Source organism: Acanthochromis polyacanthus, chromosome 19, assembly GCF_021347895.1.
Source record: "Acanthochromis polyacanthus isolate Apoly-LR-REF ecotype Palm Island chromosome 19, KAUST_Apoly_ChrSc, whole genome shotgun sequence".
In the NCBI taxonomy this organism is placed as follows: domain Eukaryota; kingdom Metazoa; phylum Chordata; class Actinopteri; family Pomacentridae; genus Acanthochromis; species Acanthochromis polyacanthus.
Window position 1 is genome coordinate 26,098,479 of NC_067131.1, and position 120,300 is coordinate 26,218,778.

General features: G+C 39.8%; 4 protein-coding genes across 4 annotated transcripts; 3 read left to right on the forward strand and 1 right to left on the reverse strand.

Annotated features, from left to right (window-relative positions):
* Positions 1–13,898: 13,898 nt before the first annotated feature.
* Positions 13,899–28,022, reverse strand: LOC110963169 (zinc finger protein 518A-like). Its single transcript, XM_022211386.2, has 3 exons — positions 27,638–28,022; positions 24,222–24,300; positions 13,899–16,237 (listed from the first exon to the last, which is right to left on the reverse strand). The coding sequence occupies exon 3, from the start codon at positions 16,215–16,217 to the stop codon at positions 14,028–14,030; it is 2,190 nt and encodes a 729-aa protein (XP_022067078.2). The 5' UTR covers positions 16,218–16,237; positions 24,222–24,300; positions 27,638–28,022; the 3' UTR covers positions 13,899–14,027.
* Positions 28,023–46,566: 18,544 nt separating this feature from the next.
* LOC110963170 (ras-related protein Rab-37-like) lies at positions 46,567–66,355 on the forward strand. Its single transcript, XM_022211387.2, has 9 exons — positions 46,567–46,801; positions 57,461–57,571; positions 58,271–58,312; positions 58,703–58,769; positions 58,901–58,953; positions 60,303–60,368; positions 61,421–61,477; positions 61,559–61,635; positions 63,413–66,355. Exons 1-9 carry the CDS (start codon positions 46,652–46,654, stop codon positions 63,522–63,524), a joined length of 735 nt encoding a protein of 244 aa, XP_022067079.1. The 5' UTR covers positions 46,567–46,651; the 3' UTR covers positions 63,525–66,355.
* Positions 66,356–68,314: 1,959 nt separating this feature from the next.
* Positions 68,315–94,434, forward strand: nherf1a (NHERF family PDZ scaffold protein 1a). The gene is made up of 6 exons (XM_022211393.2): positions 68,315–68,949; positions 85,268–85,438; positions 89,393–89,546; positions 89,674–89,711; positions 92,789–92,863; positions 92,980–94,434. Exons 1-6 carry the CDS (start codon positions 68,488–68,490, stop codon positions 93,133–93,135), a joined length of 1,056 nt encoding a protein of 351 aa, XP_022067085.2. The 5' UTR covers positions 68,315–68,487; the 3' UTR covers positions 93,136–94,434.
* Positions 94,435–108,996: 14,562 nt separating this feature from the next.
* naglu (N-acetylglucosaminidase, alpha) lies at positions 108,997–120,001 on the forward strand. The gene is made up of 6 exons (XM_022211396.2): positions 108,997–109,503; positions 113,107–113,254; positions 114,009–114,155; positions 115,012–115,097; positions 115,404–115,660; positions 115,857–120,001. The coding sequence occupies exons 1-6, from the start codon at positions 109,091–109,093 to the stop codon at positions 117,059–117,061; spliced, it is 2,256 nt and encodes a 751-aa protein (XP_022067088.2). The 5' UTR covers positions 108,997–109,090; the 3' UTR covers positions 117,062–120,001.
* The last annotated feature ends 299 nt before the right edge of the window (positions 120,002–120,300 follow it).

A 120,300-nucleotide genomic window follows, 5' to 3' on the forward strand; every position in this document is an offset into this window, starting at 1 on the left:
AAGTGAAGATAAACTCTAAACTTTATTATACAATCTATAAACAATACTAGCATACAGGCTGTGTGAACTGAAACCACTGCAAACAAGTGAAGTTAGTCAGTAGAACCGCTACAGATGTGTTGGTATTATCTCAATCAGGCATGTTCATCCATCTGTGATGAACCTTTATTAGAAGAAATTTAACATTTCTAGATTTAGATTTATTTAGATTATTTATGGCCCTTTTATCGGTTTAGTTGCATCAATAAGAATGATAATCATTTCAGATGAAATGTCTTCAGTTAGCTCCTATGTTTGTGTCTCAGCATCTCTGAAAACGCTTTATGCAGAGGTCTCCTCTATCCAGCCCATCCCCCACACAGTCCTCTCCTCCACAGCCACGGGCCACTGGCCTCAACCACTTCAGCAGCAGAGAAGTCAGAAAAATTATGCAGACGTCCCTGATGTGAACATGACCTATTTCCAAGCCCTACAGAAGCCTGCAGACCTGGATGTCTTCCTGCTGCACTGCCCATAGCCTGCACCTGCCTACATGACCTGCTATATGCACATAGTTCAAGATTGCTACAGCTTTAATTTGGTTTTATAAACACATATTCATACATATTTTTTGCAAATCAGCTGAACAAATATCCAATCTTTCTGATGCACCACTTCTCCCCCTGGACATATTTCTGTACCTTCTGAGACCAGCTCCTATTTATACATACATACATTCCTCATCATTTATTTGTACAATCTTGATAAATTATTGAATTTGTTTGACAGCATTCTTTGATATTGACCATGTGATTGAATAAAAAAATAAATGAATGATTTAATGAAGGTGTTTTTATTCTCCATGCTCTGTCAGGAGTGTAACATCTTGTAGTATGACTTTGGCAGAAACTAAAGTGTGCAAAAAGTCAAAAGAATGAAAAAAAATGCTGCCTGACCCCAGGCTTGTGACTAGTTTAGAACAGATCCAGATAAACCAGAACTTGGGGAGAAATTTGGTAAATTGTTTGGCAGATTTTTTTTCAGACAAGGACATAATATTTTTTGATGCAGGAGGGTTAATACATCACAAATTAGGAGGTGACATGAAAGCAAAAATCTATTTTTGAGTGAAAAACTGCTTTTTTTTTTTTTTTTTTTTGCATATCTGGCTTATTTTAAGACACCTAGGCTTGACAATCCTGGTGAAATACAGCTTAAAATATGTTTTTCCAGCTAATTGTGAGATCTCAATATTCTAAATGTCGTATCTTATTTCAAAAAATCTCTCCAAGCCATTTTTCACTTGTTCTATTGGCAGATTTTTTGACTTATTTCAAGGTAAAAGTTTTTTTTTTCATGCTTTGAGAGGGGGATTTTTTCCAGTGCTGTGTAATATCCCTTAAATGTCACGATTCTAAATGCTATATTTTACAGTACTTTTACAATACTTCTGAAAAATTTGCTGCACAGTACTATAAAGAAACACTTCTAATTTTACTAAATGTATTAAAGGTCAATATAAAGTATTTACACATTTCGAAGCACCATGATTTCAAGTTACTTTGTTAAGCAGGAAGACAACAGTTGTGTAAAACTACATAAAGTGCATAACATTTAACAATCACATTGGTCCTGATGTGATCCAGACTGAGACCCTCCTGACCACTCAGTGATGAGTTGTACAGTCTGATGGCCACAGGGACAAAAGAGTTCCTGAGCCAGTTGGCGGAGCAGGTCAGAAACAGCAACCTGGAGCTGAACACACCCCTCTGCCTGATCACAGTCCTGTGCAGAGGATGCTGGGTGTTGTCCAGGATGGAGAAGATCTTCTCCAGGATCCTTCTCCCTGCTGATGATGCCAGAGAGTCCAGCTCTGTGTTGACCACTGAGCCAGATGTCCTCACCAGTCTGTCCAGCTGAGCACCGTCCTTCTTTTTAATGCTCCCTCCCCATCAAACTACAGCATAAAATAATAAATAATAAAATATTTTCTGGGTAAGATATACTACTAATAAAAGATGATATACTTATGGCAAATGCTATGAAACGCGTGTGAACTACATAATAATGAGGGTTGTAGTAATCACTGATGTTTTGATGATATTGTATGTGTGCTGGAAGATTATATATTGTATTTCTGGTTTAAAGACAGATCATGTGCTTTTTAGAAAATTATATAAGGAATACTCAAAACATAACGGTGCAAATTGAAGGCAGTATAAAAGCCCTGCAGAGGACAGTCAGGGGGACTGAGAGAGTTATTGGAGTTTCCCTCTCCTCTGGCCAAGAACTCTTTCAGAGCTGCTGCAGCATTGTCAGGGACTCCTCACTTCTTCTCTATAAACTCTTTGAACTGCTGCCACCAGGCAAACGTTTCCAGAGCATTGAAGACAGAACCATCAGACTGATCAACAGCTTCATTCCACAAGCTGTCAGAATGCTGAACTGCTGATACAGGTATGCACACACTTCTGCACCTTAATCTAATTTTAGGGTTTTTAGTTTTAGTTTCAGTATTTAAATTATTTTTCATTCCACAAGGTCACTTTAACTGTACGCACTTAATAACAATTTAACTGCCAGTTTTGTAAAATGACGTCTTCGGGGTTTGCATATGTGTGTGGGTTGTGTGACTGAATAAATGTGGGTGTCCTGAACTTAACTGCTTTAAATTGGATCCTGGAGAAACACCCTCTCATCTTGCCTGCACTACCGTTGTATGTAAAGCTAAATGACAATAAATCTTGATTTGATTTGATTTGAGGCAAAGTCTGAACATGTCTGGGCATGTTCTCTGCAAAACATGACCTAATGATAACCTAATGTTCTCTGGAGGGTGTGATCTAGGGGTGAAATATGATAACCTGATGTGAAGATCTGACCAACAGATTGAGAAAAGTGTCATGGTGTCAAAACTGTCTCTCTAAAAATGCGCCCTTAGCGTGGAAATAAATGGCCGACTCTCACAGCACAAAAAGCGATGCACAGCTTAGTATCTTCAGTAATTCCTGTGGTGTTATCACTGCTAGGAATTTCTCCTGGATTTTCTGTCGACTCTGAATGCTGACTTCTCCTCTTGATTTCTGAAGATCTTTAAAGAAACTTTTCAGACATTTGAGCCTGTAAAGATGGAGTATGTTGTGTTAGTGTAATGTGATACATTTAGCTAATATAACTGTCAGTGGAAACGCTGAATCATGTTAATGTAATGTTTGGAAAACTTAAATGTGATTAAACAGTAATGATAAGGTTCTGTGTTGTCAGCAGGCCTGAATATCTGAAGTTAAACTGAATTAAACACTAAATCTACTCTCTAATCGTTAATGATGTTTAGTGACTGGTTCACATGTTCTAGTGCTTCTTGCTGCAGTGCAGATTGGACAAATAAACTCCAAGAAAATGACAAAAGCAGTGATCAACACTGCAGTTATTGCATTTAAATTGCAGCACAGATAAGCTGAAAGATAAAATCCTGTCCCCTAAATGTGAAGTGAATACAGGCTTCTATTTCTTTCAGTGCTTGAAAAACTATATGAAATAGGAAATCTTTCCAGATCAAATGAGCCTCTGCTGTTGGTGCTGATACTGTGACGTCTGTCTTCATCTCAGGTGTCTCATGTTCACTGTGAGGATCTTCTGAGTGAAGCCACCAGAAGGAAAACCTCATCTGGTTGTGAAGAAGGACACTGAATGGACGACATCCTCAGTGAACCACTTCCTGTTAAACTTTCACTTACAGAAGGACAGACCAACTCTTTTAGTCATTTATTATTCTCTATTCACAGGTTCCATTTGTCACCTTTAACATCATCTCTGCTGATTTTGCATAAATATAAAAAAATCCATGTTATTTATGAGGCTGCACAGTAGCTTGGTGGTTAGCTATTTCACCTTGCAGCTAGAAGATTCACATTCCGTCCTTCCCGGGATCTTTCTGCATGGAGTATACACGTTCTTCCTGTGCATGTGCGGGTTTTCTCCAGGTACTCTGGCTTCCTCCCACAATCCAAAAGCCGTGCTGAGGTTAACTGGTGATTCTATATTGTCCGTCGGTGTAAATGTGAGTTGCTTGTCTCCATATGTAACCCTGTGATAGATTTTTGACCTGCCCAGGGGTCCAATGCCTTCACTCTAAGTCAGCTGGGATAGACTCCAGCCCCCCGCAACCTTAATGAGGATTAAGTGATGTGTAGGTGATGAATGGATGAGTGTCTTTGGACTGTGACGTTATTGTCTTCCAAAGAAAACCCATATTAGCAGAAATAATTGTACGTTCTTCTTGCAGAGTCTTATTTTAGAAGCACATCATCTACAGGATGGCAAAATTTAAATACTTTTGGTTTCTAATTTGAGTTAAATATGAGGTCATTATTCAATCAATCAATCAATGTTCGAAACAGACTTTTCATTCATTCATTCATTCATTATTCTATTGGATGAAGTCCATGTGGAATCTTTTGAAACATTTTGTCTTGTGGTGCCCTCTTGTGGATCTTTTCAGCATCACAGTCCTCAGTCAGAGAAAGGACCATTTTACACTTGCAGTTAACGTGAATACTGACACCCATCAGCAGGTTTGTTTTTCTTTTTTTTTTTTACTCAAACATTATTGCTTTTCAATTTGTTATCGTAGAACAAACATACATACAGTGAACATTTCAGTGAGGTTCCAACAATTGATATTACAACTTTATAGGACTTTACAGTGCAAGACTTATTTACTGCGTCCAGTGGTGGTGTCTCTGTTGAGTTATACATTCAGATCATTTGGTCCATTTTACTGCAAATTCTGATAGTTGAATTCTCAATATATGTGTGAGTCTCTCCATCCCAAATATCTCCTCAACAATGTCTTCCCATTGGCTTAGAGTAGGAGGATCCTCTTTGTGCCACTTCCTAGTGATAGCAGTCTTTGTTGCTACTAACAGAATTTTGATCAACTAACAATCCTCACTTTGAACAATGTCTTTTGACAGGTTGTTTAGATACAAGACCGCCCACGTGTTTGGTATTTCATATCCCTGTATTGTCTTCAGCTCCACCCAGACTTCATTCCAGTATTCACTGATTTTTTTTACATCCCAAAAAATGCACAATGAGCCGCATTCTATTCTCCACACAATCTCCAGCATGTCTGTCATGTAGATGTAGAGTTATTTCATATCTTTGGGATAATAAAAAAATAGATTGTTTTTCCAACAGAACTGCTTCCATATTCTGGAGCAGGTGGCTGTTTCCTGTATTCTACATATATTAAACCAGTTTTCTTCTGTAAACTGTATTTTGCTTCCTTTCTCCCATATATCTCTGGTATACAAGGTGGAGATCCCTCTGTTCCTCACTAACCTGTGATACAGTACTGATATCGTTCTACTCATTCTGTTCTTGTATGCCTTGTACAAGGTCTCCATCAGTTTATCTGGCTCATGAAGGAGACCTGGTTTTACTGCCGATAAAAAAAATCAAAACAGATCTCAATTTTCCAGGCAGCATTCTCTCTTCAGTTTTTGAAAGGGCTTAATTTGTCCTGTGTCCATCATCGTCTTTATGCCTTTGTTCACCAAATTTACTATCAAGGATCCCTGGGGTCATAAGCCACCCAACTCAAGATTTTGACTTCCCCCTCTAATTTGTTTTGCCTGATCACTGTAAACTAGATTTCCAAAGTGATTGGGTTGAGGATCATTTTTACATTTTTCTTAAATACATCCTTATTTGCAATCACACTTAGAACATGACATTCTTCCAATTTCAGTTCAATCTCTTTCCATCTTGCGGTGTATCTTCTGTTGCACTAATATACCACGGGTCCGTCCCGTCCAAGTTATGGTGTTGCATTTGAAGTTATATGTTTGTTGGCTTTTTGTGTTGGAGAGCTTTAGCCACAGCAACTTTATATCCTGAGTAATAGTTGTAGGATTCTAGCATGTGTCATGAGTATAGGAAGACATTTATCTGGTTGTTTAAACTGATCAAGACATAATCTGCAAATAGCCCTATTTTGTGTTCTGAGCCTGTGACCGTCACTCCATCGATGTTTTCATTTTGTCGAAGTGCCTGAGCTAATGGTTCAATAAAGCTCGCGAAGAGCATCCTTGTGTGGTAAATCTTTCTAGTCCAAACCAGTAAGATTGACATTTATGTTTATTCTCTGCAGTTTATTGAATCTGTACCAAAACTAAATTCTTCTAAGCAGGGCTATAAAAATTTCCACCTGACGCTATAATAGGATTTTTCCACATCCAAACTAAATATCACCACATTTACTCCTTTTCTTTGTGCTTTGTGAATTATGTGTTCTTCTTGTATTGTCTTATGTTTGGTGTCCTCTTCTATTAGTTCTGGCATAACTAATGCCAGAACTAATAGAACCTCTTTCATGAAATTGATGTACAAATCAGTATTCAGAATTGATATGGGTCTACAGTTTTCACAGCATTCTTTGTCCTTTCCCTCTTTGTGCATTACTGTAATTATAGCCTCTTTCCATGAGGAAGGATTTTTTTTAAAGTTTCATTGAATGTTGCCAGTAATAAAGGGTATTGTTTTCTTTTAAAAGTCATTCGGCTGGAAAGCCATCGCTCTCTGGGTCTTGCTTGATTTTAGTTTTTAATAGCCACATCCAGGTTTTTTCAATGATATATGAATTTAGAGTTGCATTCTGTATTTTTCCTATTTTTGGAAGGTCCAATGATTTGAAAAAAAGCTTTCATATCGACTCCTCATCAACTGATGCTGATTGTGAGTAGAGTCTTTTCAAGCTGCTTGAGTTAGCAGGAATAGGTTGAGTTAGGTTAGCTTGTGGGACTGCTGCTCTTTTATTACCTCCGCCAGGAGGTTATGTAATCACCGGAGTTTGTTTGTCTGTCTGTCCGTCTGTGTGTGTGTGTGTGTGTGTGTGTGTGTGTGTCTGTTTGTCTGTTAACAGCATAACTCAAAAAGTCATGGACGGATTTTCACCAAATTTTTACAGGATGTCCGGAAGAGCAAGAGTAAGAATTGATTAGATTTTGGAGGTGATCCAAATCACCGTCTGGATCCAGGAATTTTTGAAGGTTGAAGGACAATCGAGAGATGGCCTGGCGGCCATCTCTCAATTGGACAGAGAGATTCTTACTCTTGCACTTCCGGACATCCTGTAAAAATTTGGTGAAAATCTGTCCATGACTTTTTGAGTTATGCTGTTAACAGACAGACAGACACACACACACACACACACAGACGGACAGACAGACAGACGGCATGGCGGAGGTATGCGCTCTCCGAGTGCTTTTCTAGTTCAGAATGTGTTCTTGCTGTACGGATTTGCCTCAACAGCAGCTGATATCTGGCCTCAATGTGGGTCTTATCAGCTCCAGAGGTGGTGTAGTTTGTCTTATTCAATGCTGTTGTTTTGCCTGTATTAGCATGCATTTTCTCTAACAAAGACATTTTCTTTGGACAACAGTAAATCCAAGACTTTATAAGACCATGCAAAATGGCAGAACACTTTTCATTTTTCTGTTTCACTTTGAACAAACCTCAATATTTGGCATTTGTTTTACAAAGTTGTATGAAACATATGTAATAAAACATCAGTTACTGGTAAAAAAACAAACTTGTATTTCTTTAGAATCATGACCATCTGAGCACTTTTTGATAAATCAGTAGCTGTAGCCCTGATTCACTATAGAAATTTTAATATGTGTGCAACATTATTTTCATGGATTTGGATATATTACTCAAATTCATGATTATGGAAGTTACTCATGATAACCCGAAGTATTTATGTGTCACCAGAATAAAGTACAGCAGCTTAAGTAGGTCAGAACTGGCTCGGTTGTACTCATGCTCTTTACAATAAAACGCAACATAACTCATCTGATGTATTTGTACCATTTATAAAGGCACAGCATTTACACACTAAGGTATTAATTTTACACACCTGAATTTAAGACCTACTGGGATACAGAGCCAATATTAGAGGATAATTATGTCATTTTAACCTGCATGGCATAAATCCCATTCATGTGAGCTTGCTATCATTACCTATGAGCCACAATTGACAAATGGCTTTAAAACAACCCTAAACCAGAATTAATACAATGTGTCCTAAGGGTTAAAAGAGGAGAAGGGAAGGCCACTTTATTATTTATCATCTGAGCTGAATAGAAAAAATACACAAAGCAAATTGTTTCCAGAGGGTTTGTACATTTATTAGAGAAGAGTGAATCAGTAAGTTGAACAAAATAATACAATACACGTAGTCAAAAAGCCAAAGGACATTTGAGGCACTTAGCATGAGGGAAGATTCAGCCGGCTGGACAGGAGCACTCCACTGTACATCATCAGTTCAGCATTTCACAAATGAACCTTGCAACACAACATATGCTGTGACAGAGCATCACCCTCCTAACAGCTAAAGGGCTGAGCTGTATATACCGTCTTTATGTGATGGACTTTGTTTTCTGTTCACTTTTAATTTTAGGCTTGCGTAACTGACGTAAATAGCCGATCCAAGTAGTGGATCCCTTAAAAGGAGTGTTATGTAGTTATCCCAGTGCTGACCCCACTTGTACTGTTAGAAATCCCTAAAACACTTTTTTCTTTTTTGAATTTTCACGATAAAATCAAATAGTTCTTTGGCCTGAGAGAAGCAAAGAAGAAGCAGAAAGTGAAACCATGTGGACCAGCCAGAAAAAACTGTAAAAGGAGGTCTGGAGTTAATTTGGTGTGTGCATCCATTCGGCTGTGAACAGTTCAAGCAGTCTGTATGAAGGGGTGAAATACAAAAGCAAAGATGAGGTGGGCTGACAAATTAGTAAAAAGAAAGTTATCATTGGGTTATTGCACTAAATATGTACTGAACACTCCGTTATCTGTCCTGTTAGATCAAAACAGACTGGTGCTAGATAAAGGAGTTCTGTGGGAAACAACTTTAAAAAATTAACTCAAACTGACAATAAATAGCCCTGCTGATGACTGAACACAAACAAACAATGTAGTCAATGATGGTGAAAAGTGGACCCATGGAATATTAGCCTGGCTTGCATTGTTCAGCCTCCTTTGCATATTGAACGGAATTAAACTTTAATTTCCAAGGTTCGGTCATCAAAAATACAACGTCCATGTCCTGTTGCTATTATTAAAATAAAAAAGTATGAAAAATGTAACATTAAAATAAATGTATGTACAGCATACTGGACTTGATGAGAATGAGCAGATTTACAGTTCAGCATTAATACAATGAAAGGTGAAAGTTAATACAAAATCCAAACACAGATGCTCCTACAACAACTAAATGTGTACAGAGCATGAAAAACAAACGATAACAGTAGCTATTGGGTCAGCTCTCGCCGTATTCGACAGTAACAAGAATGTTTTTATTGAACCACGAAAAGTTAAAGGTTTGAAAATGGACTTTTCTGTCCTTATCTTGGGTCTCTGGGCTCACCGATCTGTTTTGTTCTATAGCTAACCTTGGTCAAAAATACAGTTTCACAGTATTATATATCATGTATTCGTGTACAATGTAATTTTTTTTTTCTGCTGTCACATTTCATACTTCCATTAAAATGTTAGATGATCTGGGGGTGATCCAGCCAACCTTTCCCATCATAAAACGACATTTGTCCATATTTTAACCAGCACTAGCAGCAGTAACAGGCACAAGAGCCAAAAACATTGTTTCTTTTTTCCCCAGAGAGCTGTGGTAGTGGCCCAAGCGGCTCAAACGGAGCCATTTTGTAGCAGGCAGCCGAGTTTCACAGGGCTCAATAATATTGGCTGCCAAGTTGCATTAACTGACCAGATTTGGACGAGCCAACCATTTGATGCGGTGAGGTTCCCTAATCTATAAGCACATTTTACTCTTTCTTAATAAGAATCCTTTCTATAACTGGTTGGTGATACAAACTCAAACACATAGCTCCTCAATGTTGTCCCAAATCTCTCCTAGAAGATATGTTCATACATAGATCATTTTAAACATTAAATAAGTTTTGAGCATAATTTTATGGAAATATGAAAGACTCGATAAAATATCTGACAACATATTTCACTTGTTTTCTACCAAAATACTTTCAAGTTTGCTTTCCTCTTGGAGTGATTACAGCATTAGTAAACTTGGATGGCTTAATCATGGGTCTTGTAGGACACTGGCAGCTCTTGGGTAAGGTTAGAGAAAGATCTGCTTAGATACAGAAAATACTGACTTGAGACACAGCATGTTGTCATTTAACCAAAACCACAGTCTTTCCCTAACCTTAACCAAAGTACTTTTGTTGCCCAGACCACAGATAAAAGTTTGGAAGTGAACGTGACCTCTAGTGTTAGAGTCCTGCAGATGGTACAACACACAACCGCATAGTCCATCCATTCATAAACATAATTTGTGAGAATTTGGGCTGCTGGCAGTCATCTCATACTCACGACTGTTTGTCTTCTTGGACAGCAATACTGTTGTCATTCACTTAGCTTCAAAAATTGCTTCCATTTTGCTTTAAAAAAAAAAGTATATCAAGTTACCGTAAAATAAAAGTTGGCTTCATGTGCAGTTTTTCACATTAAAAACCAACAAGTAATTCAGGTGGAATAATTCCTTTCTTTTCCATATGGCTCTTAATTTGAAATACATGCACAACAAAACTCTTGTTTTGCTGACAGTGACTCAACAATCTAAAAAATTTAAAGTGAAGGCAATTAGAATTTTGTGCAGTTATTTGTTAATTTCATATGTCCTCCTATTTTAGAATTTACAGTAATATGTGAACCAAAAGTTGAAAAGATTTGTTCTGCTGGTCAGATAATGCAAAAGGCCTTTGCCAACTACCCCTTGATCTTTCATTGTTCCTAAATAGCATTTTATATTTAGTCTAAAATGCTTTTATTTCATATATTTTTTGATGATTTATTTTAATTCACATTTTCTGTGGAAACAATTACGTAGCCACTGTTGAGCTCACTTAATGGCGTGCAGGGTATAAGAGAAAAGATAACACTATTAGTCCCACAGTGGATAAATTTGTAATTGGCCATAACTGCTGCCAATCAAATGACAAATTATCAAACCATTGCATCAACTCCTGCATCTAGAAGTTTTGGAAGTAGATGTCAAACTCAAGCTATGTGACAACCTTTGACAATGACATTCCTAGGCCGTTGTTCAAATTTTGAAGTCTGAAACATACTTTACCAACAGCTTCTTTGATAAACCTACAAAAAAAAAAACCTACAGTTTGAATTCAAAACCATGTGACCTTCAGGATTCATCATTAAATTCAGAAATAAAACATGGATTCACAAGATACATAAAGTAAGCACAAGCAAACCGCCTGGGCTGCTGACAACAAAAATTAATTTGCATGGGAACTGCATAGAGTGTGCACTGGTTATTTGTAATTCTCAAATATTGACAGAAAATCATGAAGCATCCTGGTATGAAGAATACATGATTTCTGCTTTCTGCAACAAGATTTCAGAAAAAAACATTTATTTGCAACACCAGGCAGACGAAAGAGACTGCTGTGAACAGTCACAGCTCTTGCTATGCATGCTACAGGTTAACAAAATTCTGACAACTGTAAGAAACAAACTGTAAACTAATGCACACAGCAGAATAGTGTAAAATTATACCCTCTTCATTTTAATCATACAAAAAGGAATCATTTGGACCAGAGCATTTTTTCCCCATCACAAGCGAAAAACGACTTAATTTGTCTACAAGCTTTAGAGTTAGCTATACAAATACAGCTTCCTGTCCTTGTGTGCAGGATAACAAAATATACAAAAGCCCCTTAATCTACACCTATGTTGCTTTTAAAGTTATGAGCAAAAATGACAAACCAGATTAATATGAATTTACCTGAGTAATTTAATCCAACTCTGCATACAGCCTTTGCTGATACTGTCCCCTTTCATTCAGCCAGTGCTCTTACCACAACTTCTAATTACAGTGTACCATTTTCACAGTTGAATTTAACATGGGCATGAAGAATCATGCATGCAGTAAAGAATTTCTCAGAATATGAACCTCTTAAAAGATAAACTATGACTCAGGTATTTACATGGACAGAAACTGAACAAACATTAAGTGGAAGGTTATTAAAAATATACAACTTCAACCATTCCACCTCAAAAGGACAAAATATAAACCCATTTGGAAGTGGTGGAAAACCTTTAGAAGAGTTTATTCCAGTCTCTAGTTGCCTCCATGAGATGCCTCTGGCCATGGCCAATCCAATCTTCTTGGCTGTGGAAGAGCCGACCACAAAACCAGCAGTCAAACACCACTGATTCTTGTCTACAACCTGATAAAGTCTTCACTACCTCGTACTTTTTTTTGCTTTTTTTCTTCAGTTTCAGTTTCAGGAGGAATCGCTCTCGGACAGAACTCTGAACTGGTCGAGGTCTTGGAGAGTCACTATGAGAGGATGCACCTTTGGTCAAGGAATTCTTCCCTAGAGCACCAAGCTCAGAGAGTGCTTGGATTGTTTTTTGAGACAAAGAGACCTTAGTGACCGCACCTTTGTACCTGTTGACTACCTTCATAATGTTGGCCACTTCAGGAATGTCAGCATCTGGATGGTTGAGCACCACTACAGGCTGGTATCGACGAGGGCATTTGATCTGCTGTACAGAACTTAGTGGGGCAAGTCTCAGTGTCCTTTCCACTTCTTTGGCTACAGGCTTCCATAACATAGTCTCTTTCTCAGTTGGTACTTTATTTGACAGTCTTCTAGCCTTCTGCACTGTTGTTGGAAGCTCATCAAATAGGGCTTTCCGGCGCCTTTTCCTTTGGCTTGGAGGCCGAATTGGCCTTGGGGCAAGGATTCGTTTTGCCCCTTCACATGGTTGTACCTTTACATTCATCTGAGAAGGAGACATGCACAATTCCTTGGCACCTCTCTCTGCAATATTTTGCATGGTGACCAATTTCTTTACTCCGTTGGTAGCAGTTACATTAGTTTTGTTTGAAGACACCAGGAAACACTGGGTCTGAGGTCTGGTGGCCAGAAACAAAGGTTGACTGCTTGATGCTGGAGCGGCACTTGTAAGAAGACTACCGGTGGGAGTTACAATTTTAAATATAACTTTAGAGCTTTCACTGTTTTGACTGCACTGCGTCCCAGTCTTCCCTTCTTGGTTGTTCAGAAGCAGGCCTGATTTGGATGGGGAAATGTATCGGAGCAAGAATGCTTGCCGACCACTCTGCAATGTGCTGGGGTTGTCTGCAGAGCTTGCAGGCATAGCCAAAACTGGTCGTGAGTTCAGTGGGAGCTGGGTACTTGCCAGACTTATGCCAGGAGTACTTGGGGTCTGAACAAAAGGGACGGACCTTTGTACTAAGTAGCATGTTGGGTGTGTCTTTGCCGTTTTGTCTGGAGGTGTATTATGTGGCGTACTTGAAAGGATTACGGGACCTGTAAAACCTGGACTGTTGATAAGGTAGTGATTTGAAGTGGTGGTAACACCTGGTTGAACAGCAGAGAAAAAAGTTGTCCCCTTTTCAGCAGTTCCTGGCTTTGCTGCTGGTAAACCTATCTTCTGGCTGCTCGGAGTAAAAGCAACACCACAGGTGTTACTTGTTTTTTCCAACCCTGGCTTCATGTAAGATACATTGATCTGAGGATTTGCAGAGTCTGTTATAAGTTTGAAGCCTGGAGTTGCCTTGACCTGCACTGGCATAGCAAATCGATTCTCAGTAGCCCTTAGGAGTACTGGTTGCTTACCCTCTGGCAGCTGAAGAATTCGCAAAGTTGTTTTTGTTTGTTTTAAACAATCATTGGTTGCACATGAAGATCCTGTTCTTTCCTTGTTAAGTTGTTGGGTAATAATTGCATCTGAATGTTCTTCCACAAAACTGCCCAAGCTAGCTGAACTACTCTTTGTTTCGGTTTGTTTTATGCATATTGGAATGCTGTCCTCCTCAACTTTAATAATATTGAAGTCTTGGAGCACCGAGTCAGGATTTTCCTCACTCAGAGAACTGTCAACACTAGCAATGCACTCATCAACCTCAATTTCCCCATCTGTACTTTCCGTGAAATGTTCTGGAGACTCCTCCAATGTCAAGCCAAATTGTGATGGTTCACAAGTATTTTCTTTATCTGCCGAGTGTTTAAGATAACTGTCAAAGTTTGGGGTAGTGGTAGTAGAACTGCTAAATGTTTCCTTGGAATAATTGTGAAAGGTAAATACTTCTTGGTTTGGTGACTTTTGTGTGTGTTTCTCTGAGTCAATGACACTTTCTCTGTTGCTAACTGAGGTGAGTGGGGATGGCTGAGATGGAGGCAGCAGATTTCTTTCATTGTACTGGCTATTTTATTTTCAATCTCACTTCTAACCCCATTAGGTTTTTCTGATAGCTCATCATTTTCTGGAGTGTTTAAAGCAGAATTCTCTTGGCATTTCCTAGTGTGTTTTTCGTTGTCATCGCTCATTGGTAACTCATCCATAGCTCCACAGTTCTCAACAGTTTTTCTCAAAACTAATTTGGAAAGCAGTCTTTCCTGAGCAAGTTTTAAAGGTGAGAATAAACCAGTTGCTTTACCAGCACACACTGTTGTAGTATTACTCATTTTAAAAATACTATGGCTGGATGCATCATGGTTGTGCGTTGCAGAGATCGAGTTATTTTTCAGCTTATTTCTGTCTGTGTGGGCCGTGTCATCTGGGTTACTTTGGTGGCCTTCATGTTCCAGCTCATTTGTCATTGGATACAATGTATCTGCACAAGTCGAAGACACATTTAGTAAAGGATTTGTTTGGTCCCCAATATCATCTCTATGGGGAGTGGCATTAAGGTTGCAAACAGAGGTTTCCTCTTCCTCAATCTTTACTTTTACTGCCATAATATCATCATGATCCATCTGTATGCAAGATGCACTTTTTGGTGACACAGCTGAGCAATGTGATGTTAAGCCCTTGCTGTCAGAGTACTGCTCGTTGTTAATAATGACTTTACTTTTATCCAACACAGGATTTAGTGCTGAGAAGCCCACACCTTCAACTACGGAATGGTTCTGAGCAGCCAAGTCTTGCTTTGCTGTTGGGATGACTTTGAGAACTAAATGTTTTTTCCCATCAACCATCTTGAATCCCATTACTTTGGTTGTACAGTTAGGGGGAAGAGAAATTTTGTTCTTAACCATCAGAACAGTCAGTCCATTAGCAGTGGTGTGACTGCCACCATCAGAGCCTGTAGAATTGTCACATTCCTGTAACATGACTGTGTTATGAGAACCTTTGCTCCAACTTCTGACTTCCTTTTGCACAACAGCCCCATCCAAAAAGTTGTGGCCTTTCTCTAAAGATATCTCTGGTTTGATTAGTCTGCCATTTTGGTTTGGTAAACTCCCGGAAAGACAGTTCAGCTTTGACACCCTCTGAGCCTCCTGTGATTCACGACTCTTTTTAACCAACACTTTTAAAGTTGCAGATGCATTTGCTGGTGTGCCATTGTCTGCTGTAGGCTTCCATGCATTCCTCCTATCAGCCTCTTCTTTGTGAACAGCTGCGGTGTGTTTTTGAAGGTACTCGCTTCTTGCTGCACCATATCCACAGATTTGACAAGTGAAGGGGAATGTACCCAAGTGACCTTTCAAATGCTTTTGGTGATCCTCTTCATTCAAGCTAATATGTTTACATTTTGAACATTTCCAATGATTCTCATTGTGATGATGGATATGCTGGACAAATGTCCCTGCATCCACAGTTGTAAACTCACACCAGTCACAGTTAAACTGTCCATTAAGGCTGTGACTCAACATGTAGTGTCTGGTAAGCAGAAGCAAGGAGTACTGAACATCATCGTTGCAGAGCTCACATGTAACCAGAGTATTCCTGTGCTCAATCCGATGGCGCTGAAGAGCAGGGAATTCATTTGTGACAAAATCACACAAGTCACAGGGGTATGTAGGAAGGGTTCCTTTATGAACTGCTCGAAAATGTTTCAGGAGATCATTGGGGCTAAATGTGAAATTATCTTTACACACTGAGCATCCAAAACTCAGAATCTTTCCTGAGAAAACAGCCCCCTGCTGAATTTTACAATGGGCTTTTTTGAGAGTCTTCTCTTTCTTAGTGCAGCTCTCATGTTCCATAATGAGAGGTTCTTCTGCATTACTGAAGAGTGGCCCATCTGTTACTTCTCTGAAATGCTTATGCACAAAGTCTTTCACCTTTTCTTTTTCATCCTCTATTATTGTTATGTTGCAGTTTTTGGCAGATTCATGAGGTATTGTGAAGTCCTCTTCCATACTTGCAAATCTTCAGAACTCTGTAAGAGAAGAAATTAAATGCATTTCTCAATTACTTAAGCTTGATTTATATTTTTGCACTCTATGTATCCTCTGCTGTACTCCACATCGATGCCTAACATGCCCCTCCCCAGGAAAATAACTACATGTCGCAGCAACACAGACTGTAACAACTGTGATTGGCCTGCTTTGTCCACTTGGTAATATGCCATATGTTTGTTTAAATGGCACATTGATGATGCCACAAGAAATGTCAAAGATAATGCTTCAGTGAAACAAAATATGTAACAGGCTGTAATGTTATCTGGTTGGATATGCCTCATAATGCAAACAAAATAACCAGTATTCTGCCATTGGGGCCATATGATGTTTTGTCATTTTCACAGCTTGATCGATCCCAGTATAGACTCAATCAGTACCAACGTCTTGGTTTTTTTTCTGCACCACAGTCATTTAGGTAAGATTAACTGTTTGTCAACATTTATTAGCTTCATTTACAATAAGATCCGTGTGGCTTTAGCCACCATTGTTTGAAGTACACCAAGAAACTTCGCATGGTAGCATAGACAACCCACCAAGCCTTTTGGCAGTATAACTGCAGAGCAAGACAGGTAGATTTCTGAACAAGTATAAATGCTCATTGCAGGCCAGTTGCTCTGCATAGGTTCAACACAGGACTGCAAATCAAGCTTTATTCTACATGCATTTAGTATTGCTATGGAGTACAAAAATAACTAAATCTATCCTGTACTACAGTGCAACGGTGACACATGAAAATCCTTGATTGAATAGATACAAGATAACTGGTGGCCAGGTTGATGATAATCTCATACCTACTCAAAAGCATACAGAGACTTGATCATAACTTTGGCTCACAAATGTGATACGAGCGAAGGCACTGAACTATGTTTGCTGCAGATGCAGCATAAAAGCCACTTCATGCTTTTCACATCTGCAAGGGTACGCGCGATATAAATTTCGTCATTCACACGTCTGCGATTCCTTTCCACAACAGAAGCACACTGACTGCATATCTGTTAGAAAAAACAAGTGATGCTTAAAACATATGCTTGATATGAGAAGAAACTGCAGGAGGACAGGCTCTGTTAACCACACATTTATAATTCATCATTAGCAGTTTTAATTAAACTATTCACTGCCGCACTGTGGAGGAGCTTTGTTTGTATACGCTTACACTGATGGAGCCCAAACACGGTATGAAGTCCTCATTTCTCCAGAAAACCTATGCTATGTTAAGACACTGTGCCTGGCACACCTCTACTGAAATATGAATAGAGCAACGGCCTCATCCACAGTCCGTCTATCGGCCTGCACATGCAAAGAAGAAAAACCATGAAGGGGCCTTAAATATTACTTGCTAGAATGCACACTTTATAGTCATGCTAGCTGGACGTATTCGATGGTGCTGTTTGTTTCCAGGCATGGTGATTCAGTGATTAGCACAGTCACCACACAGCTAAACAGTCCTGGGTTCGAATCTCAGCCTGTGTTGGACTCTACATGTTCTCTCCCTGGGCCTGCATGGGTTCTCACTAGGTGCTCCAGCTTCCTACTACAGTCCAAAGACATGCTGAGGTTAATTGGTGCTCCAAAATTGTCCATAGGTGTGAATGTGAATGTGTCTGGTTGTCTGTCTCTCTGTGCAGGTCTGTGATGGACTGGTGACCAGTTCAGGGTGACCCTGCCTGCATTCTAAGTCAGCTGGGATAGACTCCAGTCCCCCAGTGACCATACAGAGAATAAAGCGATGCGTAGACAGTGGATGGATGGATGTTGTTTGTTGTTTTCAAACATAGTTTTGATTGTGCTGTGGTGTATCAGTGCGCTCCGTTTTGTCTTGTTTTGATATTTACACACGTGGACAAAATTGTTGGTACCCCTCAGTTAAAGAAGGAAAAACCCACAATTCTCACTGAAATCACTTGAAACTCACAAAAGTAACAATAAATAAAAATTTATTGAAAATTAAATAATCAAAAACAGCCATTACTTTTGAATTGTTGATTAACATAATTATTTAAAAAAACAAACTAATGAAACAGGCCTGGACAAAAATGATGGTACCTCTATAAAAGATTGAAAACTATTTGACCAGAGTGACATGATTAACTCAGGTGTGTCATTTAATTGACATCACAGGTGTTTCCAAACTCATAATCAGTCAGTCTGCCTATTTAAAGGGAGACAAGTAGTCACCCTGCTGTTTGGTGAAAAGGTGTGTACCACACTGAACATGGACAACAGAAAGCGAAGGAGAGAATTGTCCCAGGACATCCGAAAAAAATGATAGACAAACATCTTAAAGGTAAAGGCTATAAGACCATCTCTAAACAGCTTGAAGTTCCTGTGACAACAGTGGCTCATATTATTCAGAAGTTCAAGACCCACGGGACAGTAGCCAACCTCCCTGGACGTGGCCGCAAGAGGAAAATTGATGACAAATTGAAGAGACGGATCGTTGGAATTGTATCCAAAGAGCCCAAAGCAACCTCCAAAGAAATTAAAGGTGAACTCCAAGGCCAAGGTACATCAGTGTCAGATCGCACCATTCGTCGTTGTTTGAGCCAAAGTGGACTTCATGGGAGACGACCAAGGAGGACACCACTGCTGAAAAAAACTCATAAAAAAGCCAGACTGGAATTTGCAAAAATGCATGTTGACAAGCCACAAAGCTTCTGGGAGAATGTCCTTTGGACAGATGAGACCAAACTGGAGCTTTTTGGTAAGGCACATCAACTCTATGTTCATAGACTCAAAAACCAAGCATACGAAGAAAAGAACACTGTCCCTACGGTGAAACATGGAGGAGGCTCAGTAATGTTTTGGGGCTGCTTTGCTGCATCTGGCACAGGGTGTCTTGAAAGTGTGCAAGGTACGATGAAATCTGAAGACTATCAAGGCATTCTGGAGAGAAATGTGCTGCCTAGTGTCAGAAAGCTTGGTCTCAGTCGCAGGTCATGGGTCTTCCAACAGGACAACGATCCAAAACACACAGCCAAAAACACCCAAGAATGGCTGAGAGAAAAGCGTTGGACTATTCTAAAGTGGCCTTCTATGAGCCCAGATCTGAATCCCATTGAACATATGTGGAAGGAGCTGAAACATGCCATTTGGAGAAGACACCCATCAAACCTGAGACAACTGGAGCTGTTTGCTCATGAGGAGTGGGCCAAAATACCTGTTGACAGCTGCAGAACGCTCATTGACAAATACAGAAATCGTTTAATTGCAGTGATTGCCTCAAAAGGTTGTGCAACAAAATATTAAGTTATGGGTACCATCATTTTTGTCCAGCCCTATTTCATTAGTTTTTTTTTTTTTATAATTATGTTAATCAACAATTCAAAAGTGATGGCTGATTTTGATTATTTAATTTTCAATAAATTTTTATTTATTGTTACTTTTGTGAGTTTCAAGTGATTTCAGTGAGAATTGTGGGTTTTTCCTTCTTTAACTGAGGGGTACCAACAATTTTGTCCACGTGTGTAACTGTGCTTTGTTATGGTACCCAGAGCCCTTTCACTATGGAGGAACTGACCTTCAGAGGAACTGCAAACCCTTCTAATTCACACGTGGGTTTCCGTCATGTATGCTGGTCTCTGTTTACATTCCACTGCTAGACAACAGGATGCACAGCACCTGCTCTTTGACCAGATACTGTGTGTTAAGAGTACATACCTGGACTCTTTTGTTATTGTCCCTGGTGACTTTAACAAAGGCAATCTCAACCACAAACTCTCTAAATACAGACCATTTACTAAATGCTCCACCAGAGAGGAGAACATTTTGGATCACTGTTAAAGTACGATCTACACAGCGCCTCTGTGCAGCACAGAGACACAATGACCACATCCTGGTCCATCTGATTCCCACATACAGACAGAAATTAAAACTCTCTAAGCCTGTTGTGAGGACATTAAAGCAGTGGACCAGCGAGGCCGTAGATGTTTGGAAAGTTCTGACTGGGATGTATTCAGGACTGTGTCCAACAATGTGGATAAGTATATGACAAAGGCAAACCCTGGTTCACAGCTAAACTCAGACAGGTACGGTTGGAGAAGGAGGAAGCATTTAGGAGAACAGACATAGACAGTTCTAAAGAACTAAAGTACAGGTGTAGCAAGCTAGTGAGGGAGGTCAAACGACTGTACTCCTAAAAGCTTCAACACCATTTCTCAGCCAGGACTCAAACACATCACCAACTACAAACCAAAAGTTTACCACTCCATTAACAACCTGTGCCTGGTCAACAAGCTAAACAAGTTCTACTGTCGCTATGAAAGACAATGGGACAGTCCTGAACCAATCTCCATCGGTCACCAACTTTACAAATCCAAAGCAGAGTTCTGTCTGTCAGAGTCCGTAGCTCCGACTGACAGAACTCCTGGTGTCTGTGGGGCAAAGCAGCTCCGTCACTCACCTGCAACTCTGTGCAGCACAAACACGTGACTTACATTCAAACTTCACTACAGTTGATGCAAAAAATGTTTGCTGCCACTACAGGACCAAGCTGCTTGCATGTCAGAGCAGAAACACAATCAATATGTGGAAACGTTCAAAGTTTATCACGTCCAAATGGAGAAAAGTTTGACTGCTGAGCTCGTAGCTCACCCCTCATCTACTAGGTATGTTATGTTTACTAGCAGCCCACACACAGAGTCTACTAAACTACAGCCTAATGAATAAATCTAAGTATTTGCCAGCCGGTTGTTTAACAGTCAGTGTCTATACATTCGATCCAAGCATCGTGTGAACTGTCATTCAGAATTTTAGAACAGCAGGATTTAGTGATTTAGAGGCAGCAGACAAACTGTCTTACTTTACTTTCACCATTTCTCCAATTGAATACTCATGTTAGTAGTAGAAACACTTAAACTGTTGTCTCTGATAAAATTAAAATCACACAGAAAAAATACTGCCAAAGTCCTGCATTCATTTTATACTCAAAAGCGTAGAGCAAAGCTGCTTTTATCAGCATAATGTACTGACATTACATAATATCTGTTCAAGGTGGAGCTGTAATTCCTTATATAATGCTGGACAGTTTAATGAAACACATTGCATAATGTTTTATTGAGTAAGTAACATTTTTGACACTGTCCACAGTGCTCTGACCTGAATACATAAGTGTCTGTATATATTTTAAATCAAATACAATACGCATGAGAAAATAAGGTAATCTTTATTCCGTACTGTTTTTTTGTCTTTAAAAACAAACAAAAAAATCAAAAAGTACCGATAAGAATGCCGTCAAAGTACTGGACTGAGCAGAAGTATTGGTAAAAGAAACTGTACCATTGAAATCTTAACGATACCCACCCCTACTAAAAACATTGTGGTTGACCCTGAAATCAGAGGAGCCTATTTTTGACTTAACCAGTCTGTCTGACAGCTTACTGAACACTGACCAAATCACATTATTACACATATATATTTACTAGAACAATCGTAAAATTATTTTTGAGAGATCTTAAGATTTTCCAGCAATATCATGTTTATTATTACCTGGAGTGCATATAAATTATCATTTAGAACTGGTGTTGTTCATCTGCTTCTTACACATGCATGACTTTTTGCTGTTTGCTATTACCAATGTGAACACTTCTTTTGTATATGGAAATGTTTGCCATATTAGTAAATGAGCTAAAAAGATAAAGACAAATTAAATGTCATCAGTATTCTTATATATATATATATATATATATATATATATATATAAAATATATAAATAAATCAGTCATTTGAGGCAACGGCATTATGTAATTATCACATTCACTAACCTGTCAGCATGACTGTTAGCGAGACACTTTGCTAAATCGGATGTGCTGTCTTTCTCTGTCTGCATAACTTTAACAGATGTGCTATAAGGAGTCTGTGGGCTTTCTCAGATATGTAAGCAAAATAATCACATATTTTGCTTTGTATGTCTCTCTAATGCACAAGCTGTCAACGCTCACCATTAATGCTTGGATTTGCAGCCACGTCTTTGGCCGATGAAAACTGCTTGAGAAAAGAAGTTGGTATGTCCACCATGTCTGCAGAGAGCGGAAGCAGTGCGTTGTACACTTCCACTGCTCGGTTATTGCACATCGATGTTAATCATCGGATATGCTGTTTAGCAAAACACTGCAGCTCAATTAACGTATTGATACTAATGAAAGGGATTCAGTATTGCAGTACTTTTCTGGTATTGGTAGACTGATACGTTAGTCCATACACATTCTCAGCCCTTTGTTACAATCCACCTAGGCAAGAGGAACTTGATTGTCAGCTTATTATATATGGGTGCGTCTAGAATAATGTGCCTGCGTACCTAAATAGACAGGTTATTCATAGCAGCATAACCAATGTAGTCAGTCTGTCTGTAGCCCTGTAACTACGAATTACTTCATACCATGAACCACCACAGTTTGGTCCTTATCAAAATTGCTCACATCATTACACTTTCCCATTTTTCCTCCTTCCAACACATCACCTCCCAGACCTGACAGCGCACTTGCTGCCTAATATATCCAACTGTTTAACAGATGCCACTGTAATAGTCAAAAGGACTTCAGACTGAAACGGTTGCATATGCAACCTTTTTTTGAGAGTGTGCGAGTAAAATTTCAAGTGGACACATTCGTGCAAATGAATGACGATCATTAAGCTGTTTTGAGGTTGCTCTACGAACCAGAACAGGGAGACACTGTGAGAGCCATAGTGATGGAAAGTGTAACTTTTACTTCCATGGCTCTGTCAGTCTGTCCCTTCTTGATGTGAAAAACAAGCTATTTCGCTGTTTGGTGTTCCTCAAACAGAATTGAGGAAAGAGGAGGCAGACAGGGAGAGACCTGACTGAGACACACCTGATGATCAGATTGCAGGTGCAGGCAGGAACATACTGAACCAGTGAAGCAAAAAAAGCAATACATTCAATTACACTGGCTCGAGCAGTAGTAGAACTGCAAAATTATACGCTTATTAATCGCAATAACGACTTCAGCTTCTAACTCCTATATGACAATGATTGACTGTAGTTTTCCCATTTAAAAATGCGTTCTACTTCTAAAAGGTGTAAACAGGTGTCCTGTTTTCTCCAACACTTGGGTTCATCTTGGACAAATCTGAAGTTAGAACACTTTATTTCACTCTTTCCAAAGTATTTTTTTGCTCACACACCTGTCTGAGAGCACTGCAGCCACCTAGCAGTATCTACCACAGCCTGCACCATGAGGCGTTTAGGGAACAGTTGTAGATGTATAGTCTAACAATAAGCAAGTGTTCAGCTAGTGAGGTATTTCACCTGTGCTCAGGTGGGAGGTAGACCAAATGAGAAGGTTGGTCGCACTCGTACGACTTGTGAAAAAGTTAGTCCGGAACCTTTATAAATGTTATTCACTTCATCTATCAGTGGTTTGGATGTTGTGGCTGATTGGTATATATACCCAAGTCAATGACCACAGCAGCCCATGATCATCTTGAATCACTGACAGCTATTCTAATCAAATTCTCATATGGTATTGTTGAACCTAACAAACTCCATTTCAGCAGATCCTGAATAAGTCAGCTGATCTTGGATATTTTACATGGAGTACAGCAAACAGGTTCCTATGCTCCAAAGTACCCTAAATACAATGCCAACAGCTGCAAAATGAAGACTTCAGTAGATCCCTGGTTTCAATTAACTCCTATTTAAAAAGTGTCTTCTGGGTCAATAATTTCTACAACAGTGCAGGATGTCACACTTTGTTATGCAATTCTTCAAATACAGTCTATGGATACCAGTAGCGATTAGTTTGGTTGAGCAAATTTGGCAAAAAGAGACCTACTTTAAAGTACTAATCATACTAGTATTAATAGAAATTGTTAGAGAGGGGTATTCTAATCAGTACCCTAAGTACCCCACTAACACAACCTTGAATATCACAACATAAAACACATTAAAAAAAAAACAACAAGTAAAAGAACGGGCATAAACATTAAATCACCAGTTAGTATTACCTGTGGTCCTTTAGGAAAACCTCAACCATGAATGCATGCTGCCTCTTAAGATGCGGAGCCTGTAGTGTGGCCACGGTGCCTGTAAGACAGAAGTAGTATATTACAGCAAGTTTTTGATCTGTTTATAGACTGCTAACTGCATGTAGACAGATATGGAAAAAGGATGTTTATTGTTTTTATTTATAGACTATTGTTGAAACAAGAAACTGTGACCCAACTGGCCTTAAAGGTTCATTAAGTACTCTTTGTGCCCTTTCACTGACTGATTGGCATATAGCACCAGGCGTAAACTAACCGTGACGTCACCCGTTGTTTTCAACGCCGAGAAAATGAAGCCCGGATTTTGCAACTTCCTGGTCGCTGTTTTGGATTTTTTGGAGCCAGTGACGTACAAAGCGTCATCAAACAGACTGGACCGGAGAGCAACTAGGGGCAGGATTGGCTGAGGACTCTCTTATCCTGCCCACATTTTACCACAGAGGCTTCTGTTGCTGTCTATCAAGTATAGCCACGCCCCCTGGCTCCGCCAACTTTAACGATTTATTAAAAATTCAGTATTGATTTATTTTAAGATCGGCCACCTGATCTCTCATTTTGACCATGAAAACTAACGGGAAAAAATCCTGAGCTGTAGAAAATCAGTCTATCAAATTTTATTTTTTCCAAAAATGAATTGGGGTCTATGGAGAAAAAGCTGTTTGGAGCCAACCCTAGCGGACGGCGTGATATTGCAAGTTTTTGACACTTCCGGGTTGGCTTCAATTCTGGAGCCAGATGCTCCGTCCACTATATATACAGTCTATGTATAGCACATAGACAAAACACAAATACAGTAGCTGGACATCCTAGCCCCCTACTGGTCAAAATGAAACAAGGCTGAAACACATTTCTACCTCTTAAACAATCAGTTTCTACTCATATGGCACCTTTTATGATAAATGCATTTTACACAGTATCCAGCAGCAAAAATGAGTCTGCCTTTATGCAGAATTTACATTTGTCCTGGAAATCTGTGTCTGCACATAGAGTAGCAACTAATTCATCATTAACACACATCCATGATGTTCCACGTACATTCCTTTACAGCATGGATGTTGTCTATTATACTGCAATATTATTTCAGTGCAGGTCCCAGATGTTACTGACAGAAAACATATTCAAGCTGGCAGAATGTTTATTCTAAACACTACCATATGCAAACATGTCGCACACATGCACATATTTAGGGCAGCAACTCTATTGAGATTATGTCCCAATCCCATTTGTCAGATGTGTGGGTGTTCAAAGTATTTTTATCTACTTCCTGTATCCGTGTGCATAGAGTTAAAGTCTTTCAAAAAATTTAAATTCCTTCTAAAATGTTAGCAGAATGTGATATATTAGTTACTGTGGCACTGGCTGATTTAGGGTTCTTTTACATTATTCATAATTGCAACGAAGCAGCACTCAAATACAAACAGGCAAACGCCTTATACAACAAGAAAGGTTATAAAGTTAGAAAACATCCACACTAATTAGCTGTCATTTCTTAAAAACAAATCTATCTCTGGCCATACAAATGTTTTAGCACAGCTTCAGAAATATTCTAACGTGAAAACATTTCTAGTCACAATATCACAAGACCATTCACGTATAGGGTTGGCTGCTTAGCTGTAGAAAAAAACTTTGGAAGAAGAACAGTAATGGTGAAAAGCAAAACCAGAGATTTCCTGAACCACACAACAGCTGTTAGCTAGTAGACAACAAAGTCAGCAACAGCAGTAATTAGTTATGTATAATGAAGTAACCACTAACAGGCACAACTTAAGTCATTCTTTCCCCACAGAAAAAAAGTCATGAGGTAGTAGTGTGATGGATTAGGGAAAGACAGTTGAAACCCAATCACAAGGCTCACATGGGGGTCTGCATTTCTGTTTCTGTTCGCCACACAACTTAAACTGGGTCTGCAGCATTTCCAACAGCCTCTGTTTGGGTTCCAAAAACTCTGCAGCAGTGTGGACATTAACTAGTGACTGGAGTGACAGTTCATAGCATTGTACACAGAGCTTATTCAATAGTATTCACAGTCACTGCAGCAGTATTCCCCAGCACCCGTAAATGTAACTACAGCTGGAAACAGACAGACATGAAAAACACGTAGTTCTGTTGTGGGCTTTGAGCTATTACAAAACATTATACAAGTTATCACTTTGACCACAGAAAATCCCAGCTAGTTCATTTTCCTGACATTTTAGAATTAAATTATGACTTAAAAAAAATGTATATTCAAATATTTAAGAGGGATTTCTCCACGTAGTATTCACATTTTTAAACAATTCCAAATAAGCAAGGCAAGATTCCCCTGAACAAACACTGACACAGTGACAAATGTGGCATTATAACAAAAATGAAATACTGAGAGACACTTTTGCATGCTGAATAACATTTTCCATGAATCTCATATTGAGCTGAAGACGCCTAATTACATAAGAAAAAAGCATTAAGGTCTGCTATATTCATAAACAAGTTATTGATTACATGTACTGCCTCAGTTCAACACTATACATAAATTATTTACGTAAAAACAGCAGGAGACTTGCATCAGCCTACAACTCCATATGACTCTGTCAGCTGTCAACCTTGTGGATGAGGAGGCCATGTTGGGAAAAAAAAATGGCTGCCATGATTTTATGACTTATGTGAAGCAGCCACTTCCATCCAAAATAATAATAAAAGAAATGTTATTTCCACTAGTGCTGTCTTCACAAACACTTGGGCTTACCTAAATCATGTATATCCATTACATCTTCAATGGGAAAATATCTACAGTCCAAAAGAATTTAAATTATACAAACAATAAGCCTACATAGCCTTTTAAAATTTGTAATAAAATAGATACATGAAGCTGAAACTGTGATTAAACTGACAAGGCTTTAAATGAACACCTAGACTGCAGACAGGTAGGTTACTCCAGGCCCACACCATCTAGATGGGACAGATAATGAAGCTTGGATATGAGGAAAAAGTTGCATCGTTTCAAAACTGTAATTTCACATAACCTCGGTAACTTAAAACGAGGGCAAGCCGACTATAAAAGATGGCAAAATTGAGAAGGGTTACCTTTACATTGCAGTTCGACATCTTAATTTTATTCACGTTTACTTTTCCGAGTGACTTGCTCCATAGTGGCTTAAGTTTAGGAAACGGGAGGGAACGCTGCATCAGTGGGAGAATTAAAGGCTGTGGACAGACACCAACAAAGAAGCCCACGCTGTACGCGTTGACAATTCACTGCTCGGAGCCCGTTTGTGCCTCGATATGCGAGTCTCTTCACTATGTTAGTGTCTGTGGAGTTTAATAACCAGTCATTTTCCACCTAAATAACCCCCCACCCACGCGAAGATATTTAAAGTTATGGAAAATCAGTTATTCCTTACTATGAACTCGATGGAAGTTGAGGACGTGTCCCGTCAACGTCCGCAAATATAAAAAGAAGGTGAATGTTGAAAAAAGACACAGCAGAAACATTTGCCTTCCTTCTCTCCTCTCTGTGGAACCACAGCGACGGCGGCCATGACAGTCCATCCGGGTACTGCTGCGCTCTTGACACTCATGGAGAAGCGGATGAATATGTATTGCTTGTCAAACTAGTGCCACAAGGGAGAGTTTTGTCGTGGAAAACACCGTCTAAACGTGTTTTAATAAAGTAACAATATATTATGTTTTATGGCACGTCCTTAAGAAGCCGTCGGCATTGTCGCAGCTTGAGTCCTCGTCATACTTTGCCCCCCCTCCGTGTGTGTGTCTGTGTGTGTGTGTGTGTACATGTAGTAGGTAGAAGCAATGAGCAGCAATGGCGGATGCACGCCATTTCCTATTCACTGTGGTACATGTTTACCAAGATGCCTTTGTTGATCAACGTTGACTTCTTTGTACAACCCGAAAGATGTAAATTCATCTCAGTCGCTCTTTCCCTCCTTTCACTCCGTCTATATTGCAGTCTGCTCTCTTTATCTCTCTCTCTCTCTCTCTCTCTCTCTCTCTCTCTCTCTCTCTCTCTCTCTCTATATATATATATATATATATATATATATATATATAATGCACCCACAAAACAGCTAAAAAAACTGTTAAAAAAAACTAGGAGGAAAGAATGTTTGGAAATAGTTTTAAAAATACCAAATAAGTCTTGAATTCCCCCTACAATACAGTTGTTCTTTTGTCCCACTTCCCTGATGAAAATGACATTTAAATCTCATTTTTTAAGTATCTTTTTTTCATTCTTGTCTCTTGTAAATGTTAAATCAACATATTTTAAATAATTATTATGTATGGAATGTGTGTCCCACAACATGCACACAACCCTGTTAGCATAACCTTTTTATCATGGTAAAAGAAGAAGAAAACTGTGACTCATATGATACGCTGGAATTGACATCATCAAACAGTTTTCGAAAGAATAGCTTGAGCAAGGCTATGTCCTATCTTCTATTTTTCATATTTCATAACATTGTCAGACTTAATTGAATGTCTCACTGTACCTCATGCAACCCTGTTATGCATATTATCAGGTTAAGACAAATTCTTTTTACTTTTTTCTTTACTGTTTACATCCGTAACTTTGTCTTCTTGATCAGCAATAACAGCTAGCTAAATAGCAAGCGTCAACTGCTGACAAAAAGCTAACATTACCATGGATAAGCAACCCAGTCACTGTGATTAGAGTAGAGTTAGCAAACAACATATAAAATATGTAATTAAAATTGTACCACGGATGTGTAAGGCAAACCATTCAAGCTTTTGATAGTTTATTACCTATTGCTGATGAATATGGAGCAGAAAGTTGTAAAAGAGAAATTTTAAAGCCCAGATGACCTCCAATTCTGGAATGATCCATATATATATATATATATATATATATATATATATATATATATATATATATATATATATATAGAGAGAGAGAGAGAGAGATAGATAGATAGATAGATAGATAGATAGATAGACAGACAGACAGAGAGACAGACAGATAGATAGATAGATTGATAGATTACATCTTCTGTCTTATGATTATAAGACATAGACACAATAGAAATCCTTAACTTCTGAGTAAAAAAACTAACGGCACAGTGAAAACTGACATGAACTTTTAAGTAATCATAAAAAACAAACTGTAACTACGCTTTAGTTGATATTACTTCTAGCTGATGACAGAGACTGAACTAAATTAAAGTTACCCTTTTATTCTGTCCATTCAGTCCTCCATCAGTTATATCTGCTATATCCTGCTATTGTATTGTATTGTATTGTATTGTATTGTATCCAGTAGAGTTCCCAGGGAGTATACCAGCTGACAATGGGCAAAGGGAGGTCTGGGGCTATATACTGGACTAACACTTGACAGAAATCCATGCACACTCATATTCACACTTCCAGTCAATTTAGAATCACTAATTAAGCTTCCATGCATCTCTTTGAACTGTGGGAGGAAGTTCACAATTGTGTTTTCTCCAGGTTCTCCAGGAGAAAACACATGCAGACACACTGAAAACATGCAAACTCCGCACTGAAAGATCCTAGCCGACCTCGTGTGAATAATACAGGTTTTATGGTTGGTGAAGTAGACAAAAATATTTAATTTTTTTTTACCAAATTTGCACCATCAAATACCTGGTTTGTGCAGAGTAGTGTACAGACAACAACCTGGTCATCAACACTACCAAAACAAAGGTCGGTGGCTGATCACTACCAACCTGAACCCTAACTCTATCAACAGAGAAGAGGTAGAGAGGGTGGTCAAATTCCTGGCATTCACATTACCAAGGGTCTGACATGGACACTAAACACCTCCAACCTGGTGAAAAAAGCCCAGCAGAGGATGTTCTTCTTAAGGAATTTGAAGCAGGTTGGTCTGGCTCCACAAGTGCTCAGAAGCTTCTACAGAGGTACCATCGAGAGCATCCTGTGCCAGGGCTGCACAGCAAAAGACAAAGAAGATTTGTCCCCGGTACCTGGCACAAAGAATCGTGGTAGCTGAGCTCCCAGACTTGGATTCCGTGTACGCTAAGCGCATGTAGAGAAGTGCATGGACCATCTACATGGATATCAGCCACCCAGGACACTCCCTGTTTGTCCCACTGCCATCGGGGAGGAGGTACCACGCCATTGAAACACAGACTAGCAGACTGAGGAACAGCTTTTTCCCCAGAGCTGAAGCCTCCATTGCACCACCTCCCTCCCTCTCTCACGCCCACAAACACACACAACCCAGAGCTCTTACCAACCCTCCAACAATGGATCAACTTACAGTGATGTGAAAAAGTGTTTCTGATGTCTTCTATTTTTTTGCATATTTCTCACACTTAAATTTTCCAGATCATCAAACAAATATTTATATTTATTTAATATGAGACAGAGAAAACCCACAAAACACAAAATGCAGTTATTAAATGATGATTTATTAAAGATTTATTGGAAACCTATATCTCCCCTGTGAAAACAGCTGGTTGGGCTGCCCTTGGCAGCACCATGCAGTTCAACATTTGTGATATCTTGTGATCACTATTTTCCATCACCATAGAGGAATTTTGTCCCACTCTTTTCTGCAGAATAGTTTTATTTTAGCCACATTAGATGGTTTTCAAGCATAAACTACCCTTTTATGGTCGTCTTGCCACAGCATCTTAATTGCCACTCCAAAACCTTAATTTTGTTCTTTTTGAGCCACTCAGAGGCTGACTTGTTTGTGTGCTTTGGGTCATTGCCGTGCTGCAGAACCCATTTCTACTCGAGTTTTAGATCATGAACTGATGGTGGATATTCTCCTGGAGGATTTCTGATAGAGAGCAGAATTCAAGGCTTCATCAGTTATGACAAGTTGTCTTGTGGAAGCAAAACAGCCCCAAAACCATCACACTACCACCACCATGTTTCACTGTTAGTATCATGCTCTACTTGTGGAATGCAGTATTAGTTTTAAACCAGACGTAACGGACCGTGCCTTCCATAAAGTTCCTCCTTTGATTCATCAGTCCACAGGATGTTATTCAAAAAATCTTAGGGCTCATCTAGATAGTTAGATCTAGAAGATCCCTGGTTCCATCCCCCATCTTGGGATCTTTCGCCTTGCAGCTAGAAGATTCACGTCCTGTCCGCATGCATGGATTTTCTTCCTTCCACAGTCCAAAAACATGCTGTGGTTAATTGGTGATTCTAAATTGTCCACAGGCGTGAATGTGAGTGATTGTTTGTCTCTATATGTAGTCCTGCGATAGATTGGTGACCTGTCCAGAGTGTCCCCTGCCTTCCTAAGTCAGCTGGAATAGACTCCAGCCCCCCGTACCCCTAATGATGATTAAGTGATGTATACGTAATGGAAGGTTTTCACCTTGCAACTCTCCCATGGATCCATTTTCACCCAGTGTCTTCCTTAATGTGGCATCATGTACACTGACCTTTACTGAAGAGAGTGAGGTCTGCAGTTCTTTTGATGTTCGTGGGTGTGTCTGGTGAAGTTGAACCCAACTGCAAAAGGAATTTGCTCATTTGATAGATTGGTAGCTAAAGGGACCATTACTTTTTCACATAAAGCAAAGTGTGGCTGGACAGTATTTTATTTTCAATAAATGAAATCAACATTTAAAAAATGCATTTTGTGTTTTCTTAGTTTATCATCGTCGTGCATTAAAATTTGCATTTAAATGTGACAAATATGCAGAAATAGAAGATATCTGTAAGGGGGCAGGTGGTGTTTCACAGCACTGTAGTATATGTAATGTGTCAGAGCTGTTTAGCCTATTATAATGCATTGCTTTGGTTGTATGGCCTGCATATTACTACTCTCTGTTTTCAGCAATAAATTTGAGAAGAGTGTACCAGTATTATACTTTCTGCAGTTTTAGTGTCGGAGGGTCAGTTAGAATCTGTGTGATGTAATTTGGTCATGTCCACAAGTTTGGGGAAGTCCGCTCAGACCACTCCACAGATGACTGTGTGCTTCAAAAATTTGTGTTGTGACTATGCTACAAAGATAATAGTGTACATGATCATCATTGGGCTGCCCAGTGGTTTAAGTGGTTAGCACTTTGCCTTGCAGCAAGAAGATCCCTGGTTCGAATCCCAGGATGGGCCTGGGATCTTTCTGCATGGAGTTTGCATGTTCTCCCTGTGCATGCGTGGGTTTTCTCCGGGTACTCCGGCTTCCTCCCACAGTTCAAAAATATGCTGAGGTTAATTGATTATTCTAAATTGCCCGTAGGTGTGAATGTGAGTGTGATTGTTTGTCTGTATATGTAGCCCTGCGACAGACTGGCGACCTGTCCAGGGTGTCCCCTGCTTTCGCCCGAGTCAGCTGGGATAGGCTCCAGCATCCCCCGTGACCTAGTGAGGATAAAGCGGTGTATAGAGAATGGATGGATGGATGATCATCAGTGGTGTATATGCACGAATTATGTAGATGCGACCTCGTGTCCATGTATGGAACAGAGTCCTACAAGTGAGCACCCACAAACTAGAAAAGTAAAGTTGTAACAACAACAACCGTGCATCTGATTGTTTGGTGGATTTTCAACAAGATAAAACCTTTCTGTCTCAAAAAAGATTGCTCTGGGAAAAACATGAATGCCACCGTTATTTCTAGTCTGACTGGTAAAGACAGGTAGAATCTACACATCCTGTCCCCCAAAGGTTTTATGTTTAACATAACAAAAGGAAGCAGAAAAAGAATTAGGAGACAACAGACATACATTGCATCCTTTGATCTAGTCATTTGTGTTCTTCTTACAGCAGGCAGAGTTTTGCAACTGGTCCCTTCATGACAACTGTTTTTGTCTTGATTTTACCTAACTGGGGCCATTCATTTGTCTGCAGGATTCTGGCTGGTGTAAAAGAGAGTTCAGGACCAATTTCAGTGACTTGATCATTCTGTCCATCTATCTTGCTACGAATAGTTCCGCAAGACAAGTGAAAAACACACCAGATCATTTTACTAAACATCTCCCTCTTTTGGTTTCTGTTGGACCAATACAGTTCAACAGCATTGATGAATGGTGGGAGTTCTTTCCTGTGACATATCAGTCAACTGTTTGCTCTCCTGTCCTCGTGCTGCACTTTCACCACTGATGATCCAAATTATTTTTGCAACTGAAAGAGGAATTCTTCGTAGTGCCCATGCTTTTAATGAATGTAGTAAAGCAACAGACAGTCTGGAAGATTGTCGAGGATGATGAAATGCTTCATGGTCTCAGACATATGTTGCTCTTCATGGCAGAACTGTTGTATTGGAGTGCATTAGATTTCACTGGTGAACTGGATAAAGTGGCCAGTGAGAGTAGGTATCACATAGAAAGCCTTGACATCAACTTATTGTATGTACCTATGAAATAAAACCATTAAGTGTAAAATAACAGCCACTGCTAAAACAATTCCTTTGAAAAAATAAGATGCACTAATACAACATCTTTTTATGTATAATTACAATAAATATTCTTACATTCCAATGAAATAAGAAAATCAGGGAATTTAAAATATTCCATCTTGGAAACATCTACAGAACGCACCAGAATTAATACATTCATGGGGGATTTTCTCTTATCGACAATGAAAAACCAATACTCTAAATAGACTATATCGAAAATACAGACCACAAAGTAAAAATCTAATTAAGAAAATCATGCATCTGCGATCACTGACACACAAGTTAGAAAGCCTATGATTGCTGAAACAAAATTTAGCAAATGTGTGATTTGCAGTTAAAGTGTGTTAACATGATTCTAAAATGACCAGTGAACACCAGAACTTTTTCCATTTTAATCCAAGAGGATGTGTCTATCTGTATATCATTGCCCCATGTGAAAATGAAAACTGACAAATGTGATTGTGAGACCTCATGAAGATGGAAAAGGATACAAGAGGTCTGGTGACCACCTAACAATCAACACAACTGCAGCAGTAATCAGGAGTTACAGAAGGAGTCATAGTACCACTAATAAGAGCTGGAGTGGTCACCCTTTTACATAAGAGCAAATACCTGCTGTTCAACTTAGCAGGAAAGAAGGTGATACATTCTGAATCATTTGACTTGTAAATGATAATCAACGGGAATGTACTCACGTATTTTGTATGCTGTACAAAACAAACTTGTCGAAACGTTTTTCAGCTCTGAAGCTATATTTAGCATGGTCTGTTGTGGTCACTGCTTTATGCAAACTTTAACACAACTTCTACATATGAAAATATCCAGTGAAGATTTTTTTTAAGGGAAGATTCTTTTTCTGGCAGAAAATAATTTATTGTTATTACTTGATAACTGTAAACCGTTCAGAAACAATTGATCAGCTACAAATTACCTTTTAGCATGTGCTCAGTACATTTTTTTCCATTCAGTTCAGTAAAAAAATATGTTACTGGATGCAGTCTGTGTGACACTGAAACACACTAGGTGGCAGGTGCAAGATGGCGTAAGAGTTTACAGAAACAATTCTGTAACTGGCACCTTTCAGGATTTCTGATTCTCTTGCAGAGCAGAATCCATCAGCAGGTATTTAAGGATGGCACAACAACAATAAAAAGTGTAAACACATTGGACACGAAACAATGGAGGTCTATTAAACTATAAGTTGATTTGTTTGTTCTTGATGCTGGTGTCTGAATGAACAAGACTGCTAGTCAACAATAGCATTTTTCGTCTCTGACATTACCCAATCTGCCTTGAGCACCTGCTCAGCAGTTTTTCAGGGCCACTCAGTAGGTACTATTTTCTGCCTCAAAATAGTCCTAATACATGTTCCTGTGGTCGAAAGTGGTTGGAATTTGTAGGAGCAGTCTCAAACATTGGGCTGCCCTTAAAGTTCCTGCATTAGGAAACGGCAGACTGTGCTGGTACATATAGCTCTACAATTTGCAGTAGATGACGTAGAATGCAGATTCCTTTTACTTTTCGAAAGTTTATCTGGTCCTTGGTTTTCTTTTTCCTCGATGAAATGCAGTTCTCCAATTACTTTTGCCCAGGCTGCAAGAGACTTGAATGTGAGTACTTCTGGTTGTTCAGTGGGTTGAGAGGCAGTAGTGGAGTCAATGTTTGAAGAGCGACTTCCATTGAATTTAATGGGCACCTCTTTTTGAGCCTGTTCGAGCCTATCCAATGTCAAATGCACTTGGTCAGAAACTACTCTCACTAACTTCTTAACAAACACAAGAAGACCTGTGAATTGAGATCTGCTGTTTTGCCTTGCTTTAACTTCACACACTTATGATTGCTTTGAATACCCAGATATTCACTCAAATACAGAATTAAGCAACATAATAATTTCTTTTGGGTTTAAACCATTCACATTTCCTTACGTTTTGTCATCACACCTTTTCAATTTGCAATTGTTTGTCAGATCTTTTCATTCAATCAGTCTATGTTCTTTCTGTCTTACCCTTTGTTACTAATTGGCAGCCATGCGTAAATTAGCCACTATTGACCTTTGTATTTACATATGGCCCCCTCCCTACGCTCTCACCCACCCTCTGACCAATCCTGTAAAAGGGGTACTCTCCAAATGCTCTGACTTACCATCACAGACTCATGCTCTGTGTTGGTAAGCCCACCGTATGCCAGAATACCAATAAACACCCCACACTGCAAAAAAAGAAAAGTTGTGTCAACTCAAAATTTCAAGGCAACAAACTTCGATAAAATTTTAAGTTGGACAATTAAACTAAATATTTTAAATTTTGCTTCTGAGTTTGCTCAACTCTGAATTTTGATTTTTATCAACTCAACAGTAAGTTCTGCTAACTTATAATTTTACACTGTAATAACTTTTAATCCTTACTTCAGCTAACTTTCCCCTAAGTTGGACTCACTTATAATTTTACACTGTAATAACTTTTTATTATGATTTGTGCTTACTCTCTCTACTCACTTATTACTCACTCTAAATTCTAACTTAATATTTTACATTGTAATAACACTTCATCCTTACTTCTACTAACTGTCCTGTAAATTGTACTTACTTATAATTTTACATTGTAATGACTCTACTGCAAGTTCTTACACAGAATGCACTTTAATTGGGTTAAGTCAGTATATAAAAGAATAATTCAAGAGGAATTTAAACTTGTACACTGCTTTAAATAAGTTTAGTTTATAATGTAGTTCAAATTTGTAATTTCGAACCAACAATGCATAATCAAATGTATAAATAATTACAGATGCAACATATACATTCAGAACATTTTTTTTATTTAAACTATCAGCATCAAATCTCTTCCAACAGGGCCAAGTACATGTGAACTAATGAGACCCAATTGCCCCAGTAGTAGCTGTTTACTTGTGCTACACTGTCTACTTTTAAACTTTGAGATTGAATAAAAGATCAAACACGAGTCATGTATACAAGATCATACAGAATCAGTATAATACACAACTATGAATCTAATAAATCTGTTAACAAGGTCACTGAGCACCATAGGGTTACTGGTCTCAAAATATCGAGCGCTAGTCATGTATACAAGACCATACAGAACCTGTATGATACACAACTATGAATCTAAATTTGTTAACAAGGTTACCAAATGCCATAACTTCTGGTCTCAAAATATCAAGCATGAGTCATTTATACAAGAGGATACAGAACCCATATGATACACAACTATGGATCTAAAGCATAAAACATGGTGTTGACTGGATAGAAGGGAACTTTTAGAGGTCAACAACTCCAGATCCAGAATTTGTGGATTCACTGAAGGAGTTTGTTTTTGAGAGATCTGACCCTTGCAGAGAGGGCTGTACCAAGTTCCATGAAAACCTTCTGAACAGTTTCAAATGTGTACCTGAGATCCTTTGGGTACTTGAGGTTTAAAGCATAGATCAGTCCAAAGAGGTAAGCAAAAGCAGTTGGCAGGTCAGGGAGATCTTGAAGGACAATCTCTTCCTCCACAACAAAAGCAACACTCACGACACTTTGAGGAGCCCTGCTGTCATCATCCTCCAGCACAGTGAGGATACCCACAGTGAGGCCCTTCGTCTGCTCCACTTCTGGGTCAGTGTCCTGATGTTAACAGACAGGAAAAGACCAACACATGGATTGCAAGACATTAGTCTTAATCAGAATAAGCTGCAACTCTCCACATTATTAAATAACCATTTTTTTCCAAATAGAATTAATTATGAACTTGACATATAAACTATTTCCACCCCATACCTCACAATCAAAAATTTAACTCAGTCTGACGTAACGTTAAACATTAAGAAGTAAGGATGTGCATTTCAAGCAAAAATACTATTCGATAATCACAGGGCCCCCAACCTTCTGCCGTCTCTCTGCGAACGCACCCCACATACACACGTGCCCATAAACATACCTGAGGGAAAGCATTGCTGAAGTGAATATTTTTTAACATGCCCACCTATGTCTGCCTATGTCTAACTTACTGCACAGTGGATTGAGCCGCAGCATGCCCCTAGCTCGGTTCTCTCTGTCCCCACTAACATAACAGCCTGCTCACCTGCTGCTGTCTGGGAGCAGAGACCGAGCATGACTGTTATTACCCTGTCTAATAACATCTTCAACATTTATGAAAGATGAGATAAAGTTTCGGCTGACGTTGGATGAAGCTGTTGGATGAGTCACAAATCCTGAGATGACTGGGGAATCCATAGGAGGAGCAGTATCAGTATTATATGAACACCCAGCTTTGACATAATGTTTGTTGAAACACTGTAGTTTTCTCCGTGACAATAATACCATCTGATTTAATTGCAGAGGGGAGAGTTGAGAGTAAGGTTTTGTTTTCGAGTGTCTTGATAGTTTTCCAAAAATGCTTTGGATTTGTGCCGTTAGTGAGCAGTTGTTGTTAGCTTGTCTCATAGACTGGGTGCATTTGTTTTGTGATGTCCTGTGTAAATGCCACTCAGATGTTTTGTTAGAGGTCTTAGTTCTTCGTCACAGTTGGTGTTTCCGATGAATAAGCTCAGATAGATGAGGACTGAACCATGGACTGAGACGATTTTGACTCTAAGTTTCTTAAAAGGAGTAAGTTTGCTGAGAACAGCAGTAAACAAAGTTTTAAAGTGAGACCGGGCACCTTCAATGTCAGGGATGACACTTATTCTATGCCACTGTACGAGTGACACATCATACAGGAAAGCCTGCTCATTGAAATGTTTCTGCAAGCGTTTGACAACAATCAGTGGTGGGCATCTTGAGGTAGAACCTTTGCCAACACAAGATGTGCCACGGTGGTCACTAAGGCTTTGACAGAACACTCCAGATGTGTAACTGTCAGGTCTATTAGCAAGTACAATGTCAATCGATGCGCCAGAGTCCACTGATTTATTATATCTGGTTGGGGCCTGCACAGTCTGGTAAAGATTCAGTGCATCTAGTTGTAATTATACAGAGGATGGAATATTGAGCATATCCCAGTTCAGGTCTCCAAATAGGATAAACTCAGAGGAGGTATGAGGACAACCAGTTCACACAGAGCAGGCAGAGAACAGACCGGAGCAGATCCCAAGCTCAGTAAGTGTGGAGAGAAGTATTTGGTGGTTGTCAAAAGACAGTTCACTATCGCTACATAAGCATTTTGGACAGGAAGGGCAAGAGCAAAACTGGTCTGTAGTTTTCGACCTTGGCTTGGTCGAGTGTAGGATTTTTGAGCAGTAGAGTGACTCAAGCTTGTTTCAGTGCGGTGGGGAACACATCTATAGCAAGTGTAGTTGATGATGAGTGTTACTGCTTTGAGGAAATGGTTTGTAGTCTCTCCTATTCACACCATAAACTCTGATTCAAACCCCGAAGTCAAGTTTCCTCAGCACCTGTTATCTGCTGTACAGCTTACAGATTCAAATCTGCAGTCTCCGCCCACCAGAGTGACATCATTACTGATCCACTGGAGACCCGTGACTCCTGCAGGCGCTCTGCCGGTTTGGCCCCTTCCCTCCAGCCACAGCCATGTCTCTTACCTCTTTAGGCCACATACTGGCAAGGTAATGAAATGAATCTAGTTAAATTCTGTTGATTTCATCTGAATCAGTCTGTGGAGGAAAAGTCTTGGTGGTTGTGGTGAGGTATCTATCAGGGGCCGGTCCCAGGCACGACATCTGCCCCCACCTCGCCCCCCATCTATTGTCTATCACTCTCTCTCCTTCTCTCCTTTGCTATCTCTCTTCTTTCTCTCACTCTCTCTCTCACTCTCTCTGTTCCTCCCTCTCGCTGTTGCGTCCCTGGCAGAACAAAACCAAGGCCTCCACAGGAAATGGAGGACCTAATCACGGCTCTCCATAAAGCCCTGGTCATCACTCTCTGCCAGATTGTTGACTCAACTTTCGCAGTTAGTCCATGCACTTGTACATTGTTACCTGCTATGAGTTACAATTCTAACTCTGCTCTACTCTCAATTCTTTGCCAGTCCCAACCCACCTTCTGCCTGCCTGCCACGCCAAGCTGCTGCGGTCCGGTTTTCACATCTGCAGCCTACACCTTCTCATGAACTTCGCCTCTACCTGCTCCGGCTCGCCTTGCCGGACTTCAATTCCCCTGAGCCTGTCTGTCCCGCTTTGGTTTACTTTTCCGTTGTATAGTTTCCCCGTTTTGCTACCATTAGGTTAGACTTTGATATTAGTTTTCCTTAGTTCCCCTCAATGTTGTTAGTTTAAAGTTTTGCTATTTGTTTTGTAAATTCCTTTGTTTTTGTATGCAGTTTGGCTACTCCCACCCTGTTGTGTTCCCAGTAGTCAGCTTTCATTCTAACTTGGGTGTTTGTTATTGTTTGAATTTCTTATTATGGTCTCCACTTGCTACTGTGTGTCTGCACTTGTCTTCCAGCCTCCACTGTGACCGTATCTGTTATTCTCAAGTAGGGCCAAACTGATTTATGGGCCGGCTGATAGCCCTTTTCAAAATAAAAGTCTTTCACCAGAATTTTGCCGATTAAACGCCAAGATTTTCTTAATTTCCCATAAAATAGTAAATGCTGTTCTAAATTGCCCATAGGTGTGAATGTGAGTACGCTTGTTGCCTTATTGCCGTGTTTGCCTGTCTCTGTGACACACTGGCTACGTGTTCAGGTAAACCAGAGCGGAAAATTGAGATTATAAAAGCAAAACAGAGCTGCAAAACTGTTCTTGAGAGCAAAGTGGCTGCAAACAATCATGGTTCTGCCTGGACATGTATGAAAACCATTGTAGGCGTTTAAAATCCCCAGAGCAGCAGCCAGCTCATTTCAGACGGTTTTAATTCAGACAGAGATTTTGCAAATGCTCTTAATAGTTTTTATGTTCTTTTTCATTCTTCCAACTTTAGCAAGAAAGTTTCAGAACTAAAGGACACTCAGCACTTTAACATTGAACTCAGCATTGTCAGAAAGGTCTTTCTTACCACAAAGGTGAACAAAAGCCAGGGTCATGACATGATATTTGTGGTCGCCTTATTAAATCTTGTGCTAAAGAACTCAGTCTTGTAATTTAGGTTGTTTTCAACAAGTCCTGCAAACACAGCATGTGCCCTCTGTTTGGAAAGATGCCGTGGTGGTTCATGTCCCTAAATCCACTCATCCAAAAGCTTTGAATGACTTCAGGGATGTTGACCTCACTTCAGTCATGTTGAAAGTCCTTGAAAAACTTGTTAGGAATGTTATCCTGAAGGAGACGGAATACAAGCTGATCCAGTGCAGTTTGCAAACAGGCCCAACAGAGGAGCAGAGGACTCTACACTGACTTTTTTAAACATGATCTTTAAACATGTGGAAAGTAAAGGCACAGTTACAAGACTTTTATTTATCAACTTCTCTTCTGCTTTCACCACAGTCCAGCCCCACATTTTTGCCAAAACACTCTTAGAACAGTTTGAAATCAGCAAAAACCTGGTGGGCTGGATTTTAGACTTTTCAACTGACAGCTCACAAAGAGTGACACAGTGTTCTTCTAAACAGGTTCTCCACAAGGGTGTGTGCTGTTGCCTTCATTTTTCATGCTCTATGCAAACATGTGTCAGAGCAGATACAAAAACAGGGCCACCATTAAGTACCAAAATGTTATTATTAGCCTGCTTATGGAGGGTGAAACCAGTCATGACCCAATTACTGATGACTTTGTAAAGAGGTGTTAGGAGTCCTACTTCTAACTGAACATATCTAAAACAAAAGACATGGTTATTGATTTTAGGAAACAAGACAAGCATGGAATCACTTTAATTAAAGGTTAGAAAATAGTGCAATCATCTAAAAAAATGGGACCATAATTGATGAAAAATTGAACTATGAACTGCAAATCCGTCTGTAAAAAGGGCCCTCAGCACCTTTACTGCCTCAGAAAACGTGTATATTTCCAAACTGACTCTGTTTGTCATTTTTATGTTGAGTCTGTTTTACCTTTTTGTCTAATTCTTAGTAATAACTCCCATCATCTTCGGGGTAAATTTCAGCTTCTTCCCTCTGGATGGAGGATTTTAGTCTCAAAGTGCAGGACAAAGCATTATAGCAACAGCTTTGTTCCTGTCACCATCACTGAGCTCAAGAAGTAATGACATTTTCACTTTATTTATCTTATTTCTAAGCTCTAGTCATTATTATTATTGTGACTTTTAAATGTTATGTTTTTATCCTGGTTTTAATCCCAGAGATGGATTTTATTTCTTTAAGGTTTTTTGTTGTGTTTTATCATGTTTTTTTTTTTTTTTTTTTTTAAATATATCTTATCTTTTTACCTAACCATGCTGCTATGTTGGTGAATGGTGGAACACTGACCACTTTTTGTCTTTTGTCTTGTTTGTTTGTCACTCAAGCAAGTACCTGCCTGCCAGATTCAATGTCTGTTCGTAACAGTATGCCACATGCGACCATTTTCTGCAAAACAAATCTAGGAACAGGTATGAATAAAGTAACCTTGAACCTTAAACCTTGCCTTCACCCTAAGTCGGCTTAGATAGGCTCCAGCCCCTCCATGACACTAAACAGGATTAAGCGGTGTAAAGAAAATCGATGGTACAGATGCTCATTTAAGGAAAGTAGACTTCTTTGAAGAATTCTGCACACTCCCAGTGGCAACCATTTAGAGTTTGGTGAAACATAAACCACATTTGGTTGCAGTCAGATTGACTTTGGTTGTGTAGTGCCAAAACAAAAGAAAACAATACAAAAAATAATACAACCCCCCCCCCTCCCCAAAATCAGTGTAATGTAATGTTCTAAGGATGTTTGTCTCCCCATAATCATCAATGAGTCACCAACTATGTAAATATATTAAATATTATAGCTACATATAATAATATCTAGGATAATATAGCTAAGTTTTGTTGATTTTAGAGATTAACCTGATTATTTTAAATATAGGGGTATGGCAATACGACATTGAAATCTATGAGCTATTATATTAAATTCTGGTGAATTTTCATCAAATTTCATTGTATATGAAAGTGTGCAATGACAAAGTTCTTCTCATTCTCATTCTCTTCTTCTAATATGTAAAATAGAGCTTAGTTTTCTCATTTAATAATACCTTGGCGTTTTATCTATAATATTAAACTAAGTGGTTTAATGTCCAACATTAATTTCACCGTAGGGTCTCAGCCTTTCCAAGTATTATGACCAGGTAAAATAGTATCATATATGTTCAAGAGGTTTAAATCATTACTTTTGCCCTGGGAAATTCCCACCATAATAACTCCATATGGACCTAAACACATTACTTTCACTTCTTAGGTAGTACATACTTCCATACTTCTTTACTGGAGATCACTTTGGTACAACAGCTCTTGTTTTTAATGTGGTACATCATCAACGACTTGGCTTTGTCTCTAGATTACAGCAAATGAGTATCTGCCCAAGGACATGCTAGATCTATTTGGTTAAGTTCTGCAGATGCTATATCATTCCAATCTATGATGAAATAGAATCATGCGGTCTTTGGCGGGGCACCTTAATCATCCATCATTAATCATTTTTCAGGCAGCTCTTTTGAGACCAGAGTTCTCAACCCTTTTAAATTGTGAGTAAGTTGCTCGTCAGCTTGACATTAAGACTCACAGTCAGATTCACAGTGGGTCACTGTGTACAAGTGCTGAAACAGCATAAGCTTCTTTGATAATGACACACCAGAATCATTGGTTGTCTCAAAGTTCTTATCTCACGCTGCTGCCTCAGCAGGTTTTGGGGTCTGTTTTGAAGACATATGGCCAAAGGGGTTCCATTTTTTTCCCACTAGCTACCACTCTGTTATGATCTAATCCCCTTTCTGCAGAAAGATAAATGGTAGAGAAAACAATCATCACGTTTAGTGACAACAAAGCATCCAGCAACATTAAGAGTACTCCTCAGTCACATCTGTGCTTCATTTCTTCCTGCAACCCGTCTTGCCAACATTTGACCAAACATCCAACCATTATCTACACTGCTTGATCCTTATTTGGGTCACAGGAGGCTGGAGTCTATCCCAGCTAACTTAGGGCGAAGGCAGGAGACACCCTGGACAGGTCACCAGTCTATCACAGAGCTACACTTAGAGACCAACAGGAACATTCACAACTACACCTATGGACAATTTAGACACACTAATTCACCTCAGCATGTCTTTGACCTGTGGGAGAAGGCCAGAGTACCCAGAGAAAACCCACACTGCACAAGGAGAAGATGCAAACTCCATGCAGAAAGATCTCAGGCCAGGAGGTGAACCAAGGATTTTCTAACTGCATGGTGAAAGTGCTCACCACAAATCCACTGTGCAGCCCTTGGACAAACATAATCTGTTCAATACTTGTTCTCCTCCTTCCCTTCTTGAGTCTATAGTCAAACTCTCAAATCCAGTTTAATTTAAGACATTTAAACCCTGATGTTCTAGCTTTGTTGGGAAAGGAGAAGTCATCCAAAAGGCAATGATAAACATCCTAATATTACACTTTCTTGGTGCAGGTCTGGGTGTTAAGTCTCTATGCAGATAGTGTCTTAGAACAGTCTTCTTGTGGGTTATTGTGTTTCATAGTCATTGGAAGTTCATTTTATGCACTGAGAATTTATTTCCTGTATGACCTCACTATATCTGTCTTCTCATAAGACAAGCAGTCCATTAATGTTAGGTGTCAAGGCTGATAAATGCTGTTGTAAAGGCGCTCTGAACTTCATTGCCAGTGCTCACATGTTTTCTGTTTTTTTCTTCTATGAGTTGGTGCCCACATGGTTAACCAATGGAAGTGGAGATGAGCCTTCATTCAACGAAGAGTCTGAAATAAATGGATAAAATCTGACAAAGTGTCCTGTCTGAAATGAATTTAACACGCTTTTGCCTTCATATTTATATTAATGTTTACCATCAAAAACATGGTGGTCAACATTGAGGTTAAAAAAGGCAATGGAAATCTCATTGATTTTTATGGCCTTAAACAGCCTTTCACCACCTGAAAACTTCTGAACTGTGCTCAGTATGTTCTAAATGGTCTGAAATGCGCTCTAAGCACCTTATGGGTAATGATTTTGTTATTGACAGTCAAATTTTACATTCCAAATTCCAGATTCCAAAATGTGACCAAAAAATGTGCTTCTAAGCGCCATCTGGGGGAATGATTTTTTCAACAACACTTGGTCAAATTTCGTATTCCAGTTTCCAAAGTCCATCCATGAATGTGACCAAAAAAGTCACATAAAATTATGACCAATAGGGTTTAAATGGTCTGAAACGTGCTCATAAGCACCATCTGGAGGAACGATTTTGTTACCAGCACTCAAATTTCACATTCCAGAATCCATCATTGAATGTGGCCAAATACAGATTTCCCCACTGAAAACAGACAAAAAAAATGTTCTCAAAGCAACATTCAGAAAACATTTTCAAGATGGCAAGTCTTCAGATGACAGACCGTTCTTTACAAGATGTTCCTCTTGTGTGACATTTTAACATAAATGTAGCATTCTGCCTGTAATGTTCTCAGGCTGTATTGGGGTGTTGTGGATGGAAAACATTATAGAACCTGTACATTCTCACAATGTTACATGACAACAAAGAATGGATATTTTCAATGCATTATCCGGAAAATGTTTCAAGAACTTTGTCTTTAAGATGATCATTCTAAGAACTAAAATAAAACACCCAACTGAAAACATTACTAGAACTTTGTGGAACTTTCTCAGAATGTTATTGGACCGTTGCTGCACAGCGATCAGCAGAGAGAAGTGATCTTTAATCAGACCGACTGATGTAGAGCACTGATCAATCTTTAGTGAGAATATTTAGCTGCACATTCTGACAGACAAGGCTCACATTTTTTTGCTCAAGCATTTGTTATATTGGATCATTTTTGTCAATAAATAATCAACATAGTGTAAGTGTAATTTTTTGGTCACATTTCTTTAAAATAGAGCTATACCTGTAAAGTGAACAGTCAGTTCAGCTGTTAGTGTGTAGACTCCACTGATGACCACAGCGATGCAGCGTCTCAACTGAAGACCAAACTTGTTTCTATGAGAAGAAAAGTTCCAAGTGATTTCTGTTTCTGTGTTCAGGCTCAAATGTGAGGAAATGTCTCCACCTACTGGCTTAAAACAGTTGGCCTTGTAGTGGAATTGGAAAATCAGTTGTAATTTGTGAAATCACCCCTTTAGCAGAAGGAAAATGACCCTTGTGTAGCATAGAGGCATGCGATAAATCCACACTGGACTCACACTACTTTATATTAAATAACTGAGAAAGCCTTGGAGTCTTGCCAGTCTGTTCTTCAGGAGGAAATGACATCATGTGGAGCAGGTCATGTGATCTGGAATTAACACATTTCAGTGAGAGGTGTTTTTGTAATGGGTAATTTAGTGGAAAGGGATTTCTCGGATACAGACACAATTTGTTATTTTCCCTAAAAAATTTGATGTATTACCAAAAGAGAAATATGATTATCTCAACTTAATAAAGAGAACACAATCCAAACATTTTTTGAATAAACTCATTTTATTATTGTTTAGCTGATTAGAAGGTGGTTGTTATTCAATTTGAACGGTTAATTAGTTGACATTGTAGTGATATTCAGTCATTTTTTAATTCATAAATGATTCTTTCCATTGTAAATAATTGGAGAATTTGTAAAGACATTATCATAATTAATTTAAAAAAAACATTAGTTGGGAAAAAAAGGTCTCCAGAGTAGCTATACATGCATGAATGGTTTCAAGACAATGCACTTGAAGACAATACACTACAGGAAAAAAAACATTTCAGCTAATTTTATTGGAGGTCACAAGTCAAAAAATTGAGCTCCGTCCATCCTCCCTTCATTAATCTAGTGTGACATGATGTGAGTGAAATCATGCCCGTTAAATGTTAGGTAATGCAGGCTGGAGTCGACTGTGATTCATTGTAAAGGAGGAGCTTCTGGAGCACTGAGGGTTTTGCGTGGGAAGAAGTGGATGACCTAATAGAGCGTGCGCGGTTTGTCAGCTTTTTATCATCCTCCAGCAGCATCCTCGCGCGGAGGAGGGAGGACGGCACGATGGAGCGGATGGAGTCCATGGAGCCGATCTCGGCGTACTATAAAACGGATTACCCGGAGATCCATCCCGAATCCGGATCCAGAGAGACCACCGAGAGCCAGGCAAAAACTCCCCCAGCCCCGACATATGACGAGGAGTTGGTGCACAAGGTAGGACTTTGTGAGGTAACAGAGATACAACACCCAGGAACTGTGCCACAGAGCAGATTGTAAACCAAAAACGCTCAACTCTGTGGAGGCTGGCGAATATTTTCTTTGTTTTTGTCCTAATTTCGGACTCTCAGTGGCTCCGATCCCCGCATAGATGCAGTGTGGATGCCCTAAACAGATCGTTTCTTCTGTTGATCTGTCAGCTTTTAGCTCTTCTCAAGTGGCCTGTTGCTTCTTGCTGCTGCAGATTGAAGAAATCTTTCAATGAGGTCACGTTCTGTTTATATTCTAACTTCCTCTAACATCTGCAGATGGGTTTGTCATTACAATCAAACCTTTAAAAATCTGTTTACACCTGTATTGTTAACATGTTGTCTCTAGACTTTAATTAAATTCTATCTCACTTTATTGAAAAAAAAAACACACAAATAAAAAAATTAACATAAAGACAATTATATATAAAACCAACATAAATACAATCATATATAATATTTGTTGTCAGAAATGGCATAGCAACTCAAAGATCCCTTCGTCAAAGCCACTAAAACAGACTTACATACACAGACTACAGTAACATTGAAAAATGTTTCATGATTTCTTTTAAGTTGAGCTGCTTTCGTATCCACAGGGAAGCAGTTGAGGCTGCTACATTAGTGCGCAAATTCAAAGTCCAAGATAAATTAATCCACTGAATCCCTTCCGGTGCTGGCTTCTGACCTCGCTGTTGATGGAAGTTAAAGTCCCTTTTGGCTTCACTGAAATGTCACATTATATTATAAAGCTGTGCAGTTGGGACAGCTTCCAGGGCGCAGTGCCACTCAAAACTCATTCTTTTTCTGCCTCTTTCTGGGCTTCAGTCACAATGCCCTACTTCCCTTTTAAGTATCATCCACTGAGCAAAATTATGGCATCAACAATTTTAAAATCCATTGTCAAGGAGGGAGATTATTGATTATATTATTTAACATATCTGTTCTACTATTATACAGTCTGCTGCTATGGCATTGCACTTAAAGTACAGATGTGAAAGAATAATTGATTGTTGCTAAATGACTGTTATTAGTGCGAGTTTTGCTTCAGCTGAGCTGTTCTGAAGGCTAATGGTCTATGAGACACTGGCTTTCTAATGCAACCATATCCACTTTGACCAGCTGCCTTTAATTGCTTTTTGCCTTCGAGCAACATGTGTGTGTGTTTACTCATGTCGTGGGGATATAAATCTGTTCATACATCCATGCTGTGGAGATTTGCTTCCCTGTTGGGTAAAGACTTGCTTGGACTATTGCTGTACAATCTTGGGAGTGAGGACATTTTTGGAAATTGAGATTTTGGCGTGTCCTCATTTTTGGCACCGGCGCCTCACAGCTAGAAGATTCCTGGTTTGTGTCCCAGCCCAGTGGGTTTTCACTGAGTGCTCCAGCTTCCTTGCACAGTCTAAAAATATGCTGAGGTTATTTAGTGATTGTAAATTATCTGTAGGTGTGAATGTGAGTGTGCTTGTTTGTCTCTATATGTAGTCCTGTGATAGACCGGTGACCTGTCTATAGTGTCCCCTACGTCAGCCGGGATAGACTCCAGCCCCTCGTTACCCTAATGAGGATTAAGTGGTGCATAGAAAATGGATGGATGGTTTGTTAGAGCAATAACCCTTTCCGCCTGGGAGGTATCTATATCTGTTTTAAAACAACACCAACCACCATTTTTTGAAAGTAAAAGAGCGTGGCATATTCAGCGAAGAAGCCAGTAAGTGCCACCATGACTCAAATGAATGTAGTATTTGATATGCATCATTACTGTTGCACTAAATTTGATAGAGTAGCAGTTGAGAGTTTTTGGAATGGTTCATTAACATTAGTATGACTGATTTGGTGTTACAAGGCTGTTCTTGTCTTTAGTTTTGATGAGGCAGAAGTAAAAATGTAATTTTTTGTTAAATTCCGGCTGGTGCTAGCGAGACTTACTGTATTTCAAAGCTCTCCCCCGTGTCCCTTATCCAGATAAACCCAAGAATGTTCATTTTGGCCTTACACCTGGGGAGCAATGGCTGGCTGGATTTGGGAACGTTTATTGGGTGCAACTTTATTTAGGTTTGGTTTTTGTGATCAGGTTAGAATCAGGTTCTAAGAAATTTTAGATGACAATCAGTGTCTTAACAAAGATGGAGAGAGTAGAAACGTGTACTTGTGTATATGCAGACACTTACATACACACACACAATATTATGAGAAAAGCAGGTGTGCTGGTAAGGGGGGAAGTTGTAGCAATACTAGCTGTTCTATTCTGAAAAAAATCAGCATAATTTCAAGTGAACAGCAGGAACAAGTCAGTCTATCCATGTTGCCCTTTTTGTTCCTAATAGTCATGCTTTCTATATACATGTATATAAAATCTTATACAGTGACTCTTTTCTTTCCTTCACCCTGCCTCATTTTTTTTGTCCCTGAGGCACCAGGATCACACAACAGAAACAGGAGCTTTTTGAGTGCTCTTTGGTTTGGCCAGTGGAGCTGAAATGACTAGAAGAAGCTCTAAGGGGAAACTGTATTTTGGCCATTTTTTCCCTTCATTCTACTACCATGGCGACACTAAGCTCCAGAGAAGTTTAATGAAAATCAATGTCATATTGCTTTTGTGCCACAGTTGAATATCTTCTGGGTTTTTCTAACCTTATCTTACACAAATCTATAAAGGATAAGATAACATTAGATTTGTCTTACTGCCAATAAATCCTATCAAGACCCAAACAAGGTTCATTAGTACATCTCTTAGTACTTTTCAAATTCCCTACTCTCTCTGTGGCTTACAGCTGCTCGTCAACCTTTTAAAAGCTGCAATTATAAAAGCAATTATGTGCATTTTTTATTAAACGACTCTGTGTAATGTGAAAAACACTTCTCACAATGATAAACCCCAGAGACTTTTTACCCAACGTTGCAGTTCACCTCAGTCATACAGAGCATTTGAGTTCCTTTCAGTACACTGATTTGGTTTTGCTGCACACAAACTCTACTTCTATCAACACTGTTTCCAGTTGGCAGCTATTTTCAAACAAAAAGTCGAATAAACCCACTGCATGTACCTGCCAAACAACAAATTGTAGACAGACCCAGTTTGCAGCAAGATGGTTGAGCACTTCGTACTATCTTAAGAGAAAAACATTTTTTTCAAGATTTGATGGAGACCAAAGCAAAGTTACAAAGAGAGTGACTCAGCTCCAAATGAAAGATAGTGTGGCTGGACAAACATGTAGCAGCAATAATACGTCAACAAGCGTAACAAGGCATCATCATGCAAGGGAATTTAAGACTATTACCAAGCTAACACGGATGTAAATCATCAATTTGTTAAGATGCTTAAAGAATCCGCTGCACAAATAAGGTTCACTGATGTTTTTTTTAAACAGATTTTGGACAACAATGGACCTCTATGACTCTGGGGGAATAAGATGTTGTTTATTAGGCTTCGACATATAGTCAATACTTGTTATGGATCCACAGATAAGGCTGAAGTGCAGGGTAAGAGACAGGATGAACAAGCGTAAGGCAAGATAAAACAATAGTTTTTGTCCAACAAAAGTAGTACAGAACATGAACAACAAGTGACGCGAAGGTCACAAACACAATAAATGGCAAAATGCACTCAGAATACTAGAGCCCTCTAGAATAACCATAACCAGAATCAAAATCTGTGGACCCGAGGGTCAGAATCACCAATTAACCTCGGCATGTTTTTGGACTGTGGGAGCAAGCTGGAGTATCCAGAGAAAACCCACGCTGCACAAGGAGAACATTCAGACTCCATGCAGAAAGATCCCAGGCGCCCTAACCAGGACGTAAACCGGGAATCTTCTGAGAGGCAACGGTGCTAACCACCACGCCAGGGTATTGCAAAATACAACAAGGATAAACTAACCCATGATAGGTAAGATTCAGGCAGGAAAGCGGAAGCTACTACGAACACGATCATAAAGCAGAAGGTCTAAGAAACTAATCAGGAAGACTAGATGCTCCAAAAACAGGATACACTACAAGGTCTAGCTTAGAGATTAAACAGGGAACTTAGCTGACTTCAAAAGCAGAGAGGGGGGAACAAGAGGACGTGGCAGGGGATCGGTGACATGTTGCGTTTGGAGTGTGGCTTGGCGGAGGCGGCAGGTGCTGCAGATGTTGGCCCAATCGACGTGGTGGAGGATTCCGGCAGACGAGGGAGGGGATTGTGGAGGAATCCGGGTGTGGGCACGAGCAGGCAGGAGTCCAGATGTGACTGTTTGACAGTCTGGCATCGAGTGGTGTGCAGAAACTCTCTTTATGAAAGAAGAGATAGTTGGCTTGATTACTCCCAACTCCTGCTGACTAGATTGGCAGCACCTGTCCACCAACACTACATGCACACTTGCCCACCTGAGGAGAGTGAGGAAGTGAGGAGGAAGGGAGGAAGGGAGGAACCTGCCACAACCTAGAGCTAGAGGTGGAGGGCAGAACAGTACTTGCTTGTAGTTGGGTGGGATTTTTTTCATGGCATTTATAAGGAAAATATTGAATATTGTCAAATTCATTTATTAGGGATATGTACAGTTAAATGACTACATGTGGCTCCTGTGTTCATATTGCAAATGTATTTGAATGTGTTTCTTAACACACTATTTGTGATCCATACATTTTAGTATTTTATTACAAATTTTGGAATTAATATGGCTCTGTTTTCATCCATCCATTCTCTATACAGCGCTTTATCCTCACTAGGGTCACGGGGGTGCTGGAGCCTATCCCAGCTGACTCGGGTGAAGGCAAGGGACACCCTGGACAGGTCGCCAGTCTGTCACAGGACTACATATACGGACACACAATCACACTCACATTCACACCTATGGGCAATTTAGAGTAATCAATTAACCTCAGCATATTTTTGGACTGTGGGAGGAAGCCGGAGTGCCCGGAGAAAACCCACGCATGCACAGAGAGAACATGCAAACTCCATGCAGAAAGATCCCAGGCTCAGGCTGGGATTTGAACCGGGGTCTTCTTGCTGCAAGGCAAAAGTGCTAACCACTTAAACCACTGTGCAGCCCTGGCTCTGTTTTTCTATTATATATTCAGTTCAATACAATTTTATTTATATAGCGCCAATTACAGGTCAAATTGTCTCAAGATGCTTTACAGAACCTGCATGCCTGAACCATATATTGATATCAAGATATAAAATGACACATGCCATGGAAGAAAAATATGTCTATGTTACCTAACACACATTGCCACTTCTGAAAATTTCATTCAGCCATCAGGTTGACCTTTAGAATTTGGTTCTGTGGCTTTCAACAAAATAAATGATTGGCAATATGGAACCTGTCAAGCTAAATCCATTCCAGCCAAAGTCACAGACATCTTTTTCTCTAGGAAGATAACAGTAATATACCTCATTTTCCAGTCAAGTGTTGATCTGCAGAACTGTATGACTCCAAATTCACATAATGTTACTCCAACTTTCCATTCATTAAAGGGATAATGCATGTGTATTACCACAGGGCAGCTCATATCAAAGCTTACTTCTTAGTAAGAAAAACTGAGTTTATACAGGAAGAAAGGCACTTAATCTGTTTGTGAGGTCTGAAGATGAGTAAAATCTAATTTCCTCCCGTTCTGTCTCTGTCTGTCTCTCTTGCCGCAACACATACACACAATAAACTATGTAGTGTCTAATTCATGAACTTCTGTGGTGCTTTCGTGTAATTGCCTCCAACATCCAAAGGGTTTTTATGAGAGCCCCACTTCCTAGTTAACCTCTGTTACCACAGAAACAGCGTCACACTTCTGTCCCGCCACTCATAAATTCACATTATAATCGTGTGTATCTTCATGTGTAATATTAAGAGTATGATTGTACCATGTTGTCACTCCTATTTGCACATATTCACATGTAAGCGATATGTTGCTATTATTGACATCCTAAAAACAGGTAACAGATGTCATTAAAGGTCTCTGGACACATCATCCGTGTCCAGATAACTAATTACTTTGAAACCCCACCTCTCCGTCCTTTAGCCAGAGCCATCTTAGGCTATCTCTGCTGCGGATGCCCCGTCTCCTCTCCTTACACTCAATGTCTAACTAGCTGAAGGGTATGGCCAAAGACCGGGCTAGATTAGGGTAAAAATGGAGTGCCCTGATAAGAGCTGTGAGGGGCATGGACTGACAGGGACTATGAGATTTAAAAAAAATCTTGAAATTTCTTAATAAAAACTGAAATGGTTTGTAAAAGATTCATTAAAATCATATATACAGGGCTGACTGGGCGAGTGGGAACTTTGTTCTGTTAGGGGTAAGGGTTTGCAAACCCTCTCCATCCTTCCTCCAGTGGAACACACCTTGCTATCAATCCAAGCTGCCGACAGACGCCGATCGGTCCTGCATACTGAGAGCTTCCTTTCGAAGGACTCTTCCAAGCGATCTTGCAACAGAACTGTCAGTGCATTAGTACAGCTTGTTTCGTGGCTTCAGACGCAACATCTGGTCACAGGGTGGTTGCTGAGATGTGGTTGGGGAGTTGTTATTGGAGGTCCACTATCAACTGCCAGTTGCCTTCAGATGTTGCCAGTTGCATTGGATGGTCAGGACTGTTTTGCCCTATCAATTCCTGTGCTGATGGCTGTAGTGATGGTCTTCAGGACTTGCCTGTGCCGTTAACAGCTTGGTGTAGCTAGGTTTTCCAAGCTTCCTGCTGTTTAATTCTCTCCAATTTGTAGGCTCTCATGTCCTCCACTGCTGTTCTCACTTCCTCCTGGATTAAGCCTCGATGCAACCTTGTCTGCTTCCTGAACAGCTCCTTCTATGATCTACATCCTGCCAGTCCTCACTTGGATCCCTGCTTTTGCCACCTTCAGACCACTTGTGTGCCTGTACTGTATCGCCTCTCTGACTCTTTTTACCTTGAATTATTTCTCTGAGGTTTTGAAGGAGTTGCAGTTAACGGCCCCAGCCATTTCCTGAGGTGCTTGGTGGTCCTTTTATTTTAGGTTTTCACAGTTGTGATTGTAGTTTGGGCCGAAAACTACAAAAGGGGAACACAGGGTAGCATACAAGACTTTCATTTGGTTTTATGTCCTATCATGCATTTTTTTTGTCTAAATGACCTTTTTCATTGTCCTTCACCAAGAGTTTTAGTTGTTGCTTGAGATAATCTTCAATTTGTACAGATGTAAATGTAAAGAATTTACTCTGGTGGTCCTGTAAATGTGTGGGGCAATTACAATTACAAGATGGGTAATTGTCCCACCCATTTAATTGTATTAAGCTTGAAGAAAATGCATTATATTGTAATAAGATCTTCTGTGGTGATACTAAACTTGACAGAAAAAAAATATAGAATATTTAACATCAAGACCAAGGATTGACCAATCAGCTTGCCTCAGGTTCACACTATGAGTTGTTGACATTTGCGACGTGTGTACAATTGTTTTAGTTACCCACAATATTTTTTTATAACATATTCCAGCTAATTAGCTCTTTGTGAAGCTTTCAGGAATTGATCTTGTGTTTTAGTTGACTGCTCAGTTGCCATAATACTAATCTATTCATAAACTTAGTCACATTTTCACTGAATTGCAAGCCGAATTTAGAAAATTTTAATTCAAGAAAACATCGACAATGGAAATGATAAAAACTGTTGAATGTATTCTGGTGGCTTGCTGCATTATTGACTATGTTTTTGTCTGGCAAAAGGGTTTAATATTTGTTACAGGCTCACTGCCAGATGTCTTGTTGAGACCACTTCTGAATGGATGATTCAGAAGTGAGGTGATAACAGATGCTCAGCCTGTTTTTTCAGCATCAAAACCCTCAAATCCTTACTTTTCAGAGAGCAGAGAACAGCTTGACTATGTCTCACCTATTCTGTCACAGTCAGAGGGTATTGTCTGTGGAGGTGGTTGGTACTGCTGTGTTCCTAATAGAATATGAAGAATTGGCTGATGGCTGTGGTGACTAACTTGGATGCTTTTGAATGCTGCTTTTCATTGGTTTCATTGTTTTGAAGGTTATCTCCTCCAGCAGTGTGAGTCACGCTGTAATATATATACACTGACAAGCTCTAATAAAAGACAATATTTGTCGTGCTTGAAATGAGAAATGTCCACTGTGACGCAGATGCTGAATAAAATTTAATCAAAACTGAACACACACACACACATGCTGCTTTAAGGAAAAGGCCAGTTAAAGGTAGCTGGTCTATGTGTATATGGTTGCATTATGGAGCCCGTGTCTCATAGACGTTAGCCTTTAGAATAATTCAATTGACGCTAAACTCACACTAATACCACAAAATCTTTTAGCAACAATCAGTTACTCTTTTGAAGCTGTACTTTAAGTGCAATGACATAATAGCAGATTGTATAATAGCAGAACAAATGTGTTAAATATAATTTATAAATAGTCTACAGCATAAACAGTCTGTGTTCAGTAGCAGCTGTCCTTGTTAGAGTGAGGTAAAGTGGTCGAGCACAAAAAAAGTGCACAAGTGTGACTGTGCAGAAGACTTTTTAGTCTGTAAAGTCTAAGTTTGTATTTCCTTTTTGTTGGCCTTTTTAGCCTTTATTATATAGGACAGTGGAGAGTGACAGGAAACATGGGGAGAAGAGCAAATGGCTATGGGATGGACTCGAACCCATGACTGCTGCATCGGGGACTATAGTCCTGGTTTATATCATCACACATAAAAAAGCTTACAGTGATACAGATTGAGGCTCGTGCCATAATTCGTTGCAATCCTAAGAGTGTTCCTCAGACCGACATCTTCCACAAGACTAATTGGAAGCTAACTACGTCGCTGCAGCATTTGTGAGCTTGTCTTGTTTTAGTTTATCTCTACTTTTCCCACACACTGCATCCAGCATAGTCTGACGAAGCCTCCCTCCACTGTTAGTTTGGGTGAGATGTGATGACGTCCATCCCAAATACTGATCAACATCCAGCCCTCCTGTGAGCCACAATTTGTCTGTTTGTGTATTCAGAGCCCGTGAGCAACCAGTCGAAAGTTTTAGAATGCCCCAATTTTTCCAGTTTTTTATTGAAATTCAAGTAGTTCACATCCAATGAATAGCTTGAAATGGTACAAAGGTAAGCGGTGAACTGCCAGAGGTTAAAAAAATAATAAGGTAAGGTTACCCAAAACTGAAAAAGGATGTACATTTTAGAATTATACAAAAAGGCATTTTTCAGGGAACAAAAAATGGATTAACAACTTAAAACTGTTCTGCAGCAATGGAGGTTGCTCAAGCCTTGACAGTTAAGGCTACCAAATCCTACAGGTGTCCCAACTGTTCTTGATTACTTCCAACCTCCTCTGTCGGCATAAAAGTAGTGCTGGAACACACCATGGCACCATACCCTCCAAAGCATTATTTGAACAGTATTGTACTGCAGAAAGTAGTATGTTGCTGCAAAAATAGTGAGGAAAAGGCAGTTAAGAATAGAAGAGAGACAGACCATCATAACATTTAAAAATGTAGATCTTTCCTAGAAAATTGTGAAGAAAGTCAAGGTGTCAGAGAGTACAGTTTTCTTCACCATCAAATGGCACTCAGAGACTGGAGAAACTCTGACAGGAAGAGGTCTGGAAGACCCAAAGCCACAACAGAATCAGAAGACAAGTTTCTGAGAGTCAACAGCTTAGTGATAGGCAGCTCACAGAACAACAGCTTCTAGTACAGCTTAATAGTGGTCGTAGTAAGAAGTCTCAGTTTCAGCTGTGAAGAGAAGACTTGGAGTAGCAGGTTTGACAGGTTGAGGTGCAGCAAGAAAGTCATTGCTTAGATGTCAGAATAAGATAAAGAGGCCATGAAACACCGGCAATGGACTACTGAGGACTGGATGAAGGTATTATGGACTGATGAATCAGAATTTGAAATCTTTAGTTCGTCATGCAGGATTTTTGTATGCTGTTGAGTAGGAGAAGGGATGGTTCCTCAGTGTCTGACATAAACTGTCAAACATGGAGGAGGAAGCGTGATAATCTGGGGCTGTTTTGCTGGATCCAGGGTCAGTGACTTGTACAGAGTGAGAGGAACCCTGAACCAAAACAGCTACCACAGCATTCTGCAGCACCATGCAGTACCCTCTGGTATGTTCTAGTTGGTCAAAGGTTCATCCTGCGACAGGATAATGACCCAAAACATCAGTCTAAGCTATGCTAGAACTACCTTAGGAAAAAAGAACAAGATGGTAAACTTGAAAAAAATGGAGTGGCAGCACAGTCTCCCGACTTAAACCGCACAAAGCTGGTTTGGGATGAATTGGACAGAAGAGTGAAAGCAAAAAACCAACAAGTGTCACACATTTATGGGAAGTTCTGCAACAGAGTTGGGAAGCACTTTCTGAAGAATATTTGATTTCCACTGTGGAAAGGATGCCACAAGTGTGTTCAGCTGTTCTATCTGCCAAAGGTGGCTTTGATTCAAAAGTTTAGAAAATATTTTGGTTTGTAAACTGATTTTTTTTACTTCATTTGTTTATTTGTTCTATGCTTTCATTTTAGAGCACAATTAATATGAACATGAACATGCAAAATTTCCAATAACAAACTGAAAATATCAGTGTGTTCTAAAACTTTTGACAGGTAGTGTATGCATGGTTGCGGTTAAGAATCCTTACTGTTTGTGTTTTCCTGCAGACAATCCTGGTAGGGGACAGTGGTGTGGGGAAAACTTCTCTGCTGGTGCAGTTTGATCAGGGCAAGTTCATCCCTGGCTCCTTCTCTGCTACAGTGGGCATTGGATTCACGGTTTGTGTGTCTTTTACATACAGTTCATTCTCTTGTAGAAATGAAAAATTGTGTTTAAAGTGCAAGTTCACACAACTTATTTATAGACAAAATATTTCTCACTAGTTCAAGTCTAATTTGTTCAAATTTCTATCCAGGATATCTGTCTCTGAGTTCTTCATACTACCAGTGGTCTCTTTTCAGGTGCCTCTTGTCACTTAACCCAAACCCTCTGTAAGAAATTAGGCAGTTCTGGCACAAAAGTAAAATCTGAACCATTACTTTTCTCCTACAATGTTTTCTTCATTTACTCCATAAAGTAATACTAATTCTTTAGTTGATGCCAATAGCTAATAATTGCAGGTGAAAAGGGTGCAACACCATGGCACAATTGAAAGAGCGCCAGTTCAACCTCCAATGCTGAAATATAGGTTGTCAAAAACATGATCATTGTTTTGTCATTGCTCCATTTTTAATAAATCATTTATTGCTAAGTCATGTCATGATGCTACATCCAAGCAAAACTGACAGGGTTTGTGAGTAACTTTTCTGTGTGCTGTGGGGGAGGCAAAAGTCTTATAAACAGATGTTTCAAAGTTCCTCAAAACCAGAACTATGTGCATGGATAGATACTACTTAACATGATGGTTTCATTGTTTTTGTAATTTGGTTTAAACAATCTTCTGTCTCAAATTTCTCCTCTGTTTCTGCTACTTTCAGAATAAAGTCATAGCTGTGGACAACGTAAACATCAAACTACAGGTCAGTAAGTAAATCAGTTCTCAGCCCACAGCAATAGCAATGTAAACAGTAAGGACACTCAAAGCTGTGTTCCAGCAGCTTCTAATTCATTGCAGACTTGCATTTAGATGATTCATGATCGACGATTGACTTTTGACCACCCTGACCAATTGTCTCAGATGCACAGATGATTCTGGAGTCTGTAGCTGCTTTAAAGTAGCTCCAAGGGACCTTCGTGTCTAATGAATCTATCGAATCGCTCCTATTAAAATAGTCTCAGAGGATTAAATGTGCTTTCACCTGAGCACCTTGATTTTAAAGCACTTACTGGGTTCCTCGTGTGCACCAGTGCTGTAACTGAAAAATCAAAGTCAGCCAAGTGTAAAAAGCTCAATTTCTTTTCTATCTCAGATTTGGGACACAGCGGGACAGGAGAGATTTAGAAGTGTGACACATGCTTATTACAGAGATGCACACGGTAAGACAATATAAACCATAATCTACATCACAGACTTTATATCTATCTAAATATGTGTTGCTATGTATAGACTAACTGCATTAGACCTACATGCCATTTCATCATTTTCTTTATTGGTTTTCTCTCCAAAGCTTTGCTTCTTTTATATGACATCACCAGCAAATCATCCTTTGACAACATTAGGGTAAGTATGGAATATTTCTCCCATGATATGGGAATTGGTTAATAAAGAAGAGGAAATGGTTCTCAACAAAATGGAAATAAAACATAGTGAGCTGATAGTGCCTATACACTGTCATGGTATGCTAAGGGAGAACCCATTTACAGACATTAATTAGGACAAGGGGATCAGGGGCTGAGGCAGGGATCCTGACAGTTCAGATGTAGGTGGATGACAAATTAAAGGGGAAAAAACACAATTTCTTGGACACCATCTGCTGTCAGAACAGCTTCAATGGTCTTTGGCATTGAGTATCCCAGTCTCTTCTGAAGTGGTAGACACAACTTTTCCCAAAGATATTCTCTCATTTGGTATTTTGGTGATGGCGGTGAGGAGCACTGTATACAATCCAAATCTACCCAAAGCTGGATTGAGATCTGGTGACTGTGATTCACAACAGTTTCATATTTAGAAAATCAATCACTGACTCATTTTGCCTTACGAATAGGAACCTCTCATCCTGGAAGAGACCATGTCCATCAGGATCGAAATGTTTTATCACAGGTGAACAACTTTGTATTGATGTGCAGTGACTCTTCTCTCTAAGGGTTTACCCATTAAAGTGGACCCAAAACATAGCAGCAAAATCCCCCACGGTATAATAAAGCCACTGGATCCACTCACTCTCGAGGTCAAGGGTTCATGCCTGCCTTTCATTTGTCAAGCATCTGTTAGTAAGGGCTGTCGGTGGGTGAGCTTCACTGCACTAATCTTCGAAATTGTATTAATTCAATGGCTGAAGTATATTTTCACTTAAAACATTGGGTCTAATAACTCCAGAGTAGTTGTCGTGGTAAAGTACACAGTATGTAGCAACATGCAAACATTGGTTGATTCATTTCTTTTGTGCAGTAAATGGGTTTTCCTAAAAGCCTCCACTTTAGTCACTCAGCCTACATAGATGGCATGGATGGATGGATGGTAAGGGAATCAGGTCAGAAAATGACAAAGACGCCTCATTTTGTTTCAAAGCTGAAGGTAAATTGGTCTGATATTCTGCTTAAACAACATACGAGTTGATTTTACAAAACGGTATTTCAAAAGATACTTTAGATTAAGTTGGCTGACAGTTACAGCAAAGCTAAATGACAAGTTCGAGTTAGACTATGGAGCTAGGCATTATAGTTTAAGCAGAATATCCAAGACTTTCCGTATCATCACAATTTTGTTTGTTTATTTCAGTACTGTAGAATGTAAATTACTTCCCTTTGAATGTGACTATTGCAAATCTCAAATTAGCCTCTGCTACATGTATGCCCAAATGAACTGTACATGTACATGTTTGCCTTGTGTGTCTGTCACTCTTTCTCCAGGCATGGCTAACAGAGATCCATGAGTATGCACAAAGTGATGTAGTCATCATGTTGCTTGGAAACAAGGTGAGAGGCAATGGTTTGAAAAGGTTAGTGTGTGAAGGAAAACACTGGAAATAGTGGTTTCTGGATGAAATAGGTTCAGAAAAATGTTGACTTAGCATTAAGAAGAATGTAAAATTGAGTAGCCTCTCAGGTCATGGGGATGTAAAACAGTAAGGACACTCAAAGCTGTGTTCCAGCAGCTTCTAATTCATTGCAGACTTACATTTAGATGGTTCATGATTGACGATTGACTTTTGACCACCCTGACCAATTGTCTCAGATGCACAGATTATTTTGGAGTCTGTAGCTGCTTTAAAGTAGCTCCAAGGGACCTTCGTGTCTAATGAGTGTATCGAATGGCCCCTATTAAAATTGGCTCAGAGGAGTCAGCAGCTGCAGTCAACTGTAGCCACTCATGAGAAGTTAAGAGGTTATGCTACTAAGAAAATTTGATTAACACAGCTTTCTACGTAACCAGAAATGATAAATCAAGTTGCTGTATGTAAATTCTATACCCATCAGATTTTGTCATATTTTCAGGAGTCATATAATAAATTGGTTCAGAACAAAAACGCATGATTGTTTTTTTGTGACAAAGATGCATGTGTTTCAATGATTCCATCACAGAAAATCATAGAAGAGACACATCAGTCATTGGAAACTCAAGACTGCCACGGTCTGTACAAATGTAAATTTGCTAACCAATGACAATATGGATCTAAACATGGGTTTCAAAGTATTCAAGCAGAATGTGGTTCATTAGTTTTTTGACAAAACAGTACATTTGATATACTCCACATGCTGAATTTTGATATAATAGGAGAACCAAACTTCCTACTGATCATCTTGGCAGAACAAATGTTATTTAATCAAAAAAAAAATCTCAACCTGCACATTTCTGTAATGCTCAACAAATGCGTTATCCAAATCTACATTGTTGAATGCCACACAGCTTATGTCCATTTTCAGACCCTCTTCCCCTGGCTTGACTAAAGCATGCTAACATTCACTTGTTTTATTGCATCAAATCTTTAGTGAAGTTTTAATCTAGCCATATTGTGTCCCTCTTTCAGGCTGACATGAGCAGTGACCGAGCAATTAGAAGAGATGAAGGAGAGAGACTGGCCAGAGTGAGTTTGTCATTCACTGCTGTACAAGCACAACTGTTTACTATGCTGCTTACAACTGGTTGCTCATATTCATGTCTTCAGGAATATTCGGTTCCCTTCATGGAGACGAGTGCCAAAACGGGAGTCAACGTAGACCTGGCCTTCACTGCTGTGGCCAAGTATGATACAGTCTTCACTCAATACCTTTTAACACTATAGCTGCAGGATTTTTTAAAAATTAAAATGAACTTAAAACTGATTTTGTAGCATACAATGGGATATATATATTCCAAGATAAGAGAGCCCCACCATCCAAAGAGAGATGTATGGCGTTTCCCCTAATAAGACCAGGCTTTGCCTAGAAACTTCTCCAAATATCTATGAAGCCCACATTGTTTTCTGGACATCACTTCAACATCTAGTGGTTGAATTATGACATCTCATCACTGAACCGATTGGTCAGGGGTCCAGAGAAAACTACATTGTTTCAGCAAAATTGCACACTGATTCCACATTAATTTTAGACACCTCTGATTGTCTTAATCGGATGTCATTACCATCATCATGAATTACAATCTTATGTTTACGTTTATCCTTTACCAGCAGTTATAAATATGATTCAACTTTGCCCATTTTGGCCCCAGGAATCCATCTCACTGTGGTTGCTAGTGTCTTTAACTTAGTTTGGTATTACAGAGTTTCCAATTACCAGTCTTTTTCTCAGCAGGTGTGTTGCTAAGTGGGGAAAATACGATTAGAAATGTTAACGGGAGGTGGTTGGTGAATCACAGGCTTTGTTTGGGACTATACTTTCTACAGACAGTCCCCTAGGTGCTACGGAAATGGACACAGGAGCTATGCTCGGTCGCTACGTACCAGCTACCGGGGGCTGACTAGCTGCTACAACTATTGAGTTGTTTAACACAGCACGGAGCTGTGCCTCGCCTCCAAAACAACGAACAAGCTACATTTATTATACGTATCATTATTATTAAAGGAGGCAGGCCAGTAACTAAGCATAAAACACATTGACCAGAAGAGAGAGGGAGAAACAGAAGTAATGTCCAGCTTCTTAGCTGCTAGGCTAGCAGATCCCAAACACCAAGTTATATAAAGAACTATGAAGCAGTTTTGCACACAAGCGCTTTAGGGCCGGTTTGTGTAGTAATTTCACTCATCGTACAGGTGGTTTTTAGTGTCAGTAAGCAGAATTTAACATTAACTGAGATAGAGAAATGAACAGCCGTAACACTAGCGCAGGATCAGCTGAAGACAGGAAAACAGGAAGTGCTACGTCACCTTGCTGCGCAGGACAGGAAGTTCATCACCGGATCAAAAATGTAAGATAGAACAGAATAAAATAGCTTTATTGTCACTGTACACAAAAATTATACAACGAAATTGATGGGAGCATCTCCCCTTACCACACTTAAAAACTTTAAATATGCAATATGCATACATAATAAAAACGATAAATAGAAAGAACATAAAAGTCTGCATGTACACACTCTCACGTAACACTGTCCCATGTTTGGCCAACAGAAAATTGTCCAGAAGTATCTGTGGGGGGTTACTCCTTTGAGTTTAAAATTCTAAATAAATGAAGTTTTTTGAATTGAACTGAACTGAATTGTGATGTCATATAATACATGCCTTGAAAGGCCCAGATTTTACATCCATCCATCCGTCCATTCTCTACACACCTCTTTATCCTCACTTGGGTCGTGGGCGGGTGGGGTGGTGTTCAAAGGAAATGTTAGATTTAATTATGTCTGATCTCTTCATATTTCCAAAGCAGAAACATTACAGTATACATGTACAGGCATGTATTTCTTATCACAGCAGAAAAATCCTCTACAACAGCTTTAAATGAAAGTTTTACTCAGCAGTTTTTACATCATACTGACAGCATTGATGTGATCTTCTTACTCTAAGATTTCTGGTTCTGCTTTCTAGGGAACTGAAGCACCGGGCTGTCCAGCACCAGCACCCCAACCAACCCAAGTTCCAGATTCACGATTATATTGAAGCACAAAGAGAGAAGTCAGGCTGCTGTAGCTACTTCTAAATCTTAGCTGCAGAATCGTCCTCCCACCACTCAGGTGAACAGACTGTCAGAGACACACCGAGAGCTGCTGAGTGAGACGAAGCCCTGTTACTCACTGCTGCTACCAAGATATTACACTGCCATTCATTCGAAACCACAAGCCATAAGTGCATCTCTCAATGAAGAAGGACAAACCAAACTTTAGACTCACACAAGCAACAGTTTAAGTATGAACAATTTTTCCAACTCTTTAGGCATCTTAAAATCACTGATGATTTTAAATTTTGATCTATAGTAAAACTAGTTAACTCTATTAGAAAACAGCATTATGCATTTTCTTGAGATGATTACATCAATACCACTCTCATGCTTTTGTGATAAATATGATGTTGGAGTCAATGCATGGTTAGTCTAGGTTAGCATAAAGAGCAGAGGCAGCAGTTCTGTCCAAACAGTCTCAGAGCTCACTCATTAACACAGAGTGCATGTGTACATTTGTTTAATCCACGGACAAACAGAAATACAACACAATCAAGAGTCCACAGACACTATAGTGACCTTGGCTAGCATGTTTACAAGAGGCTGTTTTCCACTGCAGGAACTTTTGGGTTGTTTTCAGAGTGGCCCAAATGTTTGTTCAGATTTTGAGAAAAAGTACCTAGTTCAGGATAGACCCTGAAAAACTGCTATGAAGGTCTCAAAGTTGATTGTTTAAAATCGGGGAGGAAAATAAGTTCCATTTCTTCTGCCATCTTGCTGCCCTGTCACTCCAACATCTACAGCAACAACAAAAAAAATCACTATATTGGCAAACATCACCTGTATCTATGTAAACAGATTGCAGATTTGGAAAAATGCTTTATGTTTGTATTTTTTATTTTTTATTTTGCAGTGCCACAAAAAAATGGTAAAAGATTGAGGCAGGACATGGTGTGGGCATTTACAGGAAGGTATTTGGTCATAAACAATATATGAACCAAGAATAAGTACTTTTTTAAATACAGACCTTTAGTTTTGAAGGTTTTTGATCAGAAACCAAAGTATAGATATTTTCACAGCAAAGAATTTATATACACTAACTTCTCTTTGCTTAGCTTATCATTGTGAATGAAGCTCCATACTATACACAAAGACATACAATTGATATCAATCTTTTCATCTTATTTTTAGAAAAAAAAAAGTGAATTAGCTTACTACCCAAAATATTTAACTTTTCAGTGATTAAATTCTGTAATTCATGAAAATGTTTTACCTGTTATTTAAATTATTGCTGACTGGAGAACAAGGATGTTACCAACAGACCTGTTTGCCAAAGTGCTAGATATTGTAGATGTTAGGGACACCACGCATCACTGACAAAAGCCAGAAGACAACACAGACTCATGGCAAATTTGTAAAATTAGATTTGCACTAAAATGTAACCATTGCTGCAACCTTATGTATCACACAATTGCTCCAGACAGAGGCCAAACATTGTGTCATGGATACAATTCAAAGCCAAGCACGTGGATAAAAGCCCGTTCTGTTTCGGACTTAAACTGGATAACTCCTGACTTGGTATTCTTGAGAAGTCAGAGTCGACTGCTGGTGAAAGTGAGCTGATTCAGGAAATGCTCAGGGACACATCTGATGGAAAAAAAGAAGACTGCTGGACATCTGTACTTGTGGCCATGTAGAAGAATAGACCCATGAAGTGTGCCTCTAGAGGAGGAATCCTGTATAAGACCAACACAACTTGAGTCACTTGACATTGAACTGTGATTGAATTTCTAATTTTGTCAGTCATTTAGGGAACACCTATGTACATTTGTGCATTTATGAGTGCAGTGAACACATTTATGAGAAAATGTTTGACATGTATGATGATGCTGAAAAAGCTTACATTTTGTCCTAATGCCCTGATTGTGAACTTTAATTTAAAGCAGCTCAGTTGCATGCTGGATTGCATGTGTTCTATCTGTGTGCAACTCCTTACAGAATATATCTAAGTCTTTATATCTGCATCAGAAAGAATATAAGAAGATGAATAAGTAATGCACATATGTAATCAAATCTTAACTCAATGGTCATGGTTAAGTTTGGTTTTGGAAATACAACATCAGGTATAGAATATCTAGTAAGTCCACATCACCACATTAATCGATTTTTTAAATATGTTTGTGGTCACTTTGGGGAGGAAAACAAGCCGTAAAAATGCACAGCGTGTCTTGCTTACAGCATTTATTGCTTAAAAATTGCTTTGGAAAATGTGTCAGCAAACAGTTACATGAGATGTATAAGCATTAATATTAAGTCAGCACTCAAGCTAAATGCTACACAGTTTTCACCAGATTTTTACTAACTTTGTTGGGACATTTTGTCTCTATGTTAGCAAAAGATTTGTACATGAGATGAGACTAATGATAATAGAACAATACAGTAGAGCTGTGTGCTAGACGACCAAAACAATGAGCTTAAAGATGGAAAAATGCTACACAAGGTCAAGGTTTGGTGACATTTTCTCAATTATACATCTTCCTTTGATCAATTTCTAATTTCTAAATATTGATAAGTTCAGTTTAAAAGGAATAATAATGTCAAGCAAAAGCTCTGTGTTACTGTATGACAAGAAAGTTCATGAATTTGTATTGATTACAGTATGCAATGCTTTTCTGCAGAGATGTCGAAATGGCCCATGACTGTGTGTATGCTGGGTCTGATGTGGTTAATAACCTAAAATGATCCAGATTGTGACCAGTAGGCCTTGTGTGTACGAAGCAGCTGTTTGTTTGTTTTTTGGTCAACCATGCTGCAAAAAGTTGTATTTGATGTGTCCAATGCTGCATAAAAAATAAATTATTTTTCACAAAGCAGCAGTCTTCCTCACAGTCACCTTTGCCGTTTTTCAGTTCAGTTCAACTCAACTAAGAGACAGTTTGCACGAGCTGGACCCTGGCTTAGTTAGTTTTAGTGATAGACTCTCACTTCTGAAACGTCAAAATCAACCTCTCATATATAGTAAAGTAAGAAAGAAGGAAAAAGAAAACAACTTCCAGGTGCTGGATTAGCCTTCAAGATAAAAGCACAAGGTTGTTTTTTGTTGAATCTCTCTTTAGCCTACTACAGTTTTCTCAGTCTATGTAAATGTATGGTATTTCGTTTGAATTATTTCTCATCTGCGTGCCTGCAGTCAAGTCAAATTGCAGAAATATAGATTTTTTAAAACAACTTGATCTGTCAACTTCTTTTAAGGAAGTGTGATGTTCTGGTTAAATAAAGTGGGTCACTTAAATTAAGCCTTAAACTGATCATAAATGTGAGAAAACAACAAATCAAAGTTGAATCCAATAATACAGCATTAAGTCATAGTCTTATTAGTTACACATAAATAGTCAACTCTAAACTGGGAATACAGACGATAATTTGATAGATTTTATAACTTAAAACATATTTCATTCTTAAAAAGGAACTAATTTGTGCTTTTTCACTTGTTTTTGTAAGTAATTTATATGCATCAAGTAGACCGCAGGAGGAAGATCAGAGTAAAATAACCTAAAAATAACCACAACTGAAATTTTTCTTTTGTTTTAGTGCAAAAAAAGTGCATTCTGAAAATGTTCACATTTAAGGAATTATGTTTTTGCAAAACATGATGAAAAACCTGAAAACTGTGAAGAAAAATAATTGAAATTTCAACTACATGTGACGGCCACAGGACTTGGGGTCAGTATGTTTGTTTTCCTGTGTCCTGTCTTTGCTTTTCATTTTAGATCCTGGCCTGCCTGCCCTCCCTCCTCTCACCTCTGGTGTTTTTTTTTCTCCCCTCCTGGATGGCAGGTGCCTGCTAGGCACTCTTCTTAATTTTGGTTTGGATTTGATTATGTTGGGTTTAGCCTGGGTTATTTCTTGGTTGAGTTCTTTAATAAATTAATTTTATTATTTAAAAGTTGTCACCGTGTTGACCTCCTTTTTTGTTATGCTCTACAACGAGCTGGGCATAACATACATTATGCCTCATTTTGTTATTTACACATTATAACTTACAGATGACAGTCTGTAAAGGCACAAAACATTTAGTCACAGGTATCTGGAACTGAACAATATAATATTTTACTTCATGATCAAAACAACAAAAGTCAGACAAAAAAAGACAAAACAACAAAAACAAGACAAATTATTACAATTTTACAAAAACGTGACACAAAGCAACAAAAAATGGACAAATGAGGGAGGACAAGGGAGACGAAACAGACACAAAATGACAAAAATGAGACAAAAAACAACAAATAAAATGAAACACAAAATAACCAAAATCATACAAAAAAACTCAAGCGAAACAAAATGAAAACACAAAACGACAAAAACATGAGAAAAACAACATTTTGATGAAAAACAAGAAAAAAACCCCAAAACAAGACAAAATATTGCAAAAAAAAAAAACAGGCACAAAATGACAAAAGAACAATGAGCATTAATATTTTACTTTATGATCTACACAGTATTTTACTTTATGTTCAAAACAACTTGTCAAGCTCTCTAAATTATTTTAAATTTACGCTTTTATAAATTTACAATGTGCAATTAATGTAATCTCTGTAGTTTTTACACTTTACAAAGTCGTCTCACCTGCCAGATTGGACCCTCTGATGAGCCACTTTTGACACCGCTGGTATAGATAATGCATGGATGGAATTCTTATTGTTATTCTTAGAAAAAAGGCCACGGTGACCTCAGTGAACAGGACCACTGAACTCATAACAGTGGGCGTAGTGTGAAAATCCGCCACACCTGTTGATCTTATTGTGTCAACTTGACAGACTGGAGGTGAAACTACAGAGAGGGGAGGATCTGTGGAGCAGCAGACAGACGCAACACTAGCAGCGCGAAGTTCACCGAGAGTCACTAGAGGAAGAGCAGCTCTGGCAGCAGGTGGCACTTTGTATGTTCACTGTCAGGGCGGTTTGGCAGCTCACTCAGAGGGAATCAAACTTTTACTAACAGCAACATGTCAAAGCTCCGACCCAGACTGTGTGCGATGACTAAAGGACCCGACGGCTATGGGTTCCACCTGCATGGAGAAAAGGGCAAGAGCGGCCAGTTCGTGCGGCTGGTGGAGGACGACACTCCCGCCTCCGAGGCCGGACTGGTCGCGGGGGACCAGCTGGTGTTCGTGAACGGGGACAGCGTGGTGGGAGAGAGCCACCAGCAGGTGGTGGCCCGGATACGGGCGACGATCGGGGCTTTGGAGCTCATCGTGGTGGACGTGGAGACGGCGGAGTTGCTGAAGAAACACAACCTGGAGTGCCGGCAAGAGTTCGTCACCGAGGGAATCCCCCTGCCAGGCGGAGACAGCGACTCAGACGCTCAGAGCAACGGAACCCCGAGAGGGTTCAGCCCGGTCCGCTGGGAGAACGGGGATGCTGCCACGGAGAAGTCGGAGAGGCTGAGTGTCAGCTCCATCACCAAGGTACACAAAGACACTGGTGAAGTCACTGCAAACTTTACTGGTCAGCTTAGACTCTCTATTCTATTCTGTTAGACTCTATTATAAACTACACTGTACTGTATTATATTACTGAGAAACAGTGGTGGCTCTAGACAAAGTATAAGGGGGGCAAGGTGGGGCCAGTGTTTAATCACAGAGGCACATTAAAAACGACAACAATGATATTTAAGCACTAAAAGTTGTATTAAAAAATCAAACATGTTTATTTTATAAAAAACGCACCATCTAAAATAGTGAGGTTATCAGGGTCAGGGTTGAAATATGTAGCATCAGTCACATTTGTAATCAGTCACAGGTAATAAAAGTGGTTTGGTTTCCTGTCATTCAAAATCCTACAGCAACAGGATACAGCGGTAATGCTGTTTGGCAAACTGGTCCTCAAATATGTTCAGATCCAAGGCCTTGACCCTTCTGGATTCTACACTCAGGACACCACGATGACTGAGTCGATCCTCAGACGTGGTGGACCGCAGGAATGTTTTTATCAGTTTCAGAGTGGAGAAACAGGAGGCAGAGCTTAGTGGAAGAGTGACGGCAGTCTTTCACATTAGAAAGAGTTATAAAAAAGACTTGCTGATATCTGTAGAAAGATACACAATAAATACGGTTTACAAGCATGTATGTTAAAATGCAGGTTATTTGTCAGTGAGAAAATAAATTGGCACCATAGTTACAGTGTTTGATGCTCCTAAACTGTACCAGACATGTAGTGTTGCCAGGCTCTTGTTCTGGGCAGTTCCTAATATTTACAATAACTCTGGTCCATCCACAGACAGCTCATGAACAATATAGTGTATTACTGTGGTATTAGAGTCACACTAGACTTGTTTGATTCTTCAACCTTTGACTTATATCTTCTGATCTGACAAGATACTTGCTAAAATACAAAGAGTACAATAATATTTGAAGAGATTTGAATATTTTCCAGCCTTCAGAACATAATGGTAATCTTGCCAAACCTTTAAATTAAATTTCCAGCATTCAAACGCTGAGTTTCGACTGTTCAGTGCTTTTTGTTTCAGTTTTGAAATATGACATGACAGTTCTCTAATCGGAGGCCTGCCTGCTGCAGAGGTTATGTGGAAGTAGATCTCCTGTTAAGCAGCAGTTTCCAGTGTCAGTGGAAGATTCTGGGTTACATTGTAGAGGCAGCAGCACAGTGAAATGTGTCAGGCCTCTACACACTCCCATTCAACAGAGTATTTGTCATTGAATCGTCTGTCAGTCTTGAGTTCCCTGTCAGGTTTGGCTTGTCAGACCAGAAGACTTGTTGCAATTAATGCATGCCAGCTAGAATAAGCATTTCTTTTTAGGCCTTTGCTATTATCAGATAGGATTTTGAGAGATATGAATTGACATGGTGCAATACAAATAGTGCTTTTATTGCACACGCTTAGGCATCCAGATAAAGGTTTATCACAGTTTAGGAATTTTTTGGATGAGCTTTGCTGATAGTGCTAGATTAGCAGCGATACTAATGGTTGGAGGCCTACCACCACAAGTTTACTTTGACACAAGTTCTTTGTTTCACCATAATCCTTTGAAAGACAAAGCTTTTGTTGCCGGTTATGAAACAGCTTTATAAGGTTATTCTTTGACCGAGTCATGAACAAGATTTTGTAGACTATGTAACTATGTCAGTCTGAGAAAAGTCTGGCCGCTGATTTAAATGTTGTGTAACTCTGTAAAACACTGCAAAATAGCCTCTTTGTGGAGGAGTTTCATTGTGAAGAGCTCTCAGCACGGAAAGCAGTTTTTATTTTGGACTTAGACAAATAATGGGATACTGGGTGTTATTTTTAAACGTGGCTCCCTTGGTAGGTGGGAGTTATGGACTAGATGAAAAAGAACAAGATGTGAACCCAACAATTTCAGATGCTGTCAGATTAACCAACAGAAGCACATGTTTGAAAGACAGTCTTTGTGCTTCCAATCATGCCTTTTCCTTATACTTGTGCGATGCGATTGCCTTGCCTGTGGAATAATCTGTTATCAGAAAAGTGTACAGTTGAGACGTGCACCCTTTTTACGACATTTCTAATCTTTGGACCTGGCCAGGATTTACCAACTAACTCCAGTCAGTGTTAAGGAAAAATTGTAGGTAATAGGTCATTTCGAACCAACAGTCAGCTGCAAATCTTTAAACAAATCATTGGGAGTTGAATTTGCAGTCGTGTTTTGGATTGGGATGAGTCACCAAATTTGTGCCATATCCATGTCAAGTTCTCACCTTTTTCTCCTGTTCTGCAGATACAAATGGGATGTCTAGGTGTCTCTCTTTGCCTAGGTGCCTCACGGCCTTTCACTAATTCCCCGATCTTTACTACGTGTAAAGCCTGCTCTGTGTGGCTGGGATACTGCAAACTTCCAGCTACATTCCCGACTGATGGGAAACTTGGCATGGTCTGACACCCAGTGTGATACTGGCCTCTGACAGCAGCCTCCCATTGGGATACACTTGAGTGGGCTGGCTGATGATGATCTAAATTAGCCTTGCTTGTGGTTAAACAATAGTCCCTCACACATGATTTCCAGTGGTTAGACTTGGTATTGCGGTTCAGAGCTCAGTCACCAAACTTTTACAGAAAGTCTTCCAAAGACTTTTCTTTCTCTCAGAAGATAAAAACATAAGTATGCCATCATGTTATGGTACCTTCCTCACTCTCCAGGGATTCCACCACACTGAGGCATGTCTGTTGGGTGCCATAGAGATCCCCAGCAACAGACAAAGAGGGTTTGTCCACAGTATTTGCCTGTGGAGAAAGACTTCTGGGCCAGAGAGGAAAGAAGAGAAGGCTCTCATGCCTGAACAAGTACTCAATGCTGACCCTGAAATACATACACCCTCATTTAACTGTCAATAGGGAAGGAGTTAAGTAAGAATATAGGAGTGGGAAAAGGATTAAATAGCAATTTGTTTTGGGGATCTTTCCATCTCAGTTCACCAAATTTTTAAAAATGTTTATGCCTGACCAGCTTATTTCGTCAGATTTTTTTCTATGCATGTGTGTTATGAAGTCAAACATGTACATTTTTTGGTCACAGTCACTTTTTGAGTATAAAATTTACAGAGCGTTGGTGGGCACATGTAGATTTTTACATTGTTTTCTTCACGACAGCGGAAAAATGTTTGAAGTGCCATAACTTGAGAAATAATCTAGCTATACATCCGTTTTGTAAACACCACTTTATCCTCTGTAGGGGTTCACCATGATTTTTCTTTTAGCCCAGTAACCGTAATATATAACTTTTTCAGTTGGGACTGCTTTCGGAGTGGTTTCACCTATCATACCTCCTCAGTGTCTCTGACTGACACCATACATTTTTACAGCTCCTAGAGGTGCCAATCACAGCAACAAGAAAACAACGCAAAAATCAATATCACCCCACCCCTCTTTAAGAATTTTCAACTCAAAAAGTAATGTTATCAATGATCCCATATTTGACACATGGTCAACTCAATCAGTGTTCACCACTTTACAAAAATCTGTCAAATTAAAGATGGTCAGACGTGGGGTATTTGGTGAACTGAGGCGGAATGGTTCATGTATTTTTAGATATGAAACTGTCAAACAAATCTGGGTTTCCACATCTGGGTTTCCACTCCAGGATACCTCGCCTTAGTTCACATCTGTGTCACCATTTCTGAGATGCAACAAAATATGCCAACAATATTCAAGAAAGAATAAGAAGTTTTGGGTCATTATCTTGCTGTAAGGTGAATCCCAGAATGACGTGGTCGCCATTTTGGTTCAGGGTTCCCCTCATTCTGTGCAAGTCAGTGACCCTGGATCCAGCAACACAGCCCCAGGCCATCATGCTTCCTCCTCCATGTCTGACAGTTGATGTCACACACTGAGGAACCATCCTTTTGCCTATTCAACGGTGTACACAAATCCTGCGTGATGAGCTAAAGATTTCAAATTTTGATTCATCAGTCCATAATACCTTCATCCAGTCTTCAGTTGTCCATTGCCGGTGTTTCATGGCTTCTTTTTCTTATTCTGATGTCGTAGTAGTGGATGTTTTTGCTGCAACTCAACCTATCAAACCTGAAACTCCAAGTCTTCTCTTCACAGTTGAAACTGAGACTTCTTACTACGACCACCATTAAGCTCTACTAGAAGCTGTTGGCGTCTTGTGGCTTTAGGTCTTCCACACCTCTCCCTATCAGTTTATTCCCAGTCTCTGAGTGCCATTTGATGGTGAAGAAAACTGTACTCACTGACACCTTGACTTTCTTCACAATTTCTCTGGAGGAAAGATCTACATTTTTAAGTGTTATGATGGTCTGTTTCTCTTCTATTCTTAACTGGCTTTTCCTCCCCATTTTTACAGCAACATGCTATACTTTCTGCAGTACAATACTGTTCAAATAATTCTTTGGAGGGTTTGGTGCCACGATATGTTGCAACACTACTTTTATGCAGACGGGAGGGATTGTAAGTAATCAAGAAAAACTGGGACACCTGTAGGATTTGGTAGCACCAATTATCAAGGCTTGATCAACCTCCATCCTTTTATTCATGTGCTAGCATAATTGCACAATGGTTTTCTAATTGTCAGTTAGCCTTTCAACACCATTAGCTAACATAATGTAGCATTAGAACACAGGAGTGATGGTTGCTGGAAATGTTCCTCTGTACCCCTATGGAGATATTCCATTAAAAATCAGCCATTTCCTGCTAGAATAGTCATTTACCACATTAACAATGTCTAGACTGTATTTCTGAATAATTTAATGTGATTTTCATTGAAAGAATTTTTTTTTTTCAAAAATAAGGACATTTCTAAGGGACTGTAGTGTATATAGTTGCAATCATGCTAGCATCCTTCTATAATTGAGCTGTGAGCTGCAACATCCTATACATCCACTGACCTGTTGACTTTCTGTGCCCATTAGTAAGATAAAATAAAAATAATCGCAGGGCTTTCTGAATGTTTATTCACATTTAGTGGAGAGGATGAATGATTTTCTGGGCTTAGTGCCACTTATAAAATGCATTTACTTTTGTACAGTCATTCATTTTCCAATGACTGTACCGGGCTTTGCAAAAGTTCTGTTACACGGTTTCATGATCTTTAGAGACGTTTACATGTGGGAGTGAAAAATTCCATTAAACAAACTGAAAGTTCTACCTTATAGGCAGGTGTCATTAACACAAATTTGTTCTCCGGTGAAGTTGTATCAAGATGGAAGTCAAAAGAGTTGAGATATCTGCTCTCCTTCATGCTGGCCACAACAAGTCTGACAGAGCCAGGCAGCTGAACATCAGCCGGATGACCGTCCAAAGAGTCACGGAGAGGCTCAAGAATGGTGAAGATCTTTCAGATGATCTTTCAAGAATGGTGAAGACCTGAAAGATCTTCACCATTCTTTAGCCTCTCCGTGACTCTGTGGACGGTCATCCGGCTGATGTTCAGCACGAAGGAGAGCAGATATCTCAACTCTTTTGACTTCCATCTTGATACAACTTCACCGGAGAAAAAAATTTGTATTAAGGACACCTGCCTATAAGGTAGAACTTTCAGTTTATTTAATGGAATTTTTCACTCCGACATGTAAACGTCTCTAAAGATCATGAAACAGAGTGTAACAGAACTTTTGCAAAGCCTGGTAGATAGCTCTTAGACCAGTGCATGTTATGTGATGAATGTAGACGTTGTAGCAATTGTATTGAACATTATGTGAGGATTGGACTTTTCCTACCTTGCTGTTTTTTGGCCTCCTGGCACTCTGTATGCACTTACAGAAGAACTTTGATCCTCTCACTTAGAATAAAGGCCTTGAAGCAGCTCTTATCCTTTCAGCAGGTAATTGCTTCTTCAACGTTTTACAATGCCTCTTATCACTCATCTCATATAAGTTATGTAAAGAACAATTAATCTGCCACTTTATTGATTCAGGAGTTGTCAACGCTGTAAATCTGGATTATTCTATCGACAGAATGTCTATGTTTTTGGTCTGGTGCCTGGAGATGAGGCAACCCAGAATGACCACTTATGTAACTTATGGAGTTTAGTACAGAAGTTTTGTCGAATGTTTTATTGAAGAAATTTTACTCTTTTGATAGTGCTAAAACTATGATTTTATTCACTGAGTTTCATTATTTTAATAAGAAACTCTTCGCTCCTGGTGAGAACCCCTGCAGCACAGGGACAAGATGCAAACTCCTCACAAGGATTTGAACCCAATACCTTGTAGCTGTGAGGTGACAGTACTAACCACTGCAGTACCGTGCCGCCCTTTAAACATCATCAAGATCAACATCAAGATTTTAATTCCATGTATTTGTTAGACAGCACCCTCCATAATTATTGGCACCCCTGGTTAAGATGTGTTCTTTTGCTTCTAATGAATTCAGTTTTTTTCTAAATAATATAGGACCACAATGAAAAAAATAGGAAAATCCAACCTTTAATTCAAGTGCATTTATTCATTGGGGAAAAATCACACATTAAAAAATAAGTCTTTTACATCAAATCATGTGTGCCACAATTATGAGCACCCCTGATGTTAATACTTTGTACAACCTCCTTTTGCCAACAAAACAGCACCTAATTCTTTTTCTACAATTTTCAGTGTTAGAGTATGCTCCTGCAATAAAAACCAAGTTTATGTTAAGGCTTTTAACACATCTTAACCAGGGGTGCCAATAATTATGGAGGACGCTGTATATAGGAATAATATGAAATCATTAGTAGCACCATGTAGTTGAATTTAGACTTGCATTTGCTCATTGGTGATGTATAGCAAAGTTATTTTTGGCACTCAACATTTCCTGGTGCATTTGTGAGAAGGTGTCCGTAGATGAGCCATACAGCTAACATGTATGAGTGTTCATGCTGTTGCTGGGACTGCATCTCGTGCATGGATGTGTGACAAGCCTGTAAATGTGATTGGAAAATGCAGATAGACAGGCTACTAAGTAAATCATTATTGAATTGCATTTTTATCTTCATTATCTGGTCATCAATTTTATTAGCCTCATACGTTACAGCCAGTTCAAGAACATCAGAGCATTTCTTTATCATTATGCTTGGTGATATAATGCCATTCAAGTCAAATGTATACCTGTTTTTTAGAATTAGTTTTTAACAGATGAATATGTTTTGGTTTTGTGGCTGAGACCAGAGCTTGATGGAGCTGCCTGAGGGATCAACTGTCCATTAGATGATCCTCAATCCTTTGACGGAGCTCTTCACTACATCAGTGTTTTGTCAGTGACAGTCTAAATAAACAACAGTCTTGACAAAAATTCAGTATCTATTCAGCTGTGTAGTTAATAAAACCAGCTAAGTAATGGGATGACTTTAACAGCTAAGGTAGTTTTCCCCTATTACAAACTGAGCTGAATTATCCACCATACTGCCCTGTTGTACTAAACATAATACATCCTTGATAAGCTAAGTAAGTTGTAGTAGCTTCAATGTAAAATAGTAAGCAGCAGACTTAAGGGTGTTGAAGTAGACTGAAGGATGATGTTTGAATGTTTCAGCGGCAGATTTTGCAACCACACATGTACAGCCGGCAGGTTGCTCTGTCAGCAGGGGTAAAGGGGTGGAACCATCGATGAAACCACTTCCGTGCTTGGTAGTTGGTTGCTATAGTGCTGAACCTCCATTGTTTGTTTTCTTGTCTGCCAGTTCATGATAACGGTACTGCTACATGTAGGGACACTTCTTTACAGTTTGTGTTGATTATGTAAGATAACTTTCTCAGGCAATGCACACAATGCTGAATGTTAGCATGGATGTCAGACAGTACAGTCAGAAAATAGCTAAGCAGTTTAGTCAGAATTAATGTCACGCTAAATAAAACAGATTCCTGTGCTGCTTATTTGCTGCAATAAACACTGCAGTGCACTATGGTACATACTTCATATCTTTGCAGGAGAATACTAGTATGAAATTGATGACAATAATGCAGTGGTTAACATTTCATCACAAAAGTGTTCATATTTTTGCAAAGTAAATCTTTTTAGTTATACTTTATTATTGTAATTATTTGTGTCAGGATCCAACTACTAACTTCTTTTTAAATAGCTTTTATCTTGGTCTTAATCAACAAATGGAACTGTTGTGAGCGTGAAATGTGGTTGAAAGCTCCAAAAACTGCCAAGTCAATTATTTAGACGCACAAGTAAGGTTAATAATTAAATTGACAAAAAAGCAAGACAAGACTCAAACATTTTCTCTTACAGTTTTTTATATTTTTATTATGAGAACATTTGGTCATTGGAAAAAATCACTGTGAGGTTTGATAACCAGGCCCTGTTGTATTTTCTGCTAGATTCTGTGAGGAACTGTAGAAGCGTACTGTGAACTGTCCCAATTCCTGAACTCAGCTTGAGTTGATCATTTCAAGAGGTTTGTGTGAGAGGGGTGCTCTCACACACTTCAGCAAATCTGTTGGAGTGGTTCTGCAGGAAAACTTGACTTTGTGGACACTTTTATCGCAAGTTTGGGTGTGACTTTTATCTCTGTGGAATTGTGTCCAGATATGATCATAAAGTTTTAACACGAGCGCTGGCTCAGTTCAAGGTCCTTTCAGCGAGTGATGAGACAAGCATGAAGCACAGGATCTGATTATTAACTACAGCAGGCTGTAAAACCATTAACCTTTGATATTGAACAGCTTTAGAAAATGTTTAGTCCCTGCCTGCTGCCTCTTGTATCATCACAGTAAAACAAGGATAATCCTGCATTCATGCTGTTTATGGCAAATTGCAAACCAGCTGTTGTTTCTATGTGCCATTCACCAGACAGAAGTAGCATTAGCTTCTACCAAATTTGCCACCAGGTTACATGTGTTTCAGTGTGCCTTCTCTTTACCCCACATGCAGAAAAAGGAATAAAAAAGACTAGTATATGCAACTGTATTTTTGTTTTTTAAGCATGTAGCAGTTCTTACTATCAGTGTATTTACTGATCATCACAGGCAGCTGTCACAGTTATTTAAATGTATTCATTTATTCATTTATTTATCGGGGACTCATTGATCAACAGAAAAAGTCACTGTAAATAAACCAGAGTTAGCCCATGCACAGTTATTTTTTTTTTCTGATGACTTATCACAATCAGCATACACACGTGGACAAAATTGTTGGTACCCCTCAGTTAAAGAAGGAAAAACCCACAATTCTCACTGAAATCACTTGAAACTCACAAAAGTAACAATAAATAAAAATTTATTGAAAATTAAATAATCAAAATCAGCCATCACTTTTGAATTGTTGATTAACATAATTATTTTAAAAAACAAACTAATGAAATAGGGCTGGACAAAAATGATGGTACCCATAACTTAATATTTTGTTGCACAACCTTTTGAGGCAATCACTGCAATGAAATGATTTCTGTATTTGTCAATGAGCGTTCTGCAGCTGTCAACAGGTATTTTGGCCCACTCCTCATGAGCAAACAGCTCCAGTTGTCTCAGGTTTGATGGGTGTCTTCTCCAAATGGCATGTTTCAGCTCCTTCCACATATGTTCAATGGGATTCAGATCTGGGCTCATAGAAGGCCACTTTAGAATAGTCCAACGCTTTTCTCTCAGCCATTCTTGGGTGTTTTTGGCTGTGTGTTTTGGATGGTTGTCCTGTTGGAAGACCCATGACCTGCGACTGAGACCAAGCTTTCTGACACTAGGCAGCACATTTCTCTCCAGAATGCCTTGATAGTCTTCAGATTTCATCGTACCTTGCACACTTTCAAGACACCCTGTGCCAGATGCAGCAAAGCAGCCCCAAAACATTACTGAGCCTCCTCCATGTTTCACCGTAGGGACAGTGTTCTTTTCTTCGTATGCTTGGTTTTTGAGTCTATGAACATAGAGTTGATGTGCCTTACCAAAAAGCTCCAGTTTGGTCTCATCTGTCCAAAGGACATTCTCCCACAAGCTTTGTGGCTTGTCAACATGCATTTTTGCAAATTCCAGTCTGGCTTTTTTATGAGTTTTTTTCAGCAGTGGTGTCCTCCTTGGTCGTCTCCCATGAAGTCCACTTTGGCTCAAACAACGACGAATGGTGCGATCTGACACTGATGTACCTTGGCCTTGGAGTTCACCTTTAATTTCTTTGGAGGTTGCTCTGGGCTCTTTGGATACAATTCCAACGATCCGTCTCTTCAATTTGTCATCAATTTTCCTCTTGCGGCCACGTCCAGGGAGGTTGGCTACTGTCCCGTGGGTCTTGAACTTCTGAATAATATGAGCCACTGTTGTCACAGGAACTTCAAGCTGTTTAGAGATGGTCTTATAGCCTTTACCTTTAAGATGTTTGTCTATAATTTTTTTTCGGATGTCCTGGGACAATTCTCTCCTTCGCTTTCTGTTGTCCATGTTCAGTGTGGTACACACCTTTTCACCAAACAGCAGGGTGACTACTTGTCTCCCTTTAAATAGGCAGACTGACTGATTATGAGTTTGGAAACACCTGTGATGTCAATTAAATGACACACCTGAGTTAATCATGTCACTCTGGTCAAATAGTTTTCAATCTTTTATAGAGGTACCATCATTTTTGTCCAGGCCTGTTTCATTAGTTTGTTTTTTTAAAATAATTATGTTAATCAACAATTCAAAAGTGATGGCTGTTTTTGATTATTTAATTTTCAATAAATTTTTATTTATTGTTACTTTTGTGAGTTTCGAGTGATTTCAGTGAGAATTGTGGGTTTTTCCTTCTTTAACTGAGGGGTACCAACAATTTTGTCCACGTGTGTATACAGATGCTACAAGCATACTAATACCCAGACCAGTGTAATGCACTCCAAAAGATCAAACGCTGCGATACAACCTCATTAGCTATCTTTAGATCATTAACCCTGAACTAATCTGTTCAGTCAAAGGCAGTTTTATTAACACAGTATTAATTAAATCAGAGTATTTGTCATCTCAGGGAATTTCACATAGAAAGATTAGGACCTTAGAACATTATAAAGAAAAAAGCAAACAATTCTGTTTAAACATCACTTGTTGGCAGTGGGAAGTAATAACTCCTGTTTAAAAAGACCAAAATCTCCAACAGACCCAGCAGAGCTAAGGAATGGTTGAGAGTCACCTGAACAGCCCTTACTATTACTTTAAAGAAAGTTGTAAGCCTAATCTTAAAAGGAGAGAGGGTGTCTTCCTCCTGAACTTAAACTGAGTACTGATTCAACACTGGAGTAGCCTGATAAATGATGGCTCTGCTTCTGACTCTAATTTTGCAAACTGTAGCAACCACAAGTAAACCTCCAGTCTGAAAGCAGTGCTTCATTGGGATAATAAGGTGCAATAAGGTCTTTAAGATACGATGGAGCTTGGTCCTTAGGAACCTTGTATGTGAGGAGAAGGATTTTAAATTCTATCCTGGATTTTTCAAGGTACAACTAAAGACATGCTCGGCTTCCGGTCACTCTTTTTGGTCCTTGTCACAACTTTGGTTACAACATTTTGCATCAGCTGGAGTTTTTCATTGAGTTATTGGGACACCAGGATAATAAGGAATTACAATAGTCAAGCCGAGAGGTTCCAAATGTATAGGCTTGTTTTATGCGCAAGTTAAAGGACATATGCTGCTCAAAAAATACTCCAAAGTTACTCATGGTAGTACTGCAGACCAAGACCACGCTCTCTAAAATCACACTGTGGTTAGATACTTTGTGAGGTGTTTAGAACCAAATACAGTAACTTCAGTTTTGCCTTTATGTAGAAGAGGGAAATTAAATCTCTTTCAGCCCTTTTTGTTTGATAAGACATATTGTTTAGTTTCATCTGGGGCTCATCTGCAGTGGAACAGAAGTGTATGCGGTGTTTCCCAACGGAAGCATGTGCAAGATGAAAAGTATTGTTCCTTGCACATTTTGTTGAGGAAATGATTCATCTGTTACTTGAGAAAGTGACTGGTAAGTTTACCAGTCATGAAAATACAGCTTAAATTGTGTCATTGCTTGTCAAAGGACCTCAGTACTGAGGTGTTTTCAGCAGTGACGTTATTACATAACACTTGCCATCACAACACCGTTCGGTGTGTGTGGCTCTGCTGATGCTGTGGTTTTCCTGTTCATGCAAAAAAAAAAAAATCAGAAAGTGTAGCTCAAATGCTCAAAAGAGCATATTTGCAGTGGGAGTTACTTTTCTCAAGTTTGCTTTTGAGTTGACGTGTGTGTATATTTACTCAGTTCTCAGCTTTAACAAACAGCTCTGCAGCCTTTTATAAAGAGGCCAGATACAAAGGAAATACAACACAGGGAGACACCTGCTGGTGTGCTGGTTAGATCAGTCAGTGGTGAGTTATTATTTCATGCCTGCAAGATAATGGGATGATGAGGATTTTACACACTCCACTTAATGGTGTTCAGTTTTGGATGTGATGTAAGTAAAGTTTCAGTCTGTAACTGAGCTTCTCTTATCGCATCGATTATTTCTCCTCCACCTCTCTGCTGGGTGTTGTCATCACACTCAGACCTTTGCCTTCGAGGCATCTTTGACAAAAACAGCAGGCTTGATCGTGCAGATAGACAGTGATCTGACTACCAACTGATTATTGCCTGGGGATACAAGTCCTTCAAGAAAAAGTGGATAAAAGGGATCCTGGTGATGCAATAGAGCAGTTTACAGACACAGTGCTCTAAGTGTCCTGTTTGTCTCTGTTACTTATAGCCATTGCAGAGATAGTTTTCCTGTGATTGGCCGAGAGACGAGACTAAAGTATGACTCAAAGGCAGCGAGGTGGAAGTTTATTCCCAGCCACCTCTTGCGCCACAGACTGATTCTCTGCTCCCCTGCGGCGCACTAAACGGATTATATGGTGCTTGCTCACCTTACATGACAGGTTCACATCAGCAGGTACAAAATGTTTCTCACCTCTGCTTATGAATTGTTGACTTGAGAGAAAGCTTATTCATTAAAACTTGATATGTCAGTACCTGTTGAAGTATCAGAGGTGTAAGTGGTATTGATAAAAAACTGTGAATGCACGCACGATGTATAACACTGGAGCCACCCTTCCTATCCTTACAGCTTCAATATGGTTTTCACCAACTCCTGAAAGAAATATCTTCAAATTTACCTCCAAAATCCTCCACCGTGTTCACCTGCTAGTTCTTACTAACTGTTGTGAGCAGAGTAGGTGGGTTTTCCAGTACATTTTTACTGTAAACAACCAAGTAATATTGTCTTTACTGAATAATCTGATGATTATTTTCTTGAATAGTTGTTTTGTCTGTATTATCCACAGATTCAGTTTACGATCAGAATATTCACATTTAAAAAACTACAACCAATGATTATTTGACCTTCAAAATAGCTGGTGATGAATTGTCTTTTGATCAATCAGACGGTGAGCCGATGAATCGACTAATCAACGATTTTGTTGCGTACACCCAGAAGAAGTCATGTGCCTCTGCTTCTGATGGTACTTAAAGACTGCAGCGTTCCACTGGTGTGCTTTTCACCACACGTGTTCCATCATCTTCATTAACAGTGATAGTGTTTGTCATAAACATAGAAGTCCATCCAAAGGTCCGATCACCGCAAGTCCTCTCAAGATCAAAGAGTGACTCATCCACATTTTTTTAGCAATCATTAACCAGCCCGATTTCATATAATCCCCTGGATCAATGCATAATCCACTTTGTGCATGACTGAGATGGGAGTTTGTCTTGAGGCAATGCTGAGGCTGCACTGGCTGATCTTAAATGGTCACTGGGCAGGGAATCATTTACAGATAGCCGAGGATGTTGCGCAGATAACAGCATTTTATCAAGTGGTTGATGAGTAGCAGATGAGGAATGCTTTTTTTAATCAAGATCCTCAGGCGTTTTCTATACACGTGTTCACTGTGGTTATGGAAGCCAGATTCTGTCAAGTAAAGAAAATACCAGATTTAAAGGTTCATAATGTTCAGTATAACCTGTGATTGTTGAAGTTTGTCTGCTTATTTGCACTATTTTTTTTGCAGACTTAAACTGAAACATTTTCTAGTTAAGATGAAACAGCTCAATCTTATCTTACTGACTGCATACCACCATTTGAGTGCTTTAACTGTTAGATAACAATTGCAAACAAATATATTCTTATCACTAATAACAGAAATGTGAATTTATTTGAAGTTATCAGAATTAGCCTGCACAAATAAAAAGATGAGTTTGAATAGAAAATACAACTGAAAGGAGAGGTTAAAACGCTTTATTCATTCATGTTGTGGGAAACAAAGTATTTTGCTTCCTGTAGTTGGGTAGGATTTTGGCTTACTTCATATTGTAATTAGAAGGGTAATTTTTGAACTCACTGTGCTTAAATCAGTAATAGTAGCTGCGTTTGTGTGTATTAATTATCAGAATTTTTGTCATTGATTTGATTCAGGATTATGAAAGACACTAATTACCTTTACTGTGTATGTTCCAAGGAAAAACGCAATTATGGAAGAGCCATCGTGTGATAAAGACAGCTCTACTGTGTCTGAAGTGCATGTATGTGTGATAAGTGTCAAACGGACATACTGGTCCATCCCCTACATGTGGGATTACACACTTAACCGGGCACAGGCCACTGCAGGATTAGCCTCTGCAACAGAGCGCTGATGCTACTGCTTCATTTAGCTGCCGATCTTATTCCACTATGCATGAATCTATTTTTAAGATTCTGCATGTTTATGACCTAATGTAAGTGTTCTGCTTTCAGTCTGACTTGATGCTGTTTATATAAATAAGGAACAGGCCTACAGGATGTGAACAGGGAGGTTACATGGCAGACACACCCTGTAGTTTAGAATGAACATGTAGGGATTGCATTGATGTGGAATCTCAGATCCATTTGGAAGTGGTCTACACTGGGAAAAAAAAAAAAAGTCAAACTAGTTGAAACAAAGCCTGCTCACTCTTTTATCTTTGTCCATGAAGAATCCTTGGAATATTATGGCATTTCTGATGAAGAATTGTAGCTGCTGAAGTTCTTGAGATGAGAGAATGTGACTTTCTTTTACAAACTCAAAGCTGCTTTTCAGTGTGTTGTAGGAATCATACCTCTGGTCTAATTCTGTGATGGATTTGTCCATGATCGCATTGAAAACCACTACAGATTTTTGATGGCCAGTCAGTGTCATTTAAACATCATGCTCAGATGGTTCCTCCCGTGAATTTGTTTCACCATCTTGCTCTGTCTGTGTCAGCTGTGTAAGTTCTTATGTTACCTGGTAACCGCTCCTTTACCAGACTTGAACTTGTCAAACTGATCCCATAGACCTGTGATTAAAATCCCTTAGTGAGTATATCAGTTCCACTGCACACCTTTGAGGTCTGATGTGACAATAGGAGTTTGAGCAGAAGCTGAAGATACTTTGAATGGACATGAAAGAAAAGTTTGATGACAGAATTAAATTTTTTGTTGTTCTCTCATAGTGCATAATGTTTTTTTCTTTTGTTTTTAACTTTAGATTTTGTTCATGCTGTGTATCCAGTCAAATGGTGCTGTAGACAGGACATTGCTTAAGACCACAGAATGGTATCTACAGATGGAAAGACACGGCTGCATCAGAGCCATAGTAGCACAATTTTAAGTTATTTGATCATGAATTGGCTAGGACTGCACAGTGACTTGGTGGTTAGCACCGTCGCCTTGCAGCTAGAAGATCCCAGGTTCGTGTCCCGGCCTTCCTGGGATCTTTCTGCATGGAGTTTGCATGTTCTCCCTGAGCATGCGTGGGTTTCCTTCCTTCATCCAAAGTCAGCTGAGATAGACTCCAGCCCCCTGCCACCCTAATTAGGATTAAGTGGTGTATAGATAATGGATGGATGGATGAATTGGCTAAAAATATTAATGATCTCAAAAAATTATCGGCCAGGCCAATAATTGGGCGATGCCTATTTACTATATTAATTTGTCAATTTAATACAGATTGAAATAAATACTTAGTGTCTTATATTTTTTCATTAATTATGACTTGATCTACATGATTTTTTGGTTCATATAGTTAGAATTCTGAATTGTTACTTCGTAAGTTCATACTTTTAAATTTCTCACATCTCGAATTTTTCACTTGCTCACTTTTTTCTTCTCCTGGCTGGGACAAGCCTCTGTTGAGGTGCACTGGGATGTTGGAAGTTCTAAGAAAATACATTTCCAGGCTCACTAGAGGCTAGGTTCAAAGTGAGGAAGAAGAACCGAGGAATGACTGTTATCCATCAAATGCAAATATGAATATGGATGCTGTGGCTGAAATATGCAAAGAAACAGTAAAATGTTGCACCTTTGAATGAACTGTCACACTGATATTGCCCCTGTGTGTGTGTGCAGGATGACCAAGATGGACTGCGGCCTCGTCTATGTCACATAAAGAAGGGTCCCAATGGCTACGGCTTCAACCTGCACAGTGACAAGGCCAAACCAGGCCAGTTCATCAGAGCTGTGGATGACGACTCTCCAGCACAGAGGGCCGGCCTCAGACCGAAGGACAGAATCATCCAGGTACACTTTCTCTATCTCGATCACATACATGCACTCACTTTATCTGTGTCTCAGACCTTTGGTTTGAAACTGTGTGTAAGTTTTGTGTTTGTATGTGTATCAACTGTAATCCTATTACATCAGGGGGGCAAAAGGGGAAACTAAGGTCCCAAGAAGTGTTAGTAGATGGGAGAAGTGTGTTTAGCTGTAATAGGCAGACATGTTTGTGCATACAAGTATGGTCATTTATATGCTCCTGTGTGTTTGTGAGATATCTTTGGACAATCTGCATGATCTACCTCACTACATGTGTGTGTGTGTGTGTGTCTGAATGTTTGTGTATGTGAGATACCCAGCCCCTCTGGCCATGCTGTTCAAAGTTAATCCACTTACTATGTCTGTGGGCTGAATTACAGGCTGCTCAAATAGTCTGCAGGGCCTCTCACATGCAGGAGAAAACTGCACAGAGAACCCCTACAACCGTACCTACACGATTCACACAGAGATAGAAGCCTCAAACTGGACAGTGTAAATGTTTAAAAGGTTCATCTTAGAAAGTGGAATGCAGTGAATTTTGGGTGTGGAGCAGAGTCACCAGAGTTCCGTACCACCTGAAGACATTCACGGTCAGTGTGGGAGCTGGGAAACTCAGTCCTGATGGTTTTCCCACCTTCAGTCTTCCTCCCACAAAAATTCCTCCGTGACTTATCTCCCTAGGTTCTTGATTAGTTCCAACTCTGGGAGTATGCTTGTACACCACGCCCTGCGATAACAGCATTTCTCAACACTGTCAGATACTGGCACCATCACTCTGCTGTTAGGTGTCATTTCAATTCTGCTTTTTCTTGAAGTCATAAAATTAGCAGCTGTCGTGACGCATTTACTTTATATGTAGCCTTTAGGCTGTATACAAAGATGGACTGAAGTGAAAATATGTTGATAGCCCCTTGTGACTGGTTGTCTCATGTTAACTGGTAGGACATGGGTGTCCAACATAGACTGTATATATAGTGGACGTAGCATCTGGCTCCAAAATTGAAGCCCACCCGGAAGTGTCAAAAACTTGCAATATCACGCCGTCCGCTACGGTTGGCTCCAAAAAGCTTTTGCTCCATAGACCCCAATTCATTTTTGGAAAAAATAAAATTTGATAGACTGATTTTCTACAGCTCAGGATTTTTTTCCCTGTTAGTTTTCATGGTCAAAATGAGAGATCAGGTGGCCGATCTTAAAATAAATCAATACTGAATTTTAAATAAATTGTTAAAGTTGGCGGAGCCAGGGGGTGTGGCTATACTTGATTGACAGTCCCATTGACTGGTCCTGCCCCGCGTTGCTCTCCGGTCCAGCCCGTTTGATGACGCTTTTTAAGTCACTGGCTCCAAAAAATCCAAAATGGCGACCAGGAAGTACCAAAATCCGGGCTTCATTTTCTCGGCGTTGAAACCAACGGGTGACGTCATGGTTAGTTTATGCCTGGTGTCCAATGATTATCCGCGACTGTCCAAGATAGTTCAAACTGTAGGGGCTGAAGTTCTCCTACTTGGCTCGGGCAGGAGGTGGGACATCAGTTCTACATCTTAACCCCCTGGTAACTACTGCACAGACTGTGAAAAGAATGGCAGCACCTATTTCCACCAATATTTTGAATCGACTACAATGGGGGTAAGTGCAGATGTGTAGTTTATCTTTATATGCAGTCTGTGACTCAAATGACATATTTGTTTAGTTTTGTATTTAAAAATAATAACAAAAGCTTAAATTTTAAAACATCTTTGAAAGGATGTAGCAACGCTTTCCACACTTGGAGAGCTTAAGAACAGAGAAGAGACAGGATTAGCTAAGACAATAGAAGCAACGTTGCAGATTCCTGCTGCTACACTAAAGGCTCACTCCTCAGTGGACCACAGACAGTTGTAGGTAGGCGGACCCATTCTATGACGAGGTGTAAGAATGGATGAGGTCTGAGGTAGGTGCTGAGCACAGATGGTATACAAAAAATGGACATGGCCAATGTGACGTCTGCTATTGGTTTGTGGCCAACCGTTCTGAAGCCCTGACTTTGGTATTTGGTCATCACCAGTCCTGTAACCAGACATATCAAGCAACCAATGGATGAGAACTACTGAGGAGGACACTATGCACAGAAGTTCAATGACATAATAGCCCCACCTGAAAGCATGCTCCACTTTATTGTCTATTTTACTGTAAATGGTATCATAATTTACAAACTGCTGTGTTCAAAATGACTTAAAACTGATTATTGAGATCATAAACTACATTACTTTTTTGATAATGTAGTTTCAGTCTGATGCAGTCTGATAAGGTTGTGAACTGAAAAATAACGTACTACACAGCAGTAGAAATAAACTTCAATGTGATAACCTGTATTGTCCTATACTATGGAGACACGAAGTGTGCATTATTAAATAGTCAATAATCAAATATGTACATAAATACAATACAGTGCATAAATTTAACCAATGACTGTGAAATGGCTTATCAAATTATTGAAACTCAGCTCAATATTAATAAATGTTGAATGACTGCCAATATTATTATTTTTTTAAATAGCAGGTAATAGCATATAATCAGAGAAGCCTTGAAGATATGGAACTTGCCACCTCGCCCAGTGCCTTTGATCGGGGTTCTTAGCCTTTGCCTCTTCTGTAGGTAGAGTATTATCAGGTTAAATTGGAGCAGCTGGTTTCCACATGGGTTTGATGCAGCTTTTGGTGGATTTGTGATACTGAAATAGAGGTCTTAGGTTATTTTTTCCAAGTCCCGAGTTGTTTGTTTGGTTTTTACAATCGGGGTTTAAGTGGAAATCATCCAAAGCCTCTGGTATTTATTATGTTACGCCCACTACTTCTGTGAGTCCCTAATCCTCAAACAGAAAACAAACAAGGAAGAATTTTAAAATGGGAGGATTTACTTTAAATTCAGTCTTTGGGTTTTGGAGTTTCAGTTGGACAAAATATTTCAACTTTAAAGACTTGAACTCTAGACAGAGGAACATTTTCTGGCAAGTCACTGATAAAACTAACAGTTGATTGATAGTGACAGTGCTCTGTTCTGTTCACCCCTTTGTTAAACTGTGATGACAGACTGTGGTCAGTTTTGTAACAAGTAGAGCTTTAGCTATCTTTATAAGCCGTTACACTATGAATCTGAGCTTAGACAACACAATGACAGATCTCGTTACCCATGCTGACTGTTGACTGCATAGCTGTTGGTTTACCACAGCAGTGTCTTTGTTTTTGTCCACTTTTACATAAAAAGTAATGTTTTAAACATTTTATTTGGTTCATTGCTACAATAGATGCAGCTAGTTAAAACTTAGGGATGTTAACCATATACTGTATAAGAACGATGGACTGAGCAACCAGCCCTTCAAAGTAAAGTGTCAAAAACCTGAAATACTACGACTGCCACCAGGGGCTAGCTCCAAAAAGCTCTGGCTCCATAGACACCTATTCTGAATCCAAAATTAGAGGTCAAGAAAAAGCAATCTTTCTACAGATTGGTATTTTTGTTATTCGGATGTAGTGTCTGTTATCACCTGCTATAATAAACTACACAGGACAAACCATGAAGTGTTGTACCTTTGCCTTTTTCAGACTCCGTTATTATCCAGTAGTCTAAACCTGACATAAGACTGAAAATCAATCAGCATTTAGGCTGCAACATTAAGTCAACACAAGCCTTTGACAAAGCACCAAGCCTAGAGAGTCCAAACAATTCATGTTAAAGTGCAACGTAGAGCTGTATTGGTTAGGTGCAGCCTCTATACAAAAACTGTTAAAAAATGAAAAAGGACAAGTGACACATGCTCCACTTGGGAAAGGACAGAGAATTAGTAATTACAACACTACCCACAAACCAAAAGTCAAGCCAGATAAACTAAAGAAACACTCCCGAAAAGACATAAAGACATAAAGGCTCTGATTTCAGTTTCTCCTGGTATCTCTTCAGGTCAATGGTATGTCAGTGATTGGAATGCAGCACTCTGAGGTGGTGGCTGCCATCAAAGATGGAGGAGATGAGACCAAGCTGCTTGTGGCCAGCGCTGAGACGGAGGAGTTCTTCAGGAGATGCAAGGTCATGCCTTCTGAAGAACATGTCACTGGTACTGTGCATCCTGCTTTGTTACTTTAATGTCTGTAACGTGATTTAGAAAACAGATTGAACTGACTGATGAATGGAAATGTGAATGACGCGAAGATGAGATGCAGTGTGTTCTATTGCCCCTATAGGACCTCTGCCTGAACCTGCATCAGAGGATGAGGAGGAGGTGAGGACTATACACACACACACACACACACACACACACACACACACGCACAAAGCAAAGAGAGAGAGAGAGAGTCCTGGAAAAAGCCCCACAGATCCTTGATGAAAACTCCTGGCAGCAGATTAACAGTTGTAAACAGTGTTGTGTGATGCTTTCTTACTGCTTTCATGTTTCTTGTCAGGATTACACTCAAATTAATGTCAGTGAAGTTAACCATGCTCCGCTACTTTGTGTTTCAATGAGCAAAACTCTTCAAACTGCATATTTTATCTACAAAGGCAAGTACTTTGCATGAGTTACTATATGAAATACTGAATTGCAAATAAAAAAGACAGGACAAACAACTGCAAAGTAGATGCATGTAATGGCACTTGTTAGTGGGTTGGATATATTAGACGACAAGTAAACATTTTGTCCTCAAAGTTGATGTGCTAGAAGCAGGAAAAATGGGCAAACAGAAGGATTTGAGCGAGTTTGACGATAGCCAAATTGCGATGGTTCGATGACTGAGCATCAGAGCAAATCCAAAACTGCAGCTCTTGTGAGGTGTTCCTGGTCTGCAGTGGTCAGTATCCATCAAAAATGCTCCAAAGAAGAGGCCGAAAATGTAAACTAACTGAAGAAGATGTCAGGCACCTCAAGATTTGAAATAACTGAGACAGAAGGAAGACCAGCGTTGACCTTCAGGCAGAGATTAATGCTTCTAAATCAGAATTGGAGAAGGTCTCCAGAATGACCATAGTGAGACAACTGACAGAACAAGGCTTAAAGGGAAGAAGCCATTAATGAGGCCTGCAAACATCCAAAAATGCCTAAAATTTGCCAGGGAGCACAAACACTGGATTGTAGATGGAAGAAGGTACTCTGGATGGACGAGTCCAAGTTTAAACTCTTGGATCAGCATCGTTGTGTTTATGTCTGCAGAAAAGCTGGAGAACATTTTGATGCTAGATGCATTGAACCCACTGTGAAACGCAGCAGAGATTCCATTATGGTATGGGTTTCCATTTGTAGAAATGGCTTGAGTGAATCAGTTAAAATGGGTGGCATCATGAACAAGAACGTCTACCACAACATCTTGGTGCATCATGGAATCCCTTCTGGATTGAACCTGATTGGTCATGGGTTCATCTACCAAGAGGACAATGACCCCAAGCATACTTCAAAGCTGTGGAGAGACTACTGGACCAAGACAAAGGAATATGGAATCTTTGACAACTGGGAACTGGGAAAATATTCAAACACAAGTCGGTGATTCTCATAGACTTTAGGCCAGCAGAGAAGTCCTCGCTTGCCCTGACAGCCCACCAGCTTTTTTCACAGGCTGAGCAGCACTTAACATCAGAATGTGCCTTTAATTAACACAGCACAGGCACCACAGGCACCACAGGCACAGTTTATCAAAAGTAAACATCCTCCTGAAGAAAGGAACAGCAGAACTCCCCCTCCTCCACATGTACACTGACAACATGGAGAGTGGATTGGCCCCTCCGGTGACATTGCGGCTGACCCTTCACCATAGCAACAAGAGCTCACCTCTCCGTGTCCCCCCTTCCTCTCTCTCTCTCTTTTTCATGTCCTGAAGGATCATGGGATTGCAGTGGCTTTAAGGATTATGCTAATGAGATGACTAACGAGCCCGGTTCACACACTATCACATGCAGGCAGGTTCTACTCTGCTGCAGCATAACAATCACTCATTCACCAGCTATTACATAACACAGCGCCCAGCATGAACGCTCACTCTGACCTGAAATAGGGGGGCAAGCTTTTTATCAGTTGAGTATATCATCAGATGGGCCTGATTTAGTCACAGAAAGTTTCCTGGAAGCAGCGTTAATTGAAACACTCCTGCTCAGATAGACTCTGTACTGTTAATTCTCAATAATGAAAACAGACTAAAAGAGGGTGTCTGAAATAAAGAGCCTCACAATTGAGGGCTCCAGCAATTTTACAGCTCAACTGCAGCATTATACCAAAGACCAGAGGTTCATTTTAGAGGAGCAGCTGCTTCCAAACTGGATGCTAATTTTTCACACACAAAGCGAGTCACACTTTGCAGATCAGACGGGAGCAAAGATGTGGGTTAAGATTGTAACTCTTCACTCGCACATTAGTTCCGACACTGAAAATGTGATTGAAGCAGCTCAGGAAAGTTCTGCTGCCCCCTGCTGGACAAGACCACAACTATCACCCACATTTAAGTTCAGAATTTATTTGCCCGGGTTTGCAATTTTCCGCCCAAAGTTTTGCTCAAAGTTTTAAAACACTTTGAACAAAACTTGTACAGTTTTTTTGCATTCCAACTATTTGATAAATTGCAGACTGAAAAATGAAAAGACTCCTGCTAAAAATCTTCCAGTGGAGATTATTTGGAATGAGTTGGAACACAGAGCGAAGACAAAGAAGCTAACAGCAGCACAGCATATATGTTCATCTGTGGGTGTTTAGGTGGGATGATTGTACTGATGCAGCACTACTTCACACTGCTTCTTGAACCTGGAGGTGTGTTTTTGCTCTTGGTCCTACTGGGAAACCAATGATGGCCCCTCTAAGTTCAAACCAGATGGGATAGCGTGTCTCTGTAGAACATTCTTGATTAAAGTGAGAAGTTCAACAGTGTCACCAACAAAGCCCCTCTACCAACGCCATCACAGGTTCTCCTCTATGGTTTATGATGGGTTCCACACTTGCAGATGACATCCATTCATTGTTATCTGGCTCTTACAAATACGCAGCAGCTGGTACTAAAAGTTTCCCCAGATTTCCACTGGTTCCATTTTTGGTCTATACACTTCTCGAATTTCCCTCGGGATTAATAAAGTGCCAACCGACCGACCAACCAACCAACCGCCTATCTTCCTAACTTCTTTACAGATGGAACAAGTATAACTTTATTGCTTCATCAGTCTATTTAAGTAATGGCATTCAGACACAGGTCACTTTTATGTTAGAAGTATTTTGACAGCTGTTATGGTGGTCAGAATTCGACACAAGAATGGAAGTTGTTGGTGCTTTTGTAATTCGGATAAGCTAACCCCTCTAAGTTAAAACTGTGTGTGTTGTGTGTTTGACAGGTTGCAGAAAAGCCTAGAGAATCTGTGAGCTCTTCAGTCTCCAGTGCAGAATCCAATAACTCCCTGCCTAAAGAGGTATGTATGTCACTGAAATGCGTGGAACAGTCCTGAAGCTCTGCATCAGAGCCACAAGAAAGCACATCATTATTATTCATTCTCCCACCCCTGTGTGTGTGTGTTCACGCCTTCAGGCTGAAAAGAGCCCTGACACGGACCCGGCGGCTGACAGCCTGGGTCTGGGCCTGTCCCTCGCCCAGGCCAGAGAAAGGGCCCATCAGAAACGAGCTGCCAAGAAAGCCCCGACCATGGACTGGAGCAAGAGGAACGAACTGTTCAGCAACTTGTAAACGTCATTCTATCCGTCTGCAGCCCGCTCTGTGCTGCCCTTCACTGGTGAACTGAGAGAGAAAATCAGCCTCTGCTCTTAAGATCCCACACATCCGGTGGAAGACACACAGTAGTGAGCTCATTTTAACCCTCCTGTTGTCCTCATTTACCAAAAAATCTTGTTTCCCTGTCTGAAGAAAATCCAAAAATTCAGCAAAAAAAATCCTCAAATTTCTGAAAATTTGCAAAACCTTCAGGAAGAAAATTCCAATAATTCCTTCAAAAAATGTATTTAAAAAAATCCCCCAAATTTGGCGAGAATTTTTTTGTAAATATTTTCAAAAAATGTGTAAAATCTTCCAAAAAAAATCCTAAAAATATCTAAAGTTATTACATATATATCAGTAAAACTTCTAATATTCTCTTAAGAACATTCACATAAAAATCAACCCAAATCCAGCGAAATTCACTGGATTTGGGTTGATTTTTATGTGAATGTTCTTAAAGAAACATTTTTAGCATTTCTTTTTTCCACCAGAAAAAGTTTAAAGATTTCCAAAAAGTGTTGTAAATGTGGACACCAGAAGTTTCACTGGAAAAATATTCCCCCCCACCATTTTCAAACTTTAAAACAGATCAATTTTGACCCACAGGACAACACAAGGGTTAAACTCCCCATGTTAAACAGTATTATATGATGATTTTATTGTTTTAATTTAGGGTTTGGACACTCTTCTTTCTTTTATGTTTTAATGATGGTTGAAATGTCTGCCTCAGAATGTTAATATATTAAGAAGAGCAGAACTAGAAATGTACAGTTTCTCATGAAAAGCAGCGTGTAAGGAATAACGGCACACAGGGAAATTATCGGCAGACAGTTTTAAATTTCGAGTGAAAGAATATATATTTTCTCCTGGTACACCATCTGAGAATCAACAGCGTGTCTTATCGCGTCTTAAGCTGGCTGAAAGCACCATGTAGATTTTAGAATGATGTCTGTCCAGCCATCTTTCCCTCCAGAGGTTCTGTCCTGATGCGTAACTGAAAGAAATGAACGATTATTTTTCATGTTGCGCTCGATGAATTTGTACATACATGAATAAATGATTTAAAAGCCAATTGTATTTTGACTGACTCGAAGAATGTGAATTTCTACTTTTCTGTTGATTCTAATGAAAAAACTTGAATTTTAAAGCTGCACCTGTTGGTCTGAGTGTTGGCAACTCTCAAACTTTGGAAATAGACAATATGTACTGCTGGCTCTGTGCTGTAGAATGTATTGATGAGAATTGACAAATATAGCATTTGGATCAAATGGATCGGGTCTGTTTTGTATTGTACATTATCGACAACAACTAAAAATTTAAAGCTGCACTACTCATTTTCTATATTAACAATAGATCAGATGACAGTGACTGATGTAAACAATGGTGTTTAAAGTGACTACCCCCAGAGAATCATTGTTCTTCATCATAATTCTGCACAATTTAGCCAGGTATGTTTGATTAGCTGACCTCCTAGTATGCTCTTACTTATGTTAATCAAACAGCTGTACACAAAACAACCCACTGCACATTACCTGCCCAGTGTCACACAGCTAGCAGTGACCAATTAGCTGGTCAACAACAACTGGAATGCTGTCAAATTTAATCTAATTAAGACGAAATGTGGTCACCAAGTTGTCGGTGTGCCACAATACAATGACCTGGATGATTGAGAATCTACAAAGACAATAGAGACAAAGACAGGTGACAGGATTTCTAATATTATTACTTTATTTAACTTCACAGTCAAAGCTGTTGTGATAATTGTTCTACAGTATCATCTGTGCCATTTCATAATGGAATAAATTCATGCTTGAAACAATTTACAGAGCAGTTCATATACTGGTGACAATAATCCATCGCATGTTTTAAATCTTTTACACAGTGAACAATCAACTGCTGGTTAAAGAATTCCAAATCAAAACCCAACTTTGTACAGACTGACAAATAAATACAGAACATATTAAAGCTTTTACAGCGCTTTTTGAAATCTAAAATGTGTCTTTCCTTGTGTTTAGGAAATATAAAGCATGATGTAATTTTATCCAGTGACCTGCTCTCGTTCAGTGATGTGGACCTTTTGTAACAGCTCTACAGCAGGGGATATTAAAACATACATTCAGTCTGAACCGAATTTAGTTTTCAATTTTAAATATTTTAACTTTAAACTCACCATCTGCCATCACATGACAATGATTAGCACAGAGAGAAGTGATCTTCAAACACACCTACTGATGTGCAGCACTCATCAATACTTTGAGAGAATATTTAGCTGCACATTCTGAAAGAAAAGGTTCACTTACTTCTTTCACTCACATTTTTTTAAATACTGGCTCATTTTCCTCAATTAACAATCAGCCAAGTGTCTTTTATTTGGTCACGTTTCTTTGATTGGGCTCCTTTATCAGCTGTAAATATATCTGATGATGCTTTTGGTCACATTTATGCAGAAATATAGAAATTTCTAACAAGCAAACTTTTCATTGCAGCAAATTAACAGCACAATCTATAATCTATGGGTCATTTCAGACTGAATTCAGGAAATATGCTGTTCAGACCAAACTTAAAAGCCGACAAAACATTTTGGCTGAATCTTGAAAATGTGTGTATTCTCACCCTAAAAACCTTTGGAGCTACTAAATGGTTCAGTATCTCCAGAGGTAACACAGCCATGAAATTTGGTGAGGACACAGACAGGATAGTTTCCAGCAGACTCAAACAATTGAAGCAGTCTAGCAGAGGACACATTTTTAATTATCGTCCTTGAATAAAGTACAGTTATACCTGTAAAATAAACAATGAGTTCAGCTGTTTCTGCGCAGACTGTACTGATGACTACAGCGATGCAGCTTCTCATCTGCAGATCAAATTCTTGTTTCTATGAGACTAAAAAGCTGAAAGTGAAGATTTAAGGTTTCTGCTGCTTGAATCAGTTTGTTTCAGGCTCAAATGTGAGGAAATGTCTCCACCTGCTGGATTAAAGCAGTCGACCTCTATCTCATCAAACATTCTACATCAGCCACCCATCAAATTTCAAAATAATCCATGTATAAAATACTAAAACATGCAGTTGTTGTGTAAATATTCTTGTCATAAGAACAAATCTAAAAAAAAAGTAGGACAAAAGAATGTTTCAAAATGTTTTTTTTTTAAATATCAAATATGTGTGGAGTTCCCCCTAAAACACAATTTTTCTCTTGTCTCAATCCCCTGATGACCAAATTGAATCTCAAATAAAACAGTTACAATAAAACCTAAACCTCCTTTTTTGGTACTATTTTTTCACTGATGTCTCTTGTAATCGAGGGAACTTTTTTTTTCAATCAACATAATATTTTAAATAATAATGCATTGAACATGTGTCCCACAACATGGACACAATCCTGTTAGCATAACCTTTTTAGCTGGTAGAAGAAGAAAACAGGATACATTGGAATTCATATCATCAAACAATCTTCCAAAAGAATGGGTAGAGCAAAGGTATGGTCTCTCTTCTATTTTTCAGATTTTCATAACATTGTCAGTCTTGATTGAAAGGAAAGTTTCAAGCCTGGTCTTAAAAATAGAGATGGTGTCCACGTCCGGAACCCAAACTGGGAGCTGGTTCCACAGGAGAGGTGCCTGATAACTGAAGGCTGTGTCTTCCATTCTACTTTTAGAAATTCTAGGAACAACAAGTAAGATTGCATTCTGAAAGTGAAGAGTTCTGCTAGGATAATATGGTACTAGAAGGTCTTTAAGATACGATGGAGATCAGTCATTAAGAGCTTTGTATGTCAGGAGAAGGATTTTAAATTCGATTCTAGATTTCACAGGAAGCCAATGAAGAGAAGCCAGTAAAGGAGAAATATGATCTCTCTTGCTAACTCCCATCAGTACTCTCGTTGCAGCATTTTGGATCAACTGTAGACGTTTGAGAGAGCTATTGGAACATCTTGATAGTTAGGAATCACAATAGCCAAGCCTGGAAGTAACAAATGCATGGTAGGAAAATGCGGGACCATAAAGAGCTTCTGAAAGTTTTTGGTGATAACATTGTTAAAACATTACACCCTTACGTTCTCAAAACAGAATGTCGCACTGAGAAAGTTTTTCTGTTCTCATGTAACATTGTGGGAATTCTGTACAGATTCTACACCGTGTTCCTTCAACAACACCCCAAACAATCCTCAGAACATTACAGGCAGAAGGTTACACTTTTCTTAATATCACATTAGAGGAACTTATTACAAAGAACACTGTGGCAACTTAGGCCTCGAAAACGTCCTAACGTTTTCTGAGTGTTGCAATGAGAACACCCTTCCTTTGTTCTCACCTAAAAACAAATAATGGTTTTCTAAAAACATTATGGGAAAGTTCTGCAAAGTTCTCATAATCTTTCCAATGCTTTTCAAATTTGAAATTGCCACAAGACAGAAACGATGCAATCATGAATTCAGCCTGAGGCACCTGAACCATTGATGTTTATCAGAAAAGATAGTTGCACTTTAACTGAGATCACTTAGTCTCACATCACACTGCTCACAGTGTGGTGTTGCCTCAGCTGAACTCCTGTGAAGATCATGTTATACAATGATGAACAAGGTTTCCATACCATGTATATCATAGCAGTTATCAGTTTCCACTGATTCCTATAACTCTGAATTTTCTATGATTGATTGATTCAAACACATTCATCTTTGTCGCAATAAACAATCATGCATTTTGGTTCTATCATAAATTTATTACAGGTCTTCTGGTAATATGAAAGAAATAAGCTGAATCAAACATATAAACTATAAACAGGAATGCAAACATTTTGTTTATTGTCCTTTGCCATTGAACCTCCAGACACTAATGTTAGCTGTCTGCTGTCAGTGCTCCCTCCCTGGTCCCTGCATCAGCCCTCACCTGATTCCCGTTTCTCACCTCCTCTCCCTCTTTTCTTTATTCAGCCTCTTCTCCCTCCCTCTCTGTCCCCTCTGCTCTCTGCAGCAGCTGTCCTCAATAACTAATCAGTCTCATCAGCAGCACACCTGTCCCTCATCCTCTGCACTAAAAGCCGGTTCCACACTCCACACCCTGCCAGATAGTAGCTTCAGTTTCTACACTTAGTTTGGCTTCTGCACTTTGAGTAACATACTTTCTCTGTTGCAGTCAACCACTGGCTATGCTACCTGGTGCTGCATCCCTGCCCTGCTTCTGGACCCCCGGCCTTGCCCTGGATTCCCTAGCCCCCCCTCTCCAGATACCCCTCACCTCCGTCCTCCTGCCACTGCTCGGGTTCTCCTGGCCCCTCTCCGGATTCCCTCCAGCCTCACTCAGTGGACCAGCTCCCCCCCGGAAGTGCTTCAGAGTGCCACAGCCACTCTGTGCTGCCCGCCCACCTTACACCAGCGGTGCTGGTCCCCTGGGCCATCAGTCTCTGGGATCCTGTCCACCCCTCGCCCAGCCCTGTTGGTGAGTCTAAGTGCATTCTGCTTTAGTTTATTCCTGGCTTTAGTTATTTGTAACTTTGCCCTTAAAATTTCCATCCTCATTTGTTCCCTCTGTCATTTCATAAGTGTGTTAATTGATTGCTTAACCTGATCCTACCGTGTGTCTGTTCTCTGCAGTACTACCTGGCCATGATGAACCCACACAGCCTGGTCCCACTCCTGCCTGGTCCCCCCGGCAGGCTGTAGCCAGCCAGGGGGTCCTCTTAGGACAACATGGGCAGGGGCTGAGAGGTTTATTAGATTCAAATCAGAAAATGCTCTCCCAGGTGAGGACGCTTGCAGATAAAGTTGCACAGCTGTCCCCGACACAAGCTCTAAACACCTCTCAGCCTGCTTCAGTGTCAGGTTCTGTGGGGATGAGCCAGGATCCCCCAGTAACTCATGAACCTTTTGTCCCTACACCCGAGTGCTATGGGGGGAACAAGGAGCCTGCCAGGCATTTCTTACGCAAGTTTCCTTAGTATTTGAGTTGCAGCCACTCACCTACAGCACTGACCAGTCCCGCATAGCCTACATCCTTAGTTTGCTCACTGGGGTGGCTCGTGACTGGGGATTGGCGGTCTGGGCAGCACAGGCTCCCATCTGCCACTCCTATGTCTCCTTCATTCAGGAAATGAAGAAGATATTTGACCCCCCTGTTCGGGGTTATGATGTCGGCAGCCGCCTCTTCTCTCTCCGCCAAGCTTCCCGTAGTACAGCGGAGTATGCTGTTCAATTCCGGACCTTTGCAGTGGGGAGTGGCTGGAATGATGCGGCTCTACGGGATGTCTTCAGGCGGGAACTGAGTGAGGCTGTGAAGGATGTACTGGCCACGCAGGAAGAATGCTCCTCTCTCGACGAGCTCATTGCCCTGGCCATCCGGATAGATAACCGCATTCAGGAGCGCCACCGAGAGAGAAGAGCCTGGCTCGTACAGCCCTCCCAGTCATACTCCTGCCACCGTGTTCCAAGCCCCAATCCACCACCTTGTATCCTGCCTGCTGCTTCTGCTCCAGAGGACAAGCCAATACAACTTGGGCAAGCCCATCTCTCAAAGGAGGAGAAGCAGCACCACCGACGCCGGACCAACTCGTGTCTGTACTGTGGAGAGATGGGGCATTATGCTGCTGCCTGCCCGTCCAAGTGGGGAAAGTGCACTGCTCGCCAGTGACTGGGGGTATCCTGGTGAGCCATAAATCAGTCTCCTACCCCCTGAAGCAGCTGAGTCCCAGCCACCCTGACCTGGGGAGAACAGCATCTCAGTCTCAACTAATCAACCCTGGGGTGGAGGAGAGTTTTATGGTTGAGGCCCTGGCAATCCAGCTTGGATCCCCATGGAGCCCCCACTTGCTCCACTTTATGCATGGGTGCCCGACAGACATGTAGCCCATGTCCACCTCAAAACCGCTCCTGTAGCAATCAGGAGAGCTTGTTCTGTGTTCTCCAGGCTCTAAATGCCCTGCAAGTTCTTGGCTTCCCCTAGTTACAGGAACATAACTGTTATGTCGACTGGGCCCAGGGAGGATCCTGACTTCGAGCGTGGGCTGCCTCCACTCTGCTCCTGATCCCACCAACACCGGTGGACCTGTCTGGAGTCAAAGAATACCGTGACCTCTTACTTGTTCCCTTTGTTTCATAATTCATGTGTTAATAAAATAATTGTTTCACATGATCCTACTGTCTGCTCTCTGCTTAGGTTAATCATTGCTCCATGACATCTACAAGCTTGTAATTGTATCTTTGACCCCTCCTGAACAGAATTGGTGCAGTTCAACTAAATTTGACTTTCTGACTTGTCTATCACACTCCAAAGATTCTTGATGGGGCTAAAGTCAGGACTTTGAGGTGGTCAGTGAAAAGCCTTAACTCTACATTGACTTAGCCATTTCTTTACCATTTTGATCCAAGTTTGAAATTGTCTTACTGGAACAACCAACTTTGTCCTGGCTGATTTACCTTTTCTTAAAGGGTGTGTGAGATAATCCTATGAACCAGGTTCTGTTCAAGGCTTGTTCCTTTTAAGACTTTTTGGTTTTCTTGCCACTGTTGCCTTAGAGCTTGCACTGGGGGTTCAGACTTATGGGCACCAATACTGCCACTACCATGCTTGATGTTCTTGGGGTTAAATGTCACTTCTGTCCTCAAACATAGTGAGGACCGGGGGTGCTAGTGCGTGAGCGTGTAGACGTGTTTAGCTTGTGCTCTCCACCACAACCTCTACAAATTTGCCTCACACCACGATAAACCCACTCCGGAGATGATTTTTTTTTTTTTTGCTCATTAACCGTCTCACTCGACCCACGTTGAAAATCCGAAGATGTCAAAAAAGGTAAACGCCTCAAGCAAAAGCAAAACCATCGACGGATACATCGGCAGTGCTAATGCTAGCGGGCTTAATGCTAACGATGGCCGTCTCAGTGAAATCTCTACTAGAGCTACAGCTAGCGCTGGCATTCCAGAGGATAAAACTCAAACCTACAAGATATGCAAAGAAATGTGTAAGGAGATGTCCCAGTCAATTTTGGAGAAGCTGGATGAGCGCTTTGATGCCTTTGATACCAAGTTTCAGTCTATACTCTCAGCACAAACGGACCTGCAGAATCGAATGGTGAGTCAAGAACAGAATACCAGCGCACTTGACGAGCGCATGGAAGCCATTGAAGCCAAGTATGAGGATTTAGCCAAGTACGCCAGCCAGCTCCAAACCAAACTGCTAGACTTGGAGGGTCATTCCCGCAGACACAATATCAGGATTATTGGCATAAAAGAAGAGTCTGAGGGAGGAAGACCAACTGACTTTGTTTCCAGACTTATTCCTGAATTACTGGGAAAGCAACATTTCCCACAACCAGTGAAAGTTGATCGGGCACATCGTTCTCCGCAACCTAAATCAGCACCGCGCAGCAGGCCTCGCGTCATCATGGCCCGTATCCACCACTTTCAAGTTAAGGAGCTGATTATACGCCTGAGCCGGTTCCAGCCGATGGAGTACAAAGGAAACAAAATTCAGATTTTCCCGGACTATACCAACGAAGTGATGAACCAGCGCCGTGCCTTCCGTGACGTGATGCAAGCCCTGAGAGATGAGGGAATAAAACATTACCTACGATACCCCGCCCGACTCTTTGTGCATTGGAGTAATGATGGCGCCGCGGAGACTTTTAAAGATCCAGAAGCAGCAAAAGTGGCTTTGTCACAGAAGAAACGTGGCGCTTCAGCAGATGAGTGAGGTGAAATCTGAGCAATGTTGATAATAACTCCTATAGCCTAATCAAGGTGAGATTGTTCCTTATTTTCGGGTTTAGAGCATCACGCTTTGGACTGAACCTGAAACTGTGCATTATCGCTTCAATTTAATAACTATCCAATTATTAATTATAGACATTGATGGTACTTAATTTCCTTGAGGGCTTTTGTTCATTTTATTTCAATGGTGTTATTAATCATATTTTGAGGTCAATATTATGTTGTGGTGGAGGGCGCCGTGACTCGTGTCAGACCTACTATTTGTCCGGCAGCTCCGGTTTTGATAAAAAGGGAACGTCATGCGTCAGGTTCAGGAGACGCAGTGTTGGGGGAGTTTGTGTTTGTTCTTGTTCTGTGGCTCAGATGCAATGTTTCATTTCATCAGAATATGTAAAAATACACCATCCAGATTGGATTATTCGTATGTACACTGTTCTATTTTTCTTATATTTTCTAAATAAGTAGTACACAAGGAAGCTTACAGGTTGGAGGCAGGGATTTACATTTGGTTTCATGGAATGTTAAAGGGCTTGGTAGTGTTGTAAAAAGAGGAAAGGTGTTTAAACACCTTAAGTCTTTGTCTGCAGATATGTTTTTACAAGAGACCCATATCAAAGCAACTATGCAACACAGGTTAAAGTGTAATTGGATATCTCAAATTTATCAATCATCATTCACCTCTCATGCCCGTGGGGTGGCAATATTATTTAAAAAGAATATCCCATTTCAGGTAACCTCTGTAATGAATGACCCTCTTGGTAGATATGTTATGGTCACTGGTAATATAAACTCATTCCCATTAACTCTTCTTAATGTATATGGCCCGAATACGGATGAGCCCAGTTTTTTTAAAAGGGTTTTTGACATACTTCCAGACGATAATGACTCAAACATAATAATAGCTGGAGATCTTAATTGTTATCTGGATCCTTTTCTGGACAAACTATCTACGCGCCCACCACCAGAATTTGCATCAGTGCGACTTGTAAACATACATTCAGAGAACTCATTTTATTCTCATGTGCACAATCCTACAGTGGATTGATTATTTTTTAATCAGCTCTCACAGACACACAAATCCAAATATCATAATATATTAATCTCAGATCACAGTCCCCTAATGATTACACTTTCTTGACTTATTCTTGGCGTTTTAATCCAAATCTTCTTAACGATGACAGTTTTATTAAAACTATCACCACTAAATTGAAGAATTTTATAGAATTAAACGACAATGGTGAAGTGTCTGATTCCATCTTGTGGGAAACGTTAAAAGTAGTTTTGCGTGGGGATATAATCTCTTATACGTCAGCCCTTAAAAAAGAAAAAGAGAGGCGATTACTTGAAATTAACAGCTCACTTCCTGCTTTGGAAAGAATATATCAAATTTCTAAATCACCTGATCACTACAAAGAGATAATGAAGCTTAAATATGAATATGGTATTATGAGTGATCAAGTCAATAATTTACTTTTGAAGTTAAGGAGCTTGGAGCCTGGTAAACTGTTAGCAAGACAGCTTAGGGGTGTTCATGCTTCTAGAGCAATTTATAGCATTAAATCTAAAACAGGTACTCTTATAACCAATCCTGCTGACATAAACCGTCGATTTAGCGGTTCTATCGCGAATTCTACTCCTCTAAACATGCAGTTTCACAATCCAATTTTAATGATTTCTTTGACACTCTTGTGTTACCCAGGTGAACGACACTGCTAGGAAATACCTTGATACTGATTTACCCTGCAGGAAGTTATCACTGCTATAAAGTCATTTCCATCAAATAAAGCTGCCGGGCCTGATGGCTTTAGCTCAGATTTTATAAGAAATTTGTGATATCCTTGCACCACTCCTACTCAGGATGATTCTTAATTCCAAAAAATATGAACAGTTACCAAATACGCTCTATGAAGCTAACATTTCTCTTATTTTAAAAAAGGGCAAAGATGAACAGATCCTGCTAGCTTCAGGCCAATTGCACACCAAAATGTTGACCGTAAGATAATAGCTAAAATTCTGGCGACAAGACTGAAACAAGCATTTAACATCTATCATTCACCCTGACCAGACAGGGTTTATTCCCGGTAGACTTTCCTTTTCCAATGTTAGACGACTGCTCAATACTATTTACTCTGACTACAGTGACCGTAAAGGAGCTTACATACTGTCTCTTGATGCACATAAAGCTTTCGATCAAGTGGAGTGACCCTATATGTTTGAGTCATTGCGTAGATTTGGATTCGGAGGAACTTTTATATCTTGGGTGAAATTGATATATGCAAATCCGTTGTGCTCTGTACTGACAAATGGTGATCGGTGAGCTCCGTTTCTCTTACAACGATCAGTTCAGCAGGGCTGTCCACTGTCGCCAGCACTCTTCGCTATTGCGTTAGAACCTCTTGCTGTAGCAATAAGAGCGCACCCACATTTAAATGGGCTTCAGGTTGGAGGTATAGAAACAATTATCAGTTTATATGCTGATGATGTAATACTGTATCTATGTAATGCTGAAGAGTCAGTCCCTCCTCTTCTTCACCTGATTACATCTTTTGGTAAAATATCAGGATACACCATTAACTGGTCAAAGAGTGAGTTTATGCCTCTTACCAAAGGCTATTCACCAGGTTTTTTGGAAAGTGTTCCATTCAAAGTAGTTAATGATCATTTTACCTACCTTGGTTTGACTATACCTAAAGATCCAAAATTATATTCAAATTGAATTTTGCAGAATTTGTTTCAGGATTAAAACAGAATATTGAATGTTGGAAACTACTGCCGCTATCAATGGTCGGATGCATAAACTCAATTAAAATGATCTCTCTACCCAGATTTGTGTCAAAATCTCCCAATCTATCTCACATCAGCTTTTTTCAAAGACTTGGATTCTATTATCCTTTCCTATATTTGGAATGGTAGGAACGCCAGAATTTCAAAAGTGCACTTACAGAAGCCGAAAGCGGAGGGAGGGTTAGGCCTACCAATATTCAAACATTATTACTGGGCAGCCAATGCAAGGGCATTAATGTTTTGGCAGCATGGGATTCAAGACAATCAGGCAGCCCCACTGTGGCTTAAGATGGAGGCCAACTCTATAAAGAATTCTTCTTTACCAGCTATGTTATTTTCTAAATTGAAAAACCAGAGTCCTGCAAGAATTTGTGCTTTATATTAAGACAGTCCGTCAAAATTTTAAACACGATAAGGAGATTTCTGGCACTACCAAATACGTCGGTAAAAACACCTTTATGCTTAACCAGTGCTTCACACCCCCTTGGCATGACAAGTCTTATCATGAGTGGAGACAGAAGGGCTTAGTGTCAATTATTGACCTGTACATTGATGGTAAATTTGCATCATTCAATCAACTGAAAGAAAAATACGACTTATCTTACTCACATTTCTTTCGGTATTTACAGGTCAGACATTACATTCAGTCAAAAATTCCAAGATTCCAAAATCTTCCAATTGAACATGAAATTTATACAATCTTTAGTAGCCCTCCCAACTCCAAGCATCTCATTTCTAAAATTGTAAAATTATTTGATAATTGTATTATTGCCCACACTGTGAAAAATAGGGATGCTTGGAGGGAAGAGCTAGGTTTGGACTTGCCTGAGTCCATGTGGACCAAATGTTTATCCCGGATTCATTCTTGCTCTGTAAACAGTAGACATCAATTAATTCAATTTAAGGTTGTCCACCGCTTGCATTATTCCAAAGCCAGATTGCACAAAATCTATCCTTCAGTCTCCCCAGTGTGTGACAGGTGTAATGTGTCAGAAGGTACTTTGTTTCATGCTTTTTGGTCCTGCCCCTCACTAACAGGCTTCTGGTCAAAAATATTCGACTGGTACTCCAAAGCATATAAAACTCCACTCCAGCCAGACCCTGGACTAGTCATCTTTGGCTGCTCACAATCAACGAAGACTATTCCTGCTACAATACAAAAATCACTGGAACTTGGACTGATTGTTGCAAAAAATTAATATTGAAAGAATGGAAGTCTCCCCTTCCTCCCTCTTTCCAACTATGGGTCACGGACATGTTATTTCTACTACAAATGGAAAGAATCTGCAGTGGCTCAAGAAACACTTTTACGAACTTGTGGAATCCATATCTGGCACATTTTGAAAAGGCCAACATACAATGACTTTAAACTGAGTCCCTGTTCCTACATTTTATTTTTATTCATTCACTTCTTTATTGATTTATCCTGCCTCTCGCTGTGCTCTGCACTTATCTGTACTGGACTGGTGGTATGTTATGCATCTGAGCCTTGTTCTGTTTGGTCTTGTTTAAAATAATGAAAAATGAAAATAAAATATTAAAAAAAAAAACATAGTGAGAACCAAATGGTTAAATTTCACTCACTTTGAGGAACATCTGGACTTCAGCCCTCCCTCATGGAGGCTGGTCTTGCCCCCCTCCTGAGTTAATGACATGCAAAAGTCCACTTTGAAAGACCACACCTGAAAGCACCACCTACAGTCCTCCTTATTAAGAGTCCTCCTTCCTAGAGTCCTTGTCCAAAAGAACTCTTCCTGAGTTCTCAAGTTCTTTAATACCATCTCAGAGGCTGCACTCTGTCCACTCCTGTTCTGACCCACATCAACAGGCCAACCCGACCATCCATCAGCAGTCGCACCATGCCAGCATCACTACGTGCAAGTTAAAGTAACTTTCGACTACTTAAAACTTGGTACAACTCTCTCAATTCTCTTCTATTAACAAATGTAAATTCCTGTAAGTTTCCAAATTAGCCTACCATTGAATTAGTGGCTCCTTTCAGGTGTGATCTATTCCTTCCTTCCTGCCACTCAAAATGTTGCATCACACCTAATATTGTGTTCTCTTCCTTTCTTTCTTCCTCACTCACACTCACGGTGTTATTTGTTTGTTGTTGTTTGTCTTAATGTATGTTATTGTTGTGTAATAGTTGGTAGTTGTTATTGTGTTGTTAGTTTGATTGATGTTGCAACTTAATAAAGGTACATGAATATAAGTTTAGTGTCTCCACTGTTGTTCACATTTGGTCCCTAACTTGTATAGATTCCAACTAATGAGATTTTATAAATAACTGTCAATTTAAATAATTTCCTTGATCATTCCTGAGGTGGCTGCACATTGGCTTGGTGGTTAGCACTTTCACCTTGCAGCTAGAAGATCCCCGGTTTGCATCCTGCTCTTCCTGGGACCTTTCTGCATGGAGTTTGAATAAAAGGTATGTATTTGACAGCTTTGTTCATTGTGAACAGCATTTCATTTTGTGGAGTTTGCTGACCCAACACTCAAGTGGAGATTTTCTTCTGCAGAACAGTACCATTCAGGACAACAACCATCCCCACACACAATTTTCCTCATTCTCAACTGTTTTCTGATCTATCAAGCGGTATTCATCACTAACTCATGCCAGAAGATGAGAAAGCATGATAGAGAAAACAATTTAGCGGAAGCTATCTATATTTTCAATATGTATGATGACAACAAAGCTATTCTATTCTATTCTATTCTATTCTATTCTATTCTATTCTATTCTATTCTATTCTATTCTATATTCCCAATGCATTTCATCATTCAAACACACAGTCACTCCATTTCAAAACAAAGGAAGTGCAAGCTAGTCTACAATGTAAGCATGAATTCAGAGTTGCATGTGTATTGCTGAGGGTTGCACAGTGACTTGGTGGTTAGGACTGTCACCTTGCAGCTAGAAGATCTGTGGTTTGTGTCCAGCCTGGGTCTGGGATCTTTCTGCATGTTTTCCCTGTGCATGCGTGGGTTTTCTCCAGGCAGTCTGGCTTCCTCCCACAGTCCAAAAACATGATGAGGTTCATTGGTGATTCTCAACTGTCCGTAGGCGTGAAGGTGAGAGGCATTGTTTGTCTCTATGTGTAGTCCTGTGATAGACTGGTGACCTGTACAATTCTTGTAAATTTCTTGAAAAATTGTGGGCTGAATACTATTTTAAGCACTGCATATACACATAAGAGCAATAAAGGATAATGCCTCAGAGTCTATTGGAAGCAACCTAAAGACTGCAGTCTATATCTTCAGACACTCCAATTTTAGTTTCTTGTTGACATCATTCTCTGTTCTCTGGAAAATACTTTGACACTTTCGCCGGTATGTGCCATTTCCGACCAGAGACAACAAGATGCTGGAGCTGCATTGTAGTTATGTCAAAGCCATGTACCAAGCCCTACAAATTTGAAGGAATGAAAGCAAATCTGACCACCAAAGGTTAGGGGGAGCTTGAGTACAAGAATCAAGGTTCTACCAGGAACGATATGAAAGCAACTGTTCAGCCCAGCCTCTCATCTGGGTCACAACAAAATAACAAAGTAAAATAACACACCAAGCACTATATATTTATTTATTTATGTATTTTTATGAGCTATTGCTTCTTTTTAACATTTCTTTTAGGCATCTACTTTGCGAAATTGTGCTTTTAGTGTGTTTTTGTGTGTGTGTGTTTTATTTTTGTTGTGGAGCCTGTCAATGAAGAATTTCTGTCACTGTTTGGGACAGACAAAATCTATCTATCTATCTATCTATCTATCTATCTATCTATCTATCTATCTATCTATCTATCTATCTATCTATCTATCTATCTATCTAAAATATTCAGATAAATGGATATATAGGCTTAGCGTTATTTAATCAATAAGTTGATTTCATTTACCAGACTGGGTATAATGAACAACCAGCACTTGATATTAAATGGTAAAGAATTAGCACTTGGGTCAAACTAACCCAGTGTGTGTTCATTCAGTCCCAAGGTTCCCACCAGGGTGGGCTAAAAATTGGCTTATTGCTGAACTAGCAGCTTTTGTTGTGTACAATAATTATTAGTGTGCAGTTTACGTTGTGTGTTCTGTCGTTTGTCTGTCACAACAGAGACCGAAATTAAGAGAACCATGACTTCAGTTTTGTCCTGATAGGGAGAAAGTTCAAGGAGTCTGACTTTATTTGCTTTTCATCACATGACATGAAGGCCGACTACATTTTTTGCAGTTTTACGGCAAAGACATGTTGATCACATGCCTTGCAGCGTCACAGAAACTGCTTCCTCTGATTGGCTGAAACTGATAAATCAGCCAGCACCTCTCTCTCTGATTGGCCAGCGGGCTTTCGGTAAATAAGTTCAACTTCCTGGTTGTGTGCAAACTGAGAAATAAGTTTTTAAATCTGTGCTGCGGTGAGAAGCTGTCTTGACCTGAGCGAGCATCAAAATGCCACCCCGGGGCGGCTACTGTCTGCTTCTTCTCGTCGCTTTATGTGTGTTTGTGAGCGGCCACTCTAAATTTCCCACTCTGGACCACATCAAGCCCAGAGCTAGCGACAAGGAGCAGAGCAAAGCAGTGGTCGAGCTGCTGAGGCGGCTGCTGGGGAACAGATCCGCGGAGTTGATGGTGTCAGTCAACAGGAGCCTCTCCAACGACACCCTGGATGTATGTGAGCTCAGGTCCACCAAAAACAACAAGGTGGTCGCCACGGGCAGCAGCGGAGTGGCTGTGGCTTCTGGCATCTACAACTATCTCAAATACTTCTGCAACTGCCATGTTTCCTGGTCCGGGGACCAGCTGGATTTACCGAGCCCTCTGCCAAAACTTACCGGCGTCCTGCGCATCAACACCCCGCACAGGTCAGTGACCCGCCCCGGTACGAGCACAGTACCAGAGCTGCAAAACATGAGCAGTTATGTGATAGAGGAGCAGTGCTTTTATTGTGTGGGTCAATGTATAATTGAGGGACTTTTGCAGTTCACGATGTATATCTTGCATACATTTTTATTATTATTTTTTAATTCGTCGCGATCATGTCTTTACAAATTCCATAATTATTTATTATGGAAACAATCACTTATTAATAAAAAAGACTGGATATCACTATAATGTCAACCAAATAACTGTCCAAATTTAATAACAATCACCTTCTAATTAGCTAAACAATAATAAAACGAGTTTATTCAAAAAATGTTTTGATTGTGTTCTTTTTATTAAGTTGAAAAAATCATGACAGATATTTCTTTTTTGGCAATATATTAAATTTTATATGGAAAATAACAAATTGTATCTGTGTCCGAGAAATCGCTTTCCACTAAGTTAGCCATTACAAAAACACCTCTTAAGGAAGTGTGTTAATTCCAGATCACATGACCTGCTCCACAAGATGTCATTTCCTCCTGAAGAACAGACTGGCAAGACTCCAAGGCTTCCTGAATTATTTAATATAAAGTAGTGTGTGAGTCCAGTGTGGATTTATCACATGTCAACAGGTTTACTGCAGTATCTTTATAAGTAACTTTCAATTTTACTCAATTATATATATAATAATCAGAAGAATCTTTGTGTAAAAATGCCATGTGGTGTTTGGTAATAGGCTGCCATGTTGATTTTAGGCCTGACACCACAAAAATGTCAACTATATTACAAAATGGCCCACAATTATGTATCGACCCGTGTAGTGCAGTTGTTCTCATTGCTTTACCTGGTTCAGTTAAATGAGCAAACATCTATTGCACTTGATGATTAATATTCTGTCTAGAGTCAACACACTGTTAAGCTTCACAGACAATAGAAACAACCCCTCTTGAAACAAACCTCTGCAAAAAAAAGTAAGAATTCCTGAAGAAAAACATTTCCAAATGCCACAATTGAGCATAACATGAATATGTGTTGGAGTGCCTTTGTTCATTGATGTTTTACACATTTAAAAGACTTATAAAAACATTCACCCTTCAGTGTTGATTGACTTAAAGGAATTAATTAAAAACTTTAAATATAAATCCTTCTTAAATGAATAATTTAGTGCTTTGAGGTATTTCTAACTCAAAGGTCCTACTTCAATATTGAAATTCCATGTGTTTGTAAGACAGTAGGAAACCATAATAGTTTGTAGATGTGCTACAAAGTATTGAAATTGTACTATTACATATATCAACACTGGGAAGCTGTAATGTGTTGCTAAAGTGAGTCTTTGTTCCCTCCTTAAATGTAGATGTTTGTTGTATTTTAACACCACCAGTCCTTCTTTTGTGTGTCTGCCCTGTGTAATTAATTGACAGCCTAATTTTACTGACCTCAGCAAAACGGCTTCTTTGAAAATGTCGTTTTCCCACCAAATCCATTTTACACTGGTGTACATCGGACATGTGCCAACTTCCCTCAGTGGCAGCCACAGAGCTTCGCTACAAAGAGGAACTATTCACAGCCACTAGCGTTGTTGTGACAGTAACAGAGGATCAGAGGTGGTTCCCATGTCTTTCAGCACCTAAAAACATCTAAAAAAATCTCCCTATTGTCACAGCAGCCACAGACTTTACCTACCAAACAACATGTCATGGTGTTTCTGCATGTTTAAATTCTATGATGGCAGTGTTTGGGGGTGGAGGTGGAGGGTGGGACTTGTAGCTCTCCTCGGCTGAAACACGGCACAGCAAAACCCAAGGGTGCATGACAAATGGAACATTGTCACGCGTTATTTTTCATTGTTTCCTGTGAGCACTATGGACACTTGTGCTGCAGGCGGGCCCTTTAAAGGACCCTTCCTTTCAATTATCTGTTATGCATTAGACCCGCATCAGCTCACCCCAGTTATGTCATGTTCACAGCAGTTAGACTGAGAAGGCCACGGCAAGCATGGCACAGTGGCACCCTTCTCCCATGAGTGTAACTTAGTGGTGATGAGCAGCAGGTGATTCAACTACAGATCTTAGTTCTGGTACGTGGCAAAAGTAGTCAGTAAAAACTGCAAGTTAAAGGTCTTTCAGAGACTTCTGTTTTTCATTTTGTGAAGATATAGAAATGCATTATGGCCAGTGTCAGCTCCTCAAGTTTGATTTTCTGCACATCAGCACATTGTTTTGAAATGAAGCCGACTCAGAAGCTTGTGGTTTGATGTTTGGTGCTCAGGAGAACTGAAAGTCAGCATGTACTGGAATACTTAAAGCATTTTCAAATATTTCAGTTAACTTCCTTTAAGCCTCTGAACCTCAAAACTTGACTTTGGGTTGGAAAGGCACATTATCAATACATAAACCTCAAAAGCTGCCACATTTATCAGAGCCAGAAACTACAAAAAAAAACAGAACGACTGTAGTCCGTATAAACATATGAGATGTGCACTTCTGTTGGTAAAATTAATCAGATCTAAACTAGAAGCTGTTTAATCAAAGTCATTTTAGTTCACAATTCTCGTTTACAAAATTACCAAAAACAAACTCTTTGTACCAGGCTCTGTACGACAGACAAAAATAGTTTGCACCCTGCGAATGACTAAAATTTTGGGCCTTTTCAGCAAACTTCAGGGTGTTCACAGAGTGGAGAGAGGAGATGAATATGGAAAAAGAGAAACTGAGAGCAAAATTAAACATACGCGATCAAAAAAATCGTTCAGGAGTTCATGTGCAAAGTGGTGGAAAAAAACGCAGAGATTGTAGAGGTTGTAAAAATGCTAGTTAAATGGGTCGATGTATAATTGAGAGACTTTTGAAGTCCGTGGGATATATCTTGCATACATTTTTCTTAAAATTAAATCAAACTAATGTTCTTTATGTTCATTATGATCATATATTTAGATATTCCATAATTATTTATTATGGACACAGTCACTTATTAATAAAAAATGACTGGATATCACTGAAATGTCAACTAAATAACCTTCTGAATTTACTAAAAACCACCTTCTAATTAGTTAAAAGATAATAAAATGAGCTGTTTTTTTTTCTCTTGGTATGATTTATGACATCAGTGAGGTAACAAGGTGGTCTGGTGGCCAGCAGAATGCATGACAAAATACAGCCATGCACTGTCATAAAGCTGCAACAGCCAGCGTAAACAAAAATGCTTGAAGCAAGGAGGTGGCGGTATGATTGCATTAGGCCCACAAACTATACAAATATCCACGTGTTTTATGCTTGACACCGCCAGTGAAATGGAATAATGCAGGAGTAACTCGGGTAAATTTAAACACAGTTACATGATGTACATATGTTTGGAGATGACCTCTTTACCAAATTGTGAGTAAATATCGATAGGTCTGATTCCAAATCGTACACAAAGATGTCTGTTGTAACAGCAGAACTGAGAAGTTTCATGTTTGTCTTGTGTGTGTCTGTACATCCATTGCTACGGTACAAACAGCTCTAAATTACCATAGGTTGCTGCTGTGAATCAATGGCATCTTTATACATACTGTGATAATAAAAGGAAGAAATAAGCCAACACATTTCTGTGCTTGTGTCCAGGTTTCGGTATTACCAGAACGTCTGCACTTTTAGCTATTCCTCTGTGTGGTGGGACTGGCCACGATGGGAGAGAGAGATCGACTGGATGGCACTCAATGGAATCAACCTGCCACTGGCTTTCACCGGCCAAGAAGCCCTTTGGCAAGAGGTAAGAGGTGTCCTGTTGGCCTCAAAGGGACATTTTTACCTCTAAAAACAGTTCCCAGTATCTATTGTTTGTTCCTGTAATGCCAATTTAAAATAAATAGTTGTATTATATAGATATAGTTAGTTGAGCAATTTTTGTAATGAAATTTATGATTTCGTTTGACAGAGAAATGCTTGATTTATCAATTAGGACTTGAGTAGATATAGTATGTAGCTGAAATAAATACACTCTTGTGGAATCTCACATAAATATAAATGATTCAAAATTGTATCATCTCGCACGAATTGTATAAATTGTACTAAATTAAGATTTTGGAGTGGCCGAGTCAAAGTCTGGACAGTTCATGCTTGAAAACCATCTAATGTGGCTGAATTAAAACTACTCTGCAGAGAAGAGTGGGCGACGATTCCTCCACTGCACTGTAAAAGACTGATCACAAGCTGTGACAAACGTTTAACTGCAGTTGTTGCTGCCAAGGGACCAACCAGTTATTAAGTGTAGGGGGCAATTACATTTCCAGAGGGGTGATATAGGTTTCAATAAATCACCATTTAAAAATGCATTTTGTGAGTAATCTCTGTCTAATATTAATTACATATACATATTAGTTGGGTGATTTTGGAACATTTAGGAGTGAGAAATATGCAAAAATGGAAGACATCCGAGTATACTTATCTACAGTACTGTCCGTAGATGTGTTTAAGTGTGCAGCAGCATGTATACATGACCTTACTAGCTCGTTGTGTATCTTCAGGTCTACCGTGCTCTCGGGCTGAACCAGTCAGAGATCGAAGAGTTCTTCTCTGGCCCAGCATTCCTGGCCTGGAACCGCATGGCAAACATGTTCGAGTTTGGTGGACCCTTACCACAGTCCTGGCATGTGAACCAGCTCCTTCTTCAGGTACTGAAACCTATTCACACGTCAGCTCAGTTTGAAGTCACTATGTGTAAAGTCAAAGCATTTCTGACTTTGGCACCCCATAGTAGACTGACATGGAGTAAATATATTTGCTGAAAGCGGCAAGTAAACTGCTCTAGTTTTTCCCTGGATTGTTTTAGGATTTAATGAGCAGAGACTTCTCCTTCAATATTATGCACGGAATGGCTCAACAGAGTGACTTAGCAGACAGCTGAAATGAGTGTGTCGCTGTCACGTGTGATGATAAGTTTCAGCAGAGCTCAGACACAGTGGATGTGATTTACAGAATAACACTGGATCCCACCTGCAGCAACTAATGTTTTAAACCACTGGAGGTCAGCAAAGACATAGTTTTGTGGAGTGTAAAGTTACTCTTACATTTAGTTCAAACTGCAGTGTTTGACGAGATGGTTTTAAACTTGGTTAAATGAAATAATATGCATTTTTTTGGAGTCTTAAGTGTTGGTTTCCAATTTATCTGAACATCTGTATTTGAAAGAAAAACTGAAAATGAACACATATGACATTAACTTTGCACTGACCACCTCTTCAGGTAAACAAGGTGCTGTACAAAACAGCTTATATCATGGAAAGGAGCATAAGCTCTCCCTTTCTTTTCCAAACTTCAATGTTTTTTACTTGAAACCTTTAAGAAGTTTAAAATGTAAACTATGTGACTTCTCATTTCCCTGAATTTCTACAATAGACGTGGACAGTGCAAAGTTAGCATATCTAACAAAAGCCAAATTAACCATCAAGGACCTTTTTAATATTAGTGTTTCCATGGTTAAAGTCTTTTGTAAATTTAAATATTTTCTCTTGTTGACACTTTTTGCAGGTTAAAATCTTAGAGCGAATGAGATCCTTTGGCATGGTCCCAGTGCTGCCGGCCTTCTCTGGGAACATTCCCAAGGGAATCCTCAGGTGACTCATGCTTCTTCATGTTATTTCACACATATTCTGCCCTATACACAAGGATTTAAAGACTGATAGACACTACCTTTAATAACATTTAAAGGTTTAAATCAGATCTAAGAAGTTTAACGGCAGAAAATAATTTGTTGACAACAATGCTGAACACAAAATTTGGTCATTCTGTGGTCATATTTTAGTCCATTCACTGCTTCACTTTAGATAACTGGTCTGTAAATCTTTGTTCCATAGACAGTAGTGTCACACATGCAGAGATCAGTATTTCAGTCCAAACCTGTGCTTTGCTTTGTGTTTCAGGCTGTATCCAGAAGCCAATGTAACCAGACTAGGACCTTGGGCTCAGTTTAACTGCAGCTTCTCGTGCGCCTACATCTTAGACCCGAGGGACAAACTTTTCCTCCGGATTGGCTCCCTCTACCTGTCCCAGGTGGTAAAGCAATTTGGGACGGATCACATCTACAACACGGACACCTTCAATGAGATGACTCCACCTTCCTCTGACCCCGTCTACCTGTCTGCAATCAGCCGTTCTGTGTTTGCCTCAATGACTGCAGGTGGGTGTAGGGGGGATTAACAACCTGCTCATATTGCTAATGCTTTCAAATTCAAGTACAATAATTGTCCTGTTTTGTTGACCCATGGATGACCCGTTGTTCAATTTTCTGCCACAGACAAGCTCCCTGCTGAGTTTTAGCCATGCTGGAGAACTATTGTTGACCCTCATCCAGATCTCCTTTTTTGTCCCCACAGTTGATCCTCAGGCAATTTGGCTAATGCAAGGCTGGCTGTTCTTCAGTGATTCAGCATTCTGGAAGCCACCCCAGATCCAAGCCCTGCTACGTGGAGTGCCCCTTGGACGGATGATAGTGCTGGACTTGTTTGCAGAGACCGAGCCAATTTTCTCATACACACAGTCTTTCTACGGACAGCCCTTCATCTGGTGTATGCTGCACAACTTTGGGGGCAACAGCGGTTTCTTTGGCACAGTCGAGAGCATCAATTCAGGGCCCTTCAAAGCCTTGCAGTTCCCAAACTCCACCATGGTAGGCATCGGCATGACACCCGAGGGTATTGAACAGAATCCTGCGATGTACGAGCTGATGAGCGAGCTGGCTTGGCGCAAGGAGCCTGTCAATTTGGCCAAGTGGGCGTCCCTGTATGCAGTGCGCCGCTACGGCCGCATGCAGGACAACCTGACCGCTGCATGGAGGCTCCTGTTTTCCAGCGTTTACAACTGCACAGTGCCACATTACCGAAACCACAATCACAGTCCACTGGTCCGCCGGCCTTCCCTCCGTATGAATACTGGCCGTTGGTATGACCCGCAAGACTTATGCAAAGCCTGGAAGCTCCTTATGGACGCAGCTCCCTCTCTTATGTCCAAGGAGACCTTCCGGTACGATCTTGTGGATGTCACTCGGCAGGTCCTACAAGACCTGACAACATCCTTCTACCAAGATATCGCAGATGCTTTCGTCAACCAAAAGTTGCCAGAGCTGCTGACTGCAGGCGGTGTGCTGGTGTATGACCTCTTGCCCGAGCTCGATCGTTTGCTGAGTAGCGACCGCAACTTCCTGCTGGGGACGTGGCTGGAGCGGGCAAGATCCCTAGCCCTGGACGAGAAGGAGGCGCAACTCTATGACATGAATGCCAGAAATCAGCTCACTCTATGGGGTCCCAGTGGGGAGATCCTGGACTATGCCAGCAAGGAATGGGGGGGTCTGATGGAAGACTACTACACCCAGCGCTGGGGCCTGTTTGTCCAAACGCTGGTTGAGTGTCTGGACAGCGGTCGACCATTCAAGCAGGACACTTTCAACCAGGCAGTCTTTCAGGTAGAAAAGGGATTCATTTACAATGGTAGAAAGTACCCGACCAAACCTAAGGGAGACACGTATGAGATCGCTTACAGGATCTTCCTCAAGTACTACCCACAGGCCTTAAAGAGACTATAGTGAGAAGAGACGACATTTTGGAAAAACTTTAATCACAGCAAGAAGAATGTGTTCCTTCACCTCCAGTTTTCCATGGCTGTCCACAGACTTGTTAATGTGGAAACTAACAGCCTGAACGTACAGGATCAGTCAGTTTTGCACATGAAGTAATATCTGATTTTTTTGTGCATGATGGAGGGAAATTATTTTTAGTTATGCATAGATACTGTTCACAAATCCAATAAGTCCTCATGATTAAGGAGAAAGTGGAACTATGGCATTCTAATGTTTGTGTGAAAGTGTTGGCTTGGGATTTAAACTCTTGGTACTGTCTTCAGCTGACATTAAAAAGAAACTGATTTTACATTTATTCACCTTTTCAGAGTGAGATGAGAAGATTAATATCAAACTCCCATCAATTTGTTCAGCAGAGGTCAGAATGTGGTTAGCCTAGCTTAGCATAAAATTGGGACCCACGAACAACACGTGGCCTGTCTCTGACCAAAGTAGACATGTCGTTTTTACATAATTTTCTTAACCATTAGTTGGCAGAGACCTGTCCAGGGTGTCCCTTGCCTTCGCCCGAGTCAGCTGGGATAGGCTCCAGAACCCCCCGCGACCCTAGTGAGGATAAAGCGGTGTGTAGAGAATGGATGGATGGATAGTTAATAATAATAATGGATTAGATTTATATTGCGCTTTTTTGGACACTCAAAGCGCTTCACAATGGATCCACTATTCATTCACTCACACATTCTCACTCTGGTGGTGGTAAGCTACATATGTAGCCACAGCTGCCCTGGGGCAGACTGACGGAAGCGTGGCTGCCAATTCACGCCTACGGCCCCTCCAACCACCAACATTCGTACACCAGTGTGAGAGTAGCACTGGAGGCAAGATGAGTAAAGTGTCTTGCCCAAGGACACAACAGCACTCGACTAGTTGGCAGAGTAATTGTTTAATAATCCATTATTCAAAAAATAAAGTGGAAAATATTCCATAAGCTGATAGAGCTGTTTAACATGGACATGTAGCATCTGTCATGAAAGCAGCATAGTTCCATTAGTCTCTTGGCTATCGGGATGTTGTTGTAGCTTTCTGCTTTCCAAAACGGAACTGCTTATAGTCAACCTCCACAGTTCACTACAGTGTTTCCATCTCACTAAACAGTCAGAGTTTCCACTTGATGGTACAACCAGGCTCTACAACTAATGTATCATACACTTTTTGACGTGTGTTATTTGTCTTCTGCCTTATCTTTTAATATATTTTAAACCAGTTACATTTTTAAGACCAGTTCATTGATACATGATTAATCATTAACAGCCCTAATCCAAAGTAATAACAACTTCTGCAATTATGTAATCTCAGGCAACTCACAAACCTGCTGTATTCCTAAAATTTGCATATGCAACTGCTCCAACTGTGCACAGCAACCTGCTGCTGATTGGCTGTTTGTCAACGAGTCAGGCACCCCTCTTCCAGTGCTGATGCTAGGCTAACCAAGTGGTTATTTCATTTCTGTACTCAACACAGATGTGAGATAACCTCAGTGTTTTCAGATGACAGATGTGCACTGAACTGAGTGCCTGGGAACATTTGCTCAGAAATGAGATGGCATTTTTATAAAGTGATACTACATTATGCACATTAGTCAAAAGTTAATTTAGATATTATTTATTCTGAGCAAAAATAACTGCCAGTACTGTTTTATAGACATTGGAAACATCAGAAAAGAAGCGTAGTGCCATAATTATCAGTCACTTTGGATGCCTTTGGTGTCGCATACTGTATTCTCGACTTACTTTCCAGTTTCATGCTGTGGTGTGTGATTGGTGCTTCTGAGATGCAATGTAGAGGTTTGATGATAGGGCAGTTGGTTTAGCGCTCAGTAATTGAGCCGAAAAATTGGCTTATGGTGCACATGAGTAGGAAGCTGTCATGTCTTGTTGTCCCTGGATGATTTTTCAGATGAAATTGATATATTTTTATATAAAAATTAAGAGGTGTCAATCTGTGCCATTTCACATGCACATCGACTACTTTGTGAAAAATGCTGTTTTAATGCATCACATTGCCTACCTTCACATTGTCTACTGAAGATGTGGTGATCTGTCTTCTTTTGGAGAAATGTAGTTTTAGTACAATGTCAGTATAAAGAGAGAACTTTGAGTACTACATGAACACTGATGTTCATAATGTGCGAATAAACATTCAGCGTTACACAATGTTAGTCTGTGGATTGTACAATGCTATTTTTGTATTTGAATTAATTAAAGAGATATTCTAAAATTTATGGACATTTTTCAGAGATTAAACTTTTTAGTAACATTGCTACATTGATGTAATTTGGAATGAAACATCCATACATCTATCCATTTTATTCCGGTTATCCAGATCAGCCAGGTGTTGGTGCCCTCAGGCCAAGCGGGGCATTCCAGATGTTTTACAGTCACTCCAGCTGGATCCCAAGGAGTTTCCAGGCCAGATGAGATACACAATGCCTCAAGTGAGCTCTTGGTCTACCCTGGGGGCTCCTTTCTGTTGGATGTGCCAACAAAGGAGGGCACCAATGAGGCATTCTAATCAAATGCAGAAACCACCTCGCCTTTCAAAGCAAATAAGCAGCAACTCTACTCCAAGCTCTGAGCTCCACCTCTCATGCTGGAGCCTGGCCACCCTACAAAGGAAACTAATTTTCTCCTCTTGCATCTGTAGTCTCATTCTTTTGGTCACTAAGAGCCAGGGATGGATCCAGATTAATTTTAGTGGGGGGCACAGAGGGCTACAACAGATATTTTGGGGGGGCCACTGAAAAGTTGTAAGAAAAAATGAAAGCTGCAGCTGACCTCTCGCTTTTACAAAGTATTTTTCATGTTTTGTTTTAGCTCTTTAACCCAATAGGAAAGCTGTATATGACCTTTTCATTTTTTGACTGTTAACATTAAAATCATGATGGACTTGTTTTGTTATTTATGTGAATTACAGCATCATGAGCTGCAGCATCTGCTTGTTATGTAAAACTAGTAAGCTCAACCACAGTATCCTGAGGACAGTTAAGTGACAAATATTGTGCAAGAACAGCTCTATATACAACCCTGTCAATTTCCACTTCTTTGAATGTTTACTGACAATTATAACACCTAAAATAAGAAATAATATTCTGTACTTATAGCACTAGTTCTCAGCTGTAAACCAGAAACATCATAGGGTTCTGTATGCTAATCAGTCTAAATCAAAATGAGTACTACCCAATACAC

Excerpts from the sequence above, each read along its gene's own strand:
- LOC110963169 (XM_022211386.2), bottom strand. The coding sequence starts at position 16,217 with ATGGAAGAGGACTTCACAATACCTCATGAATCTGCCAAAAACTGCAAC.
- LOC110963170 (XM_022211387.2), top strand. The coding sequence starts at position 46,652 with ATGGAGCGGATGGAGTCCATGGAGCCGATCTCGGCGTACTATAAAACG. Across the intron at positions 46,802-57,460 it reads ACGAGGAGTTGGTGCACAAG|ACAATCCTGGTAGGGGACAG; the intron begins GTAGGACTTTGT and ends GTTTTCCTGCAG. Across the intron at positions 58,770-58,900 it reads TTATTACAGAGATGCACACG|CTTTGCTTCTTTTATATGAC; the intron begins GTAAGACAATAT and ends TTCTCTCCAAAG.
- nherf1a (XM_022211393.2), top strand. The coding sequence starts at position 68,488 with ATGTCAAAGCTCCGACCCAGACTGTGTGCGATGACTAAAGGACCCGAC. Across the intron at positions 89,547-89,673 it reads TTCTGAAGAACATGTCACTG|GACCTCTGCCTGAACCTGCA; the intron begins GTACTGTGCATC and ends TTGCCCCTATAG. Across the intron at positions 92,864-92,979 it reads ATAACTCCCTGCCTAAAGAG|GCTGAAAAGAGCCCTGACAC; the intron begins GTATGTATGTCA and ends TCACGCCTTCAG.
- naglu (XM_022211396.2), top strand. The coding sequence starts at position 109,091 with ATGCCACCCCGGGGCGGCTACTGTCTGCTTCTTCTCGTCGCTTTATGT. Across the intron at positions 114,156-115,011 it reads TGAACCAGCTCCTTCTTCAG|GTTAAAATCTTAGAGCGAAT; the intron begins GTACTGAAACCT and ends CACTTTTTGCAG. Across the intron at positions 115,661-115,856 it reads GTTTGCCTCAATGACTGCAG|TTGATCCTCAGGCAATTTGG; the intron begins GTGGGTGTAGGG and ends TTGTCCCCACAG.